The sequence below is a fragment of the Elaeis guineensis genome, chromosome 9, assembly GCF_000442705.2.
Source record: "Elaeis guineensis isolate ETL-2024a chromosome 9, EG11, whole genome shotgun sequence".
NCBI classification, from domain to species: domain Eukaryota; kingdom Viridiplantae; phylum Streptophyta; class Magnoliopsida; order Arecales; family Arecaceae; genus Elaeis; species Elaeis guineensis.
In genome coordinates, this window is record NC_026001.2 from 93535322 (window position 1) to 93679500 (window position 144179).

The 144179-nt window shown below is 38.8% G+C and overlaps 7 protein-coding genes, 1 non-coding gene and 1 pseudogene across 8 annotated transcripts; 5 read left to right on the forward strand and 4 right to left on the reverse strand.

Moving 5' to 3' along the window:
* Positions 1 to 16587: 16587 nt before the first annotated feature.
* On the reverse strand, positions 16588 to 25088 carry LOC105051019 (uncharacterized). The gene is made up of 2 exons (XM_010931279.4): positions 24294 to 25088; positions 16588 to 17488 (listed from the first exon to the last, which is right to left on the reverse strand). Exons 1-2 carry the CDS (start codon positions 24968 to 24970, stop codon positions 16855 to 16857), a joined length of 1311 nt encoding a protein of 436 aa, XP_010929581.2. The 5' UTR covers positions 24971 to 25088; the 3' UTR covers positions 16588 to 16854.
* A 575-nt stretch (positions 25089 to 25663) lies between these two features.
* On the forward strand, positions 25664 to 31510 carry LOC105051020 (uncharacterized). The gene is made up of 10 exons (XM_010931280.4): positions 25664 to 26041; positions 26156 to 26227; positions 28406 to 28485; positions 28707 to 28806; positions 28890 to 28943; positions 29070 to 29147; positions 29622 to 29719; positions 29815 to 29872; positions 30701 to 30822; positions 31256 to 31510. The coding sequence occupies exons 1-10, from the start codon at positions 25679 to 25681 to the stop codon at positions 31398 to 31400; spliced, it is 1170 nt and encodes a 389-aa protein (XP_010929582.1). The 5' UTR covers positions 25664 to 25678; the 3' UTR covers positions 31401 to 31510.
* A 6428-nt stretch (positions 31511 to 37938) lies between these two features.
* LOC105051021 (pentatricopeptide repeat-containing protein At1g74630) lies at positions 37939 to 40668 on the forward strand. The gene has a single exon (XM_010931281.4). The coding sequence runs from the start codon at positions 37990 to 37992 to the stop codon at positions 39988 to 39990; it is 2001 nt and encodes a 666-aa protein (XP_010929583.1). The 5' UTR covers positions 37939 to 37989; the 3' UTR covers positions 39991 to 40668.
* A 998-nt stretch (positions 40669 to 41666) lies between these two features.
* Positions 41667 to 53684, forward strand: LOC105051023 (actin-related protein 2). Its single transcript, XM_010931283.3, has 15 exons — positions 41667 to 41825; positions 42294 to 42404; positions 42603 to 42737; positions 42927 to 42998; positions 43140 to 43218; positions 43472 to 43521; positions 44315 to 44418; positions 44512 to 44580; positions 44669 to 44732; positions 47456 to 47524; positions 48511 to 48594; positions 49432 to 49490; positions 51439 to 51505; positions 52803 to 52886; positions 53183 to 53684. The coding sequence occupies exons 1-15, from the start codon at positions 41784 to 41786 to the stop codon at positions 53261 to 53263; spliced, it is 1170 nt and encodes a 389-aa protein (XP_010929585.1). The 5' UTR covers positions 41667 to 41783; the 3' UTR covers positions 53264 to 53684.
* Positions 53685 to 54410: 726 nt separating this feature from the next.
* Positions 54411 to 56061, reverse strand: LOC105051022 (uncharacterized). The gene has a single exon (XM_010931282.4). It carries the CDS (start codon positions 56044 to 56046, stop codon positions 54550 to 54552), a length of 1497 nt encoding a protein of 498 aa, XP_010929584.2. The 5' UTR covers positions 56047 to 56061; the 3' UTR covers positions 54411 to 54549.
* A 12225-nt stretch (positions 56062 to 68286) lies between these two features.
* On the reverse strand, positions 68287 to 79933 carry LOC105051024 (uncharacterized). The gene is made up of 10 exons (XM_010931285.4): positions 79541 to 79933; positions 79252 to 79424; positions 78944 to 79102; positions 77966 to 78115; positions 76448 to 76591; positions 75316 to 75472; positions 73245 to 73417; positions 72604 to 72659; positions 69500 to 69602; positions 68287 to 68594 (listed from the first exon to the last, which is right to left on the reverse strand). The coding sequence occupies exons 1-10, from the start codon at positions 79761 to 79763 to the stop codon at positions 68505 to 68507; spliced, it is 1428 nt and encodes a 475-aa protein (XP_010929587.1). The 5' UTR covers positions 79764 to 79933; the 3' UTR covers positions 68287 to 68504.
* Positions 79934 to 84575: 4642 nt separating this feature from the next.
* LOC105051025 (omega-hydroxypalmitate O-feruloyl transferase) lies at positions 84576 to 87552 on the forward strand. Its single transcript, XM_010931286.3, has 3 exons — positions 84576 to 84726; positions 85135 to 85572; positions 86541 to 87552. Exons 1-3 carry the CDS (start codon positions 84706 to 84708, stop codon positions 87396 to 87398), a joined length of 1317 nt encoding a protein of 438 aa, XP_010929588.1. The 5' UTR covers positions 84576 to 84705; the 3' UTR covers positions 87399 to 87552.
* A 16369-nt stretch (positions 87553 to 103921) lies between these two features.
* Positions 103922 to 104028, forward strand: LOC140851831 (small nucleolar RNA R71). The gene has a single exon (XR_012134588.1). It is a non-coding gene; the product is annotated as a small nucleolar RNA R71 (small nucleolar RNA).
* Positions 104029 to 115645: 11617 nt separating this feature from the next.
* LOC140851515 (uncharacterized) lies at positions 115646 to 122026 on the reverse strand (annotated as a pseudogene).
* Positions 122027 to 144179: the final 22153 nt, after the last annotated feature.

A 144179-nucleotide genomic window follows, 5' to 3' on the forward strand; every position in this document is an offset into this window, starting at 1 on the left:
CCTAAAAGCTTTAGAAGAAGCTAGCATATATTGATTGAAGAGAGAAAACATACAATCATGGATGCGCATCCTCCCGGTGCAACCATTTCCATTCAACTATTTATAACAATAGTCCACAAACTGAAACTTATATCGATGATCTAAAATGACTATCTTTGGCAAGATTAATCTATGATCTGACTAATATATTTTAAATTTCTCATATATAAAAGTATCTACACTCTGCATCTCTTATCTTAAAATAAGCTCAATTAAGAAAACTTGAAAAAAATATAAGTTTAATATAAGATATTTAACTCTTGAAAATATTAGAGTAACATCATAGAACACACTTAATAACTTGCTAATCTTTTCAACTTTTCTCAATCCTCTTCAGATGGACAGTGCTTGTAATTAGAGTCACTTAATTATAAATAAAGAAATACAGATCGGTAATAATAGCACTCTCTAACATTAAAAAAAAAATAGAATTCCATCTTGTAGAAATATCTTGCCTCAAATCTTTTCTACCTTCCAAAGAAACTTGTCTAATACATTTCAATGGTTTTTATTTTCAAACTTGTGAACCCTCATATATTTAATGCTTTCACAAATTAACCTTGAAGATAGGTTCATCTTTCTCCTTTAATCTCTCTTGCACAATTAAGTTAAGAATATAACTATAACAATAGACATTAAAAAACTCACAATTTGAGTAAAATGCACTTTTCAAATTAAATTGGATCTTTAGCATATTAACAAATACATCATTTATCGATGCATTATTCAAAGTCATACTGTCCAATTTCTTTTCAATCCCTCAACCAATCAATAAATTATAAATTACTTCATACAAAGATATGCCATTATATGGAGAAGGCATGAAATGAAAGTTGAGAATTTTCTTTTGCAATACCCATTCTTCATCAATAAATGGGTGGTTAAACACAAACACCCATCGGTAGTAATAGAAGTCCACAAATTTGAAGTTAAACTTATCCTAATAGGAATTGAATATAGTCGTCATATTATTTTTTTCTTCTCTTTTTCTATACAACTTTAGTAAATCAGCCTTTACAATATTCCTTGATACCAACTTAGCATCCTCACAAATATATGCAAACAATGATCTAATACCTTCATACTCAACAAATTGAAATGGTAGATCATGCTTGATAATTATAAATGTAAGCCATAAACAGAAATCTTCAGAATCAAATTTACTAGAATGCATTAATCTAGACCCTTCAAATTATGGTAAGATCATTTGTCCTACATCACGATTCTTTCTATAGCTCTCTATATGATGTTTTAGATTTTCAATCCCAATTTTATCGCCATATGGATATTCTATACCACACTTCTCATATTTATACTTTTGAGTTGCCTCATTTATATGAAAGAATTGATAAACAAGCGAAGCTAACTTTCTTTTACATTTGCTTTTTGCAGAATCACCTCTATAACTATATTAGAATTTAGAGGCATCGATTTATTTGCCCTATCATCATCACCATTATCAAGCTCTATATTCACAATGATCTCTTTATCTATCTATATCATATAATTTAAAAGAATCAAACTTGAAAGAAACAAACATATATAACCAGCAAATATTTAGAAAAGCAAAGAAAAAATGAAGAGGAAGCTCAGATTTATCATTTCATATGCTAAATCAAAATGGCTACAATCAATTGCCTATAAAAAGAGACCATCTAAAATTGCTTGCCATTAGAATAGCTGACTAATGCCTCATGAATTAGGAAAATCTCATCCTAGAATCATCTTAGCCTCTTCATATAAACAAAAAATTGATAAAAGCAAAGGAAAGAGAAAGAGGAGATTCAAATTCATCATTGCAGCTAAATCAAAATGATTGCAATCGGTTTCCTACAAAGGCAGGCCATCCAAACCTATTCATATAAACAAGTAAGAAACAAATTAAGCATATAAATCATAAATAAAAAATAAACAATCAGAATTTTAGAATAATTTTACAACAATAATGTATACAAATATCAGAATTTTATAAGAACATAACCTAAATATATTAGACGTCATTGAAAACACTTTACATAAACATATCTATTTTTGAATTTGAATAAAGATTAGGCAAGGCTTATCATTTTCATCAAGTAAATGAAAGGAAGAGTACAAAAGATCCAAACTTCACCTTCATGAGTTTATAGGAAATCATGGTACTTGACCTGTTTCACAAAATATGGTCAATGAATCAAAATCATGTGATTTGTTTCTAAATTATGTCATTTTTCTTTGATGTACCATCATTAGTAACCTATCAAACTAATGTTTTATTTACATGTCATGCTTTTTCTTTTTTATTTTTCTTGGAGTACTATAGAAATTTTCAACCTGATGATTTTTTTTTTGGACGATTTCATCCTTACAATGTGAGGATTTTTAAGTTATACCATTTATAGACTTGAATGTGCACTCAAATGTAGGGATTCTGCGGCAACCTATGAGAAGAATGGGAAGCCAGAAATAGTAGCTCTTGTGTACAAATGCTTGGAGTTAATTTGCATACATGAGAATTGTTCATTTATTATCTACCACTCCAACTAAAAGAAGTACTCAATTCACCACTGAACTTCTATCTTGCCCCCCTCTTGTGAACTTGAAACACTGTTAATTTTTGGATACCTACTTTGATCTCTGCATTCATAAAATCAAACAAATGTTCTTCTATTAAACTTAGAACTTTGATATGTTTTCTTCTCAGGTGTCATCTTTGAAAGGAGTTCTGAAAAAATGCTAATCGCAAGCAGTGTTTGCATTGTAACTTATACTCTCTTCTTCCTATTTTTGATATTACTATTAGAAATGGAAATAATATAAGTGTTAGTAGTACTACAAACAAATGTTGTTTTTTAAGGTTTACATTTCATTTTAACAATGAAATGAAATAAAATAAGAGTAGCTAAGAACCCAAAAAATAAATAGGAGAATTCAACAGAAACAAGTAGATCCCAATCTAAACTCAAGAAAAAAAGGTACAAACATGGAAAAACCCAAGAACAATTATAACAGAGGAATTCATGGTTGATTAATAAAATAGTTTATCGATTGTTTCATTTTCTGAACCTCATTTGTCAGTTTGAAGTATATAGAATATTGATTTAATTATATGATGTAGTTGCATACCATAGTTCAATTAAGAAATAATTTGATATCCTCAAATTATTCTTTTTCCTGTTATCTAACTATACTGACTGATATCATAATTCTAAAACTAAAAGATAACAAACCTGGAACTTAGTTTTTCTAAATTCAATTTAAGAGGAATATTTTAGGAACAAAACTAAAACAAAAAAAGAAGGAAAAAAGATCATTGCCTTACTGTCTTATTGTTTTGGATATTTCTTCATGTTGATGACACTACAATAGAATATTAAACCAACCATAAGTCTAATAAGAGAAGAAAATAAGAAGTAAGTTGTAATTTGAGTTAAGGAAGAGGACAGAGATTTTAAGGGAGTTACTGTTTGAGATAGAGGATTAGATCTAGATCTAATCCTCCTCAAGCAAGAACATGGGACACAAAGATCGCTCATTGGCCGAATAGGGGTGAGAAAATATAAACTCTAATACCTAAATAAGATCGCCCCTCGCTGGCTGAATCAGGACACTGCAATAAAACATTAAGTCAATCATAAGTTGAATAAGAAAAGAAAATAAGAAGCAAGTTCATATCACAAAATAGCATGAAATCTTAGCCAACAATCAGAGGACCTTCTCCAAAAAAGTCAGCCTGAAATGGAGTTGCCCATTCCCCCTATAAATAATACAAAATGAAAAGAGGATCCTTATCCCCTCCAACTGCAAGAAAACAATCCCAAACTTTAATGGCGGTTTCTGTGAAGCTTCTCTTTGCTATGCTCTGGCTCTACGTCTTTAACACAGGTACTCTTTTGGTATCCTTCCCATCTCTATCTCTAGTCTCAACAAACTTTAAGTATATTATTAATTCTAGCAACTAAAAATGTATTATTACAAGCAGCTTCATACCATCTAGAAGAAAAGCCGTACAGTACAAGAACGCAAAACAGAGCCCAATTTATTAGCTTATATAAGCACACTACAATCCTAGTTTGGCAATAACTTTTAATACTTACTAGAGATGTTTCAGCTATCCAATATCAATTGGCATGCAAGATGAAGGCCACAAGTCATGTATTGTGGGATTTTATACTTTCTGAAGATGTTTCTGAGATAATTCGCTTTACCATATAACAATCAACAAAACACTCAATGCAATGTGGATTCTATACATATATAAGTTGACATAAAGAAGATATGAAAGAAAATAACATTCGCAAAGAATGCAAATTATGAGCTCTATGTTGACCTCAAACATATGAGATAAAACCAATGGTTGCGGTTATTAATTTAATTATTTAAAAAAGGTCAAGAATGATGAATTTTAAAGTTATAACCACTGATGTCCAAAAGTTTGATGAACTAGAATTCAAAGCATATGTTTCAGTTGAATTAAGACACAACATGGAACAGGGATTTGAGTTTTGCATCAAATACTTTCGGACACTTGAAAAGCTAAATATAGTTCTGTCAACAGACAGAGCGGTTATGATTTATTTAGATGTCAACAGTAAGGACTTTACCCGTAGAAGGAGTAAAGAAAATGCACGTAGTTAGCAGCAAACAACAGGCTGATTGACATTGTGGTGAGCAACTGCATCAACAGTGACATTATCAGGATATATGCTCTAACTCAGTTCAACTCCACCTCCCTAAATTCTCTGCTATCATTTTACCAAAAAAAATTTTTCATCTGTCCAGAGCCGATTCTAACAATGGGCTCGGGAAGGATAGTTTTGTAGTTGGTGCAATACACGGAATTTAATGTGCACTATTGTCAATGCATAGAAGCAGGTATGAGCAATAATATATATAAAATACTCCTCTCTGTCATGCACAAGACGGCTCCTCAGAGTAAATTATACATCGAGTCGGACTACTACATAAGAAAATAAATCGGATGTCTTCTTAAATGACTTGCTAAAACATCCGTACAAGAACTAACCAGCCTAAAACAAGATGATCTGAATTTCTGTGAAGAAAATTCAAGCAAAACCAAAAATGCTGAAACACAGCCCAAGCACAGGTGTCTTGCTGAACCAACTTGAGCTCAAAACCTGACCTATCTAACACAAACCTTTCATGGTGACGTATCATGGTCAGACTTTATATAAGTTGGATCAAACTTGGGCTCCACTCTTTCAAGCAGGAACTCCAAAAGGCAAGCCTTTAAGCCAACAGGCTGATATGGCCTATTTGTGCCCTTCGGAAGCTAAATTCACAAAGCGAAAATAGAAAAATCTCCTGACTTTCTTTTCCCAAGAGAAAGAAATCCTAAACAGCTTCAGTTGCTATGTTACTTGGACTCGGGAATTGCTGTGACCCTTTAATATGGATCTACAAAAGGAAATTATTAATGATTTAAAAAGATCCAACACTACCAACACTTAAAACAAATTTAATATCTCTACCAAAAAAAACAAATTTAATATTCTTTGACTTCCCATTTTTAATTTAAATAAGATTGTGATACATCACATGATTGATAAGTAGTACAATATATTCCTTTGCATTAAGAATGCAAAGTTATGGGCAGATATGAAGGGCTGACTGAACGCATTTTTCCCCACATCAAACATGTACATGCCTACATTAATACAAAGATTCTGCTTAGTTCCACAACTTAGGGAAAAAAGTTAAGTTTTTAAAAATCTTTGAGACATGAGAATTTAATCCTGAAATTTCAGCCATCCGTATGTTATCCCTGGTTACTATATTGTTATTTAAAAAATAGGGGGCAAACTAAGGCAAATTCTTGGATAAGGCACTCAACCTGATGCTAAGTTATTGGGTATAAGGCAAATTAAGGCATCCTAGCAGCAACTTACCAAACAAATCCTCATTGATGGATCCAAGAATAAAATATCAGCAAAATTGAATGATTTTACATAAAATGAAACACAAGAAATACCAAATTATGAAAGGATTGCTTTGGCTTCAACTGTATGTTGGTTATTGTTGGTAGAGAGATGACGGGATTTATCTACACAAAATAAGAACATAGAAAGTACCAAATCTTAGATTAAACAAAATTCTCAATGATCAGAAATCGACAAAGAAGGTACAAATGAAATCAGGCTCTACGTTAGGGCAATGCAGACAGAGGAGGATGAGGGCGATTCTGAGTTTTAGGGCAGTGGGGGTGGAGGAGGATGAGGGCAATTCAAGAAGATTAGGATTTCATCGGGGAGGCGAGAGGTAGTGACAAGTGGCACATGGATAGAGGTGGTGGAGGAGGCATACCTTAGACTGATCGGCAAGGTCGATGATAGTAGCGACAGTGACAGCGATGGAGGAGGAGGAGGCACAGACGACAAAAGATTGGATCAGGGCTTGGTATGGAGGCATGAGAACAGGAGGGGCGGTGGATTGATATCGGCAAGAGATGGGAGGCCATGGAGTCTGCTCAGGATCGATGATGGCGAGACGTAGAGTCAGCTATCAGGAGAGAGGGCTAGGGTTTTTCAGTTGAGGATGGAGGCAGGGATATATCGGGGAGTTGGATTTTTACGACACATAATGACTTTCATCGATGCTTTTATGTACCGAAAATTGCTAATACTTTAAAGCATCGTAAAAAGCTGATGCTTCTAAAAAACATCGGCAGATGCAGGTGCTATTTGAATATTACGAACGTTTCCTCCTAGCATTAGCAATATTAAGTCCGAAAAAGAAAATTTCTATAATGGTACCTATCAACTATAATTCTTCATTTCATAGTCTAACGTATTTTTGATTGCCAACCAATATTAATCCTCCATAATTTCATCCAAATTTGAGGACAGCCACTTACAATGCACCATCAATGTTAAACATCATATAACATGCCTTCATTTAAAATTATAATGACCTTTAATCTTGTTTGCTGAATATAGTAGGAGAAAGTCAACATTGCGATACTTCAAACATTCAGGTTCAAATTATCAACATCGGAGGAAGGTATAAGATCCAATTTTATCTTTGAGGTGCAAGTGAAGAATGTATGCCGCTGCCCAGTGTCAAATATGCACTTGCATGCAGATGGATTTAGCAGCTCCATGCCAGTCGACCCAAAAGTTTTTAGAGAAGACGGCACCTCCTACCTTGTGAATGATGGGCAGGCCATTTCGAACAAGGCCACATTCAAGTTTCAGTATGCCTTTGATAGAGACCATCAAATATTTCCTATGGATAATTTTTTGATTAATTGCTAATGAGGTAGAGTCATCTAATGGCATGCTTATTGTTGAAACAATAAAACAAAGATTGTTGTTTTCCTTTTTAGAACAACCACAAGAAATAAAAATAGTTTTGACCCAAGCAGTTCTAGTGTAATCCTTGACAGCATGTAAGAAAAAGTAATAATATGGATCATCTTGGTGGTGATCCAATTTCTATCATTTATGCATCTTATTTTCCTCCTTTATTTTACAATTTTGTGATCTAATACATGAATGTGGACTAATCAAATTTTCAATATAACTAGCACATGATATATATATATATATATATATATATATGTGTGTGTGTGTGTGTGTGTGTGTGTGTGTGTGTGTGTGTGTGTGTGTCGGCCATCTGCTTTTGCAATATACCAGAGATCAAAGGTAAGGTAGCTTCTGTCATGTCACTTTGGACTTTATGGAGGAGGAGAGAATAAGTTAAGATCAAGAAACCTAGACCTACTTGTACTGGTGATTACATAATTAGCGATATGTACTATTTCCCCCTGCCATCCTTGCATTTGCAAGCAGAAGGGCTCACCAACTCCATGCCATCACTCATAGCAAATGAGGACTCCGTTAGCTTCTCATATTATTGGGTCAGAGCCTTCGCCATGACTCTTAAGATATGAGAAGTAATTGCTGGAAAGCATCACGGCACTCTTGTTGCATAAACAAGAACGATACTTTTGCATTGAAAAATAAAAAGATGTGCTTTTGAAGATGAGTGAAAGAAGAAATTATATCTTATCCTCGGTGCACAAGCTCAAAAGCATAGCGGATCAATAGTGTGCCACTACATGGACTCCCTCGTTCCAAAACCCTGGCCTCTCACCCTATAACCTTAACTCTCTTTTTTCCCTCCCATCCTACCATGGCCTCCATCATAGCTAAACCCTCTCATCATTGTCTTGCCCCTTGAGTGTGACATGGCCACTAATGATCCAAGAACCACCACTGGCCCTACACTATCTCCAAGCATGCTGATCATTAGACATCCATGGTGGTGCTATTGGCTGATGCCCTCATCTCAAACTTCATTGACATTGATGACCGCACCCTTCTATGCTCCTTTGCCTACTCCTTCCAATTGGTAGAGCTTATTGAAGCACTTCTTCATTATGCCATCATTAGCATCATTCTCTAGAAGTCCAATATAGAGATCTACATCTCCTTCAACATCCTCTATGGTCATATCTCTACAACTTTCTTATCTTCAGCATTGGCCATGACTCTCTCATATAATTTGCCTTCAACACCGTTGTCTTCCTTAAAGAAGATCTTGCATGGTTTCAATCCATCAGTAAGGATTCTCCCACCCTCCGTGTTGAACTACTGTATCTCACTAATGGTGGCACCTCTCAAAAATAACCATTGCTGCTCTATTGGAATGTAAATCCAATTCAATCGGTTCTTTCTTATTTATTTTGTTTGATGGTATTTATGAAATTTTTTGATTTTATAGTATTTTTAATGGTCTCTTCCTTGATTCTCACTTTATATAAAAAATGAGAGAGAAAAAAAATCAACCCATAGGTTGTAATGGGAGAGGATATCTTTTCATTTTCTTTCGAAAAGAAGAAGAGTATGGTGGAAACTTGGTAGGAGAAGCTCCAAGTGCAGATTTTTATGAAAAAAAAGGAAGACTACGAGAAGAGAAAATGATTTTTTAGTTGCTAATGTCTCTACACATTAGTAAATTATATTTTCAGATTTCTCATTATTAAAATGAAAGTTTTCTAAAGTTTATCATTGTTTGACTTCATCTTCCATTATTTATGTGATGTTATTTGTATATTATTAGTATCTATTTAGCTCTAACAAACTTAGATCTTGATGTGGTGATTTGGTAGTTGCTCTATATTTTGCTTGCATTCAGGGTTTGAAACGAGGGCTTTTTGAAGAGCATTGAGTTTGAGTTTCAAATTAGTACAATCTTCAATTAAAATGGAGGGTAATATACTTTCCATTCAACTTCGTAAATTAACTAAGAGGAACTATGATCATTGAAGCATTCAAATCAAGGTTTTATTGGAATATCAAGATTTATAGGAGATAGTTGAAAAGAGGTCTAAAGAACCTAGTTCAACACAAGAAGAAGAAAGGCTCACCAAAGATCAAAGAAATATCCTCAAGGAATTAAGGAAGAGAGATAAAAAAAAAATTGTTTTCCCTCTACCAAGTTATTGATTGAGCTAGTTTTGAGAAAATTTTTAATGTCAAAATTCAAAGAAGTTATGAAAAATTCACAACAATGCCCATCGAGGTGTTGATAAAGTGGTGAAAGAAATTTTAAGAAGAGAATTTGAAGAGTTGAGCATGAACAAGTCGGAGTCTGTTTTCGATTATTTTTCAAGAGTGTTGTCAATTATAAATAAAATTAAAAGAAATGATGAGGAGATTGATGATGTTAGGATGATGGAGAAAATTTTATATTCATTGACTTAAAAATTTGAGCATGTGGTGGTAGTCATTAAAGAAACCAAAGACTTGAACACTATGACAATTGATCATTTGATGAAAATGCTATAAGTTCATGAGCATATACTGAGTAAGAAATCTTCTAGTTCTTTGGAACAAGCTCTCCAATCCAAGCTTTCTTTGCAAGATATCAAGAAAGAATGTCATATTACTGACACTCAAAGAGGCCAAGGTAGAAGCTATAAAAACTGAGGAAGAAGTTATAAAGACTGTGGAAGAGGTTATAGCAATCAAGGAAAAGATTTTAATAATCAAGAAAGAGGATCCAGTTATAAAGATAGAGATGGAAGGTATGGTAGAAGAGGCCAATCCTCATTCCCTCCAAAAAGAAGGTCAAAGGGCAATTCAATCATCATTCCAATCGGCAAGACTTCAACAAGAGGAATGTGCAGTGCTTTAATTATCATAAGTATGAGCATTATAGCAATGAATGATAGGTAAAGCAAGGAAATAATGTTTAAGAGAAAGCTCATATCATCGAAAAGGAGAGTAATGATGGGGTGACTTCTTTTTTGTTGTTGGCTCATAATGGGAATGAGGAGAATAAAAATAATGTATCATTTTTTGATACCAGTGCAAGCAACCATATGATGGAAAAGAATGAATAGTTTATTGATTTGGATGAAAGTGTGCAAGGCAATATTATCTTCGGCGATAATTCCAAAATTTTGGTGCAAGACAAACATAATATTCTCATTAAGCTCAAGAATGACAATCATGATTTTATTTCTAATGTCTATTATGTTTCAAATTTGCATAGAAATCTTTTGAGCTCGAGTCAACTTTTGGAGACTCATTATAGTGTTGATGTGAAAAAAACTCTTTTACTTTATGGAATGGTCATCATAATTTGATTACTCATATAAAAATATCACATGATAGAATATTTTCTTTATATATTTAACATGATGTACTCAAATATTCATTATAGATGACAATTCTTGGTTGTGGCATTGAAGATTTGGACATCTTAACTTTAGAAGCTTAAAGCTCTTAGCTACGAATAACATGATGGAGGGGTTGCCAATCATTGATCATCTACATCAAGTGTGTGAAGGATGCATTCTTAGCAAGCATCAAAGATCAAGATTCACTAAATAAATAAGGTGGAGAGCATCCAAAACCATTGCATCTTGTGCACACCATATTTGTGGTCCTTTGAAGCCTATGTCACATGACAAGAATTAATATTTTTCTCAATTTCATTGATGATTTTAGCTAGAAAACTTGAGTTATTTCTTGAAGAGAAAATCTGATGCATTTGATGTTTTCAAGAAATTTAAAAGTTTTATTGAGAAGCAAAGTGGCTACCAATTGAAAGTTGTAAGATCCGTTAGAAGTGGAGAGTATACTTTTGATCCCTTTGAAGATTATTATAAGGAGTATAAAATTATACATCAAGTGACTCCATCTCATGTGCCTCAACTTAATGGTATTGTTGAAAGGAAGGACTAGACAATCTTGGACATAAAAAGGAGTATGTTAAAAGAAAAAAAGATGTCTTGAGAATTTTGGACCAAAGCAGTTGCATGTGCTATCTATTTACTGAATAGATATCCTATAAAAAATGTTCACTTGAAGACACCAAAAGAAACTTGAAGCTCTTACAAGTCAAATATCTCTTGTTTTAGAGTTTTTTGGATGCATTGCTTATACTAAAATTCTAGAGTCAAGAAAAATAAAGCTTGATGATAAGGATGAAAAATATATTTTTCTTGGCTATGGTGGGCAAACAATGGGCTATAAATTATATAATCCAATTATGAAGAATGTGTTCATAAGTAAAGATATTGTATTTGAAGAAGCAGGCATGTAGGATTAAAAAGCAAATTGAGGCTATTCTAGTTGAACTACAACTTGAAGAAGAGGAAGTGCTAAGATAAGTTGAGAATAAGCTACAATCGTCTTTTCAAGGATCTCCTTCCTCATCATCTTCATCCCCATCATTGGAAGAAAGCTTTAGTGAAAGGCCACTTGAAATGATAAGCTTGAGAGAAGCTTATGAAGCTATAAAAAATCAAGATGACAATCTAACTTAGTTTTGTTTCTTCATGGATTGTGATCCGATATACTTTGGAAAGGCTATTCAAGAAATGAGTGGAAGAAAGCAATGAATGAATAGATCAAGACAATATAAAAGAATGACACTGAAACTTGGACATGCTTACCATAAGGCAAAAAGGAAATTGGTGTGAAGTGGATGTGCAAAATAAAAAAATATGCAAAGGAAGAAGTTCAAAAGATTCAAAGCAAAATTAATAGCAAAGGGCTATAAGCAGTAATCTAAAGTTGATTTTGATGATGTATTTACTCCTACTGCTCAATTAGAGACTATTAGATTAGTCCTTTCTTTGGTGGCTCAACATAAGTGGAAGATTATCAACTTGATATGAAATCAACTTTCTTAAAGAAGAGATTTATGTAAAACAATCTTTGCTGTATGCTAAAGTAGATCATAAAGACAAAGTATACAGTTGAAAAAGACATTTTATGGATTGAAGTAAGCACCGAAAGCACAAAATGCAAGAGCTGATAAGTATTTTCATGACAATGGTTTTAAGAAATATCCTTATGAGCATACTTTGTATATGAAGGTAACTACTAGTGGAGATATGTTGATTGTATGTCTTAGTATTGGTGATTTGATCTTCACTAGCAATAATTCAACTATGTTCAATGAATTCAAGAAGAATATGATCTAAGAATTTGAAATGATGGATATTGACTTGATGGCTCATTTCTTGGTACTAAAGTGGTGCAAATAGAAGATGAAATTTTTATTTCTCAAAATAGCTATGCGAAGGAGATTTTCGAGAGATTTGGAATGAAGTTTTGCAATCCCATTAATATCATCCTTAAAAGTGGCTTGGAGTTGATAAAGTATATTGAAAATGATAGTATTGATCCTACATACTTCAAAAGCTTGGTTGGAAGCCTCCAATATCTCATTTACACAAGATTGGATATTCTTTGTAGTATTGGATTAATTAGTAGATATATAAAAGTATGAATTATTTATATCTCAATGCTGCCAAGAGAATCCTATGCCATATCAAAAATATACTCAATGATGGGTTATTCTATTCTTATTCACATGATAATAGACTTATTGGTTATTCTGATAGTAATTGGGATAGAGATTTGGATGAAAGAAAGAGCACTCTAGTTATATTTTCTTTATGAAAAATAGTACATTCACTTGTTCCTCCAAATAGCAACCAATTATGACCTTGTCAATTTATGAGGCGGAGTATGTGGCTGCAAATTTTACTAGTTGTCATACTATTAGGTTAAAAAATTTATTGAAGTATTTGGATTTTTCTCAAAACAATGCCATAGAGATTTTTATTGATATTCATTCAGTAATTGCTTTGGATAAGAATATGATATTTTATGAGAGAAGTAAGCATATAGACACTCATTTTTTTTATTATTTCATCCAGGGGGATGTGAAAGAGAAAAGAGTATAATTAGTTCATTGCAAATCTCTAGATTAAATTACTGATATCTTTACTAAACCATTAGAGCATGATCTACTTAGAAGATTAAAGAGCGTGTTGAATATGAAGACTTTTGGAAATTAGGTTTAGAGGGGATGTTGGAATGTAAATCTAATTTAACGGGTTCTTTTTTATTTATTTTGTTTGATAGCATTTATATAATTTTTTAGTTTTATAGTATACTTAATAATCTTTTACTTGATTCCCACTTTATATAAAGAATGAGAGAAAAAAAAATCAGCCTATGAGTTGTAATGAGAGAGGGTGTCTTTTGGTTTTCTTTTGAAAAGAAGAAAAGCATGGTGGAAGCTTGGTAGGAGAAGCCTCTAGTGCAGATTTTTATGAAAAAAGAAAAAGACTACAAGAAGAGAAAATTATTTTTTAGTTACTGATTTCTCTGCACATTTATAAGTTATGTTTTCATATTTCTTATGGTTGAAATAAAAATTTTTTGAGGTAGATTTGAGTCTATCTTGTTTCCCATTGTTTGATTTCATCTTCCATTGTTTACGTGATGTTATTTATATATTATTAGCATCTATTTAGCTCTAATATGCTCAATGGTGGCATGGAATGCGAGCAACAAAACCAAGAGGGAGGGCTGATAGAGAAGCATCCTATAAAAAATTTAAAAAATTTTATTTTATTTTGAAATTAAATTTTTTTTATGTGGACTCTAGAAATAGAATTTTATGTAGACTTTAGTATTCTACTTCCATGTGGACTTTTATTATGATTTTAAATTTATATAAATATATTTTTTATATTATTGAAAATATAAATTTGCATTATTAAGATCTGAAATATTAAGCTCCCCTTGCCCTCTACCTTCTTCTCCTCTTTTTCTTTTCTTCCATTCTCTTTTTCTTCCTCTTCTCTATTTCTCTTCTTATTTTGTATGCCAGTTTGGTCTCATAGCATTCTATCCTCCCTACCTCTTCAATTTGTTCTGCACCATTTGGTATAAGAGCATCCTATCTTTGACCTTCTGAGCTTATCCTGCATCAAAGGTGGTGCACTCATATCAATGTGGTTGCATACTATTAGCAAGATATAATTTCTCTAGTAAAAGGAGCATAATACAGTAGTATGGTAATCTAGTAGATGCATACATCTCTCCCAACATCAAGTTAGTATATTTTAATTTTTATTTAAAATATAATTGACTATCTTTAGGGGTAAAAATGAATCAGATAATTTCCATTCAAATTTATTTTCGTATTCAAATCCGTCTAGATACAAATCGAAATTTGAGCATTCGACTATTATCTATATCCCCATCAATATCTATCAAAGAAAAATGAATAGAGATGTTGATAGACAACTATACTATCTGTAACCAGATATCCGACTCTATTTAATTCTATATAGCATTCATAAATTTTTAAGAAAAATAAATAATCATATTAATATTCTATTGACTTGATTTATCTTGCACTTAATGATATTTTTGATTTTATGATCATAAAATTTACTTATTTGACTTATATATGTATTTATATTCACGGTTTTACTTTCTGATCCATATTCGTATCTGTATCTATATCCATTTAAAATAAATATAGATATAAATTTTTATATCAGAATAATATTTATATCCATATCTGTATTCATCAAATAAAATAAATATGGATATGAATATAACTATATCAGATATGGTTCTAATCTTAATTATCCTTGTAGTGGTCCACATTATATCATTTAAGGATTTGTATGTGTATGAGAGAGAGAGACAGAGAGAGAGAGAGAGAGAGAGAGAGAGAGAGAGACCTAAGATCACCACCACATTTATGCAGGAAATTCCAGAATGCCGTTATAATATGCCTTTCTGTATCATAAAGGTCCTTGGTCCTTGATCTACTGTGTAGTATACTAGGAGCAAATTATGTCTCATTGAAACTCTTATGCCATATTTTATACTAACAAAAATAGAGATAAGGAAAAAGGACAACCATGAATATAGAAGAACTGCTGAACTGGTAATGTAAGTTGAATATATAGGCTTATCATTCCAACTAGTATCTACCCAAAAAAAAAAAAAAAGGGTGAAGTGGTCTATAAGTTTATGTGCCTGCACAATCAAGAAGGCAGCAAGGAAGGGCCCAAGGGGACAGCATTGACATCCAAAGCGTGGATTACAAGCACAGAATTAAGGATTATGCGGTTTGGAATGTAAGTTGAGTTTTAATTAGCAAGAAAGTTGAGTTGAAGAACCAGCAACGACTTGCCAACTGAATAGCAGGCGATTGGTCACATTAGACCATCTCGAAATGGAGCAGGTCATGGATTTGAGACTTGGAAGCAGATTTCTTAGAAACATTGATATCTCCCCTAGGTGGTTCTTCTCTTGTACCCACAAAATTTAAAAAGTAAAAATAACAAAGATAAGAAGGTGAGAAGTATTTTTTAAAAAAAAATCTCCACTGGAGAGATGAGGTGGGACGTGCCTGCCACAACATAACATTGAGAAGAATGTGGTAGAGGCAGAATGAAGAGTCTCTCTACTTCTAAGAAAACAAATTCCGGAATGAAACAGATCATGGATACAATGACTTGAGGTCTATCAGGTGAGACGTATTCAGAGCATTGACAACTAAAATTTTTCAATGGAAACCAACGCCCAAGTAAAATAGGAAATAAATAGCAAATCAATATTTTATGGTATTAGTCGAAATGAAAACAAAGAGATGACTGATCGATTACACCTTTGTCCTACAAATTGTCCAGGGTAGATCAGACCTCACCGATGACAAGATTCTACCATAATACACAATTTACCAGAATGACACCCAATATCAGCAGTAATTTTGTGATTGTAGGAGAGGAAACACCCCCGTTTCACAATCTCTTTTGCGGTCAGAAATTCCAAAGTCGGGAGGAAAAACATGAGATCATTCAGATGCTTTTGATCTGCTCCCACATCATATACATCACAAGGCAGGGAGTGCACTCTATGGTGCAGCAAACAACATAGTCTAATAAAAGCAACAATGTTGTTCCCAGCTGCCAGAAACAACCTTAAACGGCTGACGTGGGAGGTCCTCAGGAACAAAGATGAAACAAATGCTCAACAGGGCAAGATGTAAGAGAAAAAAAGATGAGGCACTCCTAAAACGATATCACACAACAATACTGTACACCTTTTTTCTGCCAATATTGCCCAAGAAAACATGCAACCTGATTGCATCATAACAGGTAAATTTGATTATGAACAGACGGACAAGGTGCAACCTTGCTCAGTCTTATCAGCCATACTGATCCAAATTCGTATTGTAAGCTCAAAATAGCTGCTAATCAAAGGCAACAAATTAAAGCATTTTTTGAGGCACATTTGCATTCTGATAGTTTGCTACCTTTACAGGCAAAAAAAGCTGTTGGTTTTTCCTTGGCATTGCAACAAATGTTCGCTAGACAAATCCAATGTCATAGACAGCAAATACACGACATCCGAAATTTTGTGCTTATGATAAGCTTGAAGAAAGTGCTGACCACCTTGCACCTCTGTGAACAACAAAAACAGGAAACGCTTTTGGATTTTCTAGGATAGCACAGAAGCCATCTTCAACATAGTGATATCACCTGGTGTTCAGATCCAATTCCCCAACTTCTCGCCATTCATTCTGCATCCCTGTCTCTCCATCCTCAGGCTCATTCTCATCATTCAGAAAATCTTCTGATGGATCTTCATCATCTCTTTGAGCATTTCCCCACCCATGAATCTCTTCCATGTTCCCCCCCGGTTCCTGACCCATGTCATGGCCAGAACCCTCATCACCCTGGGATGCAGCAGCACTTGCCTTCATTGGAGCACGAGCAATCATGTCGGCATGGGCTTGAGCCTCTGCCCGAGCATGCTCAGCTTGAGCCATTGCCATCCGCATCTTAGCCTCTGCTGCTTCCCTGCCAGCCTTCTCTCTGGACTCAATCTCCGCCCTTATCTCCAGCAATGCTTGCTTCTCCTCTTGCAGTAGAGCCTGTTCTATCATGAGTCTCTCCTCTGACCTAAATTCTCCAAGGGCCCTCTTCCTCGACATAATGTTGAAGGCAAGGACTTGTTTCTCGAAGGTACTGGTGAACTCTGCAATCTTGGAAAGGATGTTGTGGTCCCACTGCTGAAGCCGAGAAGGAATCTGACCAGTGGTGTCGCTGTCAAGAATCCTGTCATCTTCTTCAGCCTCGTAATCAGACACCACATGATATGGCAATAGCCTGAAATGGTTGCATGAGATTGAAAAAGAGAAAATAAGATGTAAGAAAGCTATTTTACAGATAGTAGGTGCTACTATCAAGAAGAGCTGCATGCTACCGGTCAAAAATATCAAAATAGAAACGCAAAGCAGTATCAGCATGAAAAACAAACTTAATACAGTACAAGTGCAAGCAATGTAAGTCTCAGGCAATCACAATTATCCTTTATAGACATCTAGAACCAGATAATTCCTTTCCCTCGCAGTTCTTGTCAAACATGGGAATCTTTGAAGAAAGTTACAGAAAAGAAGGATTAACTCATTGATTGGCTGCAAACAATAGATGTACCTTATATGTTATTAGAACAAATTCACTTCGGCAATCCACCACTTTGCTACCACCCTTGGTTTATTCTCTTAATATACTTGTATACATGCTTGGACCCCCTCCAAAATTTTAAATCACCTTAAGCAATCCCCATAACATTGAGTAGAGGTAACACAAATATATTGTTCCTGCTGTCAGCCAAACCTTATGGTTAAAAGGATTAATTGTTAAATGCAAAACAAACTACTTTCTTCCAATGCTTAATCTGCTCCATATGAACATGGAGAGACTCAGATAGCATGTGATGAGCTAGCATGAAGACCGCAAATTTCTGTCAATGTGCATTCCATGCAAATTAGTTTACCATAATCACGATGCAGAAATAAGGTAAGCACTGAATGTTAATATCTTTTGCGGAGCTCACCAAAAACAGGGTTGCTTATCCAATTTCCAATTTATTCGGCAAAGATATTTGCAAGTAAAACAGAAGGGCCAGGGCATTCTAAATTGTAGCAAGGAAAGATGTACCAGATTCCTTGCAGCAGGTAACTGCACATTAGACAGATCTGATAAAACACCACACATGATGAGGACATAGATGATTGCACTACTTGATGTTGATTTTTTGTGTCTGATGTGCCAATGCAGACTGTCATGGGCATGATATTTAAACAATTTATTTTCCATTGATAGGACTGACTTCCTTCTCATTCAGAATCTTTGGCATTTGGTTTTGGAAGTCAAAGGAAAACACGAAATGTTTTATCCAACTCACAACTAATGTACAGTCCAATGAAAGAACTGAAATAAACATCAGCCATGTAAACATGGAAATGGAGTAAAGCAACTAAGGCTAGCAAAGAAAAGAAATCTATAACTATGAGCTTATCAAGATGAGCCGAGCCAAGCCAAGCAAAGCCTTGCAGAGTTTGAGTTAGGCACCTATGGTGTGCCAACATCATCTGCCTGGACCTCCCCAACCAGGAACCTCCATTAATTTTTTAATTTTTATCTTTATACATACATATTGGGCATCCTAACAGTCACCTATAGGTATTTAACATGTTTTTGACTACTGTAGGTCATAGTCATGAGGCTATATTCTAGTGACCATTCATGGTTGCTGCAGGGCTTTTAAAATTTTGTTCCAGTCCTTGGCTATTTTTGGCATTTTTGGACAATGGCTTTATGTAAGCATGTATTCTTAATGCTGACCCTTTATATATATGAGGTAACCTAGAAAAAGAAACTACAGAAGCTCATGTTTTCCTCTTCTTCATTAACTTATTTTTCAGATAACAATCTTTTCAGCCTTTTGGTTGGATAAAAACACAAGAATTATGTAGCATGTTGGAAACGTCTGTGCAACATTATAACCAATGCAAATTAATTTTGAAAGAGCTCCACCTCAATCTTTTGGCATTAAGTTAATACTCTGCACTGGATGCCACATAGACTAGTATCTCTACTAGGAAAATTTTCCCTAAATTTATACCATTATATAGCACAATAAAAAATAGAAAATCAGCCAAAAGAAAGAGTGACGCAAGGCCTGCAAGGGTGGAAGATACTAAATATGCCACAAAAGGAATTAGCAGTTAAGACATCATGGCCTCAGGCATGTAAAGCAGCATCTAATGGAAATATCTTGCTTACCTCATAAAATACAGAATCTAAAAGCTCATTTTTTCTCAAATTATAATTAGCCAATATCCATCAAATTATGCTTGTTGGTGGAACAAGCTCATACAAATAGACAAGCACACGAAATAATGCACACACAAGAACATCCTAGTAAAGTAAATTTTAAAGTGCTTTAAAAGTCATATAACAATTAGAAAAATTCATGATTGTCATAATCTGGTGGTTCTTTAAGAGGTAGACACAAGCTGCCTAAGTGGCTGCTTATGTTTAGGGCTCCTGGCTGCTCACGTAGGTTCAAGTACCTATACGCAAGCTAGCCGCACAGAAGGTGCTTGAACATGAATAATTGCCAATACATGCATGCGCAGGTCCTCAGGTAGAACTGACAAAGAGCAAACCTAAAGAGGGAAATAAAATTTATTAAAAATCTAAAGTTTGAATTCAGAATCATGACTGGAAGTGGGCCCAATCCAGTGGAAAGATGTTCAAATATATTAAAACTTAACTTGTCACTCCCCAAAACTCTGCATAAGAGCTTTAAATCACTCACACACATGAATCTGGACTCAATATTAACACCTTTCCATGTGGCACAAAATATGATTCACAAAACCAAAAGAGCACCTGGGTCCATCTCCAACATTTAAAAAAAAAAAATCAAGCATGTATTGTTAAAATTTCCAAGAGAGAATAGAATTCTTATTGGGGGGAAGGGAAGTATGAGGTGCAGATCTCAGATGTCAGCCTCAAATTCCGTGCAACATATGGAACAAAAGATATTAACAATAAATGCAAATCACACTTCTACTATTGAACAACAATTATCATGCATCTCTGCGGACAAGTATGTTCAGATTTGAAATTTTATCACTGGTTGCTACTGTAAACCGTGGAAAATTGCAACAAGCAGATCAGTTTGAGGAAAGTTTAAAGGAGGAAGAGAGAGATAAATGGAAGAAAAAGAAGTTTAAGATAAAAGTGAAGACAGATATTGGCGGAGATATGTAAAAATCTTTATGAAGGAACTAATTCATCGATTCGTTCATAATAACCCAAACATTATACAAAAAATCATCACTTTTTAGGGGGGAAAAAAAAGGTTTCATGGATCCTTATAAATAGATAAACAAATACAAGATGATGTTTCCAAATTCAAATTAACAATCAACTTACCTATAAGACTCTAAACATATATTACTCCAAATATGGATCCTAAATCAAGGAATTCTAAATCTTCAAGGGCTAAGCAAAATTCACCAAATATAAATCAAATAATAAAAAATTCAAATTTTCAACTTTGCACATCAAATTTCATTCAAAATTATATTAAGGTGCACGAGGGAACTTTAGCAGTTTTAGCAGCTAAAGCTGCTAAAGTGAGAATACCTCATGATGTTGACTTGAGTCAAAATGAAGCAAGCATGCCACTGTTGCATAGATAATTATAGCAAAACCTAGTGACTTGCGTATTGAAAACAAATTGGAGCAATTTAATGTTTTAAAGGTAGTCAAGAAAATGATGAATCGCTTAAGCACTGTTGAAAAACAAATGTTATAGAAGGTTTAAGGAACCATGTCAGGCATAAAAGAAAAGGCTAAGATATGATAAGCCAATGCATCGAGTTATAATTTAAATGAGCAGGAAATATGCTAGCTAATGTAAATGTGGAAATGACAACTGAGGCAGTGGATTATTCTTATTCAAAGAGATCTTGAAAATGACTAAATGTCAAGGCAGTGGAACCACCAAGGTAATAGTAGGGTTTAGGAGAACCCTATGTGGCAAAAACAAGGAATCCACTAGGAGTTGATTTGTCTGTCCATTTATCATCAAATAATGGTGCTTTGAATTTTAGAGAAACTGAGCTGTTTTTTGCTCTTATTTTCTACTCAAAGCTTTGAAAGGACAAAAACAAATAGATTGGTTGGCCTTTCATTGTAAGGAGGGCTAGCTGTTGAAAGGACAGAGAAACTTTGAGAAACAAAATGCAAGACCGAAACAAGTTATTCCTACCTACTTAAAGTATTTCCCCTGTTTTCTTCTGCTTGTATCTTTTCTTCTATTATAAATCATGATCAGATTTTTCCACAGCATATGATAGCAGAAGGACCATCAACTTAACCCGTAGAAAACTACTAGACCTTTCACAGCCCAAAAAATAGAAAACCTAATCGCTGTTTTCCCCTTCCAATTCTGTCTTAGCCCATTTAAGCATCGAATTTGAAAAGATAACTGCTGCCAAGAAACATTTTACCACGGGCACATCCGTTTATAGCTTCTCAAAATCTTAGAGTTACACAATTAAACCTACTAACCACAAGTTCTAGAATCTCTATTATGCATCCCCAAGCCCCACTCGCACACCCTTATGAAGGTCATTGCTCATATAGGTTCTAAAAACAGCTTTTCGAGTGTCAGGACCTTTTAAACAACTTTTTCCTTAATTTATATCGCTCGACATGTAGTGTTACATCGGAAAAGTATGAAAGCAACTTAGGCGTACCAAGGATTTTTTTTTTTATAGGTAGTTTTAGACCAAAAAAAGACCAATAACTACGACTGAAAGACCTAATGAAAACTTCAGAAAAGAAGATACCTAATTGTAACCTAATGAAAACTTCAGAAAAGAAGATACCTAATTGTAACAAAATGAGCATAACCCCATGATTGGATGCCTTAAGAATCAAGGTATGATCCAGTTTTGGAGTATTTTCTTGACTGGCTCTCAACCTGACATCAACCCTCTAAATTGGTGGCAAAATTAAGGTTGTATAGAAAGTGTGTGCCATGAAACCTTGATGTCCAGATGAAGTCCAGATGATACAGAAAGAGATTTCAACAACAACAACAATGCACATGCATTACCATCATGAAAAAAATACACTGGAGCTAAATTAATACAAAATCCTCTTAGTGAACAAGATTGATTATCTCTTCAAATCATTCCGAAGCTGCTTGATGAACATTGAACTGGAAATTCATCATCTAGTGACATGCTTTATTGATGGAGCTCTTTATGGCTCTACTTCTGATCCCATTGAAAAGGTGGAATATATTGAGATTGTTTTTGTTTTGTGGCTGCTGTGGGAAGCTCGTAACAAGATTATCTTCCACAGATCCAGGTCGTCAGTAGACAGATTATTCAGGTCAGTATTATTCAACGCCAAGGAATATTTGCATGTTCACGATTTGGATGTATTGCTGACAGCAACCAAGGGTGAATAACATGGCTCACTTCTCATAATCTTATTCATCCTGTACTAGTTCAATGGTCACTCCCTCCATCAGGCTGTCTGAAAATCAACTTTGATGGAGCTCATAGAGCACCAGATATGGCAGCAGCTGGATTTCTGGTATATGATGGGGAGGTCCCCCTCTTAGCTTCTGCATGTATGCCTCTCTTGAGGTTTATGATCCCTTTTGTTGAATTGTATATAGCAAGGATATGTATCTCATATGTGCTATATGCCAACCAACTAAACTATACATAGAGAGGCATTCTAATACTGTTATCACTTGGCTACAGAGCGGACCCTCATTGACTTATAACTCCTGTCTATTGCCCACAAAAGCTATGCTATATCAGCTACAGGAGGCCTCCATCAACCATGTTTTCTAAGAGCACATCCAGCTGACTGCATTGTGAGATATGGCATTTCTCTTGAGTCCGCCAGGATTCAGACTCCAATTTTCCTGCAGACCTAGTTGCTCTAGTGTTATATGATGTAACAGGTGTTGGTAGTCCTAGAGAATATCATCCCAAGAAAGAGTACTCTATTTATTGTCGCCAGAAAGAAGTTGCATACAAGAAAGAAGCTTCAAGAGTAAACACTCACTTCTTCAGGTGGGCATCTCTATCTTCTCTTTTATTGTCCAAGATTATTAAGAACTGCACCAAGACCAAGAGAGATCCTAAATAGAGAAGATCATAAAGAAGTATTTTTGGCAGAGAAGGACACACCCACCATAAAAAGCCAGATTATGTGTACCTTGTTAGGAATGAGAAAATAATGGAAAGAGTGTCTCTAGGACAATGATTACAGGTAAATTAAAATTTGTAGCCTCATGATCGATGGTGGCAGTATAAAAGAAACTTCATATTAATCAAATTAACTAGAAAGCCAAACATAAGAGTGGAGCAACAAGATCAAGCTCATCAACTAGCACATTCAGATGAGAAAGAAAATATGAAAGTTATACATATACACATGATCAAGATCCACTTGGATTTATGTTGGGAGAGTTAGTAATGTAGAACCTGGAGTAACCATGAACATTGTTTTATGATCAATATAGAGCGAATAACTAATCTTCTCATTTCAAGAACAAAAATACGAATTTCATATTGACGGTACACAAAATGAAATAAAAAGTCTTAGCTGTTTGATAATAAAATTTCTATTTCATATTTTTCGCAAGCAAATGATGCATCACAATCATAACAGGAAAACTAAAAAAGATATCACGGTGAGTTTCAATTGTTCTTCTCATATGATGATTAAAATTTGCCCCTTTTCCCATAAGCTGCCAATATTTGACTTTTTTAATTCTGTATCACATGGAAGAATTAATTCTTCCATCCGTACTCGCAATGACATAAATGTATCCTCCCACCTATCCAAGTGCTCAAGACCACGAACCAACTTGAGACAAAACCAAATAGCAGATTCCACATTTTCTAAAATCCAAGAACAACCAATAGCATAACCCTAAAAACCCTAACCCTAGTCTTTGCATAGTTATCTCAGAGAAGCAAAACAAACCCTAATCCTCGTCCATCAATCAGATCAAGAACAGCATCACGCGATCCTATAAATCCGGTATAAGATTTGAGAAAGAGCGAAAGAAGCGCACCTGAGGACGGCGTCCTCGATGGAAGCGAAGGGGCGCTTGATGTCCGGGTTGCAGACCTTCATGGCGTCCTGCTGCGCCATCTCCACCTCCACCGGACTCGCCGCCGGCGTCCTCCCCGCAATCCCCATCCCCATCCCCATCCCAATCCCCGCCCTCGCTTGCTGAGGCGGTGGCGGCGGCTGCTGCTGCTGCTGCTGCTGTGATTGGGGCTGCTGGGCATGATGGAGATTCGAAATCAAAGACGCCGGCTGCTGATGATGCTGCTGCGCCTGCTGTTGCTGCTGCTGCTGCGGCGGCGGCGGCGGCGGCTGCGGCTGCGGCTGCGGCTGCGGCTGCTGAGGATGCGAAAGGGAATTGATAGTCGGGGGTCGGAATTGGAGGGAGCGGAGGCCGGGGGCCCGGAGATGGGCATCGATGTTGGAGGGGAAGCGAGAGATGGCCTGCTGCTGCTGCTGCAGGAGGCTAAGCGGTGGTTGCTGAGAAGTGCTCGATGGCTGCTGCTGGGCTTGGATGGGATGGGATTGTGGCATCTGCTGCTGCTGCTGCTGCTGCTGTTGTTGGAGCTGGTGTTGGTGGTGTTGTTGGTACTGCTGCATCAAGAAGAGTTGCTGCTGGAGGAGCTGCTGGTGCTGCTGCGCGATCGGATTGTTGTTGCTATTGCTGTTCCCTTCCTCCATTCTTTCGTCTTCCTCTCTCTATTTTTTCTTTCCTCTCTATTTGTAGTCGGCCATTGTTGGTGCTTTTAGAATGGAATCCAGGGATGGGTGGGATTTATGGTGCCATTCCCCTTCTGCGGAAGCACCGCGTGGGTGGAACACTGGCTCGGTCCATCTAGATCTATTGGGAAAACTGGGCTGAGCCCAAGGAGCTACTGCACAAAGCTCCGATCTTTTGGATTTTTTTTTTTTAGTTTATCGGAATCTATATTTTTTAAATAATATTTAAATAAAAAAATATTTATTTATATTCTTTTATATATAAAAGGATGATTTTAAATTCGGTTATCTATATTTTTTTAATATTATTTTTTTGAATATATTATAAAAATTTATTTATAAAAATATTTTTTATATTATTTAGATTTGAAAAAAAAATGAATAACTGAATTATTGGCCATGAGAATATGATATTTTAAAAATAAAATTAAATATTTATTGATGGATAAAAAAATAATTTAATCATTTTAAATATTTTTTTAAATTTAATAAATAAATATTAAATATAAAATTAATTTATTCATCTTAAAAAAATGATAACACCAGTAAGTTAGTCTGCGTCGAAGTTGACCAATTTTTTTTATAATATTTATGCATAAACAAGTAGGTCCTCCACGGGCGGTTCAAATAATGGATGCAGTCCAACTTACAAGCACGTGGGTCCATGAGATGGACGGTCTACAGTGGATCACGGTCCACCAAGTGCAGGTCTCAGCGGGAGGGGAACTAACAGGAATGCCAGGGTTAATGTGGCGTGTTATCCACCATGGGATTTGGGTGGTCTACCTGGGCGTGGTCCAGGCAATAATTTCTCCAGAGAGTACAGGTAACGTCGCATGGAGGACTCCTATGGCCGTTGCTGCCACTTCCTGGTTTATCTCACAGACACTCCTCTTCTCCTCCAAGAAGCTCTCACCCACCATAAGAATGGCTTCCAAAGCCGTACACTCCTCGTCCCAATCTATTACTCCTTCTTCCTCTCCTCTGAAGGTTGTGGACTCCCATCTCCATGTCTGGGCTTCTCCCCAAGAGGTGATGCCGTATAATCTCTCAAATGTCCCAACGTGTAGCGACTAGAGAGTGCTCATTTTCGCTTCTCGTTTCTTTTTTCGGTATGTTTTTCATATGTTTCTTTTTTTTAATTAGGCTGCAGAGAAGTATCCTTATTTTCCGGGCCAGGAGCCTTCGATCCCTGGAGACCTTGATTTCTTGCTCAAGGTAGTTAAAATTTTATTCAGTTTTGTTAAATTTTTGGTTTTGTAATTTTGTGAGGAATAATTGTTACGCAATTGAACAATTTCTAGCCTAAAAAAGCCTCTTTTTTAGCGATACTGTGGAGGTAATTGTTGCATAATTCATGTAAACGCCTTTTGGGTGTTCCTATTTCTCTGTGTTGGTTTTTTCCTTGGTTGTTTTCATTCACTAATTTCTCAAGGCAATCAAAAGTTGTCTATATGTATATTTTTTTAGATGATTACATGAAGATCATCAGATATTAGAGCAAATTCCCACATAAAGATCGCTTTGGTAATTATAGGAGTGTGTTTCGTTTGGAAGTTCATCTAAAGGCACCTTTGACCACATATATTTGGACACATGGACATTTTGTGAGGTTAACCAAACATTTAGTGAAAACCCTTTAAAATTACATGGTTGCCTGAGGATTTCTAGGCATTAATTTAGTCTTTTTCGCCATAGTGGACCTTGCCTGAGTTATCAGGTGAATTCTTTTCTTTGAATCTCTGGGATGTTGTGGGATATAACGCATAATAAACATATCAGATGTTGAAATTTCTATATATGGTGCAGAGCAAGGAGTCTTAAAGTTCTTGATGATGCTCTTTATTCTCTCGTCATCTGAAAGGGTTTATATTTTCTTCAACATGTTTTGTACTATAGCTCCATCAAAGGACAAAAATGTCTCGAAGATCCACACTTTACTGGCAAACCAACACTTGATGCTTAGACGCTTGGTTTAAATAAGATGTAAATTATGCCATTCTCTTCTTTTACCGCAGAGGCCTGAGCATGTTTACGGTCTTCTTAGATAGATATTATATGTATAAAATGCTTGAGATCTAATCACAATTTAGGCTTTACAGGTCACCCTTCTCAAGTTCTCATGCTAATTGATGGAATTTATTCTAAGAAATGGGGAGTTCTTGCAGGAGAGGTTATGTGGGAAGTTGATTTCTAGGAGATGACTAGCACCCTTTACCTTTTGTATATGTCCTTGATTAATGGGGGGAGGGGCCGACTTTCTTTTCTCATTCTTACTAACTGTTCAAAAGTAATTCATTCACTAACGACAACTTGTTCATCAAGACTGAAAGTAAACAGGTCTTCTGGGTAAGATGGTAACCATTAAAGAGATTCACCTATTTTTAGAACCTCAAACTCATGGGTTCTTGCTTACAGACTGCATATAACGAGTAGCAGATCTTTGATCTTTGTCACTTATCCTGTTAAATAATGCATATGTCATATAAAGATTCATTGGTAATGTTTGTAAGAAGTAATCAAAGAAATACCTCTTTTTGGAGCAGAATGATTTCAAAATAGAAGTGGATAAAGCAAGTGGAACTATGGCTATAATTTCCTGCAGTCTCAAAAGGTCTGGTGCCAGGACATCATAGTGAGTTTAGTCATGAAAAAATTCTAATTATAATGAGAGAGAAACTGAAACAAATCTAATCTTCATACTTCCTTTTACATAGGGATCTTCTCAGAAGGTAGACTACTTTTAGATAGGCTGAGAATAATTCATGAAGCCCTTCATGTTATTCATGGCAGAACTATCTTCAGCTTTGTGTGTACAAGGAGGATTTGGAAACTATATGACTACATGAATAGGACTACCACCTTTATTTTAAGAAAAGAAGTTGTTGATACATATGAGTAATAATGAGTGATGGTGTAGGTAGACGTGGTGTCTCATTTTTTTATGAGACCTCAAACATTACCAGCCAAAGTGTTTGCATCCATGCAACATAACATAGATATGGGCAAGAAACAGAAAATGGTAATATTTTAAAATCCCTTAAGGGAATGCAGGTGGGAACACAATCTAGTTTTTTATGGGATTTAGTCTTTTAGTTCTTGGGGGTATTTTTCTCTTTTCAATTTTTGTTTCTTGTGTAGGGGACAATGTGCATACACACTTTATGATTTACACTATCATGTGTTTGTTTTCCCTTGTACCCTGGTATCTGCATAACATTCCCGACAAGATGCCTATCTTATTATATGTTTTTTTGATAACAAATTTTCTGCATCTTGTACTTGCATCTCATTTCTATTCATGCACATGATAATGCATTGATACACACAAATGCAGTATTTGCAGTAATACCAAACAACAGAATCATATTGTTTTTCCTCTCTTTTTTCCTTCAGTGTATGTCAGAAGCAGGAGTGGATTGTGCTCTCATCGTGCAGCCCATAAATCATATGTTCGACCATTCTTTGGTAACTAGGTTAGTACCTCATTCTCAGATGCAGCTAAATTCTATTACTGTTTATTCTATTCATAATCATGTAATCTCGTAAATTGAATAGCTTATTTCATTTGATTTAAAATTCTTTCAGATTTATTGTTCTTTAGCCAATATTCTTTTCCCATCTATTACCTTACTAACAGGAAGGCATTCTCCTCTTGTACTCCATTTGCCTCATCATATATGTTTTGATCTGATAGTGTTTTGAAGAGGCAGCCATCAAAATTCATTGGTTGTTGTCTTGCAAATCCCGCAGAAGATGGAAGTGGGCTTAAGCAGCTAGAAGATTTAGTTTTGAAGGTCATGGAGGAAATTTTACCTTTTCATTATCACAGAATTGAAACCAGAATGTTCATTGACTGTCTGGTTTTTCTCTTCACTAGGATGGATATCGTGCTGTTCGATTCAACCCATATTTGTGGCCTTCTGGTCAAAAGGTATCTGACTTCTTCCTTTAGGTTATTTGGCATGACATTGAGCCCCAGTGCACCTCAATGTCCATTTAATTTGGACCATACCCTCTCTCAATTGTAGCAGCAAACTAATTCTCCTGATCTCGCCAGATGACAAATGATCTTGGTAAAGCAATGTTCTCGAAAGCAGGAGAGCTTGGTATTCCAGTTGGAATTATGTGTATGAAGGTAGTATTACATACTCATTTTTCTTATACCTTCTAGTTTCTAGTTTGTGCATGGGCAATCAAAGGTGACAGTTTTCAATTACATTCTTATAGATCTCAATGTGCAAGCAGAAAATGATAAAAATATGCAGATATCTTTCTTTAAAATGATATATGAAGTCATTATATTGTTAAATAACTTTGAATTATTACTATCTGATTCTAGGATTCCTGCAGCAACCAATACCATCCATCTGTAATCACCAATTTTTTGCATTTGTGTGTGGTTTTATTTTGCAATAACTCTAACTTTACCAAGCAACTATTTGAGGAAGGTTGGTATGTTCGAATTCTGGTGGTGGAACCTGTTGCAGTACCTACTTCACTGATAAAGTCCAATTTTTCAAATGCTTTAATTTAAACTGAATCCATCAGATTAATCCAAAATATAAAGTACCATTATGATGGTTCTTCATGTTATGAAGTTTTTCTGCAGGGTCTTAGTTTACACATTTCAGAAATAGAGGAGCTATGCACAACCTACCCTTCAACCGTTGTGTTACTTGATCACATGGCTTTCTGCAAACCACCAGTGTAAGCTCATGTTTGTAAATTTTCTAGATATAATTGATCTTCAATTATTAATATTTTTATAAGTGCTTTTTTAAATGGCATATGTTATCTAACAGAAACGATGAGGAACAAGAAACCTTCTCTGCACTGCTGAATTTTTCCAGATTCCCACAGGTAATGCTTTGAATCTTTCTGAAAAAACAAAAAGGCCTGCACTCATGTTTGAAGATTAGTAAGTGGTTACCTCTGCTTATTGCTGTAGCATATGCAGTATCTCACTCAGTGATATTAACTTCAAATTCTATGCTTTTTTTTTTATCAAAGATATTGACTAATCTCCTATGCATTCCTTTTCTGAGATAGGATATCGGTATTGGCATAGATGTAGTTGCACTCTGTTAGATTTCAAAGCATAATAAACTACTCAAGATGTGGTAATAGTGCATGTAAATCCTACATGAAGTGAAGATGTGATGCCTCCTTACTTTTAGATAAACAATAATCAAGCGATGAGCGTCATAGGCACAATTTTATCCTCAAAACACAGTTCAGTTTGTTGTGGAGCCATTAGAAGAATAAACTGTCTCATTTTTAGAATACTACTAAATTAGGTCTAAGTCAACTAATGTCATGATTTCTAAAATGTCCCCAGTTAAAGAAGAAAACAAGGAACAGGAAAGAAAGGAAAATGAAATGGAGTAAAGGCCACAGCAATTGCTGAATAGCTTCACAGTAATGACTGACACTTACAATTGTTATCTTGTTCCTCTAAATAACCTTGATCTAAAATTTTCTTCTCTCAAATTCTTTGTTTTTATCATAGTTCTCAAACTATGCTTTTCCAATGAGCCTAGCTTCCTATTCGACATAATTTAGGTACTCCTTGTATTTTTTCACCTCATGCTCTCAAACCACCTGAACTGACCTTCATAAGCTTCTTCCATAAACTTATAATTTTTTTCTTTTTACAAAATTCGTACATATGTTCTTTGTTTTCCACAGGTTTACGTGAAGTTCAGTGCCCTCTTCCGCTTGTCAAGGAAACCATATCCATATGAAGATACTGGAGAACTTCTTTCCCAAGCGATCTCCAGCTATGGGGCCAATCGTGTCATGTGGGGAAGGTACTTCCATTGCTCGTAGGACCTAAGTTTGTAGTTTGTATTGTTGATTAGATCGTGCAGGCGACATTTGAAGCTCTCCTCCGTGTTACTAATTTATTTTTCCTTAATTTAATGTTTCAAAATTTTCAGATACTACATTTCTTAGTTGGAGATATTTAGTTGCAAAACTAAAAAGGGATAATAAAGGGAAATGAGGCGAAAATAATGGATCCAGAAATCCTGCTTAAATTACAAGTTTTCAGTTTCATGTTTTAATTATTTTAGGATTAAACAACATGTTTCCCTATAACATCTAGTCTTGCTTTAGCCTTCACCCATGAACAGAATTCTGTGATGATTAATACATCCAGACAGGCTAAAATCAGAAACTCTATGGTTTAGAACTCTTTTCATTTTCACTAGATCATTCACTTTCATGTATATATTGGTGCAGTGATTTCCCCTACGTGGTTCCGGAGTGCGGCTATAAGGAGGCAAAGGAGGCTGTCTCTCTTATTGCAAGTCAGATGCATGTTTCATCATCTGATTTGGAGTGGATAATGGGCAGAACAGCAATGCAACTCTTCCAACACTCCTAGAAAGATCAGTAGGAAGCTTGCCTGTAATGGACACAGTGTTTTGTTGGTTTAGGCCAATCCTCTGGACCTCAAATTTAATAAGAAGCATGTATTGCAATGGAGTTTGAGAATGGTTCTTTGATGCAAGAATAGCACCTCATTGACACCAGTTATTAGTTCTTACCTTGGCAGCCAGTCATAAGTTGTCTCAGCAACTAATTGGGCTAGCAGAGAATCTGGAATTCATAGGCAAAGTGTAAGATTCACTGGAAGTTGGAACCATTGAAACAAAATTGAAGTAATTATTACCAAAAATTAGGAGGGATATTTGGTATAAGTAGAATTTTAAACATGTGAAAACAACAATATATTGAGAAAAAAAAATGCAAGATAACAAGCTGAAGCAATTGCTATCATGAACTGCAAAAGAACGATTAGTTTGCGAATACCTCCTTTAATCATTCCCTTAATAATCAAAAAATGCTTTGGCCAACGATGAAAATAACCAGAAGGTAATGTGACAAATGCGCAAGCTCACTGGAGGAGGCGAAGTAAAAATAGTTTCACTTGGGAGGTACAGCAGACCATCTTTAACCTAAGATTGCCTTGTGACAAAATCTCTAAAGCTGAATCTTGATAACATTTATTATATTCAATAGTAGTGATACAAAATATGCATGCATCTGAAAGAATTTCAGAAAATCTACACCCAAATCATCAAATTCCTATCTGATGTGACCCACATCTCCCTTGCCAAGCTGATCAAATATCTAGTGAACTTAGTCCACCTGGACTATGCTAGTAAAGTTCTCAAGGAAATACCCAAGCCATCAACATTTGTCTGCAACACCATGGCTAGAGGCTTCAGCCTAAGCAGCCATGGGCAGAAAGGGAACTGCTGTCTCGCACTTCCCTTGCAGGAGGGAAGGGGGTGTGCTCTCATCATCGAAAGCGGAGATTTGGGATCCAATGTGTATGCTTGAACTTGATATGATGATGGATTTGTGAAAATCTTGGAGCTTCCAACAAGGGCTAGGGATATGATGATGGATTCATGCAAATCTTGGAGCTTCCAACATGGGCAAGTGGATACACAACCATATCAAAAAGAATATGACGTATAAATCACTGCTATCTATCTATCTATATATCTATCTATTTATATATATATATTTTTTTTGAATTAAAATATATATATATATATATATTTTTTTTTTTTTTTTTTTTTTTTTTGAATGGGACGATGGGAGTCTCACATCAATGGTCAGAGCCGTTTGATTAATCTACTATCTCTAAACTACTTCACACCAAAAATCAATTAAATTCTTTAATTTTTGCCTCTCGGTTCCTTTTTTTTTTTAAATCTGTTAAAATTATTCTCCTAAATTAGTAGAAAATTATAAGTTAAGCTACCTCATTCTTTTACTACCATACTTTATATTAAATACCACTCAAGCCGATCTTTGAATCCAGCACCTAATTCAAAAATACTTATCACGTTGAACTGAGATAATGATTTGCTTCCTTATTAAGCCCTATCAGGGCTCTAAAACCATTTATTATTTCTTTGTAAAAGATATCTATACATGCATGATGAGAGACCATTGTATATTTGTTTGAGAGCAGCATGGTTGTATCATAATTAAGAACTAAGATAACACCATCCATCCTATCTTCAAATATTAAAAAAATAATTACATTGTATATAAAATATTTATGAAAAAGGGAAATAATGTCATTATTACCTTTAGTCTAATGCTACTAATTTACATTATTAACCATATTAAAGAAGATTGTTATTATTAAACTATCAATTTTTTTATTAAATACTACTAATCATGGTTAGATATAATTCTTTCATTTTTACTTTGATATTTATGATTTTTTAGAATGGTACTTTTTTTTCTTATAGTATGTAGTGAAGGATCAAATCCCACACCGGATGGATCAGAGTTAGAGACATCGGATTTTAAAACTTTTAATCCGATTCAGAATGCAATGCTTAGATCTAAATCAGAACACAAGTAAAAAAGACAGCATGCAAAAAGATTGTTGTGATAAACTATTTATCACCTTGCACAGGTAGATGAACACCGCAATCCAAAAAAAATATGGATTTAAACAAGATTCGCTGTTGAGCCACGTACTTGTCCGACCTCTACAGGTATCCACCAGGATCACTCTTGGATCATCCTTCTTGATAGCCTTTCTTGACCTTAGATCAATACTTGATCTTTTTTTCTCGATCTCAACACTTGAGACTTTCTTAGCATAAGAAAAACTAGCCCAACAATCTTAGGCGTGAGGAGATGTGGACGCTTAACTCTTTAAGCGTTGGATAGAGTGGAGAGGGAGAGGAGGCTTGAACTCAGGGAAAGGTTATGAAAATCTGATTTTCATCTCATTACAAATCCTAAAGGCAGCCCCTTTTATAGAGCTTTGATTTAAATTCGAAATTCAAACCAAATAAGATAAAATATTTAGTTGTTATCTCATAATGATATATTTCCTTTATTTAGATTTTCTTTTCAAGAAAAATTCATCTAAAAGAGAATGTCATCTCTCCCAAATAGGAAGGTGAAGTGAGCACCAATACTTGACAGCCATTTGTCCTCATCCAAGCAAGAGAGAGATGAGGCATGTGCCTTTTCTTCCTCCTTTATAAGCTAAAATTAGAGAGGGGTGTATGCCTCTCTTACTTCTCCACATAATTCCATGTGCCATGCACGTGAGGCGTGTGCTCCTCTTGATCTTATCCAGAGGTGGCATGTACCCTACTTGATCCTTTCCAAAAAATTTATATCAAATTATGGGAGAAAAAGAAAAAAATGAGTGAACTAATTGGCTCGATCTAATCCTATTGAAGCGCCCAATGTGATGCCCCTCTTGACCCAAATAGATTAGGTAAGGATTAAGGCTTCAATTTGATCTAAATCTTATCTAATAAAGAATCAAGTCCAAAAAAAAATTTGGGTTTAATCGTGTGCTAGCATGGTGCACCTAAACCCAATAGGATTTCATCAAATCCTAATCTAATTGTGACTTTACAAGCCCAATTGGATCAATTCAAGATTAAATTCCTTATTATATGATTCCATAGGTTTAATTCTGTCTGATAGTGAGATATATTATAATCTCCATCATAGTATCATTGAAACTCCTTTCAGTAGATTGAAATAATTCTAACTCATATCCATCAAGAATCATTAATCCAAAATGATCTCAACTAGCTCTCACAATCCATCAGTGACATCTAGCAATATGTAGTGGTAAGCCAGCATAACTGAAGAAATGAACCTCTAGGTGCAGTTCTCGTGTGATTCAGTTCTTCTATCATGAGTCCTGATAAAGTAAAGGTCAAGAATAACTCATCAAACCTTATTCTTGTTATATGTTAGAATCAATCGATTCAAGTCTGATGTGAAATCTTATAGAAATATCTTTTCATCATTCATACTGCCATGATCATGGATTTTAGAACTCAAGCTCATGATCTATATAAGACTACTCCTCTTCTACCAAGATTGATAGATCCCATCTTAGTACAATCCAATTTCTACAATAAATATACTACACCCAATATATACCTCAAGACTCCATATGGCTAGGAGACTGAGTTATGATATAGTCAAACTACAGCACCCTTAAGGTAAACTGTCGATGCACATTAAGTCAAAGAACTAAACATACTACTACAGCAATGAGTAAATCACTGATGAGAAGGTAGATATCTTTGTGACTATTCAAAATTAATCACACTCAATATCCTTGTTCCGAACAAGTACTTGCATTTTCACTCTGATGTCTCTACACCGTAAATTCAAGGCTCATCTACCTGAAGAAAGTGATCATGCATCAATTTTTTTTGATCAACTACTGTCCCTGCAATGATCCTACGATAGGAAGTAATGTATAAGTTAACTAATAATAATACATATCTCAAATTCTCAACTCTTGAGAATATGTGTTATCATATTCATTAACTCAATGGACAATTCACAGACATAATAAACCCTGATATGAATAGATAATAACTTAAATTTTATTAATATAAAAATTAATTTTACAAATTATGCTCTAAAAAAATTTTACAAGTATCGGTCAATTTAGCTTCTAGGACATACATCCAACATATAGTATAACCATGCATTGCAAATGCTTTATGTAAATGATCTTATACTTTAGATTTTTTTTAATAACAAAAACATTAGCTTTTGTGTAGCACCATATTACATTAGCGGCATCTCCATATTTCGGCTTTTTATGAGATGTGCATAGAGGTGGAGGAATTTGTATCTCATGTTAATCCACAATGCAAAGTAGTATCTCAAGTATAGAGATATACTTCATTATTGAATACTTTTATGCTTTCATCTTTATCATTGCATGAGTTTCTACAAATTATGGAAGAGAATCTATTCAGAATGACAAAATGGAGGAAGCAACTTTGATTTGTTATATTGCACATAATATTTAGTTAGCAAGAAATGAGCATACTTTCCACAATGTGAAGCAAAGTATGAGAATAATTATTCTGGAAGCTTCTATCCAAGCCCAAGATGGTTGCTATTAATGATTCTTGAAAAATAAAGATAATCTGTGGCTCTCCTTTTGCAGTTGCTACGTCTCCATACATCATATATTTTCTTAAGAGCCATCACCCTTCTATTTTCTCGGGATCAATATTCACGGTAATGTAAGAAATGCGAAGACTTTTATGTGGAGCAAGCTTTGTTGTTAAAACTTCTAATAGTGTTTTCATTGTAGCAGATGAAGTTAGAATCTACAATACGATAATTCCTATAGCATAATTATGTGTGGCCTAAGAAGGGTTGAGCTATGCTATATATATTTGGGGGGGCGTCGTATTTTTATTTAGAGGATGATTTTATGATGATGGTTTACAGGATTATTTGAAGATGTTGCGCTATCTCAAATACTGTTTCATATAATTATAGAGTGGCTAATAATGCTGCTGATTGGATGGCATCTTATATAGTCCACATATGAGATTAACTTTGTAGATTTCATCGGATGATCTTCTAGTTTACTTTTTAAGTATTTTATTTACTGATTCCCATAGATGTATCTATTCACATTTAGTTTAATTTAATGTATCCAATTTACTAAAAAATATTAAGCAAATTATTTATTAAAACATTTGGTTATTTCAAATACAATCTTTTAGATGATATTATCTTTTTATTAAGCAAGTGCCAGTACATTGCATGGCTTTATATACAGGGCAGGCCAAAGTCCTCCTTTTTCTATCTCCATCCTACCTACGCTTTAACTTAGGTTCTTAGATAGGCTGAGCTTTCTGGTGAAACCAAGATTAGCTGAAATTCTAAGCATCTACACCATCCAAAATTGAACTCCTGTCCTCTCATATAAGAGTTGAGAGCTCACACCATCCAAACTAATATTTGGTGGTTGATGTATGGTAATTTAGTCAATCAATTGTTTTGGATTTTTTTGGGATTTCAAATTTTTGTCTTGATTTATCACAAGATAGGTAATAAAACTTTATGGACTGAAGTTGTATTGTATTAGAGATTTTGAATTTTGATTTTCACTACTCAATTTGATTTCTTTTTTGCCTTTGATGTAAAAGTGAATATTTTATGGAGTCATAACAACAATTACAATGTCTTCTAATAATTGATTTAAGACAAAAAGAGAAGTGCCCTTTAAACAATAGATTCACTTGTAACTGACTGAGTATTTTTAGCAAAATGATGTACAATCATATATACACTTCATTTTGATATCTTTTATCATTGCCCCCACTAAAAAGATCAATTTCATTATTAGTGATTACAGCTATGGTAGTATTACTAGGTTCTAAATAATGTGCAAATATAAGGATACAATTGAAAATATATATATATAACCGAGATCATTGGTCTATCTCTTAATTAAGTAATTTTAACAATTTGAGAAATCTAAGACTCCTTTTTTGTTTGTATAGTAACTAAACGAGTTTTTCTCATCTAAAAGCTTTTATCCCGAAATTTTTTCAAGATTAAATTTGATAGCAGCATAACCAGTAGCAGTGATAAAACGAGATTTGTTATTTATTATATGAGATCGGATCCGTTGATAGCCGGCAAAAGTCATCTTTTTGATATCTCGATCTTCGGAGTGTTTATGCAAGCATCACCTAAGTGAGATAGATTTTGGGGGCTGATTATCTGATCATTGAGGACGATTCTGTTATAGTGGTAGGATGGATCCAAAAGTAAGTGGAGACAGTATACTCTCATCTTCTTCTTCGTGATATTTGGAGAATCATGAGGGAGTATGTCTCTTTTGAGATTAGGCATGTTTGTTAGAAGGCAAACAGTGCTGTAAATTGGATTGTCTCTTATGTAGTTTAGTTTTTCGAAAATATGTTAAGGACAGAACAGTGAGGGTTGTAGATACTTTTCATTATATATATATATATATATATATATATATATATATATTATTTTGTTGGATATATCAATCCTAATTTGTTTGGTTGCTCCGTTTCTCGTTACATAAATAAATAAATATTATATTATATTAGAGAGAGAGGGTGGGGGCGGGGGGGCGCGAGCAAAAACTGAACCCAGCCAACGCCGCTATGACCTCCATCTCCCCTCTTCCGTCCCCAACCGTTACCCCCGCCGACCAATGGGCCCAGAAGACCTTCCAAACCCTCAAATTCGGCGGCGTCGCCGGTGGCCGCGACCACCGCCTCCGCCCCTCTTCCCTATCCGGCGCAACCACCGACGAGCTCTGCCGTCTCCTCCGCTCCCTCCCGGACCCCTCTCCTCCCTCCTCCTACAACGCCCTTATCAAGGCCTTCGCCCTCTCCGGCGCCCATCTCGACGCCCTCCGCGCGTACACCCTCATGCGCGCTCGCTCCGTCCCCCCCGACCCCTTCACACTTCCCGCCGTCCTGCGCTCCGCCGCCGCTCTCCCCTCCCTCGCCACCGCCCTTGAAGCCCACGGCCTCGCCGTAAAGTCCGGCCTCGACGCCCACCTTCCCCTCTGCACCGCCCTCGTGGGCGCCTACTGCTCTTGCGGCCACCCCGATTTCGCCCGCCGCGTCTTCGACCGGACTGACGGCCGTGACGCCATTAGCTACAATACCATGATAGCCGGCCACGTGAAGTGCGGCGACTTCGAGCTCGCCCGCGATCTCTTTGATCGAATGCGGGTGAGAAATGTCTCTTCTTGGAATACCATTCTCGATATGTACTGCAAGATAGGTGATCTTCGGGCAGCAAGGAGGCTTTTTGATGAAATGCCTGAGAGAAATATCGTCTCCTGGAATGCCATGATCTCTGGGCACGCTAAAGCTGGCGACTTTGTTTTTGCGAGGGAGTTGTTTGATTTGATGCCGGAGAGAAATGTGGTGTCTTGGAATGCAGTGATTGGTAGCTACTTCCACTGTGGGTTCTTCTCTGAGACTTTGGATTTGTTCAGGATGATGCAAGCTTCAGACATCAAGCCCAATGAGGTTACTGTTGTCGCGGTGTTACCAGCCTGTGCTCATCTGGGGGCATTGGATCTTGGACAATGGGTTCATGCCTACATTCAGAAGCAAAGGATAAAGATGGATCTCTATGTGACTGCTGCACTTGTTGACATGTATGGCAGGTGTGGCAATTTGGAGGATGCTCGAAAAGTTTTTTACCATGCAGTGAAAAGGGATGCATTTTTGTGCAGTACAATGATCGAGGTCTTTGCAATGCATGGGAGATCGCAGGAGGCATTTCAGGTCTTCGATTTTATGAGAAGTAAAGGGATTTGGCCAAATGCTGTTACCTTTAAGGGGCTCTTGAGGGTCTGCGCTCATGGTGGGCTGGTGGAGTTTGGGTTGAAATATTTCAACATGATGAGGGAGCAGTTCAAATTGATGCCAAAGGTGGAACATTTTGGGTGCATGGTGGATTTGCTTGGCCGAGCTGGACATCTGGAAGAGGCTCATGACTTGATTTTGGGCATGCCAATGGAGCCTCCACCCATGGTGTGGGCATCTTTGCTCAGCGCTTGTAAAATCCATGGCAATGTGAAGTTAGCAGAGGAGGTGGCATTCCATCTCATAGAATTGGAACCTCAAAGTTGTGCAAACTATGTTATGCTGGCTAACATATATTCTAAAGCTAATAGGTGGGAAGATGCAGCAAAAATGAGGAGGATGATGAAGGAGAAGGGAGCTGTAAAGAAGCTTGGGTGCAGTTCGATCGAGGTGAGCAATGGAGTTCATGAATTCTTTGCCGGAGACCAACATCATCCTCATTGCAGACAGATATATCAAATGCTGGACCACATGGCTATAAGATTGAAGAGGAAGGGATATGTACCATGCACTTCTTCTGTGTTGCATGATGTGGATAGCAATGGAAGGGAGCAAGTACTCCTCCATCATAGTGAGAAATTGGCTCTTGCTTATGGACTAATAACCACGGAGAAGGGAACTACCATTCGAATATTTAAGAACCTACGTGTTTGCAATGATTGTCATCAGTTCTTGAAGCTGGCTTCGCAGCATTATGATAGGCAAGTGATAGTGAGGGACTGCAACCGTTTTCACCATTTTGTTGGGGGGTCTTGTTCTTGCTCAGATTATTGGTGAATGCTTGTCAGAATGTATCATTTATTGTTTGCTTATGGATAGTGCTATCAAATAAGATATCCATCATTTCAGCGGACTATCTAAGAGAGAGAACCTCAAATACCGTGGAGGTTGTGAGAAGGGATTTGGAAAGATTTGTGGTGACATGGGAGATAGCCTTGATATTTATACAGTGGATATGAATTTATGAAGTTGATGCCAAATAGTTGGGAGAAGACTGGATGGTGATGTTTTTGGACATGATCCTAGAGTATCTAAAAGATTTTTCAAAAAATTTTATTCATAGATATGACAGTGAGTCTTTCGATGACAAGCAAATAATTTGCTACTCAAAAAGTAGATTTATATTAGCATCTATGGATGGGAACAGTACTTACCTCCACTATATGACTAACTGGAGAGAAGCCAAGCTCCAAGTAGATAGTTTGCAAGAGATATTTTTAGTTGAATCTTGGCTGCCACAGATCCGTATCTATTAACAGCTTTCAAAGCAGACATAAAAATATTTGCCACTCACTTGGAAAGACAAATTCTGGGTAGAGGTTCTGTTGACATTATTGTATGAGCCACATGTTTGCTGTCACATACCTTGTGCACATTCAGTTTGTATTCTTCTTTCATGAATTTTGAGTGAGCAATAATGCCTACTTGGTAACGAGTGAAGTTTACTTTGGAGAATTTGAGCATTTGTTTCTTTAAGATTGTTTTGTCTTGTTGAAGTTTAAGTTCTTGTTTTATCCTCTTGTTTCATCTGCTTCTGCTTGACATGTGCGAACCGGTTGCAAAAGATCACAAAGAAACATACATCTAGTGATGGAGGGTCGTCTAATAAGGCATTAAGGCGCATTTTTTTTAAACATAAATATAAAAACTAAAAAAATTTATTTTATTTGATAATTAAAAAATTTTATTTTTTATGTAGATTTTTTATTAAGATTTTGGGTGATCTATTTAAATCTATTATTATATTAATTAAGAATCTAGTTTGCGTAATTAAGATTTGAGAATGCATAATGTTGGGTTGTCTTCTCTTTCTTCTTTTTTCTCTCTCTTCTTATTCTTCTCTCTCCTTTTTCTACTACCTGCATCATCCAAAGCACAAAATCAAGAGCAATACTGTATTCATTCTTTGCCAACAATCAATATGAGAACAAATTCCATCTTTGAAATGGTGGAATTGTTTCAATCTCTTACAATTATCTCGTGACAATAAACCTTTGAGATCAATTTTATAGCAAGGTAATAATCCTTACATCCTCAAATATTTTTCACCACTCCCAATCTTGTGAGGATCTGCACTAATCAGTCCAAATGCAATGCCCAACTCTCTTATCCTCTTTACTGATGTCAAGTGGTCCCTCTACGATTTTTAGGGGGATCCAGAGATGGATGGTTCATTGATATCAAGCGGTTTTTCTATAGCCAATCTGTTCATCCGATGCTATGCAATATCTAGGGTGTCTTAAGAGAGTGTGTATCGCTGGAAGTCAGATATTTATGTCGAGAGCAAATTGGACTGCAGATTGGGGATTAGAATTTTTTTTTGGTAACTAATCATGAACTTGTTTTTTCATCAAAAAAAACAAAAAATCAGGATCTTGTTTGGTGGAACCTAGCCGTTCACCTAAAACAAGTCTCTCATTAAAACTGATCACGTGTTCTTCACGTGCAGAATTCTGTTCATCGCTCCCTCTCAAGACCAGTGCGCGCGCATGCGTGCATCGCACGCGCTCCATCCCCGCTTTGGAGTTCAGAATTAGCGAAGAGAGGGGGAGGGAGAGAGAGCGGCGAGGATGGACAACAGAAATGTTGTCGTCTGCGACAATGGCACCGGGGTAACCACTACGTTCCCTTTTTATTCCCCACGATTACAGTTCTTCCACTATTATAGATTTTTTTTATTCTTTTTGGCGCAATTCATCGAGTAGATCTTCGTCAGATCCGCAGATCCGATCCCTCTAGACCCTTTTTTATTTTTTTTTGGATCTTATTATAGGTTAAATATTTGAATCAAAGAACGAACTGCCGATCGTTTGAAAACCCTTCTGAAAATTTATGAACCGTTGAATTATCAAGTAAAATTCTTGACGAGTAACTTCGATGCAGTAGAACGATAGCCACTGCAAGTTCTCATTCTTTTCACGTTCTTTCTTGAAGAAATTGTGAATTTTTTTTTTTTTTTTTGCTTGCAGCCCGTTTGTTATTTATTTCATGAGCACGAATTTTCAACTTTACTGATCGAGAGAAAAACTATTTTAAGATAATAATTGAGTAATTTGGAGCTGTTCTTGAGTCTGATGCAGTATGTGAAGTGTGGATTTGCTGGAGAGAACTTTCCTACCTCTGTGTTTCCGTGCGTGGTCGGAAGGCCGTTGCTTCGTTACGAAGAATCGCTCATCGAACAGGAACTGACGGTCCGATCTCCACTGCTTTGCCTATTTAATGCTAATAATCTTTGCCGTAAAACTCTAATTGATGCACATAAATTTGTTATATCCTAGGAGTAAAGACTGTTGCTTGACTTCTATCTATATGTTTTGAGTGACTCGGTAAAGATAGCACAAAATGCTTACACTGTAAAAGGTGCCGATCCTTTTCTTTGGTTTGTTCAGGATATTGTCGTGGGAGCAGCTTGTGCAGACCTTCGGCATCAACTAGATATATCTTATCCTGTCAGCAATGGAATTGTGCAGAATTGGGAAGATATGGGCCATGTGTGGGATCATGCCTTTTACAGTGAACTAAAGGTATAGTTTCAGTATATTGAATAATGATTGTAGCATGTAATTATGACATTAGGCATTGGTCAGTCCTCCTGGTAGATCACCTTATAAGCACCCATGCTGTATGATTGTCTTCGATTATGAATCTGGTTCAGCTCATTTAGTTGCTTCATAAAAGTGATTGGTGTTATACTCTGTATTTCCTCTCTCCAGATAGATCCATCTGAATGTAAGATATTACTTACAGATCCGCCTCTCAATCCTTCAAAAAATCGTGAAAAAATGGTCAGTACTGCTTCTCAATTGCTAATCCCTCTGTTATGTATCACCATGTGTTTCAGTAATACATCCCCAGTGGTATTGATCCAATCAATATTTTAGTTATGTCAAAGTCAGTTCTCACAACTTGAGCTTCATGTATAACAGATAGAGACCATGTTTGAGAAGTATAATTTCAGTGCTGTCTTCATTCAAATCCAAGCTGTTCTTACATTATACGCTCAAGGTGCTTATGTAGATTTTATATGCTTGCATTTCAATAAATCTTAGTTTTATGAGTCACTCGTGTAACATGGATATCTTTAAATGATAATTGATAAATCTACTGAAAATCATTGACTTGGATGTCATAATTCACTAATTGAGCTTTCTTGGATCCATCATTTGGCTATTTTCTACATTTTTATTTGTAATATATATTATCTTGTGTTTTCCAGCTAGTATGCGATCAATCTCCTAACATCAACTATGCTTGACAGGCTTGCTGACTGGTCTTGTCATCGATTCTGGTGATGGTGTCACTCATGTGGTATGGTGGATTTCGAGAGTTCCAAAATTCTTTATTGTGCACATGAAAGGAGTTTTTGTGATTTGGAGAAGTTTTATCCTTTTTCTTTATGATGCACCTTAAAGATACTCTAGTTCATCTTGACGTTCCAAAATTCTTTATTGTCCACATGAAAGGAGTTATTTATGATTTGGAGAAGTTTTATTCTTTTACTTTATTATGCACCTTAAAGATACTCTAGTTCATCTATTTGGATCTGGATATGCTTCTATATTCATGATGCCCATCCTGGTTCTTGGTATTATGCATTTTCGGATGCAACTACTCAATGGGTACAGTAATTCTTTTTATACTGAACTATTTTTTAACAATGTATCTGAGAATATACAACTGCCAGAATTTAAATTGTACAAAGGATGTTCACTATCTGATGCCACTTGTTCTAGTCAAATTTGACTTGCACTTCCCATGATGCAATTCCTGTACTTTTACCTTTTTCTATTATTTTGAGTCTATTTGGAAATATGTATGAAGAACACACCCTTTTATTTGCATGTTCTGGAAATTTGCTCCTACGCTGAACATTTCTACCAAAGTTGCCCTTATCTAATTGTTTCTTGGTCGAGTATCATTGATCAAGTGTGAGATTTGAGGTGGAGAAAGTATATCTACTTTATAGTTAACATTTTTGCTGGATGTCAGAGCCAAATACATATTGGTCTAATGTAAATTATGATTGACTGGTGCTGCAGATTTTACACCAGATCTTTACTCCAGTTTTGATATTGTCTCACATTAGTTAAGTGGCTGGCAGGTTCCTGTAGTTGATGGCTACTCATTTCCCCATCTAACAAAGCGAATGAATGTAGCTGGCAGGCATATAACATCTTACCTTGTTGATTTGCTCTCTCGTAGAGGGTGAGAGTTACTTTCTGAACCAATACTGCAAATGATTAGACATGCTAGGGAATGAACTCATTTCAGTAATAATGATTAATTTGGATTTTGCAGGTATGCCATGAATAGGTCCGCAGATTTTGAAACTGTAAGGCAAATAAAAGAAAAGCTATGTTACATTAGGTGAGGTTTTTCTCTCTTCATGAAGCTATTTGGCTAGATTAGTATATCTAGGTACTCCAGGATTTTACCAACATCTGTTCTTATGCAGCTATGATTACAAACGTGAATACCAGTTAGGCCTGGAAACTACTATTCTTGTCAAGAAATATACTGTAAGTAAATTGTCCTGTTATCTTATATATGCCACATATATTAGCTAAAGAGATTCTGTTTTATCTGTTTTATTCTTTTATGGTTGAGGATTTCCAAACAGAAGTGTAGTATGCAGCAGTCAAGTTTTGGAAGAATGACTGTCCACCTGTACATGTAAATGAGAGCTGAATATGAATTCATGTTTTGCCTCATTTTGATATTACATTGCTTCAGCTGGTAGAAATGGGTATTTATCACTGGCCACTTCCATTAAGTTGGCAGTATCTTTTGTTTGTAAACTATTCCTGTTTGTAAACAAATGCACAATCTCCTTTTTGACATAGGTATACCCTAGTAGTGTACATTCAACCAAGATTGTTTAGCATCTTTCCTTTTGTTTTTTTTTGTTTTGTTTTTTGTTTTTGTTTTTTGTTTTTTTTTTTTTTTTGTGTGGAAGTAAACCAAAACTGTTTAGCACAAACAATTTATTTCTCATGTCAGACCACCTTCTTTTGTGTTTCCTTTGAATCATGGAGGTTGTAATGATGCTTAATAGGTTAAGAGATAGGTATGTACATGTTGTAGACTAACAACTGGTTGAAACCTAAAGTGGTTATCTTATGAGACATAAAATGTTGGCTGGGACAGTACTTTAGGCACATAGCAAATGCCCTTTGTCATCTGTACATACAACAATTGTGAGAATGTAACTACATTTATGGTGCACACCACTCAGTTATTTCATGTCTCTGTCATCCAATGGATCATGTGTTGCTGATTGATTACATTGTCAGAGTTACTTTAACCACTTCAGTAGGAACCTTCTTTCTTTTGACCTATGTTGTAGATCCAGTAATGAGATTTCCCTTTAGGCTCCCATCCTTTGAGCCTTGAGGTTGGATTATTCATGTCTTTCTTTTACTAAGATACTTTTCAAGCTTTTCTTTATTCTAAACTCCTATTTCTTCTTGCATGTGTCTGTTCTTTTTATTTTTTTTTTCCATCTAGAAAATGCCTGATATTAAGAAACCATTTTCCTTTTTTTTTCTTACATTAAACCATCATGACACCAGCACAGGAATTCATTTTATTAGTTTCAGTGATCAAACATAGTTGTACTTTATGGCTTGGTAGTTGGTACCAATTAATTTCTGCCTATTCTGAAGACCAATTCATGTGTTCCATCATACTCTTTTTAAAAAAATGCTGAAAAGTAAATGTTGAGAATTTCATATTATGTCAACCGCCACATTCATTTTCCAAGTAGGAATTAGTGGGCAGACTCTTGTACTACTAGAAGGCTCTGCATTAACGGTTACGTTCTGTCAACAACACCACAATGCAAGATAATGTAGAACTTGTGTGTAGGAGAATCACCGGCTTAAAAGCTACTCAGATACATTTAAAGTTATATTTTCTGTTGCATGTTTGATCAAGATATTGAGCATGCATTTGGTGTGTGAAGTAACAATCTATTTATTATGAGTTTACAAAAATTGGAGCTGCTAGTTCCATTAGTCATCATTTAACTGTGTTCCTTTGACTAGTAGGTGGTTAGGAGCTCATTATATAAGCTCCAAGTCTAATAAGAGCCCTTAACATAAAATCGCTGAAAAAAAAATGCGGTTAAAGAAAAAGGGGTCATAGTCCCTCACAAAGGGCAATTCCATCTTGAAAAATCCTGAGGTCTTCAGCAAAGGCTATTGATAAGATCTTTATGGAATTCAGTCCATTAGAAAAAGAAACAGACTGTTATGATGCTATTGTGAGGGTTCTTTCCACTTTTGATGCTCCTAGACGATTCCAGGGAATTGCATGTTGTTCCATATCAAAATTAACTTCTCTGGGGAAAGTATCATCATATTATCGAATTGCCTAGCTTACAAAGGCATGGTCTAAGGGAGCCCAGGAGAGTTCTAATAACCAATCAAAGTCTAAGTTCAATATATAAGAAATAAAAGCCGTGCCTTATCTTGGCTAGAAAATGATGGCTTACAAGAGACAAACTCAGATGGAAAGATTACAAATGAAAGTACACTAAAATACTGACATTTCTAAAGGTATCTGGACCTGTGGTGGATATATGGGTTCCACATCTAGCTTTGTGCCTTTAGCTGTATGTACAGAAATTGTAAAAATGACAGTGCAAGATGATGCCATTGCAACACATGACAAGCGGGACATGAAGTGTATTGCATTAATGCTTCCAATGCTTAACTGAAGGGAGCAGTTAATCAAATATTCAAATTCTTCTCTGGGCATTCAATATTTCAATCTTACCTAGCTTGATTTTTCCTGCAGGAGAGTGGGAAAAAAACAAAAAACTCTTTTCATCTATCCTCATACCTTTTATTTACTTGCTGAAAGAAACATTAATGACAGACCGATAGTCCACCATTGCCTTAGACTGCTTAATGCAGAAAGCAGTCAATTAAATTTGGTTCTCAACTCTTGATGGTATCTCACCTTGTTTGAATTTTTCTTTAGGAGATAAAGGACACAAAACATTGCTTCATGTATTCTCAATTTTTCAATTTCCAGTTAATAAAAATGTCGCATCTTGTAGTGTTTTTGTCTTCTTGAACAGGAGGATGTCATCTTATTAAGTGAAAATTCTATGTACTGATAAACATAAGATGTGGAATCCTTATTTACTTGTGGCTGTGCTTCTTTTGCATATATCAGAACAACTATAGTTTTCCTTCCTTTTTCAAACTATCAGTTCTAACCTTCATTTAATCAGCTGCCAGATGGAAGAGTTATCAAAGTTGGTACTGAACGATTCCAGGCCCCCGAGGCGCTTTTTACTCCGGTATGCGAGTTACTATTAATATGTAATTTCCAGATTGTAACATGCTTTGTCTATTTTATGGAGGAATTTGTATTATTATTATTGTTGTTGTTATTGTTGTTGTTGTTGTTGTTGTTTTTGTTGTAACTGAACACCCTTCACACAAAGTTTTTAAGATACCACAGGTTAGTTTTGATCCTCACCTACCTATATTATTGTTGAGCTCAAATTGTAAGCTGCTGACCAATAAAACAATGGAAAACCTTGAAGTCAACCAATATCCAGTACTTCATAATTCGATACCAATAGGAAAGCAGAAAGGTTAATTGGGCACCTCTACCTTTTTGTGAAATGTGCATTAGAGTTTAGACTGTCACTACGTCTAGTAGTTTGACTTTCAGACAATTAAGGTTAACGTGAGAGTGGGGTTCTCTGTTTTCAGTTGTCCTTTATTTTTTCTGAACATGCCTTTCCTAAATGCAGGTCCTTCTTAAGCTAGAAAGTGATAGCAAAATCATAGAAGTGAACTGATGGATTCTCCTTTCTATAATATAGTTTTTCGCCTTATGTTCTGTCTTTTCAAAATAATGACAAACCGGCCATATTGGTTGCTAAAGGAAAAAGGGCTTATCTTGGTAAATCCATATTTCATTTCATAGTACACATGCATATAGGATGATATATGAATCCTTGCCTGGTAATTTATTAAATGGGTTGCAGAGTTATCATGGTTAAAGCTCATATTAGTAATGTTTGTTACTTTACATATGCACCCCTTTTCTACATATATGATCAGTATTCTTGTTCCTTGTTTCCTATGATTTGTCTAAGATATCGAGCGAAAATGTTTCTAAAGTCAAGTATAGTTTCATCTATATTTTTATTGGCCAATAGTCTCCTTCCACCTAGGTTTTTTGGTCCATTCGATGACCTTAATCCATTTTCTTTAAAACCTATTGAAAACTTAAGCTTGATAGATATTTATTGACATTATTTTCTGGATACAGGAGCTTATAGATGTTGAAGGAGATGGAATGGCGGACATGGCATTCCGTTGCATTCAGGAAATGGATATAGACAACAGGATGATGGTAATTGAATTGCTCTGTAGGCCATTTGTGGGCAACTGTTACTTCAAATGTTTGCATGATTATATTTAATTTTGAATGATGTTTAAAAGATAATGTTGTTTGATGGTTTGGTCAGTTTTTGTTGGCCTTTGACAATATCTGAATTAGGTTGTTTCTGAAGACCTTAGAACATTTGTGATTTAAGTTATATTGGGTTCACACATATCAGTTGTATATGCATCATCGACCTTGTTCCAGGATTAGCTCTTGTTATCTGAGAAGCTTCCATGCAATATCACTATGAGGTAATTAAAATGCCTTATTTGAATTGATTACAAATAAAAAGCATGGGCTGGAGTTCCTAGCTACCCATATAGATGGAATTTAATTAGCAAGCTAGGGTCACATCATCTACACATAAGTTCATGTAACCTTTCTGGAAAGTGAAGATTCGACATAGTGTGAGTCTCTGTGTGTGTGTGTGTGTGTGTGGGTGTGTGGTTATCGCAGCCAATTTTAACTTGGTCTTAAATTTGATATTAGAGCCTCTCATCATTCTTTTGTTCCTCAAAATTTATATGGTTTCCATTTGTCAATCTTTCTTGCAGAATTAGAGGTATTTATGAGCATATCTGCTAATAAATGAATGCACTCTGCTCCTTTTGTACTATGTGTGATATGAGAGTGCAGAATCATTTAGTTGTCCTTGTATGTTGAGCAGTTGTGCATGGTAGACTGTAATTTGGCTCTGTCTGATATCCTGTATCTTTTGATTGATTTTAATATCTAAAACTATATCCTATTCAATTAAGCTCTGTGGTCATGCTTTCTCATAAGTAGTTTGTTTTGTTTTGGCAGCTGTACCAGCATATTGTTCTGAGTGGAGGGAGTACCATGTACCCTGGACTGCCTAGCCGGTATAACCTTAAACATTTGAAAACAATCATGCTTTTATTTTCGAGATGTCCACTTAAAGTTGGCTTTTACATAAAAAACTTCAGTGTTCCTTCTAATTTCCTATTGATAACTGGACTTTTGGAACATAGGTACATATTAGATACTTGGTTTTATATATGATGAATATGTACAGTTTAAGAGAGAATCACATATAGACCAGGAATATCGGTTACTTTAATATCATTTTTCTTCATCTGAAAATGTGTGAACTACACATAACTGCTTAAACATATGCAAATTTTATGCAGTATTTGTCCATATTATCAGTAATTCTAATCACTTTGCTTTGTTGCCTATCACCTCCCTTGTCTTGTGGATTGCTTTTGTGCTCATATACTATGCAATGTTGATTATGTGATTTCCTCTTTCACCTAGCAATGATGACAGAATCAAATCATGCTTCATTTACCTAAAGTTAGAACTTGAAGGAGTGAGACTGGCAACTGTAAGGACAAAATTGCGCATTATGATTGTTTTCTGAGTATGAAGAATTCTGATCATGTTTGGGTTTATAGTTGGGCTTTAGTCACAACTCATGCTAGAAGAGAAGTGCTGTGGCTGAAATTTGGTTGTCTGCTGAGATTATGATTGATTTGGTACAGGAGAAGGAGAATATAAAGGATATCCGGTCCAGGGAAAAGTTTTGTGGAATTCAAAATAAAGATCACTAAATTAAATAATCCATAAAAAAATTATGTTAACTTTTGTATAAAGATATGTGTACTCTGGAGCAGCTCTACAAACTTATAAAACAAGATTGATCGATAATTGATGGTGACATTACCATTCAATGAGCCTTAACCAGAAATAAATCCTTTAGATGATCAACACATAAAAATTCATGTTCTTCAGGTAGAATGCATAGCAGAATTTATCATAGACAGGTTAGGACTCCAAAGATTACAATAATAAGGCTAGGACTACTAGTACACCCTATACTAGTAGACTCCCCATGCATCTCACAAGCTAGGGTTGATTTTTATCTTCCTTAGACATGAGAAATATCTTGCCAACCTTCAAGCACACCAACCCATCTGATGGACATAATATGGCCCATGAACTTTAGCACAACATCCCCCATCCACCAAACCCCCATGCCCCACGCCCCCCCACTGCACACCCCAATGGTTCAATATCTTCTGCTGTTGTTGTATGAGAATAACCAATGAGTAGAATAAAGAGAACGAGAAAGAAGAAATAAGCAGGAGCAAAGTAAAGCAGCTTTGAGCGCCCACCACGAGCAACGAGAGAGGTTCCAAGAAGTCATCTTAAATCTAACTAAAGTTTCATTGAGCCAGAGAAGGTACATGGTTGGTCTATCACTCTTTTCAAACACTTCTAAGATAAACATAGTACTCCAAAACATTATTTTCATGATGCTGGGATATTTTAGAAATATCTCTAATAAATAGATTATTCTTTTTTTAGTTATTACAAATTTCAATCTCTTGACACATCTTAAAGCATCGACCTCCTTCTATTCAGAAACTCGCAAGTCTTCTCCTTGTAGCTGACATGATCCATGGCCAGGGCCATTTCCAGGAGGCCATAACAAATGTGGATTTCATGTTTTCAACTTAAATCCAGAGCATGAGAAACTTGTTATCATGCTTCCTACAAGTCTAAGTTTTATATGTATTAAGATATGCACATGTAAAAATGGAATTTTATATCCCTCTTAGTTCTTGAAATCTTATATTGCAGTTCAAATAGGATATACTATAGCACTAATCATTACTCAAAATTCTAGTAATAGTTCTCTACAAGATGAAACTGCAATTTGTCATGTCTATGGATTATGAACGTCACTTGAGAACAAATGGTGAAATACATTTCGACTGACTTCCAGCTATCTGGGAAACATATTGTGGAGTACAAATCTAATACCTGTCCATGTTATTCGAACAGCTTGGAGAAGGAAATTCTTGATCGCTATCTTGAAGTGGTTTTGAAAGGAAACAAAGATGGGTTAAAGGTAATTTTTTTTATCTCTGTTTTCACGGGATTAATCATTGTGGCTATCACCATAGCCCACCACCCGATAACTTTCTTTCCTAGTTTGATGGGACTGCTAATCTAATTACACTATGATATGATTTCTCAATCTCCCTGCTATAGGGTTTACTGTGTTTTGAGTCCTTAGACTTCTTTCTTGATCATATTATACATGATGAAATAGAATTGAGAAACTCACCTACTTGGACTCTGCTTGGTTATGGTTGCTTCTTGTGTGCCATCAGATATTCCTGAAATGCTAGAAAGCATAGAGCAGTTTAGCTTTCGTCATATGGTAATTCAACAATAAGTGTCTGAGAGGACTCTAATTCTCTTCTTCAAGCTTTTCTGTATTGCCCCCCTGTATATTGAACTACATGGTTGATACTGAGAATAAAATTCCAATAGAAACTACTTGCCACAAGATTGCCAATCTCCTTGATTTGAAATGTCCAAAATAGTGAATTCTTCAATTTAGCACATGCTGTGCTCAATTGCTGGAGCCTGGAGGTATTAAACCCAGAGATTGCATTTAACACAAAATGGAAAAAAGGATAAACAAGAAAAGTGCAAGAGCATGTTGCAGACCCTATTGCATATTAAATGGAAATCCTGCTGCAATATTTTTCTCACATGACAGTGTATCACATAACTGAATGTATCATCTAATACTAATAAAAAGAGTCTGCACAATCACAAAATAAAATACATTGTCATTCTGCAGATATGGGAGATCTTAAAGATATTCTGGCAAATGTGAATGAAGGCACTACCTCATTGTTGCATTGAGTGGGTTACTTGCCAACACCCTTGAATTATCTTTTGGTACATTACAGGTTTTTAATCTGTGTCCAATATGTTATTACACATCAAATGGAAGGATTCTTGACTAGGATTAAGAATAACACAATCAACAATCTCATCTACTCCATACACTTGCACAAGGTAATCATGTATAATGCTTTTGAATCTATATGGTACCACTGAGGCTGATGTTCCTGCTGCTGCTTTCATGTGGGACAAGTGACAAAATATATAACTTCCTCAAATTTTTGTACCTCATCTCCCATATACCCTTCTTAGGATCACTTGCCTGAGGAAACTAACATGGACCTGTGTGCTTTTGACTGCAACATGCCTAACAGCATGTTATGCATTGTGGAACAGATATCTGGTTAGCAAATCAGTTTTATATGATGTCTTTGAAGTTCCAAACTAGCTGCTGTTTATCAGCTGACGAAATGAATGTCTATTTCCCTTTCTCTATGCTTTGACAGAAACTACGGTTGCGAATAGAGGATCCTCCACGGAGAAAGCATATGGTTTACCTAGGAGGTGCTGTCCTTGCTGGAATCATGAAGGTGCTGCTGCTTCCTGTCCTCTCACACACTCTCTCTCTCTCTTTTCTGAAGCCTAGAATTCTCTGAACCACTATGTCATTACATGTATAGACGTGGGACAATTCATATCCCACCATCTTTTGCTTTTGGAGCTTAGAGAGCTCTTTAAGCAACCTGTCATTGTATGTCATCACAATAACATCACTGTCCTAAATGTATTCACTGAAAACTATTTAAGGTTTTATTTTCCTAATGAAATCACATCCAACTTTGTCTGATCTTGAAGCTAGTGCTGATCAGTTGGTTTGTTGGAGCAGGATGCACCGGAGTTCTGGATTACCAGGCAAGAATATCAGGAAGAAGGAACTGCTTGTTTGCGAAAATGTGGCCAAGCATGATTAGTTAGCATAACAAATGCATATACTTACAAAGTCCTTCGAGGAGCGGTGTCAGGAATTATAATCTCTAGATGATACAGACAAATGGGAGGCACCACTGCAACCAGAAATTGATGCTATAATCATTATCCATCCACACATAACAAATCTGCAGGCATTCTGTACTGGAAACTACTAGTTTTGACTTTTTTGTGTGATACTTGTAAGTCGCAATGATGGTCAACCAAACCTCTGCTGTAACCATATTAATATCTGTAAAAAGTTTCATATATATCCAGTTTGTCATCAAACGCTTTACCAGGAAGCCTTACCTGAACAAAAACTTACTTGTAAGATCGTTGCAGATTGTTATCTTCCTGGTGAAGAACATCTCTTCCTGTATTTACAATATGCATACATTTGTTTCCTTTAATGCCTAAAATTGGCTAGGATCAAGACCAAGCATAACATATTACTGCCAAGACATTGAAGTTTAGCTGTAAGAGCACTGCTACGGTCACTAAGAAAAAAATCACTGAAAAGAGTTGCTTGGTACTTTGCACCTGTCACTTTTCTTCATGAGATAGCATTTCAAATGGATTAATGAGAACGCACCAGCTGAGTGAGTTTTTGACTGATATTATTTACTTAAGCAGTTTTTCAGCTCTAAATATAAGTGCCAGCTTATATGTTCTGAAGCATTTACTCAAAACAGGCCCTTTTGGGAGATTGCTACTTTTCCTTTGGGGATCTTTATCTAATCTCCGTTTGCCCAGATTTTTTTGAAGCTGCTTCACTGCTCTTATTTGTCTGTTGTTTCCGCTTTTGTACTTTCGGTTTCCTGTTTTGTATTTTCCTCCTTGGTTCTAGGTTTCCTGTTTTGTATTTTCCTCTTTGGTTTCTGAATGTTTCTGAATCCTTTTCTGTGTCGAAAAGAAACGCCAAAATATAAGTTAATGTACCCCACAACCACCAAATAAATTCTATACACAGTGTTCAGGTCGAAAAGAAATGCCAAAAGATACCCAATCCATACCCACTCAACATTAACCAGTACCTGAGGTTGATATCAACAATGGTGATCCAGCAATCATTGAACACTTCTGGAAAAGTCTCATAACCTCACCAACTTACAAACCAGAAAAGAAAAAGAATATAACGCAAACGATTTCCTTGAAACAATCCATATAATCTCTTTATTCCAGGCTAAGTTGAGAAAGACACAGGTACTATTGATCACGAAAACATATCCACAAAAAATGCAACAGACACCATTTTAGACAACAAAACATATGCTCCTTCGCTTCTCAAGAGCAGAGGATATATTTATTCTCAGCATGCCTTCTCTTCATGTTCTTCCTCCTCCTTTTCTCCATCCTCCTCTCCAAATGCTCCACCCTCTCCACCAGCCCTCCCATCAGACGGCATTGCTGGGCGCTTCTCTCGCAGAGCTCCGCCACCAGTCCCTTCAGCCTCTCGTTCTCTGCCACCACCCTCTCCATCACCTCCTTCACCCCCGGGCTCTCCACCACTCCTTGCATCTGATCCGAGGTTGTGCTCCTTTCTTCTGCCCCGATCTCAGTGGCCCTCTCTTTCTCCATTGGATCGAAGATGGCACCTTCCTCTTTCAACTCGGATTCCTCCACTACTTCCTCTGTTTTACCCCCTGTTCCCAGTGGAGCTGTGTCCGCTGGGTAGTTTCCTAGGGTTTCCTCCATGGGATCTCCGATGTTGCCCACCTCGACGCTCTTCGATTCTATCGTGACCGGACCTTCTGCAAGGTCCTCCTCTCTTTCTGGTGCTTCATCCTTCGCTTCTAGGGTTTCTTCGAGGGACTCATCCTCCTCTGCCTTCGCTTCCTCTTTCTGGGCATCTAGGGTTTCCGAGATCCCGTCTTTGCATTCTTGAGGGACGGCTTCTTCAACGATGCGGTGCTCCTCTGCCACCGCCGGCGACTCTAGGGTTTCGACCGGTGCACCAATATCTGCGCCTAGGGTTTCGCCTCCGACTTCCTTCTCATCCCGAGCGGCGGCGATCGAATCCACGGCGTCCTGCAGCGAGATCACTTTCCGGATCACCTTCTTCCGATAATCCCTCACCCCACGTACCGAATCTAATCGCAACAACAACGCCATCAGCATCTCATTCACCCTCAGCCGCTCCTTCTCGTCCCTCCTTATCACCTCCTCCTCCGCTCTAATCTTCCTCTCGATCTCGTCCACCTCAGCTGCGACCTTGTGGACAAGCCTTACGTTCTTCCGCACCAAGAACCCGCGGAAGACCTTCTGGACCTTGACGGCGGCCCCCGCCCGGTCGACCTCCGCCGGCTGTTGCACGGCGGCTGCGGCGGCAGGCTTCTTCGCCGTCTTCTCTTCCTCCTCTGACCTGACGAATTGGACAGGGATAGATACGACCCGGGACTTCGCCGCCGGCGGGCGAGGCCTCGGCTGGGCAACGTAGCCATAGCGAATTGGATTCCGTCGGCTAGCGAAGAAAGGACTCTCCATCTCTCTCTTTCTCTCTCTCTCAAACGATTGCGAGGTTTTCGAAAGCTGGGATTTTTTCGGATGGTTTGCGTTGGGGTGGGAGGACGGGTATAAATAGGGATTTGGGTTGGGAAATTTTTGGGATCGGGAACGTTCGAGTGGGATCGGGAGAGGTGATGGAAGGCCGGAAGGGGATGTTTCTGGAATGGTGTGGAACGTTCTTCTTTCGCTAGGCGCGCGGGAGCATTTACCATTGGCGCGGTACAATGCAGCTAACAGCAAGTGCCGACAGGAACGAATCAAGAGCAGACACGCCATATCCGTTAACAGGTGCGCTTGGACCACATCAGGGTGACTTAGAGGCATATGTTCGAATACATAATTTTTCAAATCCAAGTCCGAGTGTACTAAAAATTTACACAATTTAAATGCGAAGGTGACTTGACAACGTATGTGGTAAATTATGTGGGTTTTAATTTTTATGGATGGTGTTCAACACTAATCTTGATACAATCCATCTCTAATAGTCTATCTATCTATCAATCAATTGATCCATTAATATTGATCAATCAATAGATAGATCGATGTTGATCATTTGGATCCAAGTATGAGTATATCATAAATTTACACGATTTAAATTCTAAGCTGACTTGATCACATATGCGGCAAAGTATGCGAGTTTTAATTTTTATGGATCCTATTCAGCATTTATCTAGATACGATCCATCCAATGATTTATCTATCTATCAATCTACCTATATTCTAATATAAACATAATATCTAAAAATTAGTAATTATATTTTGAATTTATTTTTTGAGGTTACAAAGAAAACTGTAATTATTTGAATAACAGTGCCTACTCAACTGGTCCAACTTGAACATGGACTATAGCACGGACCATGGTTGGCCCTTGACCAACTTAATAACAAGCTAGAAATGAATAATGCCATAGGGCCTAGAACAACCGTCAATTGAGACCCCAAGCTTGAGTTAGACATTATTCGAGTTTAATTAAAGGAAGCTTAATCCCAGTTGCAAGACATGATATTAACATGAAGATAAATTGGAATTTAACTGATGGCAAATTGGAAACTGTTAGGAGTAATCTGGAATGGGCTGACGATGTATGAAGATTCAAATCCATTATGACCCATCGGATCCATATCAGCGCTTTTCAAGTGGTTTAATTGTTGCGGTTTGTCTATCCTCTGATCGGCAAATTTCTATTCCGATCTCTGGTCGGAGGCTATTTTGTTCGATTTCTCGTCAGAATGTTCTTGATCCGAATCCTTAAACGAAAAAAATTTGATCCGATCTTTGATCGAAAAACTATCAGTCCCAACTCCTAGTTGGCATGCTACACTCTCTGATCTTTCTTCGGAAGCACATTGATCAGGCACAAATCTAAAAGGTAGGTGCCAACTGGCTATAGCTATTAATGCTATCTGGCTATAGCTATCAATGCTATCTGGACGTAACTGTCTGATCCTGAGAATCTTTCAGGTGTAACTATCTGATCCTGAAAATCACAACTAAATAACCGCACCAGATTTGGCCAGTCTGTCTACCAAAAATGGTGACACGACCGTTTCTTCTATAAATACTCAAACTCCGAGGATCCAAGTAAGTAATCCATCTTGGAGAGCTAAAACTCTGCTTTTCTGTTTGTGCATTCTGACTTGAACATCAAGGATCCTCGTCGAAGCACAATCCTCTAATCCGAATTTTTTTGCAGGTTGCTCCAGCGCTGCGCTTCTCAATTTTCTGACGTCAACCAGAAACAAACCGCAATAGATAGAGGAAGGGTCGAATCTCAGGTCCTATAGAAAGAAGCAGACAAGCCAGAAACTTTCAAAGATGGTTCCACGTAAGATTTTCTCCCAGCAAACCAACACCTCCACCGCCCAATAGGTACAGAATGAAATAAATCACTCCGCTCCCATGCCTCAGATAGTGGCGAAAATTTCTGCGCCGGTGCAGCAACCCACGACAGTGACCGTAGAGTAATTCAACTTGCTTTTCCAGCAGATGGAGCAACTAACAGCTGTCGTTCAAGCAGCGATCCAGCCTCTGTCGGCACCACAGCTGGTGAATCAAACCCAACGACTGATGGCAGATCATACTCAAGAGCTGAGGAGACGGCAGTCTCCGAGTCTTTGGTCGGGGCATGATTCAACCCCCAACCGATGGTCTCCTTCACGCTCTGAAGCGCATACCAACCGAGATGTGGAAGTCGAGTGAAGACTTCAAGAAATGGATCGAAAGATCCAGTAGATTTGCAACAATCCGTCAACCCCATTCAATGAGTTCGATTCTGAACTGCCTTTCATGACGAGCATCCTCCAGAAATCTATCCCACCAAACTTCAAAGTTCCTCAGCTGGAGAGCTACAATAGGACCACAGACCTCATCGATCATGTCAACAGCTTTTGAGCAGTCATGCTCCTTCAGAAAACCTCCGATGCTATCCTATGTCAAGCCTTCCCCTCCACTTTGAAGGGGCGGTCTGACATTGGTACTTTATTCTGAAGCTGGCTTCTATTCACTCTTTCCAGCAGCTGTCTTTGTTGCCCACTTCATTACCAGCCGGCGACAACAAAAGCACTCGAACTACCTCTAGACCATCGAATAGAAGAAGAGCGAGTCCATTCGATCTTATGTAGCTCGATTCAACAAAGCTGTGTTGGAAGTTTACGACCTAGATCACTCGATCGCAATATTCATCCTAAAGGGTGGATTATTTATAGATGACTTCAAAAAGTCATTGTTGAAGACTTTCCCTCGAGATTTTTCAGAAATACTGACTCGGACAGAGAAATACGTTCGATTGGAAGACTTTCTGATAGAAAAAACTGTCCGAATAACCCCAACTATGGGGAATCAAAAGTAGAGCAAGGCTCACTTGCCCAAGCGAAATGGTGAAAATCATCGTCGTTCAAGATCCCCACCTAAAAGAAGGCATATTTCACGAAGGAGGAATCATTCACCTCTGAGACGATTGGGCGATCTCACTCCTTTAAATACTTCTAGGAGAGAGATTCTGATGGAGGTGCAAGCCGAGCTGCCTCCACCTCCTAAGATGCGGATAAATCCAGGGTGCTGCAATCCATATAGGTATTGCCTCTATCATCATAACTATGGTCACAATACTGAAGATTGTTACTAGCTCAAGGAGGAAATTGAGCATCTGATCTGAGAGAGAAGACTGGATCGACTCATCCAATGATAAAGTCCTCCACACCGATATCCTTTAAGAGCTGGACGCAGCAACGAAGACCTCCCACGCTTCAGCAGCGATAGTGCCAACCCCCTTAGCCTCAACATCAGCTGACACCAGCACAACTGTGGGAGGAGGGGTAGGTAGTAGTAGAAGATCGATCCCTGCGGGGTGAAATTCATATGATAACTAGAGGGTCGTCTGGATCGATGGAGCCACATGCGGTGAAGAAGCCTCGGCTCAAGGAGCCAATGATCTTCACAGATCAAGATGCTGAAGGTGTATAAATCCCGCACAATGATGCGGTGGTTATTACTACTAATATAGCTGATGATAATGTACATCACATTTTCATTGATAATGAAAGTTTTGTTGACATTTTGTACTTTGCTATTTTTACCGCAATGGAGTTTGTTCCCGAATAGTTGAATAAATTCAGTACTCTGATCCAAGATTTCTCTGGGAGTTCGATAATTTCAGAGGGAACTATCAGACTGCCCCTTACCTTAAGAACCAAACTCAGGGAGGTGACTGTTCATGTTGATTTCTTTGTATTTAACCTACCGTCAGCCTACAATACAATACTTGGCCGATCAAGTTTAGGAGCACTGAAGACAGTGGTGTTGAGCTACCACTTGATAATGAAGTTTTCGATGGATGTTGGAGTGGAACAAGTTTGAGGCAATCAGTCCATGATCCGATAGTATTTTGCTGCTAAGCTGTGGGCGGAGGAACAGCCGGTGACATCCCAATCTAAACCCTTAATAGGTTTGAGCGCTTGAGATGATCTGACCGGGGAGCATGCTCGACCGTCTGAGGATCTAGTGGAGATCCTCCTAAGGAAGAAAAATCTCCATCAAACTGTGAAAATCGGATCATCCATGGATCAAGTAACCAAAGCTCAGCTAGCTGCTCTTTTGTAGAAAAATACAGACCTGTTTGCTTGGACGACAGCGGATATGCTTGGTATAGACCCAGAGGTGATAACTCATCACTTGGGAGTGAATCCGACCTTCCATCCTATAAAGTAGAAGAAGAAAAGCTTTGCTTCAGAATGCTAGAAGGCAATTATTGAGGAGGTGGACAAGCTGGTCAATGCCGGCTTCATCCGAGAAGTAATGTATCCTGATTGACTCGCTAACATGGTGCTAGTTAAGAAGATGAATGAAAAATGGCGTATGTGCATCGACTTCACTGGTCTGAATAAAGCCTGCCCCAAAGACAGCTATCCTCTCCCTCGAATAGTTTAATTGGTAGATGCCATTTCTGAACACGAGCTCCTCACCTTCATGGATGCTTTCTTCGATTATAACCAAATCCAGATGACATCTGAGGATGAAGAAAAAATGGCTTTTATTACTGACTCTGAACTCTATTGTTATAGGGTGATGCCCTTTGAGCTAAAGAATGCCCGGGCAACGTATCAGCGATTGGTGAATAAGATATTCAAAAATCAAATTGATCGCAATATGGAGGTCTACATGGGTGATATGTTGGTAAAAAATCGAACCATCCCAGATCACATAGCCAACCTCCAAGAAACCTTTAACACCCTATGTCGATTCTAGATGCAGTTGAATCTCACAAAATGTGCCTTCGGAGTTGGCTCTAAAAAATTTTTCGAATTTATGATCTCCCGATGAAGAATTGAGATGAATCCAGAAAAGATTAAGATGATTCTGAAGATGTCTCCATCAAGAAATATAAAAGAAAGTTTAGCACCTCACCAGAAGGATCGCCTCACTCAATCATTTCATCTTCAGATCGACTGAGAGACATTTACTTTTTTTCCAAACCCTTAAGCAGCTTTGGGACTTTCAATGGATGATTGGGTGTCAGAAAGCATTTGAAGAGTTGAAGCAATACCTTATCTCGGCACCCTTGCTTACAAAGCTCCAATTTGGAGAAGAATTGTTACTCTATCTTACTGTATCTCCATCAGCAATTAGTTCGATTCTTATCCGGGAAGAAGAATGAATCCAAAAATTAGTATATTACTCAAATAAGATCTTTCAGGATGTTAAGACCAAGTACACAAAGTTGAAAAAATTAATATTTAATCTGATCATCATGACAAAAAAGCTCCGATCCTACTTTCAAGCTCATACAATAGTGCTGTTCACGGATCAGCCGATCAAAGCAGTCATCCACCATCTGGATACGTCGAGATGTATTGCAAAGTAGGCCTTATAACTCTCTGAGTTCAACATCAAGTTCCACCCAAGGCCTTCAATCAAAGCTCAAGTCTTGATGGACTTCATCCTTGAGTGCACCATCCCCAATGAGGAGGGCTTAGAGACTGCGGAGGGTAGTTCAATGACGCTCGAGAAATAAATAAATATGGACCCTGATCCTGAAGATCAATGGATTCTTCATGTGGATAGGTCTTCTAATTTATCAGGATCAGGAGCCGGGGTCATCTTAACCAGGTCGGAAGGTGACATGGTGGAGTATGCTCTGCGGTTTGAATTTTCAGCCACCAACAATGAGGCAAAGTATGAGGCTTTAATTGTCGGGCTTAGACTTACAAAAGATGTAAGAGCCAAACACTTGAAGGTCTTCAGTGACTCTTAACTGGTGATGGGGCAAGTCAAGGGCAAATATGAAGCTTGAGAGGAGAACATGAAGAGGTATCTCGAAAAGATAAAAGAACTAACTATATTTTTTCTGAGCTTTGATATCCAACAGGTACCTCGGACATAAAATATACGGGTGGTTGCACTATCAAAGCTAGTAGCCTCTCTATCATCAGAAGTCCAATAAGAAATTTACATCGAGGCATTGAAAAATTCAAGCCCGGAAGAACCTCTTGCTGTTCAGCAGATTGAAGAAGAATTTTGCTAGATTGACCCCCTGCTGAAGTATCTCAAATCAGACGAACTACCACCTGATAATCGGAAAGCTTGGAAAACCTGCAAGTAGACTACTCGCTATGTGTTTCATGATGATAAGTTGTATAAGTGATCCTTCTCTCTTCCGCTTTTGAGGTGTCTGCGATCGTTCGAAGCAGACTATGCATTAAGAGAGGTCCACGAAAAAATTTATGAAAATCATTTGGGTACAAAGACTCTTTCTTACAAAATCCTCCGACAAGGCTATTATTGGCCTTCGATGCAAAAAGATGCCTCCGATTTTGTCAGAATGTGTGATCGCTGTCAGAGAATTTTCAATGTTCAACATTAACCAGTGGTGCCCCTTACTTCTATCGCAGCTCCATGGCCTTTCACTTAGTGAGGAATGGACATCCTGGATCCCTTTTCTTAAGCCTCAGGTCAGCGCAAATTCTTCCTGGTGGTCATTGATTATTTCACAAAGTGGGTGGAGGCTGAGCTTCTAGCCCGTATAACAGAGGTTAGAGTTAAAGACTTCATCTGAAAATTCATTATTTGTCGTTATAATCTTTTGAGGGTGCTGATAACTGACAATAGCAGACAATTCAGCGACTCCTAGCTTCGAAAATTCTATGAAGACTTTGGAATTGAACAATGCTTCACCTCAGTCAAACACCCACAGACAAATGGGGAGGTAGAAGTGACGAATAGGACTCTCTTGCAAGGCTTGAAGGCTAGACTTAATCAGACTGGGGGGTTCTGGGTGGATGAGCTGTATTATATATTGTGAGCATACCAAACAACTCAAAGAATTCCGACTGGAGAAACTCCATTCAATCTTGCATTCAAAATCGAAGCGGTTATACCGGTTGAGATCAGGCTTCCTTCCTTCAGAGTCGAAGAGTACAACGAAGATACCAACTCTGAATGGTTGCGAACCAACTTTAATCTGATTGAGGAGAGTAGAAAATGAGCTGCTATGCGAATGGTATCCTACAGATAAAGGGTGGCCAAGTATTATAAATTTCGAGTCAAGTCTAAAGAATTTTGAGTTGGTGATCTGATGCTACGACGTACCGAAGTCTCACAGCCTACGGAGTGAGAAAAGCTATCGCTTAATTAGGAAGGCTCTCATCAGGTGGATGAGATAGTACGTCCCAAAATTTATAAATTGAAACAGTTTGATGGAACTCTACTCCAAAGACCATGGAACTCGACTAACATTCGCATGTATTATCAGTGATATTATAATTTTACTGAGGTATATGCATGAATGAACACTCCAAGTTATCAAGTCGGTCCTTCCACATATAAGTGCAAGTTATATTTGAACTCGATCTTTGACTTGCCTCGAGATGTTAAAAGCCTTTGATCCGCTTATATTTGAACTCGATCTTTGATTGGCCTTGAGATGTTAAAAGTCTTTGATCGGCTTATATTTGCACTCGGCCTTTGATCGATCTTGAGATGTTAAAAGTTTTTGATTGGCTTATATTTGAACTCGACCTGTGATCGATCTCGAGATATTAAAAGCTTTTGATTGGTTTATATTTGAACTCGATCTTTGTTGGACCTCGAGATGTTAAAAGTCTTTGATTGGCTTATATTTGAACTTGACCTTTGATCGACCTCGAGATGTTAAAAGTCTTTGATCGGCTTATATTTGAACTCGATCTTTTATCGATCTCGAGATGTTAAAAGTCTTTGATCAGCTTATATTTGATCGATTTATATTTGAATTTGATCTTTGATCGGCCTCGAGATATTAAAAATCTTTGATCGGCTTATATTTGAACTCGATCTTTGATCGATTTCAAGATATTCAAAGTCTTTGATCGGCTTATATTTGAACTCAACCTTTGATCAGCTTCGAGATGTTAAAATTTTTTGATTAGCTTATATTTGAACTCGACCGTTGATCGACCTCGAGATATTAAAAATCTTTGATCGGCTTATATTTGAACTCGACCTTTGATCGGCCTCGAGATGTTAAAATTTTTATATTTTATGGCAACCATGTGGAGTCATATGATTCAAAAAATGATAATATAAAAAAATATAACAAAAAATATATACATGAATGCATGGTTGGAAAAGTTGTATCTTTATTCCAACGAGAAGTGTTTATAAGTCTAGTCAGCTCTGTCTGACATTACAAGATGGAGAAAAGACAGAACGAAGAAAAAAAAAAAATTAGCTATTCGGCTGGTGGGGCATCATCAGGTGGCTGCACCTCTTCGACGCATCGCACTTTGTGGAGAATCATGAATTCATAAAATATGTATGTATTCCCTCACTTTTCGTGTAGCTGCATCAAAACTCTTCCATGTCCATCTCGGGGTTGGACAGCTCGGACAGATCAAGTTGTGGATACAAAATTCAAAGTGTATTCCGATAGAAGCTATAGTCGGAATGATGCTCAACAGCAAATATCGTATGGATCGTTGATTAAGAATTATCCATTAGCTGCTCATGAGATCGAGAAGAAGAAGCTCCTTCTCCTACCAAAAATCAGCCTTCTGGTTCTCGCTCTCCCAACCAAGATCTTTCGTTATGGGAGATCAAAAGAAGCTCTTTCGAGCCAACGTCGGCAATGGGAGCAGTCACTTGGATGCTTCGCTGTGGTACATCCTTGAAATCAGCGAAGGTCTTCTTGCCATTTAACGCCCTTTGCAACATTGAAATTTCCTCTCTAGCATTATAGAGTTTGTCTTGAAGTTGCAATGTCTGCACAGATCTCATCCATTCAAATTTTCTACACTTGATCAGAGACTCCAAGATGCGAATTTTTTCATAGGTAGAGTCATGCTGACGATGATATACTGTCAATTTCACTGCCACGCCTCAGGACTTCTTTCCTACTGTATCGGATACCCTCTGTATCTTTTCTGCCAATTGTGCCTTCTCGATGCTGTGTGCTACAACTCCTCATCGAATTTCTTGTTGAAGTCTATTGACTTCTTTCTAAGTATCTTCAAGTTTCTTTTGAGCCTTTTGAAGTCTCTCTTGCCGATCGGCGGCCTCTCCTTCGAGGGATTTAAGTTTCTCCTCCAAGCTCTTGATATGAGCTTTAATATTAACCGCCGTCACCAGAGAAGAGGAGTGGCTAGTAAAGGAGCAGCAGCTACCGGACTGACGTCACAAGCATCATCTATCGACTATACAAACAAATGAAAGCAAACAATTGAAAGTGGTAAATTCAAAAAGCTTGTAATTTCATTTTATTAAATGCAAGTTTCTTACAGAGATAAAAAAAGAGAAAGGGAGCAAAAAGTATAAGCATTCAATCTCCGACCTTCTCTTAGGGAGTTGTATCCGAAGGAGGCTCGGAGAGACCTGCATTAGCAGTTGAAAAGGAGGGTGGCTTAGCAATATTCTCTTTCTCAGAGACGGAGAGCTTAGAGGCAGTGTGAACTTTTTCGTCATCTTCATTTTCATAGTCTAAGAAGGCGAGATCAAGCTCCGAATGCTCTTCCTTTATTGACTTTCGATAGTCGATCCAACATTTTTTGTAAGCCTGATGAAAAATTTTTTCACTGAAGGCTATATGACTGTTACGATATTCTTCAGATGCCTTAACTGCCTCCACTGCTCGAGCCATCTCCTCAGCGAAGATAGGTGATACCTTGAATTTCTCGACTGAAGAGCACTTGGCATCTTGAATATGCTCCTCAATCCTTCTCTTCGCCTCTTTCTCTCTCTCCGGGGTGAGGGTGAGATCGTCTTCCACCTGGCTGAGGGCTCCCTAGAGATTTTTGATCTCAGCCTCTAGTTTTTTAATTTTTGCTCAGACAATCTGGACATCCATCTCGATTTTTTTCTCAGCCTCTCGCACCAATGCCTCTTTGGCCGAGCGGTCCGATAAATTAACGAGAACATGAAGCAGCTGCATCTCAAATTGACTAAGTTAGAGGAAGCATAATGATTAAAAGGAAGGAGGGGTGACCGGATAAATGCTATACCTGGTGACCCATAGTCAAAGATAGTTTTTTCATACTAGAAACACTCATCCTGTCCATCTGCTCCAACTCTACTGGAATTATGGAGTTTTCAACAGTTTTTCAGACGGCGTTCCAGTCTTGAAAAGATAGACTCTCTGAAATGTCGTCGGAAAGAGACTTATCATCATTGGCCTCCTTAGAAGACTCGACCCGAGCAGAGGTCTTGGAAGGCTGGGGCCGCTCGATGATTTCTTCTCAGAAGTCAGTGGTCAGAGTCGGAGTAAGTGTAGATGTCGCCAAAATTGCTCCGACCTCGAAAGAAACTGCTTGGTTGATAGTGGTAGGCTCTTGACCGAGTCCGATAGATTTTGACTTTTTCTTCCTCTCGATCCCAACGACCTGAGTCTTCCTTTTCTGCAAAAGAGAGGCCTTCAATTTCGTAATATCTTTTACCAAGGGTTCCATTTCTACAATTATTCAACAAATATCAGATTAGAGAGCTATATATATATATATATATATATATATATATGAAAGAAAGCATAAATGACCCCACTCACTTCTGGGGTCGCTAGAGGAGAGCCCTACCGAGAAAAAGGATTCATCGAATAAAAGCTCATCCAGATGAGAGGTATTGCGATCCAAGAGATCCCTAAGCCCTCTCTTTTCCTCGACACTCAACTCTACGGGCTTCAAGGATGAAGCTTCGATCCGACCCTAATCCGAAAGCCCCCAGTCGTGCATCAAAGCACAAGAAACAAAAAAAAATGACTCTTCTATCTATGAATGGACAAAAGAGCATTAGATACCAGAGGAGAGACACCCCTCTGGGAAAAAATATATAGCCAGTCAGCATATGGATATTTTTTTAATGTGAAGAGAGTTCGGAAAAGAGGAATTAATGGTCAGACTCCCATCCGAGAGCAAAGTATAAGAAACCCTATGATGTATTTAAAGGAGTTTAGGGATGCAGCACAGAAAGCAATCCCATAGAACCTAAAAAGCTCAAAGATGAAGAAAAAAATAGAAAATCTAAGATCTGCCTGAAGATTTTTCTCATACACAGCTAATCAACCTAGAGATAGACTGAGGACTCGAGCATTGAAATCAGAAAGTTCAAGACGAAACTCATCCGGAATGTAGTATTGGGTTCGGAGCAACTCCAAGACATCCAAGGTCAGCTCGGTTTGAATCTCTCCAGGTCCGACCGAAGAATTGATTTTGGACCTAGGGTTTTTCAGACCCTTCGCTTTCTTTTGCACGGGGCTCTCGCTCTCAGGATTTTCGAAACCCACCATGAAAACAGAAACCTAAGAGGAAGTGAAAGGAAGAAAAAATCAAGAAGATAAAAGGGACTTACCTTCGAGTAAGAAATCAAAAGAAAGTAACTATTTTTCGAGGGTTCTTCGCACGATGAAGAAAGAAGGAAATCTATCTGTGAAAGCTTTGGAGCAAAAAAAATGACAAAGGAAGAAAAGATTTTACTAAAATCAACAAAAAGAAAAATAAAACAAAGGAAGCCGCTCCTTTACATAGAAGGATGCACGTCTCTTGGAGGACGTCAAGTTGGTACGAATTTCTGAAACGAACCATGCGTCAAGCCTTCATTAGCTCAAGCTGGCCGATGATCTTCACATTTAATGCGTCTATGTAGAGAAGAGTGGCATCTGTGCAGATTTTGAAAATTTCATCATTAATTCGACAACTTTTTCATCTGAAAAACCGCAAGCAGATATTTGGTTTAAAAAGAGCTCTTTACCTCTCCGACCATTTAGAATGCCAAGATAAATACTCTTATAGTCCAACCAGAGCTCGGATTAAGGAGTAGAGGGATATCTGTTAGGAGTAATCTGGAATGGACTGACGATGTATGAAGATTCAAGTTCATTATGACTCATCGGATCCATATCAGTCTTTCAAGCGGCCTAATTATTACGGTTTGCCCAACCCCTGATCGGCAAACTTCTATCCCGACCCCTGATTGGAGGCTATTTTGTCCGATTTCTCGTTAGAATGTTTTGAATCCGAATCCTTGGACAGAAAAGATTTGATCCGACCCTTGATCGAAAAACTATCAGTCCCAACTCCTAATCGGCATGCTACACTCTCTGATCTCTCATTGGAAGCAGATTGATCGAGCACAGATCTAAAAGACAGACGCCAACTGACCATAGCTATCAATGCTATCTGGATATAGCTGTCAATACTATATGGACGTAACCGCCTGATCCCGAAAATCTTCCAGATGTAATTGTCTGATCCTGAGAATTATAATCAAATAACTGCACCAAATTTGACCAGCCTGTCTACCAAAAATAGTTATACAGTCGTTTCCTCTATAAATACTTAAACCCCGAAGATTCAAATAAGTAATCCATCTTGGACAACTAAAACTCTACTTCTCTTTTTATGCATTCTGACTTGAGCGTCGGAGGATCTTTGTCGAAACATAATCCTCCGATCTAAACTTTTTTGCAGGTTGCTCCAATACTGTGCTTCTTAATTTTTCGGTGTCAATCAGAAACAAGCTGCAATAGAAACTAAACGACCATGATCAAGCCCAACTCCATAAAGCTCAAAAGATCATTTAACATAATATTATTTATGTTTTAGCATGACATGTCAATTATTGTATAGTACAATAGGGACATCATTACCAAATCCCTAAGGTTCAAATACTGGAAGAAGCTCTTATTCACCTCGCAATCTCAAATTCCAAAGAGGGTACAGCGAGAGGATACAGGATTGGAACTACCATTAGGTTCTCTGGAGTATGCAGTGAGAATATCACACAAAGTTCATCCTTTTCGGAAGTGTAATGCCTGCTCGGTTCAGAAGGTCGCTGGAAGCTTGCATTGCCATTGAAATAACTTCTTGCTGCATGATGAGGAAAAATAAGAGAGAGGGTGTCACTGTTAAAACCAAATCAGTTAAAGCCAGCAATTTATATAGATTGCTAATAGGCTTGCATAAAATACTTGAGGATTTGAAATGGAATAAGATACAAAGGGAGGGGAAGCCAGGAGCCATTTGGCACTTCATTGGGAGGGGGATTTCAGCCATTGATGCTACATTTCATTGACAACAATCGTTTGAACATCCTCACTAAAATGATCAAAGTCGCTTTACCTAAATTATATTTAAGTAGTGTCACCTACATTCTTGCAGCCTTCCACTGTTTCATGAATCCTTTCCGCTCTCTCTCTCTCTCAAAAAAATAAAAATAAAAATAAATAAAGGAACACATCCTTTCCATATAATCTAAGAATCCAATTCTTTTAGGATCAAAATATTATCAAATATGGTATTGGGTATCATTAGTAATAGAAAGATCGCAAATGCTGAGCCTGTGAAAGGGCTCAAGGTCATGATTACCAAATCAAAATTCAGTAACACAATTCATCATATTTTATATCATGAGATTTCATTATAAACATATTAAACTACTAATAACATATCAGCTTATTGAATAGGTTAACTTTTTTCCCAGACAAAAGTCTGCTCACTAACTCTGAATTTGCAAGCTAAGCCAATAAAATAAACAAACGGATATCAGACTTAACATATAAAGGCATAGGACTGAAGTTGGGTTAATATATAAATTGGTATCACAGGATTCATATATAAGTTGTAATGCAGGACTGGTTTATTAGTGTCATCCATATAGCATCACTTGAAACAAGGGATTCAAAAAACTTGATATGCAACAAGCAACATATCATGAAATGTATTAAATTAACTTTACGTTTGAAATCTCAGAGTAAAATCTAGTGTCAGATTACCTCATTTACATTCAAGATCTTCTGGTCTTTCATAATCCATTGACCATTGCACATGACAGAATCAATATTCTCCGTTCGCATACAGTAAACAAGGCTGGAAATACTGCATATTTCAACCAACAAATATCAATAATTCCTTCCTTATTTCATTGAGTTGATAATTGTATAACTGAATAACAAAAAATAACTACACTGCCGGACTATTCTCTGCAGATCAGAGCTATAGAAAGAGATGAGGTAACAGTTTGAATGTTAAGGTTTCTAGATTGCAATAAAGTATGGATCTGTCTCCTATAGAACACACTTGTTGAAAGCTTAGCCACATTATGCACACATTTGCTAAGAAGCTCTGAAATTTGGTTGTGCAAGTAGTAAGGCAGCCCTTTAAACATTATTTTTATCATCAATATTATGGAACAACATAATCATAAACCCCATCCATATGAAAGAGTTCTATATCTGGCAAAGAAAATTAAGAAAATATTAACTTTGCAAGAATAAAGCTTTCTCATCATTCATCCAATATCAATAATTTTTACATCATACAGTTTTCGTTTCAAGATTTGATGCCTTGGAGCTGTGAAGTCAGGTTCACCTTTAGGTCTTATTCACACTTATCACGAGGGCCATATTTTATCAGATTTGCCTGAGAGTCATAGAAAGAATTCCTTCAACTTCTGCTGCATGTGCAGATTGTGGATTAGAAAGCTATTTTCCTATCCCTGATAAACAACCCATTGTTGAAATGGTTGGTCAGCTGGAAGTTTTGTTGGTAGACAGGCTCAGGACCCAAAAAAGGCAATCCCCACCCACACTGCCACAATGCCACAGGCTACTGGTTAGGTTTCAGCACCTACCTATGCAACTGAGCGATGCATAGGCATGTTACTTTTTACTAAGCAGTTGCTGTTTTTATATTTTTAGTGTGCTTATTTTGAGATAAACACCTAATGCAATTTGGTTTGCCTTTCGAGTACAATATGTTGAATCTTACTTGTATTAGCACTGATGCGTCATTTGTAATAAAAAAAACAAGTTTTTATTTTATGACTTAATCAGATGTCTGCAAAGCAGTTACATGAATTTAAACAGAATAGTTGACCAGCTGGATTTGCTTTCCTACCAATTGACCTTTTGTGGTAACTGACTAATTGATATCCCCTCCTTCAAAAAAGGGCTAATCATACCCTCGGTTCTGCATTGACCAGGAATTTGATGACAATCAGTAGTGGTCAATATTAGGTTGAAAGCCAATCAGTAGAAATTCTCAAACCTTGTTGATTCATGCTTCAATGAGTTTGATCGCACTACATACAGAGGGGATAAGGCTTGCAGATTAAGATAAAGTTGTAGAATGGAAGTTTTGTTATTCTTCATTACTACTCCATTACTCTGCTTGCCATGCAATTCTATTCGATTTCTCTTACGTCTGAGAATGAACATGAAAAGATAGGCCTAGTCTGCATATAGTAAATCAAAATAAGAAAGCATAAAATTTTATGCCATAGGTGATGAAGGAATCACAGGATAACAGCCAAACATTCTCTATTGCCTCTGATACCATGAAACTCATTCAACAGCCAGAGCCTTTAAAGGATCTAAAATATTTACCTACTACTCCAGTAATGCAATTAGACAGTTGCCGATCCTATGACAGTTTGGAAGGCTGTAAATTGGAGCATGGGCCAGTAATCACCAATCATGTTGGCATATGATATACCCCATACAAATTTTTATGGAACAGTGCCAGCAATGAGCTTATGGTGTATCAATCCCTAAATGCATGTCCCATTGAATGGTAATGACATAAGGATTGGTCAGGCCTAAATTCATTTCAGATGCCCAACACCTATAAATAAGTTGCATTGATAATGCAACAACTTTCCCTAGATCAAAATGCGTTAGAACATAGCTTTAAGAATTTCTGATATAATTTAAAAGACTAAACAAAACTTTGTTGTAGAAAATTATAAATGACTTACAGAAGATAGCAAACCAAAATTGAAAAAAATCAGAAGCATATTGGACATTATCCTAAGGCGTATTTTCATTCCTCGTACAGAAAATATCCGAAAATACCATTCTAAGATACGATCGGTATCCACCGCCTGCGAGCACAACCATGGAGGAGGTTGATGAACACTTTTTCAGCACTCAGAAAAAGAAGAAGAAATATTGCAATAGAAAAGAGAAGTATTGGAGAATGCTTAGAAATAAGAAAGGAAGGCTCTTGAATAGCTTGCTTAGATCCAAGGAGGTTTTTTTATAGCCAACTAATATGACCATTTATGACCGTTGGGATTTTTATTGACCCATCAAGGCCTTTAATAAGAAGCCCAACGGTTAGAAAATAAAAACGTGATGAAATGCATAAAACCGTTTGGTAATAAAAACGTGATGAAATGCACAAAACCGTTTGGTAATTGAGAGCCCAACGGTCAAAAATTAAAAGTACGGTAACGAAGAGATTAAAATATTTAAATGATAAAATTTAAAACAAGGTTAAAATACTTGGAGGAAAATTTTAGGAAATTTTTGAGTTTTTTTTTTTTTTGGATTTCCTCCAACAAAATGATCCTAACCAATAGCAGAAAAAAATGACCGGTGCTATACAGCATTGCAGTCAACAAACTGGAGCTGTGCACAGGAACCAGGTTGAATAACACCAAAACTAAACCTAACTTCTTTCAACTTTATAATAAGCACGATCTTTCTAATATAGACAAAATGGTCATTTGCCTGATTTCCACTATCAAAAATATCAAGTCTTGCCTCAACTATTTGGATTTAGCAATACCAACTCCCAATCATCCCTACTAAGGACAAATCTGGCGTTCTATCAGTTTCTCTAAATCTTTAACACAACTTCCATCCAGCTTAGCTTAGGGTATTCTGCTTTTCTAGAGAGACAAAAATGGGGCTCACTTTCTAAATTGCAATATAAACATAAGAAAGATTAAATTTGAAGTTACAAGAAAACTATAAGGATGTTAACTTGCAAACATTTTGTTCCTGGAAGAAATTAACATTAGCAAGTACATCATGATATTGTTGTGAGCATCTATAGGAGGAAAAAAAAAAGGGATTAATGGATGGGTCAATACAGATCATGGAGCGGCACCATGGACCATGAAAAAGGATTCACAATGACCATGTCAGCCTGAAAAAGGTGAAAACAATAGTCATGATTAGCAAGAAGCTGCAATAAAAACAATTCAGAAAAAAAAAAGAAGGAAAAGAAAAAACAGGTGTCATCCAGTGATGTGAAAGTTAAGCAGTCCGTGGTGGGCAGCATCATATAGCAGGTTTGGACAAGCTTATTGTAATAACTAATTTTAATATAATGTAGCGTAAACATTTTTAGGCCGAATTTTGGTGGAGGAAGCTCCTGAGTTCTTGAAGAAGCTCCACTTTGGAAACCATAAACCTTCCAAGTAAACATGGGAATGTTAAAAGCCTGGGGCTCCTCACAGCTATTCACTTGGTAGAACTGACCTATGAAGTGGAGGCATATGTTTCAGTTTGCTAAGGTTTGTGGTCTAACAATTTCTCCTTTTTTTTTTTTTTTTGTGGGGGGGGCGGGGGGGGTGAATTGGCAGATATGGCTTTTGGGGGACAACTGCAAGATAAGTTATACCGCTCCATCCTTTGTTAATAGGGAAAACTTCAGAGTTCTCACAAAGCAAAGAAGAAGACATCAAATAGCAATGGGGAACAGGGGAAAGGAAATAAATAATAATCTAACCTTTTTCCCAACTTCAAGCGAACCTATTTCATTGTCCCATAGCACTGATTTTGCTCCGCTTACAGTCGCCATCTTTAAAACCGTTTCAGCAGGAACAGCAGTTGGGTTGGTTGTTCCTCGAATGTATGCTTCCCGTCCTTTGTTAATAAGGGAAGCTAAATACATCTCATCCACTGTATACAGAATATATGGATAATAAATATACACCAACATATACATAAAGTATTCTCTGTCAAAAATCAAAAATATTATGAAAGACAGATGATACATTCATACTATTCTCATGTGATGACAAAATGATAATACATAAAGGATAACTTGAAGTTTCTATGTTAAAAATCACTAATCATTTATGTGGCACTTGTGAGCCATGTCCTCTATAATTCATTTTCTTGAGATAATGTAAACTTCCATTACTTATCATGGATTTGTATCTACTACATATTAATTGATATTAATTTTATTCTACAGTAATTTGTTTAACAAAGAATTACTTTAAGCAATGGTTTCTCATTGTTTCCCATGGCAAAGTTGGTTTTTTGCTATCAAGCCTTGTGAATTTAATTCTCAGGCATATTTGCATATCAGATATGCTGATGAGGTTTGCTTGGAGAGTGAAAGCAAGAATGCTATAGCAGTGCCTGATAACCATCTTCTCGGTCTCAATGTAGAAGATCTCTTAAGGTCACACAGTAGCATGTTGATTATCACATAAAACATCCCAGTTCTTTTATGTTGTTAGACTCATAAAAATTTTGCTGATGCAAAGCAGAAATTCTTACACGGTTAAATTCTTCTTTGTTAAAAATAGTTGAATTGGCATTACTTAGCGAAGTATAAGCTTCCTCTTAAAATCTTAGTCAGGATCATGTAGCATGAGGCAAATGTTTACGCTTCCCACTAATGGACCCTATAGGTGTTGTGTTCTACAATGTAGAGGCCAACAAAAATACACTAGAAGGGCATTCCTTTTGATACTAGAATTGATTTTTCTAAAATATTCTCCCAGATAATTTACTATCAAGAGCATAAGCTTCGCCAACATGATCTTTCTCAAATCATCACCAACCTAGGTCCAGGTTTTTGAGGCCATCCGACCCTGCTCTGTATATTTTTCAGCACTGAAAAATGTTCAGAAAATAAACATGCAACAAACAGAATAGAACTCTGTATGTGTATGCATATGAGAGAGAGAGAGAGAGAGAGGCTCTAAGGATTGAAAGTAAGCTTGTATGCTGCTGCTACTGCAGGCTTTTTAAGAGCTTTCTGAGTTTCAGACAGAGTTTGACAGTTCTGGCAGATTTAAAAGTAGTTAAATGTTCACTACCAAATGATTGGACAAAGAAGTACCAGTTATAGATCAAGGGTACGGGTAAAAATTAAAATGATTTAAGGATCTAGGTTGCTTTAAGATCAGATAGAAATTAATATGAAAGAGGTTGACCAACAAACAAGGACAGCTAACTGAGGATGCCCCACACTGCCAAAGCCTCAGAACAGTCACCCACGGGCCCTCAAAGTCATCACCAGGGAAAGGAAGCACAAACACTTCCTTGGTGAAAAGTTACTTCCCTAAAGTATCTCATCACAGCTCAATTATGTCGAATAAAGGGTACAAGCAAGGTTTTGAGTATCTCAGCTAGTGAGCGTGGTGACTGTCACCCATATTGTGCCAAAACAGGACAAAAGTAACTGAAAAGCATTTTCTTTTTACTTAAAATATGATTTTTAGATAGTAATTTTACTCAACCTGAAGAATCATACAACTCGCAGAAATTTTGTTTGCAAATTTCTGAAGACAAATAAGTCAAATGACACCTCGATAAGTACCACTTACATAGACATATGAAGATTCCTTCAGATATGTGATGCTGTATAAATCTTAAATTACAAAGAAATCAAATATACCTATTTACTTTTAGATGTTCTACCACTCTTATGTGCCCAAAAGGAAAAAAAAAACTTGCTTATGTAAAAGTAATCTTTATGTCATATCAAGGAATATATGTGCCATGCTCTAACCAAAGATGAAATCTCATCAAAATCAACTGATATGGATCTTGAAACCAACCCATGCTCATCCTATTGTTGGATGGTGCTCCATCTGTACCGATGGAGACACATACACCAGCATCAAGCATTTCCTTTATAGGAGCAAATCCAAGCATGCGCATTGCAGATGCAGGGCAATGAGAAACTTTTACACCAGCGTTTGAGAAGAAGCCAATCTGTGAGCAGTTACAAAACCTTCAGCAATCAATTTGCATCATTTTGAGCAAGTTATAAAAATAGCACATATTTATGAAGGGCATGACAGAAGTTATCATGTTTTCCTTTTTCTGTCAGTTTTATTAAATGAGTTTCCATGATATAATGCCTATGAAGCGATCCAACCCTATCCTTAACACATATTGACATGGATGTCCAAACAGATAGGGATAAGAAATTCTATTTTAAAGTTTTGCGAACAGATTGTTATCTATAGAGTTTTAATTTTAGAAGGAGAAGTGTTTCACAATGAATGATTTTCACTCCGTTAGCTGCTTAAAGTTGAATATATCTGTAGAGGTAGAATACAAGAAAATATGGTAGCCATTAAAGAACTGGCTCATGATGGCAGCTGCTAAAAAATATAAGAATCCTTAACTAAGCACAGTGATTTTTCTCCTGAACGTGCATATTTTCAGAGGAGAAATTCAAAATGGATTTTAGCTATTTTGACACAAAATTCTTGAAGGCATTTCTTGCAGACTCTTGACAGCATATAAATCCTTACAAAGCCATATCAGTGTCAACACATACCATCAAATTGCAAAACAATTAAAAACTATAACATTTTATGGTAGCCCATTATATATGGCTAGTCCAATGAATCCCCCATATTGGTGTTTTTTTCCTTCCATTTTTTTAACAAGCTGCATCAAACTGCCTGCTATAATAATGTTTGTTTCTCATGGTTTGTGCCTGTCCTGCCAGTACTATGTGCACGACCAGCAGTTACAGTGGATTTCATGGGCTTCTTGTCTTCTAATATAATCTATAGCATGAATCGAGAATGAGAAATGGTTCAATTGAATGAAATTAGCCAGAATTCAAATAAGTAGAAGAGGACTAGGAAAGATGAAAAAGTGAATGAAGAAAGACCTGTAAGCTGACTACTTTACATCAGTTAAATTCAATTGAAAAATATTCTTTTTGCTAACCTCAGCATCATTCAACCAAACAGAATGGGCTGCTAACAAATTGCTCCGTAGAAGTCCTATTTTCTCCAAGTATGTTGCTGTACCATGATCAACTCCTCTTGTACTTGTTACCAGCTGATTTTCATAAGGGATTTCTGCGACATGCTATACAAATATGACATAAACGAACAATGGAAAGTACTGAATAATTTTTGTTTTTACCAAAGTAGTCAAACACTGAAGTATGATTCACAAGTCAGATTTCGTGTCATCAATATAAGATGGATATTAGCAAAAATGTCAATATGAGAAGAACATAACATCCAGCCTTTTTCTAAGATTTCTTAAACCCAACCAGAAAAGCTAGAAGTTCTATGATTCTCCTTATAGATCAAGAATTAAATATATAACAAAGTGAATTATTAAACTAATTATATCTGAATATTTTCATAAATAAGGTATTTTTAAATCCTAAAATCCAATTCAATGATAGCTAACTTCATAAGGCTACACTAGTAACATCTACAGATGTCAAAGAAATTAAAACCTTATATAATATCCTTGAAAAGCCTTATTTAATTGCCAAATACAGCCTATTTCGTAGAGGTAGTTATTTTTATGAGTAAACAGTGAACTTAACAAAAAGATAACAAATAGAATTCACAAGACTAAATAAAAGGCAAAAATGTTGAGCAGTCGGGCAACAAGCCACTTCCTTCACCTTCTCTTATGCAGGGGGCCCTGTCTTCCTGTGAGCACTGCAAATTGAAAGTTGAATGTCACAACTCCTTCCTCAGCAGACATGTTTCTGAGCAGCCTATTCGATGATTTATTAGGAATCAAGCTTTCAGATTAAGGGAAACAACATCTCTCGCTTTAATTCAAAAGCCTTTGCCTCAGTGTTCTCCTTTGAGTATTCTAGAATTACATAATTCAGATTTCTATTGGTACCTCAGAAAAAATAATCCAATATAGAGAGGCTGGATTTCAAGCAATCTGCCCTTAAAAGGTATTATTAACCACTTGAGAAGTGATCATGTTGGTTTATGGTAAAGGCTTCGAGCCATACTGGGATATATACTCTCAATCATTACTTCAATTTGAGGTAATGAACTAAATTATTATTTTTCACTATGCCTACCAACATTCATATTATCTTTATTTATAAAAGTTTCAATATGGAGTCCAGTATTCAGTTCAGAAAACCCAGTGTTAATACCAAATATCTTGCATCAACTACCCCAGCATAGCTCCTGATGGAAAACATACCTATTTATGTTACACAGATTGGTTTCTTGTCTTATTTTTCATATTTCTAGGAAAAGGATATGAAGCTTTTTTAGTTATGAAATAAAGATGAGATAACATATGATAAACATTGAAGAACAATACATGCATTCTGGGAGCTTCAAACACTAGATAGAAAAATTTTAAGGACTTTGTCAAACTCAGGCCTTCTTTCCCCATGATATGTAGATGAGAGAAAAGAAAACATGATCATAACAATACAGTCCAGAGTATTTGAAAAGTAACCATTACCATATGGATGCCTGTATTCAGTTCTTGTGCCACATCTCTTGTTTCAAGTAGTAAGCGATCAGTTGCATTCATGATCTGTCTCAAGCCAAACCATATTCTGATTCGACCATCTGCTGTATTATGATGCTTCTTGAAGAGTTCCTTCTGAGACTGTAACCCAGTGAATTCAGTCATGCAATGAGTAATAGTCAATTATTTTAAAGCTGCAAATATGTCAAGTAGCAGAACGGTACGACCCAAAATGTCATACAGTATTATTAGTAGTCCCCACAGCCATAGAGACCAAAATATTTTCCTGCAGAATATCTTTTTCTGACTAATGCATACATAATGAAGAAACATAAAAGATTCTTCATTTGGATTTGTAGAAACTCAATAAAGAACTTACAAGGGAAAAAGATCCATATTTTAAGCTATTTACTAGTGAGGCTCCATTTATGACATGGAGCCCTGTTACTAAATCCCAAGTTCCACAGAATAGGAAATCTGTACAAAGTTACATTTAACTTCAGGATGCTTAGAATTTTTCTCATCTTCTCCATTTTACTCTTTCTCGCAATGTTACCAAATTATTTACACTATTTCCCAAATTCAAATTTATATCAACATTCTCGCTACAAATCCCGATGGACTACAACATTAAGTTATACAAATGAATAACAAATAATTTTCCCATTGGATCAAACTGAATACATTCACAAAGAACAAACTGGCCATCTATCATCTTCATGGAACAATCTTGAAGTCTGCATAAGCTTAGCATAAAAACACATTAATTTAACACATCAAACCTCGAATTATTACACAGACTCGACATAAGTTGTATAATGAATAATCAGATTCAATATATTCAGAAAGCACCACAAACACCAAATTTCAATCATCAGAATGCAATTTTTTGTTCTTTTAAGAGTAGCTGTCAGAAATTTCCGAGCACATAACATCTGAAATCAGTGGACAGGAGTTGCAGCACGCCACCTGAATACAAGAGTCGGTGGAGTGTACACTCCAATTTGCCGGTAAGCCCTCGCCCGAATCCATAATTGATTGCACTAAACATGCACGTAAACCCAGTAATTCCACTGCTCTTGCCATCCCGGCAACATGCTGTCCACCAGCTTCGGCAAAGCACGTCACCTGATTCAAAAAATAAATAAATATATAAATAAATCATATACGTTTATTTACAACATATGTAACAACATTTATTACAATGGCCATTCACACGTTCTTTTAATATTGTAGTGATTAAATCATCACTAATTAAAGCGAAATAACTCACTCACTCCGGAGCGAATTAACTCGATCCCGCAAAGAAGCGTGGATAGATACGAGTCCTCCTCGGTCATATGCGACTCGTACGGCCAGATGCGCTCGTGTAGCCACGTCATCAGATCCACATCGTCGGCGATCCCCCTCCCCAGCTGCTGCGACGTGTGCACGTGTGTATTCACAAACCCTAATCCCACCACCGCACCCAAAAAAAAAAGCAGAAGAACTCAAAAAAAAAAAGAAAAAAAGAAAAAAATGAGCTCTCTGATATTGATCAGAGGAAGGGAATTTGAGGGTTCGGACCGGGAAGGAGGAAGCGGCCGTGGAGGTCGAGGACGTCGTCGGCGAGAGGGGAGAATTCGCGGAGGAGGTCCGGGGAGGGGCCGAGGGCGCGGATGCGATCGCCGTCGACGACGAGGGCGCCGTCACGGAGGACACGGGAGGTGGGGTCCATGGTGACGATCAGGGCGTTGTGGAGGAGAAGGATGCCGGATTTCTGGGTCTTCTCTCCGCCGCCGCCGTCCATTTTCTTAGGGCCTTGCCGCAGAAGCCTGGGATATATCGATTGTAAGAGAAGCTACCGGGCTCGAGTTCGATCGTCACCTAGCTTTTCTAAGTAGCATAGGAGCTGGATTCTTTTAATTTTAGTAGGTTTTTAAAGTAATTATTCTGATTTACTGAATCATTGGGCATAACGACGGTCGGTAGGGGTGAAGGTAGAGTGGATAGACAATTATGGATAGAGACACGTCATATCCCAATCCAAATATTTGATCCTGTTTATCATCCTATTCAATTTTAAATAATATTTATAAATTTTTAAAAATATATAATTATATAATTATATTTATTAATTTATTTTATTATTTATTTAGTAATATTTTGATTCCATATTTGAAATATTTTCTGACGTTGAGGTACCAAAACCCCCTTCCTGTCTTATCCTATTATTTAATATTTAAACTTGAAACATATATGATCCTAATATTTCATAGTTAAAATATAGATTTGGAAAGATAGTTTTGATGACCAGACTGCCACTTATGAAATGGATCTTCTCTTCTATTTAGGAGGTTTGGGGAAAGTCATTCAGTCTGCATGTAACACTCATTCGCGACGATACAATGGATGAGAAATTTTTTTATACGTAAATAATGTAAAAAATTTAATATGAAATATACTATCTCATCTAATTAATCTATATAATTATCATGTTTTAATATATATTTAATATTTATAGATCAATTTATTATTTAAAAATTTTATATAATAAAAATATTTTATTTTTAAAAAAAAATATAACATCCATGGTGTAATATAATTCAAACTAAAATAGATGGAAATATTTTTATCTAATTATTTTTAATATATATTTAATATTTTTAAATCAAATTTTTTATTTAAAAATTTTAAATGATAAAAATATTTTTATTTTTTAAAAAAATTATAATATTCTGTATATATTATGAATATAGAATGTTATAAAATATTATAATTTATTTAAAAATAAAAATATTTTTATTATATAAAATTTTTAAATAAAAAATTAATTTATAAATATTAAATATATATTAAAAAATAATAATTATATGATGTACTGAATTTTCTACGCCGCCCGCGGTGCACAGAGCATTTCATGGATTAGAAGTGGCGGCGCGGATCGGTTGTGAGGAGGAAGGGGATGGGATTAAACTAGTAAAATATTAGAGCGCTCCTGATTAGCTTGTGGGGCGGCCGCCCGGTTGCGCCTCGGGTGTGTCCACCATCCCCGCCCAAGATATTACAAACAATATCAAATGGTTCCTTGCGAAGTGTGATTTTTTTCACGATGGATGAAATGCGACAAGGAATTTAAAGCCACTCCATCTTCCCACCTTGTATAAAGTAATAATAAATAAATAAGAGAATAGATAGAGAATGAAAGCCGAGGAGATAACATCATATTTTGGTCCATATGACAATTGGTTAAATCGGAATAAATTAGTCTAATTTAAAACTACATTATAATTTAATTGGTATCTTTTATAATAATACTTATGAACCAATCTGATTTGGATTTATGCAAACCATAAAGGATTAATCTGTAACAGAATGAAGATGACTGGGATCTGTGTATAATTTTCTAAGTATCTATTTATGAATTTCTACTTATAGTTAAGGACAACAAAGACCTACATGTAACAACATGTTAGATTTGCACATTATGTATATGATTTATTTATTTATTTATTTTATCCATATTTGTATCAATTGATAATTTATTTATAACATAAATTTTGAGACATCATGGACCTAGGAGTAGCAAAAATGTCTTAAGTCATTATGGTGTGCAATGAATTTTAGTAACATATAGATGAGTACTTATTTAATGGCATGGTGATATGGCCCCATAGGGAGATAACCATTTTTGATGCATTAATTGAAATAAAACAGTAAACTAGACATCAAAATAATTTTTTTTTTTAAGCCAATAGGTATGAAATATTTCATTTTGAGGTTAGTGTTTGCTAGTCTTATCAGTAAAAAATCGACTCTATGCATGTTTGTAACCTCTACCCACATGTTGTTTCTTTATAGGTTTTACAGAAAATATTTTTGATCTATTTATATACCTTAAGGTCAGTGGGAGCAAATATATTTTCTTAGTCTTATATACTGATATTTTATTTGGACCCAATGACTTAGACTTGTTGCATGAGACCAATTAATATTTTATTTAGAATTTTGACATGAAGGATATAGGTGAAGCATCTTATGTTATTGGCATAGAGATTTATAAAGATAAAACTAAAAAAAACCTTAAAACTACTCGAAAGGTCTATATTAAAAAGTTTCTGAAAAGATTTAGGATGAATGATTATTCACCTATTATGGCACCTATTATAAAAAAGGATAAATTTAATTTGAATTAATATCCAAAAAATATGCTAGAATAAGAACAGATGAAAAACATCTATTATGCTTCTACGGTAGGGAATCTCATGTATGCATAAGTTTGTACTAAACCTAATATTGGATATACAATAGGATATTAGGTAGATACTAAAGTAACCCAGGCACAAGGTGTTAATTAGAAAGCTACCAAAAAGATTATGAGATACTTATAAGAAATCAAGAACTTCAAGCTTACATATAAGCATTCTGACCATCTAGAAATAGTTGGATATTCGAATTCCGATTTTGTCAGATACACAGATATAAGAAAGTCTACTTCAGGATACATCTTTCTTCTTGCTGAAAGTGTTGTATCTTGGACAAGTATAAAACAAACTATTGTTGCATCATCTACCATGAAAACAAAATTCATCATATGCTATGAAGCTACATCACAAGTATTATAGTTGAAGAATTTATATCTGATCTAAAAATTATCGATTCTATTGCAAGATTATTAAAGATCTTCTGTGATAATTCAGCTGTAGTTTTTTTTCTTTAAAAATAACAAAGTGAAACCAAAAGTAAATATATTAACATAAAATTTTTGGTTGTCCGAGAAAATTTTAAAAAGCAACAAGTGGCTATTCAGCATGTAAGTATTGAGTTAATGGTAGTTAATCTTATGACTAAAAGGTTTGTCAACTAAGTTATTTAGGGATCATATATGCCATATGGGACTTATTGGCTCATTTTGAGTTATTATTTTAATTCTCTGAGTACTTTGTATATTTATAAATATATATAATTATTTAATGATATGATGTCTATTGTGCATATTAAGTAATTTGTCATATACAAGATCATGATTTATTTGAATCAATAAAGTTGGACTCCTGAATGGCTTATAAGAAGACAATTCATAAAGTATCATGAGGTACTCAATTAGAAAGGATCATACATTGCAATACATAAAATGAAGTACTTGCTTAGAGAACATGATTGTAATGATTTGTATATAAAGCATGTCTTTTTTTGGGATTGTATAACTAATTGATTAGTTGAGTTACAATGCAGTGATTATAACCATACTATTATGTTAACTATCATTAATAAGGATTATTTGACTACATCATGTGGGCTACGTCAGAGAATATTAGACACATCTCTATATGTAGCCTATATAGATGGTTTAGTAGTTGGATAACTTTTGGTTATACATAAATACCCACTATCACTAGCTATGCCTACGATAGTTTCTTTGATAAAAGAAAACCGTCAACATTTTGATTATTTGATAATGTACCTAGTCTAGACTATTCAAACCCGTGAGATCCATCAGTAAATGATTTTTATGGAGGTATTGGTTAGAAGACTCTCTTTTAAATTTCTTTGTGGATAAACTCTAGTCAAATGCTTGAACAATTATAGTTGGGCGTATACACCACTAACATATCTATTGCATAAAATTATTTTATTTGAAGTATTTTCTCACATAATAAATAATTTAGTTACCAATCATAGTCCAACTATAATAAATATAATGACAATTCCTAAACAAGAGCCCCTTTCAAAATTATAACCTTTTAATACAACATAAATAGTTGTCATGATCTGCAAAATTTAGCCATAGATTAGATGTTTTGGTGAGAGAAGGATTATTATTATTTTCGAATTTAGTAGACAATAAAATGTAAAATAATAAACAATAAAGATGAAATAATAGTGCTTTTGTCCATGTATACCATTTAAATGAAGATTTAAATTTATGAGAGATTATTTTGACAGACTCCTGTGATGCATGTTCCCCGATCAGATAGACTGACCAATTAAACAGTAAACCAAATATTATTTTTAAGAGTAACGTCACGGGGCCCAACCCTGTCGCTCCCCTTCACCGCAATATTAATCGTTGGATCGTGTTTTCCGTGGTTTTTTTCAAAGAGCCACGAGTTAGTTGCTTCCGCTTACAAAATCCATGTGCTCCGACATTTGCCCTGGTCCATTTGGACCTGTTCCATGCAATAATTTCTCTGTCGGCATGGTCCTTGGGGTGCAGTGTCACTCCTCTGGTGATACGTGGCCTTATAAACTTTTTGGTACCCATACTGGGTCTCCAAGCATTTTCGTTATTTCAGACAATGTTACAGCTCTTTAACAGAGATTTGGAGGCCAAACACACCTACCAAGCCCCACAAAGACCCTGACTAAAAAACCCCAGACCGGTGGTGTTTGGTTTCGCAACAAGTGGCCTACCCCAACTACATGATGCGAGACAGCAACACATATATCCCTAGAGAAATTCCAATAGACTCTTCGCATTGTCCTCTCTCTCTCTCTCTCTCATTCAACTACTTGGTTCAATAGATCCTCCAACCCCAACAGTCACTGATGACTGGACAAGTCCTTTTCACACATTTAGTTAACCAAATTAAGTCAAGCAGTTGCGTGAAGACTGAGTTCTTTGCTTCTATATTTATATATGGCTCCCTTCCATGATTCAGTAGAACAACCATCTCTACCCTTTTTTTCACTGAATTCTTGGCCTGTGTTTATAGGTGCGCTCTTCCATTGAGGTTTTGAGACACCATCATATGCCCCAACTATCAAAGATGGTAACGTATCCTGTTTCTCTAATCACTTTCTGTTTGCAAGTTATAGAGTAGTCGCTCTTAAACTTGATTCTTCTTATGTTAGCTAGTTGGTGTTATATCTGTTTGGTGATAAACCAAATCTCTAAGCAGTTTATTTTAAGTTTTTTTTTTTTTTTCAAAGAGAAAATATTTCATTTTGAGTTGAACAGCATCTTTCTTCATTCGATTCTTCTTATACTCTTCTCATGTTCACTTGTTGTTCGTGATCTTTTTGGTGGTATGCTAGTTCTTCATTTGATTCTTTTTGATATAATTCTCATAATAAATGCTATTATTGTCTTTTTGAGGGATTCTACATTTCTAATCGCTTATTTATCTTCAGCTAACCAACATGATGGCTTGATGCTATTGTATTTCTTTGGTGTTTAGATTGCAGAGCTCAAAGAGAGATTTGAACTTAGCATCAAGCAAGGAGAGCCAAAACTGGTCCCCCCAGCAGAGGAAACAGAGAAGGGCCTCTACTACCTCTCTAACCTGGACCAAAACATTGCTGTCATAGTTCAGACTATCTACTGCTTCAAATCAGAGGACAAAGGAAATGACAGAGCAGCTGAAGTCATCAAGGAGGCATTGGCGAAGGTGCTTGTCCATTACTATCCGCTTGCCGGTCGGCTCACAATTAGCCCCCAAGGGAAGCTTATAGTAAATTGCACAGGAGAAGGTGCAGTCTTTGTCGAGGCTGAAGCAGATTGTGAGATGGAAGACATTGGAGACATCTCCATGGTTGACCCCCTGATACTAGGCAAGCTTGTTTGTAGCATTCCTGGTGCTAAAAACATACTGGAGATACCTCCTGTGGTAGCTCAGGTCAGGATGCTGCTCTTCTCCTCCTCCTCCTTGCTTTGTGCCTTAAAATTCATCATTTGGTAATTAACCTGTGGGCAGTGATAGTTGGCCTAAATGAATGCTAATTAGCACAACAGGGAATTCTTAATCCTTTTTGGTATGTTAATTGTTAGGAATATTATAAAAGATGTCTATGTAACTTGGAAAACCAAATCACTTTTTCTTCTGGTTTTTGAGGAAAATATTTTTCTATGATAAAGGTCTGATGAAGAAATAGAAAACTCTTGCTTTACTACAGAGGCTAAGGGTGAATATATATGGTATTGCTTCGGAAAGTCATTACAAGACCAGATAAGGCAGTAAGATTAGTTTTTATGTGATTTTTGTTCCCTAGCAGCATTGACTTAATCTTCATAACTATTAATTTTCCTGTTTTCTCAAAAAAAAAAAAAAAAAAGGAATACGGCTTTACTGTCCTGAGAAAAATATAACGTATGCTTTTTTTTTTTTCTCGAAAGAAAGATACAAAGTAGGTTTTTTATGGTCACTTGGCCTTCATTTTTTCCAAGCTAACCTCAATTGCCAAAGTTGCCAAGGCCAAGACTTGGTCATATTCAGGTTGTTTGGACCAATTCAAAGTGTTGACATCAGTTTGAGAGCTAGTTATAATTAGCTGATAGTTTATGGAAGCTACCTTGGTTTACAGAGCCAACTCATTTATGGAACCTACAAGCATTCTCTCTTCTTCCATCAACCGGATGGAATTGAACTTTGGATTCATCAATTGCTGAGAAAATCATGGAAACATTCCACTTAACAACATATATCCAATGGATTCCTATTCAACCGTGTTGGAGTCATCTCATGGTAACCACCATGATAGGACATGAAATAAATGAATAGTACTATCCTAATAAGTTGATGAATTTATTTTTAGTTTCATGCATGTGTTAAATTATCCACAATTAGTCCTGTCATAACTCTTTCAGGTTACCAAGTTCAGCTGTGGAGGGTTCATCCTTGGCCTAGCCATGAATCACTGCATGTTTGATGGGCTTGGTGCCATGGAATTTGTGAACTCATGGGCAGAAACAGCACGGGGCCTGCCATTATCCGTGCCACCATTCATAGACCGGAATCTGCTCAAGGCCAGGAATCCTCCTGTCATCAGCTTCCCCCACCATGAATTTGCTGAGATTGAAGATATCTCTGATGCCAGCACTCTATACCAAGAAGAAATGCTTTACAGAAACTTCTGCTTCGATACCGATAAGCTCGAGCACCTCAAGAGGAAGGCCATGGAAGATGGAGCTCTAAGCAAGTGTACTACTTTTGAAGCACTCTCTGGCTATGTATGGAAATCCCGGACTGAGGCATTGAAGCTCCAATCCAATCAGAAGACTAAACTACTGTTTGCAGTGGATGGGAGGTCAAGGTTCAATCCTCCCCTCCCAAAAGGCTACTTTGGCAATGGAATTGTGCTCACCAATGCTCTTTGCAATGCCGGGGAGCTCACCGAGAACCCGCTCTCATTCGCAGTTGGGCTGGTCCAGAAGGCAGTGCACATGGTCACCGATGAGTACATGAGATCGGCCATAGACTACTTTGAAGCGACTAGAGCTAGGCCTTCTCTGAGTTCTACTCTTTTGATAACTACTTGGTCTAGGTTGTCCTTCCATACTACAGATTTTGGGTGGGGGGAGCCAATTGAGACTGGGCCTGTGGCTCTTCCTGAGAAGGAGGTGACCTTGTTCTTGTCTCATGGGAAGGAGAGGAAGAGCATAAATGTGCTTCTGGGGCTGCCAACGTCAGCAATGCTAAAATTCCAAGAGCTGATGGAGATATAGGAATAGAAAGAGAAGTATTTGTTACTATGGTGTCTCTGTTTCTCATTTTATAATATGAATGCCTTATTGTTTCTTGTTGGGTTTGTTTGAAGCAGGATTGTCCGAAAATAATTACTCAAGTACAAGAGTAGCAGTAATGGCTACATTGGAAATTTATTTCTGTAGTTAAATGTATGTGGTCAGCTTATCTTTAGAAAATAATTATTAATTTATTGAGACTAAATTATGCATTGGTATTTCTTTTGCAGTGATGTCTGTCAAATTAGATAGTTTGTTGAATGTACCGCAGATCATCACAATAAAGCTCCTCTAACTGCAAGCATCTGCTAATAATATTTAAAATATTGAGCAATAGTACTGATCAAGATCCCCTGATTCGATAATTTCATGATTTGCTCGTGTATCAATCTCACAACTAACTCAGGAAACACTTATGAATTAAAAATTAAGATGCTTGATGTTGTTAGTGATGGTGTTATTTTTGCTGAAGTCTTTGTTCTTCTCTTCTATGATTGCTTTACGGTGGTAAACATATAAATCTATTAGCTGCCGTAATTTTTTTTAATTATGTTGATGTGATTTTAAATTTTATCAATCATTCTTCTTCAACAAACTTTTTGGTGTTTCCTGAATTTGAGATCTTTAACTCTGGCTGAATTGTTCCCAGGTTCTCTGATTATGGTTGTGCCCAAACAGAACTTTTTTAAATTTTTCTTCACTTTAGTCCCAAGCTTAAAGCAAGTTCTTTTTTTTTTTTTTTTTTTGATACAAGCAAATGTTCACACTATCTTAATATAAGTATAGTCCAAAAAATTAGAATATAAAATATCCCACAAAGCCAGTGGGTGATCATCATCTTGACATTAGGTCCAGTCTCCAATGTGCTCGGCAAAAAAGATACAACCCAATCCGTGGCACTATTTGCCTCCCCAAAAATGTACCAAACAAACATCACAGTGGAATGATGAAAGGACCTCTAGATGTCGTGGATGAACGGATGAACTTGTAGATGCTTCATCTTGTTCCGGATCTAGCTAATGACAATGGCAGAGTCACCTTTAACAAAGATCCTCTCGCCCATAGCTCCTGCCTCATGCAGATGATGCCTACTCAAGTAACATGGAGCTCCACTCTAGGGATGGACGACTCAAAAAGATATTAGCCCCCGCAGCCAACAGTCTAGTATACAGACCGTGATAATGTAGCCCACACCACCCCTGCCATCCCTAATACTGCCATCGAAGTTCATCTTGACACACCTTAAAGGAGGGGCCTTCCAGAAAATCAAAAGAATTTTGCGGATTGCTACAGGCACAGCAAGGGAGTCTCAAGAACTCAGGGTGATAAGGGATGAGCCAGTAGTGTCGAAACGTTTGTACTCCATAGCTAAGTAACAGGCTCTCTCCACCATCCAATGCATAGACACAACCTCGGCTTCGAAGATCAAGCTATTCTTAGATAGCCAAATTTGATAGACGATGTACGCCATCGTACCATCCTAGGGCAAACCCTCAGTCATACTCTAACAGATTACTTCTAGAAAAAAGGAAAGTCAAGGGCTATTGTTCGTCCCCTAAGGCTAACCACCCATCATCTTTCAAATCAAACTTACCCTTAGACAATGAAGGAAGACATGCTCCATCGACTCATCCTCCTGCCTGCAAATCGGACTGGCAGTGGAAAGCTTCATGCTTCTGTCCCTAAGAAGTATCCGTGTCGGTAGTTGATCTTAAGCAACCTTCTAGAGAAAAAATCTGACCTTAGGATGGATAGCCACTCTCTAAATCCAAACATTCTCTATCCTTCTATCTGGCACTGGTCTGCTCATCTCGACAAGATCTCTCGTAGGAATCCTAGGGCAGCAAGAACTGCCCCACACCCTCAAGTCCTGGCTTTCATGGACAGAGTTAGGATAACAAGAATCCTGTCAGCAAGTTGACCATCAAAGAGATGGATTATATCCTGAGCCCTCCAGCTCTTGCCATCGACAGTGATCAAATCACAAACCCACAGATGGTCATCCACCAATATGCTGATGTAGGTCGACCACCGTGAGAGGAGCAAGCTAGAAATCTAAGCGTTCTAGCTCACATCAACCAAAGTTTTATCTCCAATCAGCCATCTGACCTAAGCCATCATTGCTGGGGTATGGATACAAATCTCCCTCCAAATGAAACAATCGCGATAAATTTGGATCTAGGACCCCTGGCTTCATGCCTCATACTAAGCCCTCATCATCCTGCTCCACAAGTAATCAAGTTAGGTGAGGAACCTAGATGCATGCCTGACAATCATCATCTCCCTCCTAACCAGCAAGGACTGGATCTCTAGGCCTCCATCCCGCAAAAGCTAATAGACCACCTCTTAAGAAAGCAAGTGAAGCCCATGACCGTCTTGTCTAGAGCCCCATAGAAAATTTTGAGACTGCTGCTCCAGACCCCTGAGGTAAGAGCATGGTATAATAGTGTTCGCTAAAAGGTAGATTGGAATGGAACCCAGGACCAATCTTACAAGGATAATCCTATCCATTATGGAGAGGACATTGGCTTGCCAGCCCTTGAGGCAATCCCCAATTTACTGCTCCATGGGCCTACAATCAATCCTTCGAAGTCTCTATCCCGTGATAGGAGCCCCTCGATAGATCAGGATCTCAGTCTGCTCAGGGATCTCCTGTCTATCATGAATTTTTTACTTCACCTGGACCTTCATTCTTGGGGCTAAAGGTGACCATAGCTTCTACAAATTCATAAGTTGGCCAAAAGTCTGGGAGTAGGCCTCAACAATAGTCGCAAAGCATCTCATGTTCCAGATCGAAGTCTGGCCAATAAGCAAGCAGTCATCTACAAAAAAAAGATGTGAGAGCGACTAAATCCTAGGGGTAAGCCAGTAAGGCTCTAGCTCTACCTTTTGAACCACCATTTGAAGAACATGAGACAGAGCATTAGCACACAAAATAAATAGACAAAGGGTAGGGGGAGAGAGGGCACCCTTGGCAAAGTCCACCCGCCAAGTGAAAGAAGTCCATCAGGATGTCATTGATCATGATGGCAAGGCTTGGGGTCTCCACATAGTCCATGACTCAATCAATCCATTTGTCCTGAAAGTCAAACTCGTGGAGCATTTGACAAAGGAACCGCTAGCTGATTTGATCATATGCTCGCTTTATGTCTAGTTTGATCGCCATCAGGCTCCAACAAATGAGAGCATGCCAGAGATCATGTATAAACTCCTGAACAAGCAAGAAATTATCGATGATGCAATGGCCACTGATAAAAGTACCCTACTTTGAGCTAATCAGGAAAGGAATAATTGACTTCAGTCACCCAACCAAGACTCTCGCACACATTTTACAGAGAGTGGTACAAAGATTGATCGACCTGAAGTACCTCGGGGCTGATGCATTAGATCTCTTTGGGATGAGGGTGATTAGCATCTTCTTCCACTTCTTTGGAATGCCTTTGGACTCAAAAATCATCTGTACTACCTTAACCACCTCACCATTGATGATAAGCCAGTACCGACAAAAAGAGAGGAAAAAATCCATCAAACCCTAAGGCCTTGTCCTTCTTAAGAGATTAGAAGGGCTTTCATACCTTCTCAACAGATGACATTGGATGAGTCAGGACCTTATTCTCCTCATCGGAGATGTGGCGCATAGGCAGGAACCCTTGGAGGGGTGCATCCCTACCAAAGGGAATGATCTAGTATGATCTAAAGAACTATAGAATCTGACCTTTGATCTCATCACTATCCTCCACCACTCTATCATCTTTCTTCCTTAACTGCCTGATGCAATTGGTAGACCTTTGGATCATCATCAATTGATGAAAGAATTTAGTGTTCTAATCACCCTCACTGATCCACTACACCCCGAACTTTTTCCTCCACAGCATCTCCTGCTGTCTTAACAAAGAGTGGTGCATGAAGAATTTGTGTCGAAGCTCCCTCATATCAGGCTTGTAGAGGTCTCTCTGCTGATCCTCTCTCCTTTAGAGCTCCACAATGTCTATCTTTACCCCTTCGATCTACCTGAAGATATCACCAACCTCAAGACGATTCCACTGAATGAGCCTATGCCTCGCATTACCACAGACCGACATCCTCCGAACCTCTCTAATCAGATCTCATGATCTGAGATAGAAGGTCCAGAACTTCTCAAATCTAAATGGAGCCTTAGACAAGTGTGGACCATCAGTGGTGATGAGAAGGGGGCAGTGGTCCGAAGCGATCCTCAAAAGGTGCCGCACCTAGTGCCCAAAAAAATACTGGAACCAGTCGACAGTGGCAAGCATCCAATCAATCCTCTCCCAAATCCTAGTTGCCCCTTGCCTATTGTTATACTAGGTGAATTTGGGTTCATTGTAGCCAAGGTTAATCGGGCCTAAGTCATCGATGAACTCCCTAAACTCTCTGAAGTTAATACTATAGCACACTGCCTACTACCCCTCTTCTCATGGGATCGCACAATACAATTGAAATCTCCGATGATAAGAGAAGGCAGATCTTGCACCACCATCCTAAAAATCACAGACCAAAATATCCTATGCTCTCTGTACTTGATGCTCACGTGGACTCCTGACAGAAGCCAAGGGCCTCTGATCTACTCTGAGATGACTAATGCCACATGCTGCTTGCACCAGTGGAACCATCCACCCTGAACAAGTTATAGTGCCACAGCACAATGATCCCCCGAGACAAACCCTAGACTCCACCACATAGATGCTTCATGCCGGTGGAATCCATTTTCTAGCTTAGGCAAGGCTCATCCCTAAAAGATAGGTCTCAAGTAGGATATAGATGTCAGGGCAATGCTATTGGATGATTCTGTCAAATGTCATCCAGAATAAAGACTTTTCTACCCTTGGGTGTTCCAAATTAGTGGCCTCACTGGGGCAGCTGGTGAGAAAGGGCATCCGCACTAGTACCCCTCTCAGCTTGAATGTCAACCTCCATCTCTACTACCATCAAGTCCTGACGGACTCCCCTCCTCCCCCTGGATGGCCTGCTTCAGCTGGACCACTACCTCGCCGTGATCCATGACTAGGCCTTTTGTTGAGGGATATATACACGCCAGGTCACCCTCCATCATAGGCACCAGTCCTTGCCCAGAAAGCCCCACCATTGCTGTGGCACCAAGGTTGGCCACCAAGGCATCCATTTGAAGTGTGGTTGTTTTCCCTTCTCTTAGGATCCCGACTATGAAAATGAAGATCTCAAGGCCTCCATAGGTAGCTGTCGAGTCCATCCAGGCCTCCTGGCAAGCTAGGGCCTTGCCCTTGGCCCTTTCCAACTTTGTAGGGTCTTTTTTGGATCCACTGGGCCCTTTTCCCCACCCATTGGGCTTCACAAGTGCCCGACCTGCATCAAATTTGCTCGGTTAGGAGCGCTTGGACTGGCCTGAGCCCACTCTCACCAAGTCCACTGCTCTAATCCACGGCCCAGAGGGCCCAGCTACCGCAACACCTATGAATGGGCTTTCCCTACATCCTGGCCTAGCACCAATAGGTCAAACTTTTTGGCAGGCTAGACCATGCTCTGGCTCATGCTCGCACAAATCTCCATGTTGTCCCCCGTCCGAACCTCCATGCCCCCCACCTCCAATCTGAGCTTGGGTCAGAGGGGCGATCACCACCATGTGATATGGCTAGCTTGATGCATGTTGAGATTTGATACCTCGAGATTCGATCCATATTGAGCCCATAGTGAGGTCCAAGATGACGAACGAAATCTAACGAGCCCAAGAACAATACAAATGGAGTCTAGACGATGAAGATACGTGCGAAAGAAGATCGACGAAGGTGGCACAGTGCACAAGGCTGCGACGGGCTGGCGGCAGCTGGCGGTGAAGCGATCGGGCCCGACGGAGATGCGCGCACACAGGCACGCACGGCCCAGTGCAGGGGCACTCATAGGCCGGCCTAGCATGCACGGGCGTCCAAGCCCAGCACCCATGCACGGTCCACCATGGACCGTGGGGTGCTGGGCAGTCCATGGGGCCACATGGACCGAACACGCGGTTCACGCACAGTCTAGGGGAGTTTTTGCATGATCCAACAGTCTAGATCGCAGCCGGTCACAATTAGATGGTTGAAGATGATTTCGAATTTGATCAGATGATTGATGGCCCTGATGTGTGCGATCGGATGGCTTTGTTGTGAGCCAATCACGATCGAACGGCCATGGATAGTTCTAAGTTTGATTGAGATTGTATTCCTACTGAAACAGTATTTTTGATATTTTGAAGTCTATATAGCTCCGATTGATGAGTCGTTTGTTGCGTTGGAGAGCTGGTGATATCTTGAAGATATAAAAAAGCTTCAAAAGAGATTTTAGAGAGTTTTTGTGATGATTTTGTGATTTTTTAGTGAGAGACACTTGTACAAGGGTTGAGTGGTGAGTTCTTCTTATATTAGTTTTGTTATATTCTCTCATAGTGAAGCTTGCACGCCCCATGGAGGTAGGCTTGAGGCCAATCTACATATTTGTATAGTGTTTCTTATTTTATTTCTTCTTTTTTTTTGCTGCACCATGTGGTACCAAATTCTACACAATAATTGGTATCAGAGCAAGGTGGTGCCAGAGCATAGGTTGCAGCAGTGGTGGTCAAGATAGAAGATCGAGAAGACAAATACAACCAAGATGGAGATCAACAGGTTTGATAAAAAGAGTAATTTTTTCTTGTGATAGGGAGGGTGAAGGACGTGCTCATCCAGCAAGAATTGATAGATACTTTCTTGTACGAGGAAAAGCCACTACCATGGAGGTGCAGAATTGGAGGCGGCTCCAGATGCAGGTGGTGAGTACGATCTGCTTATATCTAACGGATGAGGTGGTGATCTATGTGCTTAGCGAGACTTCTCTGACGATGCTGTGGTCAAAGCTCGAAGACTTGTACATGGCGAAGTCTTTCACCAACATCCTCTTTCTCTAGAGGTAGTTCTACCAGCTATAGATGACTGAGGGACAGAGTGTGCGGAAGCATCTTAGCCACTTCCAGAAGATCCTCATCGATCTCCTCAGTGTTGGTGAGAAAGTTGAGGAGAAGACTAGGGCACTAGTCTTGCTAGCATCGCTTCCCTCTTCGTATGAGTCTTTAGTGACTGTTCTTCTAGTAAGAAAGAGTACCATTAAGATGGATGAAGTCACCTCGATGATTCTTCAGAATGAGATTCTCAGGAGGAAGAATCCAGCTTCGAGCTTAGGTGGCGGCAGCTCAGCTTTGATGATTACTGAAGGAGTAGGAGGCGACAGACGGAGCGATAGGAGATCGCGACGAGGGCGGTCCAAGTCCAGGATGAGAGACTTGAATAAGATCAAATGTTACCAATGTGATGAGTTGGAGTATTTAGTCAGAGATTGTCCTCAACTCAGGGATCGGACGAGGGCTACTGCAATGACGACCAGTAGTAGTCAGAGGATGATGTCCTAGAGATATCTGATAAGGTACCTATTTCTTTCCAACAGTGAATTTTAGATTCTGCATGCATCTATTATGTATGTTGCAGAGATGAGCAGTTTGACTCTCTGAAAAGCAGTAAGGGTACTATTTATCTGTCGGATGGATCGAGCTATGCGATCGGAGGTATCAGGACAGTCAGTTAGAAGACACATGATGGTGCAGTGAGGAGATTGAAGGAGGTCCGATATGTATCTAATTTCAGACGGAATCTTATCTCACTGAGCAGACTGGATTCGAGAAGCTACAGGATGGTAGCTGATGGGAGAATTTTGAAGGTGTTGCACGATGATAGGATTATTTTAGAGAAAAAGAAGAGGATGAGGAGATATTACTACCTGACAGCGAGCCCAGTCGAGGTGGAGCTTCAAGAGCCAGGAAGAGCCCAGAGTGAGGTGGAGCTCTATATAGAGGTAGATCGAGCACTAGATGGGAGACTCGGGAGGACGAGAGGCGATATCGCAGAGTGAAGTTCTATTACTGTAGGAGACTTCCTTGAGTAGATTTTTGATCAAAGTAGACATAGCCATGACGGAGGTAGGATTGAGCAACCTGGCTTGACTCCCATATTTGCCTATCCATGAGACAGCAGGCATGCCCTAGGGTGTGAGGGTGAGATGGATCACAAGCTTTTAGAGATAAATAGAGGTTGAATATCGAGTTGAGGTGAAGATTGTTGAGATTTGATGTCTCGAGATTCGATCCATATTGCATCCACAGCAAGGTCCATGATGATGAACAAAATTCAATGAGCCTAAAAACAGCCCAAATGAAGTCCAGACAGTAAAGATACGTACGAAAGAAGATCGACGAAGGTGGCACAGTGCAGGAGGCAGTGGCACTATCGGGCCCGAAGAAGATGCGCACGTGCGGCCTAGCGCACGGGCGGGCCCAGTGCGGGGGTGCATGCAGGTTGGCACAAAATGTGCGGATGCCTAGGCCCAGCACCCCTGCACGGTCCACCATGGACTACGAGGTGCTGGGCGGTCTATGGGGCGCATGGATCAAACACGCGATCCACGCACGGTCCAGGAGAGTTTTTATGCGATTTGATGGTTCAGATCGCAACCGATCATAATTGGATAGCTGAGGATGATTCCAGATTTGATCAGATGATCGATGGCCTTGATATGCATGATCGGATGGCTCTGGTGCGAGTTGGTTACGATCGGACAGCCACGGATAGTTCTAGATTTGATTGGAACTCTATATTCCTATTGAAATAGTATTTTTGAGATTCTGGAGCCTACATAGCTCCAATTAACAAGCCGTTTATTATGTTAAAGAGCTGGTGATGTTTTGGAGGTGTAGAAAAACTTCAAGAGAGATTTCAGAAAGTTTTTGTGAGAGTTTTAGGATATTTCAATGAGTGACTCTTGTACAAGGGTTGAGTGGTGAGTTTCTCTTATATTGATTTTATTTTATTCTCTCATAGTGAAGCTTGCACGCCCCTTGAAGATAGGTGATGTGCAAATCTTAAAATTTATAAATAAAACCGCAAGCGCACAGTGTGTAGAGTAGCACGACCAGCGAGTACGGATCGATCCTACAGAGACTTGATTTAAAAATGATTTTCAAATCTATGCTCAAGCGAGCTTTAACGAAAATCAAAAATCGAAAGTTGTTTGCTAAAGACAATAAGACTAAGGATCTAGGATTTTTGAATCCACTAGATCTAGATTAGGGAATTCTATCTAAAATTTTTCTTATTGATCCTAATGACTACTCCTCTTGTCTTTCCCAAGCATAGATTATGAAGGGACTAAGGCCCAACGATAACCCATCAAGATTCTTTACAGGGGAGTAGTAACTAGGATCCCTTAGGGTTTTCTCCTCCTATGCACTGAATCAAGCATGAACTATGAAGGGACTCTAACCCAACTGTAGTTCATCAAAAATTTTTGACAAAAGAGGAAGAAAAAAAAACCCTAAAAAAAAGAAAGAACCCTATGTAAAACTCCTACTCATGATCTAGCTTCATCGCAAACCCTAGAAGGGATGCTTAGCTAGACATGATCTAAATCTACTTGCAAAATTTAAATACAAAAAAATAAACTATCCTAATTGCATAAATTTAAACTGCATAATTTAAACTAACCTAATTACATAAAATTAAATTGCATAAATTAAACTATCCTAATTGCATAAATTTAAACTGCATAATTTAAACTAACCTAATTGCATAAAATTAAATTGCATAAATTAAACTATTCTAATTGCAAGAAAAATAAATTGCATCATGTAAAGAGATAAAATTTTATAAAAATAAGATTTTATATAAAAAAAATTTATTACAAAAATTTCAAATCTCGAGGCTTGAGAAGAAAGCTAAAAACCCCACTATCTAGGGTTACAAGCATGATCGGAAGGCCAGAATCCCTCCCAAAAAAATAAGGGCCTTTAGGGGCTTTTTATAGGCATTTGGGGGTTATAAGGTTTTCAAAACTTTAGATGTGGGACTAAGCGATTTTAGAGGGCTGTTAGGAAGGTTTAGGGGCTCAAATCTCGCTCAAAAAGTACTTAAATCCATCAAGAAATCTTAAAAATTGTTTCAGCCATCCGATCTTCATCTAAAGGATCCAATTCATCTAATAAATCAAGCCGGAAGCGATTCTGGGCCGTCGGATCACGATCTGGGTGAAGCACTGCCATTGGATCGCGCTGCAGAGATGAGATCAGGTCGGATGCATCGCGGACCGTCCGATCAAGACGCTGGAAGATTTCGTCCGTTGGATCGCACTGCAGAAGGATCCCGTGTTGTCCTAGTATTTATTGATTCTTGCAATTGCCTTGATTACGGTTGGATCTTGACCGGCTGCGATGGTGGCCGTCCGATGGTGCAAAAATATGGAGCGTTGGATCTTGATCAGAGAAGATCGGACCATCGAGTGATGTGAAGTTACCAGGTTGCCCTTCGGACCTTCTTCTCTCTCCTCATGAGCCTTGGACCGCGCGCATGGATCGGGCTCGTGATGCGTTGCGGTGAGTCGAGACTCGCTGATTGGCTGATTTATGGTGCGCCGATGGGTCCATGGTTCAGGCGCCTGTTGCTGTGGACCAGGCGGCTAACCAGATCACCAAATCAGTTGATTTTTGACCAATTTTGACCTGATTTGACTCGGGTTTGACCCAATTGAGTCTTCTTTCTTCATTCTTCAATTTCTGGGTCAATTTAACTCCATTTTACGAAAAATTTACGCTGTTGGAATCCTCTTTCCTTGTTCTTTCTATTGATGATCTCTTCTTCTGCAAAATATAATAACAAGTATCAATTTTCTAATAAAGTTAGATAATTTAGATATTAATTGATACTTTTTATGTCAATTTGTGACATAAATCACACCCCTCAACTTAATCATTGCTAGTCCCTTAGCAATGTACCAAAATAAGATCATATTCCAAAAAGATCCTTCCTTTGCAAATTAATTTAAGATCGAAATTCAAAAAGTTTTTTAGTATTACTAAATAATGAGCTTCGAATTAGAATCGGTAGTCAGTCTACTTAGGAGCTTTCTTAGAGTACACTTAAAGTTTTATAGCACTTGTGTGAGTGATAACTAACTTAGTATTTCAGTATTAACTTGTACAGGCCAATTGTATCATTTTTCATAACTTAGTTCGATTAATTTTCTATACACCCCAGATTAAACAAAGAACTAAGGTAGCTTTCACACTGTTTTTTTTTTGAGCATCCTGGCCTTCCCACCATCGTTTGACGTGAATCTCAATACTTGACTTAGGTGAAGAGACCCGGTTACTAGGCTTAGGACAATCCATATTTACTCTGTATTTTGTATTTTATTTCAGGCAGGTAGCTCTTTCCTTAAATTTAAATTTCTTCAATTGGGGTGTAGAAAAAATTATCTAATTTAAATAATACTCAAATCCTTAATTGGCCTTACAATTAACACCTACTTTACCTTGTTAGTGTGCATGTGCAATTGGAAGTGCTAATAGTCTTTAAATGACCTAGGCCACCAAGAGTCTAACCAGCTAATCTTCTCCGTGACTCACTACATTTATTAGCAAATACTTTCTAACTTACTCTTATTTCTTTTCTAGATTAATTTATTTCAAATTTTTTTTTAATATATTAAATGCAAGAAATAACTCATAGTGGAAGGAAAAGGAAATGATAACACCTGATTTTGTTCAAGCTCTCCCCCCAACTTGACCGACATTATCCCCAATGGAGTTTATTTGTCCTAAGCAAACTGAAAACAAAGAAAGCATTAGAAATTAAATAAGTTGGGTTGCCTCCCAGAAGCGCTAAGTTTTATGTCTTCAGCCAGACCAAACCTCGAAGTAATTTAATCAGAATAAGTTGGTTCATAAAGAACCATGGCATCTTCAACAGTCTTGACAGGTAATTCCAAGAATGATTTTAATCGTTGATCATTAACTTTAAAGATAACACCATTACTTGGGTTTTCTATCTCAACAGCTCCATGTGAAAAGACTTCCTTTACTAAAAATGGTCCTGTCCATCTAGACCTAAGCTTTCCTGAAAACAGATGTAATCTAGAGTTATATAAGAGCACCTTTTGTCCAATATTGAAAGTTTTTCTCATAATTGATTGATCATGAAATGCTTTGGTTCGTTCCTTGTATATCCTTGCATTTTCATAGGCTTCATTTCTAAGTTCTTCTAATTCATTCAACTGAAGCTTCCTATGGTTTCCAGCGTCGTTCAAATTTGTATTTAGTTATTTGATGGCCCACATGGCTTTGTGTTCTATCTCAATAGGCAAGTGACATGGTTTACCAAATACAATCCTATAAGGAGACATTCCTAGATTGGTCTTGAGAGCGGTTCGGTAAGTCCAAAGTGCACCAATTAATTTCAAAGACCAATCCTTTCTATTGGCACTAACAGTTTTTTCCAGGATCTGTTTGATTTGTCGGTTTGACACTTCAACTTGCCCACTAGTTTGAGGATGATATGGTGTGGCCAATTTGTGGGTAACATTATACTTTTTCATCAATGTTGCAAAAGGTCGGTTACAAAAATGGGTTCCCCGATCACTAATGATTGCCCTAGGAATACCGAAACGGGAGAGAATATTTTTTTTAAGAAACTTAATGACCATTTTGCTATCGGGTGTTCTACATGCAATTGCTTCTACCCATTTTGAAAAATAATCAACTGCTACTAGAATATATTCATTTCCAAAAGAATTTGGAAATGGTCCCATGAAATTGATCCCCCAAACATCAAAAACTTTAACTACCAAGATTGGGTTCAGTGGCATCATGTGTCGCTTGGTGATTCAACCCATTTTCTGATATTGAGCATAATTTTTACAATATTCATGAGCATCTTTAAACAAATTGGGCCAATAAAAACCATATTGGAGAACCTTAGCAGCAGTTTTCTTAGACGCGAAGTGACCCCCACATGCTTGATCATGACAAAAAGATAAAATATTCATGACTTCGTTATCTGGGATACACCTTCTAATAATTTGATCAGGACATTGTTTAAAAAGATAAGGATCATCCCAAATGAAATACTTCACTTGGGCAAAGAATTTATATTTATCCTGCTTAGTCCAATGAGAAGGTATCTTACCTATGGCTAAATAATTTACAATATCAGCAAACCAAGGTTCAGTAGACACAGACATGAGTTGCTCATCTGGAAAAGATTCATTGATGGGTGGTTCACTAGATGGTGCGACTGGAATTCGGGACAAATGATCTGCTACAACGTTCTCAGTGCCTTTCTTGTCCCTAATTTCTAGGTCAAATTCTTGAAGAAGCAAAATCCATTTGATTAAGCGTGCCTTGGCATCCTTCTTTGCTAGGAGATGTCTAATGGCTAAGTGATCGGTGTAAACAATGGTGTGGGTCCCAACCAAATAAGATCTAAATTTCTCTAAAGCAAAGACAACGGCAAGGAACTCCTTCTCAGTTGTGGTGTAGTTAAGCTGCACATCATTTAAGATTTTACTTGCATAATATATCACTCTAGGCAGCTTATTTATCCGTTGACCTAAGATTGCGCCCACAACATGATCGGATGCATCACACATTAATTCAAATGGTTCAGACCAGACAGGAGGATGAATGATTGGAGCTGATACAAGTACTTTTTTTAGAAATTCAAAAGATTCCAAGCACTCATGAGTAAATTTAAATTTGGTATCCTTTGCCAAAAGATTAGTCAGTGGACGTGCTACTTTGCTAAAGTTGACAATAAACCTTCTATAGAATCCAGCATGACCTAAAAATGAACGTATTTCTTTCACAGATTTAGGTGGTGGAAGACTTGTAATTAGATCTATTTTGACCTTGTCTACTTCAATCTCCTTTTTAGAAATGACATGGCCAAGAACTATTCCCTGTTTGACCATAAACTGACATTTTTTTCAGTTGAGAACTAAGTGCTTCTCCTTACATCGTTCTAGAACTAATTGCAAGTGATTCAGACACTCGGAGAAGGTTAGGCCAAAAACAGAAAAGTCATCCATAAAAATTTCTAAAAATTGTTCTATCATATCTGAAAACATGCTGATCATGCATCTCTGGAAGGTTGCCGGTGCATTACATAGTCCAAAGGGCATTCGTCTATAGGCAAAAGTACCAAATGGACAGGTGAATGTAGTCTTTCTTGATCTTCAGCGGCTATGGGGATCTGGTTGTAACCGGAGTATCCATCAAGAAAATAGTAAAACTCTTGTCCGGCTAGTCTTTCCAACATTTGATCAATAAATGGCAAAGGAAAGTGATCTTTCCTTGTCGCAGCATTCAACTTTCTATAGTCTATACAGACCCTCCATCCCGTTTGGGTCCTAGTTGGGATAAGTTCATTTGCATCATTTTGGACCACTATTACCCCAGATTTCTTGGGTACTACTTGAACTGAGCTTACCCAAGAGCTATCAGAAATAGGATAAATTATTCCACTATCTAGGAGTTTCAGAATCTCTTTTTTAACTACATCCTTCATAGCTGGATTAAGCCTTCTTTGGGCTTCTCTTGTTGGTTTAGCCTCTTCCTCTAAGTATATTCTATGTTGAACTATAGAAGGGCTTATTCCTTTGATATCTGCTATGGTCCAACCTATTGCTTCTTGATTTGCTTTTAGAACTGACACTAACTCCTCCTCTTGCTTGGGATCTAGGTCTGATGCAATAATTACAGGCAAAGTTTCTTTGGGTCCTAGATATGCATACTTGAGATGTTCTGGGAGGGGTTTCAGTTCTAAAATGGGTGCTTCCTCTATCGATGGTTTAGGTGATGATTTTCAAATCTCAATGATTGGTTCAGTAGGAAGTGTCGATTCCTGATTAATCTGATTTTCTTTAAGTATTTCATTGACATCCTCAGACTCATGGATTAACCAGGGGTTAGACTCTAGGTCGACTTCATCATCACTAATGTCAATGGATTCATAAATACCATCTTGGACTACATTGACATCAGCATGAGAAGAGGATTCCTGTTCTAAGTTAAAAACATTAAGCTCAATGGTCATATTCCCAAAGGATAACTTCATTAGACCATTTCGACAATTGATTTCAGTATTGGCCGTAGCTAAGAATGGTCTTTCTAAAATGACAGGTATATGTCCTTTAGGATTCGCAACTGGCTCAGTCTCTAAAATAATAAAATCTACAGAAAAAATAAAATTTTCAATCTTTATCAGAACATCCTCGATCATTCCCTTAGGGATCCTGAGAGTCTATCGACTAACTGTAATGTGATCCCAGTAGGTTGAAGTTTTTCTAATCCTGGTTGCTCATACACCGAATATGGAAGGATATTCACACTAGCTCCTAGATCTAGCAAGGTCTTTTTTATATTGGTTTCTCCAATAACACAAGAAATTGTTGGAGCTCCAGGGTCCTTATATTTAATTGGCACATGGCTAGATAGGTATGAACTGACACTTGCAGCCAAAAATACTTTCTTTGGTACATTAGTGGTCCTTTTTCTAGTGCAAAGATCTTTTAAAAATTTGGCATAAATTGAAACCTAATGGATTATATCTAAAAGAGGAATATTAACTTGGACTTGTTTAAATACCTCTAAAATTTTGTCTAAATGTTCAGATTTATTGGATTTCAGTCTGTTTGGAAAAGGAGCTCTAGGACTTTTAAGTACTGGACTAGGTGAATTTTCAGTTTCTGGTGCTTGAGGTTGAAAGGTAGTAGTTTTAGAAGGTGACTCGGCAGATGAGTCCTCTATATCATCAAGTGCAACTACCTTATTGTCTATCTGTTTTTTCGATCTTAAGGTATGAATGACATTTACACCATTAACTTGGTTTCCTTGTTGGGGTCGTGGACCATTTTGGTTCCTAGGATTTGGCTCAGGTTGGCTAGGTAACCTACCATGTTCTCGTTCACTAATGGTCGAAGCCAGCTGACTTACTTGCATTTTCAGACGGGCTATAGCTTGGGTGTTATTATTTATGAGTTGACCCGTGGTTTGCATAAAGCTGGTATGTGTCTTCATCATGGCTTCTAGGCTTTTCTCTAAAGAGATAATTTTATTGTCATTATCATGGAAGCCTGGCGGGTTGTTCATCACTGGGTTGGACCTTAGATTTTGCTGATTGAAATTTGGATTGCCTACATTAGGATTCTGGGACCATGAGAAATTCGGGTGATTTCTCCAACCTGGGTTATATGTGGGTGCATAAGGATTGTTCAATGATCCTTGATAGGTGGCATTCACCTGTGCACACTCATTCGAGTAGGAACATTCTTCTAAGACATGGTCTGGTGCATTGCACCCTTTACACATGGGTGCAGATATTTGATTTACATTGGCTGGTCTCTGTAATTCTAAGGCTTCCAATCTACGTGTTAAGGTTGCAATCTTGGCCTCTGATGCTAGGGTTGGTTGAATTTGATGCATTCCTCCTCTTGAAGGTGTAGCTTTATCAGGTTTCCTAGTTGTTTCTCACTGTAAATTTTTCTCGGCTAGGTCTTCTAAGAATTGTCAAGCTTCAGTAGTTTCTTTGTCCATAAATTGACCTTGGCACATGGACTCTAGCATGGTTCTTGAGTTTGAATCTAACCCCTCATAGATGATCTGGCATAGTCTCCAAGTTTCTATTCCATGGTGTGGGCATTGGGTTAAAAGATTCTTGAAACGATCAAAGTACTTCCAAAATGATTCACCAGCTAGTTGGTAAAATTGATTTATTTCATTCCTAATCCTAGCTGTTTTATGATGGGGAAAATACTTTTTCAAAAATGTTCTCACAAAGCCCTCCCAGGTAGTGACAGAATGGTTTGGCAGACTATAAAGCCACTTCTTAACATTATCCTTAAGGGCAAAGTTGATTAATCTAAGTTTGACCTCATCCTCTGTTAATTGCAGTTTCATGGTTGCACATACCTCCTCAAATTCTCTAATAAATATATAAGCATCCTCTAATCCTGTGAATTTTGGAAGCATATTTATGATTTGAGGTTTGATTTCAAAATTGTTAGCTGTGGGTTGTGGCAACCTGATACAAGATAGTTGGATGGAGCCAACTGGATAACACAAATCCTTAAGGGTCATGGGTTGGATTGGTTCAGCCATTGGAACAACAGGAATTGACTCAATTCTAACTAGACGACCCGACACCCTTCTCCACACACGAGGTGTACGGTTCTCGATGTTTATACAATTTTTTTTATAAAATTTTTATGTATAAGAAAAAGAAAGAAAAGAGAAAAAGTTCGAAAGAAAAGATCTTAAGGAGTCCTAAATCTAAAGAAAAGTAACCAAATTAATTTAAATTTTAATAATTTTTTTTTTATTTTTTAAATAAGTGAAACAATAAATTAAACTCAATCTATCCTAGGGTTAACCTAAATCTAGACAGCTCCTAACTGTTCCAAGATGACCTTTCAAGCCTTCCAAGTAGAGATTGATCAACTAGTTAGCCAGGTAAGTATAAGAGGTGGGAGGTTCACTCATCGTTGCCTTTCTAAACACCAAACAAGTTGGCCAGGCCAGCAACTGAACCAATTTAACAAACCACCCTCAGGGACTTGCCTAGACACCAACTAATCAAACAACTCAAACTTGGTAGAACTCTTAGAGTTCCTTGTCCTATTGAGCTCGAATTCCTTAAGGTTGACGTCTAATTGATTTTAAGATTAAAGGTCTAGGTAATGTAATATGATGGAGATAGTTTTTGGGCTAAGGAAGGGTAATGAAATTCTCATCTTATCTTGTTAATGGGTTGATGCCCTTAGATTAATTATGAAAATATAAATGCAAATAAACAAGATGACCAAGAATGTAAAAGATTTTAATTTAGAATTTTTTTTTTATTTTGATATTTTACTTCACGATTATGAAATGTCTTTTATTTTATTTTATTTATTTATTTATTTATTTATTTTTGTGATTAAGTAAATTCAAATGATTAGGTCTAAAAGGAAAAGTAATTAACTAAAAATAATAAAAGAGAAATTAGAAGCGTACCTGAGTTTTCCAGCAATCACCAACTAAATCTAGAAACCTAAAGGAAAAAGAAAGAGAGTTATAAAGCACGAAGAATAAATATTTGAAAATAATTTAAAACGTCAAATCCCCGACAACGGCGCCAAAAACTTGATGTGCAAATCTTAAAATTTGTAAATAAAACTGCAAGCGCACAGTGTGCAGAGTAGCACGACCAGCGAGTACGGGTCGATCCCACAGAGACTTGGTTTAAAAATAATTTTTAAATCTATGCTCAAGCGAGCTTTAACGAAAATCGAAAATCGAAAGTTGCTTGCTAAAGACAATAAGACTAAGGATCTAGGGTTTTTGAATCCACTAGATCTGGATTAGGGAATTCTACCTAGAATTTTTCTTATTGATCCTAACGACTACTCTTCTTGTCTTTTTCAAGCATAGATTATGAAGAGACTAAGGTCCAACGATAACCCATCAAGATTCTTTACAGGGGAGTAGTAACTAGGATCCCTTAAGGTTTTCTCCTCCTATGCACTGAATCAAGCATGAACTATGAAGGGACTCTAACCCAACTGTAGTTCATCAAAAATTCTTGGCAAAAGAGGAAGAAAAAGAAACCCTAAGAAAAAGAAAGAACCCTATGTAAAACTCTTACTCATGATCTAGCTTCATCGCAAACCCTAGAAGGGATGCTTAGCTAGACATGATCTAAATCTACTTGCAAAATTTAAATGCAGAAAAATAAACTATCCTAATTACATAAATTTAAACTGCATAATTTAAACTAACCTAATTACATAAAATTAAATTGCATAAATTAAACTATCCTAATTGCATAAATTTAAACTGCATAATTTAAACTAACCTAATTGCATAAAATTAAATTGCATAAATTAAACTATCCTACTTGCAAGAAAAATAAATTACATAATGTAAAGAGATAAAATTTTATAAAAATAAGATTTTATATAAAAAAAAATTATTACAAAAACATCAAAGCTCGAGGCTTGAGAAGAAAGCTAAAAACCCCACTATCTAGGGTTACAAGCCTGATCGGAAGGCCAGAATCCCTCCCAAAAAAATAAGGGTCTTTGGGGGCTTTTTATAGGCATTTGGGGGTTATAAGATTTTCAAAACTTTAGATGTGGGACTAAGCGATTTTAGAGGGCTGTTAGGGAGGTTTAGGGGCTCAAATCTCACTCAAAAAGCACTTAAATTCATCAAAAAACCCTAGAAATTGTTTCAGCCATCCGATCTTCATCTAAAGGACCCAATTCATCTAATAAATCAAGCCGGAAGCGATTCTGGGCCATCGGATCATGATCTGGGTGAAGCGCTGCCGTTGGATCGCGCTATAGAGATGGGATCAGGTCAGATGCATCGCGGACCGTCCGATCAAGATGCTGGAAGATTTCGTCCGTTGGATCGTGCTACAGAAGGATCCCGTGTTGTCCTAATGTTTATTGATTCTTGCAATTGCCTTGATTACGATTGGATCTTGACCGGCTGCGATGGTGGTCGTCCGATGGCGCAAAAATGTAGAGCATTGGATCTTGATCAGAGAAGATCGGACCATCGAGTGATGTGAAGTTACCAGGTTGCCCTTCGGACCTTCTTCTCTCTCCTCATGAGCCCTGGACCGCGTGCGTGGATCGAGCTCGCGATGCATTGCGGTGAGCCGAAACTCGTTGATTGGCTGGTTTATGGTGCGTCGATGGGTCCATGGTCCAGGCGCCTGTTGCTGTGGACCAGGTGGCTAACCAGATCATCAAATCAGTTGATTTTTGACCAATTTTGACCCGATTTGACTCGGGTTTGACCCAATTGAGTCTTCTTTCTTCATTCTTCAATTCCTGGGTCAATTTAACTCCGTTTTGCGTAAAATTTACGTCGTTGGAATTCTCTTTCCTTGTTCTTTCTATTGATGACCTCTTCTTCTGCAAAATATAATAACAAGTATCAATTTTTAATAAAATTAGATAATTTAGATATTAATTGATACTTTTTATGTCAATTTGCGACATAAATCAATAGGCTTGAGGCTGATCCACGTATTTATACTGTGTTTCTTATTTTATTTTTTTTTCTTTCTACTACACCATGTAATACCGAATCCTGCACAACAATCCAGCTAGCAAATCAACTCGATCTGAGCCACCCTGAGCTGGCTCCTTCTCGAGTTGGCTCAACCTGTGTACCAATCCAGTAGCTCGAGTTGACTCAATTTCTTTCTTCCTCAAACCGCTCGTCACCTTTGGCTCAGGAAGCCATTTTTGAACGGCCACCAGCCATGGCCCCAAGTGCGGCCCTCTGTCCGTCGCTCCAACCTTCTCTCGTCTAGCTCGGACCACACTCTTCGAGCAAAAGTTGATCGTCAAACTTCCCTTTCCCCTCCCATCAGGCATGCCACCACTAGAGCATGGAAGCGACTGCACTGGAGACAAATACCATCAAAGTTCTCATACATGAACCTCTACTAAAGGGAGCCCTTTGGTCCATTGATCAACACCTCCAGTCTTAATAGCTGAGAGAGATCAATCTTCGCACAGGCTTCAACGAAGCCAAGCTTTCTCCGCTTTACTGTGCACTTGTCCATTGATGCCAATTCATTGGTCAAGTTGAGGATACTCCAGATTGCCACCTCCCCTTAGAGCTACATTGGGAGCTATAACAACCGGACCCAAACTAGGGCTTAGCAAATGGCTCCATCCGAAGGGAAGAACCAGGGCTGCTAAGGCTCCACCGGCAATGCCTGACCAACGACCACCCATGGCTAGCCGAGCATCAAGTCCCTCTCCCCAACCTTCATAAATCAGAATAGGAGGTGGCCCTACTCCAAGCTGTAGCCTACCACCTCCCCTTTCAGGCCCGCATGTTGTCGAAATTTTCTAACCACCACCTTCTGACCACTTCTAGCCACCACCATTGAGGCTATCTACCCCTCTGAATCTACCCTCACTTCCTTCTTTGGGAGCTCAACTATCTCCAAGAACCACCTAACAAGCTTCTCCACCTCCTTCGATGATGGCTCCATCGAAACCCACATGGTGCACCGTTGCACCACCCTCTTCCATCCAAATTCTAGCTGATCCCCCCAACAAGAACCCTAGGTGGTTCCCCGGGTTGCTCACTATTGGCCATATTGAGTCTACCTAATGACATGTCCGATCTTCAAAGACATGCAAACACTTGACTTTATCATGTGGATAACCAAGGACATATATTCCATGCCACATTAACATCATTGGCTGATAGCCGATCATAAGAGGTCAGTAATCGAATGAGGTCAGCATCATTGATTTACTACTGATCTCATCTCATCTGCACCCCAGCTCTCTATAAGCCATCCTATAGTTTGGATGCCATGAGGAGCTTTTGGCGTGCAGATGATGCTGAGTTAGTATTTGGCTATAACGGTGCCTACCTCCTACATATGGATAGTTGGCCCCGTAATCAATTGCTAACAACCTGCCAACAACCCACTACTCCAGTTACAGTGGTTGCTAACCGCCTAACAAATCTTTTCCTATAAAAAGGAGAAAGAGAAAAAAGAAGGGAGCTCTCTAAAAAATACTATCTTATTCCACTATTCTCATTATCTTTCTTTACTATTCTCCCTCTCTAACACTCTCTGACTTAAGTATCAGAGGGTCCTCCATCGAAAAATCTCCATCCCTTTCTCCAACATGTGTGGACTTACTTTGCAAGTGATAAGAATCTGAGCTGTTGCCGACCTACTCCAGCTAGACCAGCGATTCGAGCTGTCCTACCTTGTCACACCTCATCAAAGATGTGCAACAACATATTGGTGCTAGAGTAAGGGTTTTGTCCCATTTTTTGAAGGAAGATGATGAGAACTAAAGATCCTACTGGCAATTATCTCTGCATAGCACACCTAATGCATGAACTATCGGAGAGAAACCTCTCTGATTGGATCCAATTAATGTGCTGACGGAGCAAGTCCAAGCACTCACAATTACCGTGCAGCAACTACAGTAGAGCGCAGTGAGGATGCAAGTTTCTCCAACAACTCCATCTTAGCATAGTCACTGAATCTACATAGATGGGTCAAAATGAGGGCATCGGCACTAAAACATAGCTCAAGCCTCCCGTCAATGATCATGATCGATCGAACCAGCTCTACATCGCTTGCCTCAACACCCTCAAAGTTCAAGAAGAGATGATTGAAGACATCGATCATTGGAGCCCTCCAAAGAGGACTCCACTTCAAGCCTCTTCCTATGTTGGCATTATTCTTAGCATGAAAATGAGCTCGAGAGAAAGGTTCGGGAGCTGGAACACCGAATTAATGAATTTTAGGTGGCAAGTCATCAGTAGAATGATGGCTTCAGCTTCAACACCCAACCACCATTCTTTTGAAAGATTTTAAGTGAACCAATCCCTCATCGGTTCAAGATGCTGCAGGTTGGGCTTTACGATGGCTCAACCGACCCGTTCGACCACCTAGAGGGTTACAAAGCTCTCATGATGCTATAGGAGGCATCCAATGCCTTCCTCTGCCTTCCCTTCCCAGCAACTCTCAAAAAGACTGTGAGAGTTTAGTTTTTTAGCCTCCCACGAGGATCAATTTACTTCTTTAAGCAACTAGGAATGTAGTTTGTCATGCACTTCGACAGCCAGAGGTTGTAGCCGAAGAACAATGATAGCCTTTTCTCTATTAAAGAAAGAGAAGGAGAATTACTAAGAGACTATGTGGCATATTTTAATACTGTCCTGTTTGAAATTCGAGACATTAATAAGTCTGTCACCATGTGGGCGATGAAACAAGGACTCAAAGATGAATAGCTGATCTTCTCCCTCAACAAAAATTTTTCGAAGGATTATACTGATCTTCTTGCCTGAGCACGAAAGGAGAGTGAAGTCCACCAATAGGAAGGAGAGAAGAAGAATGGCAGGAAGAAAAGAGTCCATGAAGAAGATCATGGCGCTCAAAAAAAGGAGGAGAAATCTACACCCAAAAGCAGAAGAGGACAAAGAGTCTCCAGTGGTGTTTCCACAACTACACTCTTCTCTCTGCCCTATGCACTCAGATCTTGATGGAGATCGAAAGCCAAGACTATATATGTTGGCTAGAAAAAATGAGAGCACCATCGAGCCAAAGAGATCAAAAAATGTGCTGCCACTTCCTTTGAGATTACACCATGACATCAAAGAATGTCGGCTGCTGGAGGATGACATTGAAGACCTGATTTGCTGGAGATACCTTGGAAAGTATGTTTGGAATAGGGGAAAAGATCCAATGGAGGGATCACATCGGGTAAATGCCGATGTGAATGATAATCTTAACAATAACTCAATGGTTAGCGTCATCAATATGATCTCGAGAATCACTAACGACAGGGGCCAGGAGAAGAAGAAGCTGAAGGATCCGTCCAGAAGAGGTGGTAAATCAGAGAAGCAAGCCTCTCCTCCAATGATGTTATTTTTTTTCAAATGATAATGTAGATGGAGTTCAAACTTCTCATAATGATATTGTTGTCGTTTCAATGGTAATAGCAAATTATAATATAAAATAAATTTTAGTTGATAATGGAAGCTCTATCGATATTTTATTTTATGATGCATTCCAAAGAATGAAATTACTCAAAGAATGACTTAAACGGATCAATACATCGCTGGTTGGATTCTCTGATGACTTAGTAATGATAGAAGATGAAGTGAAACTATCGATAACCATAGAAAAATTATCTTGAAAGTGACCATACTGCTCAACTTTCTTATGGTCCGAATATCCTCAGCATACAATACAATTCTTGAGCGATCTAAATTGAATGCTCTGAGAGCTGTTATGTTAACTTACCACGTTCTTGTCCATTTTCTAATAAAGAATGGAACGGGAGAAATGAGAGGTGATCAAGTATTTGCTAGGCAATACTTCATGGCGACATTCTAAGAAAATAAACCCAAGGAAATCCTACCAATTGAAGGATTGGACTTGAGAAAGGATGAAGATGAAAGCTGAGGTGAACCAGCAGAGCAGCTTATTAATATTCAACTTAAAAATGATCTTGATCGAATTGTTAAGATTGGAAGACTTCTACCATAATTTTTTAAGGAGCTGCTGATTGACTTTTTGTGGAAACATATCGATGTGTTCGCTTGGTTAGCATCCAACATGTCAAATATTTTCTCCAATGTCATTTCACATAAGTTGAATGTTGACTCTCATCATCGTCCTGTTTAGCTAAAAAGAAGAAGTTTTGTCCCAAAAAGACAAAAGGTGATTGACAAGGAAGTTGATAAACTCCTCAAGATGGGATTCATCCTGAAAACACATTATCTAGATTGGATTGTCAATGTGGTCATGATGAAAAAAATCAATGACAAATAGAGGATCTGTATCGACTACATCAATCTTAATAATACTTACCCCAAAAATAGCTTTCCTCTGTCAAGAATTGATTAGTTGGTTGATGCCACCTCGGACCACAAACTCTTGAGCTTTATGGATGCATTCTTGGGTTACAACTAAATTTGGATGGCGCTAGAAGATGAAGAGAAAACATCATTGTAATTGAAAAAGGGTTATATTGCTACAAGATGATGCCATTCGGATTAAAGAATATGGGTGCAATCTACCAGCATTTTGTTAATAAAATCTTCAAGGAACAGATCGGCTGAAATATAAAGGTCTATGTAGATGATGTACTAATCAAAAGTATTGAAGTTGATTAGCACATCGCCAATCTGAATGAAGCATTCAACGAACTCAGGTGCTACCAAATGAAGCTAAACCCATGTAAGTGTGAATTCGAAGTGAACTCTGAGAAATTTTTGGGCTTCATAGTGACCCAAAGAGGAATTGAAGCAAACTTGGAGAAGATTCGAGCACTTATGGAGATGAAATATTCAGCCAACAAGAGAGAAGTTCAATGCTTGATCGGAAGGGTGGCAGTGTTGAGTCAATTTATATCTAGATCGATTGAAAAGTATCTCCCATTTATCAAAGTAATAAGGCAAGCAAAGAACTTTGAATGGTCAGATGAATGCCGATCTTCCTTTGAAGACCTCAATAGATACTTAGGATCGACACCACTTCTATCAAAGCCTGTTGAAGTTAAGAAATTGTATATGTATTCATCAGTCACCTCATAGCCGATAAATTTGATTCTTGTTTGAGAGGAGGCTAGTGTACAAAAGCCGATCTACTATATATATACCTGTAAAATCCTAAGAGATGTAGAAACCAGATAAACGAGGATCGAAAAAATAATTTATGTAATTATCATCGCCAGCAAGCATTTTCGACCATACTTTCAAGCCCTCACAATTGTTGTACTAACTGATCAGCCCTTAAAAGCAATACTTCAAAGATCGAATACATCTGATCATCTGGCAAAGTAGACAATCAAGCTTGAAGAGTTCGACATTAAGTATTGATCTTATACAATAATAAAGGTATAAATACTGGTGGACTTCATCATTGAATGCATGATCTTTGAAGAAAAACCAAGTATCAGTGCTTCTGAATTAGAGATCGGTGTAGGCGACAACCGGTGGATCTGCATATGGATGGAGCTTTAAATTTTTAAGAAAGCGATGTAGGTCTGATCATGGCCAACCCCAATAGAGTTATTGCCAAGTATGCATTGAGCTTTAACTTCAATACAACAAATAATGTAGCTGAGTATGAAGCCCTCATCGCTGGATTGAAGATCATAAAGGACCTCGATGCAAATGAAGTTAAGATGTTCTCTGACTCTCAACTCATCGTGAGCCAAGTGCAAGGCGAGTATAAGGCCAAAGATCCTATGATATCCAAATATCTTCAAAAGATAAAGGATCTCTCCACAAGCTTTACAAAGCTAGACATTCAAAGGATATCGAGATCGAAGAATACCTGAGCTATGTACTTTCCCATTTAGCCACTTCTAATTCTACCGATTTAGGATGGAAGATCTACATTGAGCATCTAGATATCCCAAGCATCGAAAAAGCATCAAGCATCAATCAAATCGATAATGAGCTGAGCTGGATGGATCTATTGATTGAATATTTGAGCAGTGGTATCATTCTAACCGATAAGGAGGCCAGAAGAATCAAGCGGCAAGCCTTGTGGTATGTCCTCCTCAATGGCCAACTATATAGAAAGTTATTTTCAATGCCATTGTTTAAATGTCTGTTGCCCAGCTATACAACCCAAGAGGGGGGGGGGGTGAATTGGATTTTTAAAATTTTAAAGTTAATTTAGAACCACAAGGATTAAGTAATAATAGACAAGTTTTATGTAATAAGTGATTTAAGCAAAGTATAGAAATGAGATGCAAGAATGCAAGAAAATAAAGAAATTTAGATAGAGAGAAAGTAAGCACACCACAAACAATCAAGGTTTATAGTAGTTCGGTGCCAACCTTTCACTTACATCCACTCTCCAAGCTCCTACTTGAGAATTTAAATCCACTAAAATGTATTCAACAAGAATACAACATCGGTACCTCTGACTTTAGCTATTCCAAACTAGAATACTTATTTTTTGGGTACAAACTAATCCAATACAATTCGATTCAAGGTTCGGATCAATCTATCCAAGTTTTGGAACCCTTTCAAAACTAAAGATCAAGACAAAAATAGAGTATAAGAGTTAATGATAAAGAAATACAAGTTTAGCTCCTTTAATGAGCAAATAAAATTTTAAATATACTTTATACAGCAAGGAAGAAGTTTTTCTAATTTTTTTCAAGATTGTTGAAGACTTGAATGAGCTCTTGAGGGGTTGGTGAACTTGAAATGAAAGTTTTTTTTGCTTGAAGAGGGCTTTTTGCTTAGGACTGAAATGAATACTTGAATCTCTTCTCTTTTTTCCTCTTTTAAGTACCTTTATAGCTTCAATAGATGGCAGAGAGAAATCTGGGCAGGATTAGAGCCATTGGAGTGTATTAAATGAGCATTAAATACTACCAAAATGAGCTAAAAAATTAGTCGTTATGAAAATTTTCCGTCACAGAGGTCGACTCATAGGATCGTCCCCTGCACAAGGGTCGACTCTTGGGGTCGACCTTTGTGGCACAGAATAGAAACTGACTGTTTTGTTTCTTTGACTTGTACAGACAGCAGAGGTCGACCCCTAGGATCGTCCCTTTTGGGTGTGCTAGCCAAAAATAGCATGCCGTTCAGTCCTTTTTGACAAGGGTCGACTCTATGAGTCGATCTTTTTCTTTAAACTTGATTTTCTCTCAAAATATTTATCCAAAAAATATGAAATTACCTCTAATAGATCATAAATCTTCTGTTCTTACTCTTGAGACTTTCGAATCAGAACTTGATAAAATTATAATTTTGCCTCTAAAATACAATAAATCATTTTTCAAGTTAAAATCATTAGTAACCCCCTCAAATATATTGTAATCATCAAAATCAATTTATAGAGCAACAATCTCCTCCTTTTTGATGATGATAAAATACTTGAACAAAAGTAAAATATAACATATATAAAGCATTGATTAAAAATTTCAAAATTTATGAAGATACATCACTTAAACATTATAGCCAATTATTTGAATAAAATACATCATGAGTAGTTTGAAGATTAGTTTGAAAATTACTTACTACCAGAAATCAACCTTTTAGTGAGGGACAAAATCCCTTGGTGGAAGTCAAAAATTCCTTGGTGAAGAGATTTATCAAGGCTTTCTAAGAAAAATCCGTTCCTTGGAATATATGATGTTGGTGAAAGTCTCCCTCAGAAATCCCTTAGTAATTACCAAGGGATCGAAAAATTTCAGTGAGGGAATTTTTCTTGGTGAAACTGAAAGCCATTTGCCAAAAACTGACTATTTTTTCAAGGGATTCACTAGCCAAAATGTGCTCAGAAATCCCTCAGTAATTAACAAGGGATTCACCAAGGGAATATCCCTTGCTAAAAATTGACCAACTGGATGATTTGTAAAAAAGCTTATCCCTTGCAGATCCCTTAGTGATAGCCCTGACAATCCCTTGGTGATAGTTTAAGGTTTGTTAAAAAGTCTCTTAGTAATCTTTTGGTAAAGTTTTTATTTAGCATTCTATTTTTCTTATAAATTCCTTAGTGAAGCTTCCTCTTGGAAGACTATTTTACAAATATATTATCAGACTTGTATATATCCTAATTCTTAATATATCAATGATACCTCAATATTTTATAATACAAAATAACACATCAACACATTTGAACAAACATATTTTTATAAAACTTTCACAAAATATAAATTTAATATCCATCAAGGTTTCAATTCATAAACAAACACAATATATCAAAATATTAAATAATTCAACTCCAATTAGTTTCCAGCATTAAATATAAGACTACATCTAATAAGTTCATATCCAAGAATCAATCACATGGAGGATCAGCTAGAGGGACAGCTGACTGGGTTTCTTCTTATGGAGGAGATGATAACTGCTCAGATGATGTAAAACCAAGACTCGAAATAAGAGATCGTAGCATCTCTTTATATTGAGGGTTCATCAAAGCCATCATAATATGCTCTTGTGTCATCTCCATAGCTCCTGGAGCAACAGAATAAGTAGTAGATGCACTCCCTGAAAGATCATCTGGTTGAGAAGCAGAGCATGATATAGCAGTCCTCATGAGTATGCTGGATGAATGTGCATTCGGCCCAAATCCATACACTTTATTCTTAGAAACACCTTCTGTAGCTTCTACCCACATAGTAGCATCAAATGAAGACTGTGTATCAATCTCTGAGCCATACTTTTCTGTAAGAGCAGCCTTATATGTCTTCTACAGTGACATATGAAAAATATTCAGGCTTTTAAAAAAATTAAATAAGCAAGTATCTCTATTTTATGGATGATATATATACAAACAAGACAAACAGAATAATAGTAATTTATCTCTTAATGTAACATGAGAACTCTACAAATTTAAATATCTAAAATCTATTAGATATTTCTTAAAAATTTTAGCAGAGTTTATTTTAAAACTATAATTTTTAAAAATAATAAACATATAACCTATTAATAATGCAAACCAATCGTTCAATTTAACATCCAACCATTCGATACTTATAGATATATTTATAAATATACATATATTAATATATATTAACATATAGATATGCTTGGATAGAAAATTGAGAACCTACACTAACTTTCTTAGATTTTGCATCCACGAATTCCCCCATTCCTTTCCTTTTGTGGGTGCGATCAAACAGCATTGCAACAGTAGGTTCTGCACCATTCTCTTGCATCTGCAATAAATTATTATATCATAAATATATGATTGAATGTAAATATCAATAATAATAGAGAAATACTTAATAAAAATACCATCCTCCTCTTGTGTGTCACAAAAGGAATGGAACCCCCTGAATGCTTGGAGATGGATCCCTCCTTTTGCTTCATTCGATTTTCTCTACCAGCTTTAGATTTTTGCTGCTACTTATCCTTAAGCCAATGTCTCTGATACAACTCATCCCATATCTCTTGCTTCATCCAACTAGGATGAACTTTGCCAATCGTGTCTACAAGTGTGGCTTGTGAATTTATCTCTTTTAACTCATCAACACATTTCTTTCGTGCCTCACTCATCATGCCAGTAAGTAGACATCTATTAGTACTCACCTAATTTTTTTTAATATTATAATCTTCTGCTGGAGACCATCTGTATCTTGTCTACAAAATAAATCAAAAATTTATATAGTGTTTTTATAATAACTTATATTATGAACTAAGTAAAAATCTAATGCAATACCTCAACTCTGCGCAATAACTCATCCTTGGTTGTTTGCTCAATCATTTCCCATAAAGGCCAAGCTTCTTTAAAACACTGCTTTAGCCAAACACTCATCTGACGTGACACCTCAGGCTCGATGAATCTATGCATAAGCCATCAACTAAATTAATTATACAAAATAACAATAAAAATAAATATCAAATAAAAATATGTAATTACAAAACTTACTTATTCATTTTCACTGTAATGAAAACTTTATCTGCTTCGATGGTTAGCTCAGGGGCCGGCTGGTTTGGACCTCTTGTATGCATAGAATCAACCGAACCCACACTATCAGGCACATGAGGTGAAGGATTGATAGAAGGCTCCTCCACGGGCAATGAGCCATGTTTCTCAGTAGGCAGAGGTGTGTCAAATAGCCTATGAGTAGATCATCGTAGGTGTCTTCCACTATCTCCATTATGTTCATCTTGAAGCTGTTGTTGGGAGATATTTCTTTCTCTACCCCCCTTCGACCAAGTCTAGATGCTCCACCATGTGTCATTATCTCTATTCATACATAAAGGTTAGATGCATATATTACATATCATATATCTAACTTAAGATCAAATATATTATTTACAATAATATAATACAAATCCACAATGTAGGCACATATCAAACTTCACCATGTATTATTATCCCTGTTCATATATAAAGGTTAGATGCGTATATTACATATCATGTATCTAACTTAAGATCAAATATATTATTTGCAATAATATAATACAAATCCACAATGTAGGCACATATCAAACTCCACCATGTATCATTATCCCTGTTCATACATAAAGGTTAGATATCCCTATTCATACATAAAGATTAGATGCATATATTACATATCATGTATCTAACTTAAGATCAAATATATTATTTACAATAATATAATACAAATCCACAATGTAGGCATATATCAAACTCCACCATGTATCATTATCCCTGTTCATACATAAAGATTAGATGCATATATTACATATCATGTATCTAACTTAAGATCAAATATATTATTTGCAATAACATAATACAAATCCACAATATAGGCACATATCAAACTCCGCCATGTATCATTATCCCTGTTCATACATAAAGGTTAGATGCATATATTACATATCATGAATCTAACTTAAGATCAAATATATTATTTACAATAATATAATACAAATCCACAATATAGGCATAGATCAAATAGTCAAAATAAATATTTGATAAATGATAATCAAAATTATCCAAAACATATGTAATTATAAACAATCCAATATGATAATACATTATATAGCAACTAAATTTAAATGTAAATAGCAACATTATACAAATCAATCATTATCACTATCAGACAACTCAAACTCATTTTTTTTCTCATCAGAGTCATCATCGTCTTCAAATTCTTCTTCGTTATCCTCTGCATCCTCTTCATCCTTCTCTTCTTCTTCCTCTTTCTATTTAACGATCACTTCTTCTAGTCTTTGTTGCAACCTACATATCTCATCATCATCAAGCATTTCATATTGAGAGAAGTCAACTAGTAAATTGGGTACATCAAGTTCTTCATTAGCCTGAACTATAGATGGATTTGTGATATCATCCTCTTGATACACATCAATATCTGAAGATACATTATCATCAGCTGTATCCGCTGAAGGGATATTAAAAGAATTTTTAGCTTTAATTTTACATACAGCCCACCAATCACGTGTCTCTCTACTATTGCATGGATAAGTAGTGTAATATACTTGTTGTGCTAATATAAAAGGCTCATTGATATTCAATCATGATTTATGGCACACATCCACGAGACCATGATCACGATGTACTCTTGTGCCTCTCTCAGTATCATACCAATCACATCTAAATAATACAACCTTATTTCTAGCACCATAATAAGTTAACTCCAAAATCTCAGTTAACATGCCATAATAATCACGTTCAAAGTCATTATAGCAGCTTCCTTTTATACACACGCCACTGTTCATTGTTTGTTTATTGATACCGTATTCAAGTGTGTGGAATTTAAAATCATTGACAAAACATCCTTTGAATGTTGTAACTCCTAGATTTGGGCCTTGTGCTATGTCCACGATACGCCGATCAATCATATGCCTCTCACTTTTCATCTATTTTCAAGAAACAAATATCACAATCATCTAAATTAATGATCAATAATAAAAAAAAATATTAAATAGAGTATATTATTGACTAACCAAAATTTTCAACTATCTTGCAAACTCTCGCTCACGCAATCTCTCAACTTCTGCATCGGTAATATGAGGTAAACATGCTCTGACATACGACTCATATCGACTGTACTTGTGTTAGTCACACATAATTAATCTAAATAATTTAATATCTGATATATATTATAAATAAGAAAAATAAAATACTTACTCTATAAATGATCCACGCTCTTCACAGTTAAGCAACATATAAATGTGTGCAGTATCATACTCCTCATCAGTTATTAACCTATAGGATGCAGTTGCTTTCATCGATCGTCCGGGATGCGAAAAGATAGAAAGACGTCCTGAAGGCCCCACATCTTCCTCATCATCATTTCATGAGACTCGGGTCAATCTTGTTTGTACCTCAGGCTCAAAATAATATGAGCAAAAAGAGCTGATTTCCTCGATGACATAAGCCTCACATATTGAACCCTCGACAGAAGACTTATTTTGCACCATACGCTTCAAGGATAACATATACCTAAACAACATCAATTTCACTTATATAAGATATGAATTTAACAAACTATATACTAAGAATAAAGAATAGTACCTCTCAAATAAATACATCCATCTAAATTGATTTGGTCCTTCAACCTTTGCTTCATAAGCTAAGTGAATCGGTAAATGTTTCATAGAATCGAAGAAAGTAGGAGGAAAGATTTTTTCCAACTTATATAAAGTTTCAACAATATTTTTTTTCTAAAATCTTCATATGCTTAACCTGAATGACACAGGAGCATATATCCTGAAAGAAATGACATAGCTCGACTATCGCATCCCACACTGGAGGTGGCACCATACCTCAAAAAAGCAATAGGGAGCAATCTCTCCATAAGTATGTAACAATCATGACTCTTCAACCCATAGAATTTACAATCTTCAATATTCACACATCGAGATATGTTTGAGACATAGCCATCGGAGAGCTTTAATTCCTTCAACCAGTTACAAATATGCCTTTTCTGTTCAATGGTCAATGCATAAGAGGCTTTAGGTTTGCAAAGCCTATCATTATATAACTTCAAGTGCAAATGAGATCTATTGCAATATCTTTCCAAATCTTTTCTCGCTTTTGCGTTATCCTTGGTTTTGCTCTTAATATCTATTACTGTGTTAAAGACATTCTCAAATACATGTTTCTCTATGTGCATGACATCAAGATTATGTCTAATTAAATTTGTGTGCCAATAAGGCAACTCCCAAAATATACTTCTTTTCACCTAATTATGTTCAACACCAAATCTAGGTAGCTTTTCTTTAGCATGCTGCATGCCAAATGTCATATCTGGAAGCATGCATACTCTGTTCAATATTTTTTCACCAGATAATCGAGGAGGGGGCATATCTCTCTCAACTTGACCACGAGAAAAAGTATTTTATTGTCTCCTGTATTGATGATCAAGAGATAAAAATTGACGGTGGCAGTCAAAAAATGATGCCTTGCCATCATTTTTTAGAGTGAATGCCTTAGTACACTCCATACAATAAGGACATGATAGTCTCTCATGTGTGCTCCATCCAGACAACATGCCATATGCAGAGAAGTCACTAATTGTCCATAGAAGTGCTGCTTTCATTTAAAAATTCTGTCTTCTACTTATATTGTAAGTATTCACCCCCACTCTTCATAACTCCTTCAACTCCTCAATTAAAGGCCTCAGAAATACATAATATTCTTGCCTAGACTCTTCGGGCCCGGTATCACCATGTTTAAAAAAATATACTACCGCTTAAGGCACATCCATGAAGATAAATTATATACCGTAATTAGAACAGGCCAACATGAATAAGGTGTTGATAGATGTCCAAAAGGATTGAACCCATCAGTACATAATTTCAAATGCACATTCCTCGGATCGGATGCAAAGTCAGGATGAATTCTATCAAAATGCTTCCATGCCTCACTATCACATGGGTGTGCCACAAAACTATCTATACATCTATTTGAGGCATGCCAAGTTATATATTGTGCAGTTTTTGATGACATTAATAGCCTTTGAAGTCTATCAATTAGTGAGAGATATCGTAGTACTTTAAAAGGGATATTTTTTACCCTTCCACCATAATCATTTCTCCTAGGTTTCCATCGAGCATGACCACAAACACTACATTCTGTCTTTACCTCATCTTCTAAATAATACAACATATACATATTAGGACACACATCAATTTTTTTATAGCCAAGGCCAAGCTTTCCCATCATTTTTTTTGTTTCATAGAAATTATCTACTAGCTTTTCATCTTCTGGTAATAAACCTTTAACAATCGATAAGAGACAATCATAATAATTTTCACTCATATTAAATTCAGACTTACAATTTAAGAGTTATGACAGTGCAGATAGTTTAGTGTGCTTCCGACAATCCTCCCATAATGGCTCATCTGCTGCTTTCAGTAAAGAATAAAATTTCTCAGCATATGTATTCGGAGATTCATATACATTGATAATCTCTATATTTGATTGTAATTCTTGAAATTCTGGACCAAATCTTTCTACTACCAACCTTCTGTATGGATTAATATCACCTTCTGAACATTCTCTAAGTTGACTATAAGTCTCACAATGTGAAATCCATACAGTGTAGTGCTCATCAAAACCTTTATAGTAAAGATGCAAAACCACTTCATCTCTAATGCAAAATTTTAAGTTATGACACTTTGAACATGGACACCTAATTTTATTTTCATCCACATTATTAGGTTGCAAAAATGCAAACTAAAGGAATCTTTCAACCCCTTCCTTAAATTCATCGGTAACATATCCATTTCTCAAGCGATTATACATCCAACTACGATCTTCTGACATATTGTATCTTTTTTACCTATATAAAATCAATAAATAGTCAGTATTTTTATAAAATTATAAAATTTATTTATCAAATAATTATTAATATAGCTATTTTGAAATAATGATGCAAATGATAACTATGAGAGGTAATCATGTCAAATCGGATCATAAATAATATAAGTATCGCTCGAATATAGTTTTGAAGCAAAAAAAAAAAAAATCAAACTCAATATGATAGACAAGATTTTAATAGTAAATAGTACAAGTATCACTCAATAAACACAGTGGATGTTCTCTTTCTTCTTTAGCCCAAGTGTTGGATATATTATAGGAATACAAAAAGTTTTATGCTCAGTCCTAGATTTTGTCATATTTTTGGATTTAAACCTAGCCTATAACCTAAAAAATTTCAAATTGGATGCAGATAGGGGACATGCATATTTTAGTTTGGCCCAAATTCTAGCTCTAATTGATAATAACCTGCATGTAAGTGCCATAGGGAGTTAAGGTAGGTTGAGAGATGATACCCTCTCTTTGTAATTTGTGGATGATACCATTTTATTTTGTGAGCTGGTGGTATGACAATTGCATGCCTCATATTCATTACTTTATGTTATGAATGCCCTTCAGGCTTGAAGGTTAATTTGGCTATAAGTGCTTGATTTTTCAGCTCTAGTTCCACTTCGAGAAGATGAATAAAGTCCAGTATATGTGATAGTTCTATTTAATTGCAATGTGTTGAATGTTATGCATATGAAACTATCTCTTTGACTTGTTAGTTTTGTGATTGGCTGCTAGTGGTAAACAAGGAATCTAGATTGCAGGTTTGGAAGTATACAATTTTATAACATGGTGGAAGGCTAGTTTTAGTATTATCCTATCTCTCATTTTGTTATATGTTTGCTTTCTTAAACATCTTGTGGACCTGCTAGATAGATAAGATGAAGATGAGCTTTCATCGGGAAGAGGAGCAAAAATGTGGTGGCTGGTAATTTTTGTTTATAAAATAGGGAATGATTTGTAAATCAATAGGTTAAGATGGCTGTGTGAGTGTTGATCTAGGAGATTTTAGTTTTGGTTTTATTAATCTACAAACTATATACATATTCAAACAATAAAAAAACCTATTGTTGGATATGTGTAAAGAAACAAAAATATTCAGTTTTGGTTTTAGGTACTCAGAGCTACTGCAATAAGTATAAAGAAACAGAAATATGAGATGTGCCAGCTGATGCTATTTCTAGGAGCATGGCACTTCATCCTAACCTCAAGAAATAGTTTTAAAAATTGAAAAAAGATTCTTTTCAAGTCTCTACCACTATGCCAAACAAAGAAAAAATCCAAACAAGAATACCCACTGTTCTGTTTGGGAGTTAGAACATAACGTTAAATAAAATCAAAACTCAAGCAATGTATATGGTGGCTGTAATTTAAGATCATTTTTTGAAATCATGACCATGCGCTACATGATGTGCTAGTTATGAATTATGCAAATCTGATATGTTCTTTTAGAATATATATATATATATATATATATATATATATATATATATATATATATATATATATATATATATATATATATATATATATAAGCAGTGCTTTGGTCTGATGAAAAATGGCCCGACTATCTGACTAAAATAGTATTATATAATTATGATTTTCTTATTTCTTGCTCATAAGGATATGCTACTGGAGTGTCTTGGAATTTTGCGAGAGGAAACTGCATGGACTAGCAATTGGATGGGTGGTAGTTCATATATTATTGCATCTAATGTCTCTTTCTATCAATAATGAAACATAGAGTCCCTTGATGAATCCATCAATCTTGTTTTGATCCCCAAAATGATCCTAATGAATGGATAGATCTAGATGTGGTAATTTTTCCCCTTTTGCAATTTGTTTTGTTTGTAGGCACTTAGATTGAGAAGATTTGCTACAAAGGCAATTAAGGACAAGGAGGAAGCAAAGAAGAAGGGAACTTGGGTGGGCATTTCACATGGTTTTCACATAGTTGAAAGAGATGGGAACCCTAAAGGTTCTGTGCTTGCGCAAAGAGAGCAAATAGAAGGTTCAGAGATGTTGTTATTTAGAGTCTTGGATCAGCAAATGGGATGTGGAACCACAAAGTATTTGCTGTCACATCTCTTTGATAAGAAGCTTAATGAGGTAGAAGAATATCGCTGATTTGTGATTCATATCTTCTCTTTCTTTACCCAAAAAATTTGATAAGAATGAAAAATTATAGCTCATAGCCCATTAAAACTCCATAAGAGCAACTGAAGAAGAAGAATGAAAAAAAAAAGGATGGGAATGGGAATGGGAATGAGAAAAGCTCTTACCTTTTGATTTTTTTCGTTTGTCCTCTATTCTTCGATGGTTTTTTCCCTCCATTTTTCATAGATTTTCTCTCTATTTACGGTGTCTCAAGAGCCTCTATTAGTTGGGAAGCTTGCAGCAGCAGGATAGGGAAGCTTCACTTAAGAGGAAGGGGAAAAGGCTCCATCGGGTGAGAGGTTTTGAATGGCTGAATAGGGAAGCTAAAAAGTTGCCAAGAGAATTTATGCACCTGGTCCAAGTGAACCAGGCCAAATCTCAAGGACATGGATGCTGGACAGTGTGCAACTGAGAATTGGTGAAATACAATAGGTAACATGGCCTATTGTCCATCGTGGGATTTGGTGCAGTCCAATTACACCCGGTGCATCCAATATTAGACCATTTTTGTTTGAAAGAGATGGAAAAAGGCACGATATTTTTTTTAAAAAAAATAGATAGTGGGCATAATTTTATTTTCTTTAATACATAATTTCGAATAAAAATCATAATATGGTATCAATGAGATGGATCAGAAAAAACATAATCAATTTTCATATTGGAAATGGACTTAAGCCGCAGCCTGATTTCTGAAACCTCTCATGAAACCTGTCGATATCGATAAAAATACAATATTTATATTGATCTAGATTCGAGTACAGACCTATCGGCCCGTGCCCTCCACTACCACCACAGACCTCCAAAAAAGTTCCATTCAAATCGCAACACGGGCTTTTCGAGTTGGGTCATAATTCGAGCCCATAAAAAATTTCTAAAATTTAAGCCACATTAACATTTATGTAGAAGTTAAAATCTATTATCTGTATAATTTTAGTTTTTACAAGTTTATTTCTACTAATCATGTATATTTTAAGAAAGTGAGCTATATTAAAATTTGGTATATGAATTCGATCGAGCTTGAGTAATATCTTAATAAATATAATTGTATAACTCAATTTAAATGAAGAATGACATTAATGAGGATGTAAAAATTTTACTTTTGCTAATTCGTATATCTTTTTCTCTTTTCCTAATCGGATGGTAGGACTTCTTTAGCAAAAAGTTAAATGCTCTTCATTTACTTTATATCTTATATGAATCTATGTTATAATAGTGAATTAAATGCCTCATTTTTTCATAGTGTTACTAATACTTTCAATTCTTATAGTGATTGGTGTTGGATTTTAATATCACTAAGGGACTTCTAAGAAAAAATCCCTTTCTAATATAATTTTTTTATTTTTAAAAAATATCTTATTAGCACCAAGAGATTTATCCCTTGGTAAATCTCCAAGAAACAAAATTTTTCTTACAAATCCCTCGATGAAAATTAATGAAGTAATTACTCACTGATCCCTTGCAGATTACCAAGAGATTTCCAAGGGATTTACTGAGAGCAGTAAATCCCTCGTAAATCGCTTAAAGATTCCTTAGTAAAACTGAGTTTTGAATACAACTTAACATCTCTCGAAAATTTCTTCCTAATCCCTCAGTGATTTTCTGAGGGATAGATCCCTTAGTGATATCCCTTAGTGAAAGGCTGATTTCTGGTAGTGAAAGGCTAATCTCTCGAAAAATAATTATAAGATTATTTTCTTTGATAATTTTATTTATTGTCCGATTTTATTTCTGTATTCCTCCTTTTTGACAACATCAATTAAGATCTTAAAAGATTTTTAAAGAAAAATAAAAAAGACTCCCCCTCACTATAGCAATCATAAAGGATATTTCAATTTGCTCATATAGAAGATATTGCCATTCATAATATTTCATAGCACATATATGGGATATTTTTCATATCATATAATTAAGACATTTCAATTGATGCCATTCATAAAAATCAATCTAAATGATATTCATAAAAGTTAAAAGCATATATATATATATATATATATATATATATATATATATATATATATATATATATATATATATATATATCCAAAATATGACTGAAGAGTTATCAGATATATAAATGTCACAATACATAAGAGTCAAGTCAAAATACATAGGCCATACAAAAGCCATGGGTAACAAAAAATACAAATATCCATGAGTCAATCAGCCAACAGATACAAAGGCCATAAGTTAGATCCTAGACATAAAAGACTAACTATGCTAGATCTAATAAATATCATGGTTAGAGGTGTCAGAATCAGAAGAGTCAGAGATATGATGAAGAGACTCAGGATCAAAGCCACGGGCACATCCTCGACCATGTTTGCCTCGGCCACGGGTAGAAGTACCGACACGAGCAAAAGGGCGAGAACGTCCTGGAGCCTAGGAAGATATGGACTCTACTAGGAGAACAAATCTGATGGTGTCCAATTGTTCCAAAGCTCTCGACATGGACTGCATCAGGATACCAATCTGAGTAGAGAGCCTCACTGGAGCCTCTGATTTCTCTCCTCAAAAAATCAAAGCCACTCTCTAAAACACCTCGAAGCCTAACCGCCTCTACAGACAGATTGGAGACCTCTGTGATGTTCTCTCACGGCTGGAGATGGGCTAAGACTAATACCTGCCTCTGCAAATCAAAAACTCTACCTGTCAGTCTCAGAACACATCCCTTAAGCTCCTCAAGTCGTGCGGACTGAGCTATAAGCATCTGAAAGATAGTAGAGATATGAGAGATTATAGTCTGATCTGAAACAGCCTGAGATATCATTCTCTGAGTAAAACCTGAGGTGGCAAACCGCTGGGATAAGATAGAGGCAATCTACTGGAAAAAGATAGAGGCAACCTGCTGAAAAATCAACTAAATCTAATCATCTGCAAGTCTGAACACTGAAGGATCTACTCTGCTTCGTGATTGTGGTACAAAAACATCCCTCCTCATTAACTCTGAGAGACCAGCCTTGTGATTAGACACGAACTGAATATCAAAAGATACTCTATGATCACATGGAGGTGAAGACGATCCCTCCTCTTTTGCTCTCTCCTCTGCTCTCTCTTCAACACCCTTCGACCAACCGCCATCAGTCTTTGAAAAACCCATACGGTGTACTGTGTGACGGTTGATGGTGTCAGAATGTGATAATCTAGTGACTGTCTTCCTCTCAAAACAGACTCTGAATCTCCTAAAGATAGGGTCAGTGCCATACCATAAGGCAGGTGAGCCTTTGACCTATTTAGGATCTCTCTTATGGCCTCAATCATCAGAGTAGGAAGGTTCAAGGGGGTCTCGATAATCACATGGTACATGATGCATATATCCCTACCAGATAAGAGGTCATGCCTGCCACTCCTAGGGATAAAAAGTTTGGTCACCATGTGATGCAAAAGTCTCATCTCTACTGAAAGTATCTTTGCTTCTAATTTAAATTCAGTAAATGCTCTCCCTAAAATAACACTTAGTCCCTCTTCTTTGATTGGGAGCACCAAATGAGTATAACCTTCACAAGGCAAGTGCAGGATTTGTCCCAAATGCAATGGATCAAGAACAATGTTAATACCTTTCATTGAAAACTTTACTGTTCCATTGTAGTAACTTAAATTTAAATAGAATTCTCTGAACAAATCAACATAAGTATTTTTCTTTAATAGACAGTAAAATTTTTATCCTTGATTTTTAATTTTTGATCCAATTGAGAACCTTTCTTTTTTTAAAAAACTCAAAATCTATGTTCTTTCCGGGTTCTACTTTTCGATTGAAGAGTGGTACCTTGCTTGGACTAAGTGGAGACTGTGAAGATGCTGGAGTAGGACCTGAAACTAGGGTTGGAGTAGGAGAGAGCTCGGCTGTCATTCTTTTTCTGTGCACTTCCTCCTCTAACCCACGAACAGACTTTCTTCTCTGCGGTAGCTTCAATTTGAGAGCCATTTCGGATAAGACATACTTGCAAACAGCTTAGGAGACCTAATGAGAGGTAGAGTAGAAAGAAATTTTAGAGAAAAAAAATAAAAATTTTGAGAAGATAGACCGTCGATTTGGAGAAGAGGGTTTGAAGCTAGGATAAACTTGATCTGCCCAAACGAAGAAGAAAAAGAAAGGAGATTTAGTTCCTAAAAGGGCGATTTGAATGGGGAAACACGGTGAGAAAAGGGATTTTAAGAGAATTTTTACGATTGAGAGAGTGGAGAGGGAGGAGATTTTTTTTTGATGGGATGAGAAAGACGAAAGGCAAAGGGCGGCTCCTTTACAAATAGAGATTTTCCAATAAAACAGAGTGTCCGATGAATTTTAATAAAAATTACAAGTTTATCCTAGGGTTGACCCTTGGGGTCGACTCATGGCTAAAAAAATTCAAAAAAATGATGAAAAAATTTCAAAAAAAATTGAAACTTGAGGAAAGAGTGTCCATTTAAGAGATTGATCATATGAAGGATAGTTTTGAGTTTTTAAGAAGGGAGAGATGAGCATTGAGCTCAAAAATTGGTTCAATAAATTTTTGACAAAAAGAACTTAGAATCAGAAAGATACTTAAGCTGATGGATCAAGGATTCCTAGTTCTCTCCTAATTTCATAAAATCTATCTTCACTTAAGGTCTTGGTAAAGATGTTAGCCAATTATTTTTCAGTACAAACATAATCAAGAATTATATTATTATTTTGGACATGTTCTCTTATGAAATGATATCTAATTTCAATATATTTTGATCTAGAATGCTGAATTAAATTTTTAGTTAGATTAATAGCACTAGTGTTATCACATCTTATGGGAGTTTTATTGAGTTTGATGCCAAAGTCCTCAAGTTGTTGCTTAATCCACAAGATTTGAGCACAGTAATTTTCGGCTGTAATGTATTCGGCCTCGACCGTAGACAGTGCCATCGAATTTTGCTTTTTGCTAAACCAAGAGATTAAGTTAACTCCTAAAAATTGGCAAGTTTCACTAGTACTTTTTCTATCTAATCTACATCCAGTAAAATCGGCATCTGAATATCCTATTAAGTCAATTGATGAGTCCTTAGAATACCATAATCTTAGAGTTTGTGTACTTTTTAAATATTTAAAAAAATTTTAACTATATTTAAATGTGATTCTTTTGAATTTGATTGAAAGCGAGCACATAGACAAATATTAAACATAATATCTGGTCTACTAGCAGTTAAATACAATAAAGAACCAATCATGCCTCTATGAAGTTTTGAGTCTACATTTTTACCTTCTTCATCCTTGTCAAGCTTACATGATGGGCTCATGGGGGTACCAATTACTTTGGAGCCCTCCATTCCAAATTTTTTGAGTAGTTCTCTTGTGTACTTGCTTTGGGTGATGGAGATCCCTTCCTTTGTTTGTTTGAATTGGAGTCCAAGAAAGAATGTAAGTTCTCCCATCATGCTCATCTCGAACTCCTCCTGCATGAGCTTAGCAAAATCTTAACAAAGAATTTTATTAGTAGACCCAAATATAATATCATCAACGTATATTTGTATAACTAAGATGTCATCATGATTTTTTTTAATGAAAAGGGTTGTATCTACATTTTCTCTTGAAAAATTATTATTAAGCAAGAATTTACTTAACCTTTCATACCAAGCCCTAGATGCTTGTTTTAAATCATATAATGCTTTGTTTAATTTGAAAACATGATTTTCAAAATCGAGAGTGTTGGTGCAAAAATCTGCTTGCGCCGGAGAAGCTGGAGTCGAGGGAGTCGCGATCGCCGTCGGGACCTGCAAAGGAAGTCTAAACCGGAGGTGGGGTTGCTCCGGCAAGACCCTCCGATGCTCAAGTCAGTTCTCTGCCTCAACAAGAATGGAGTTCTCGAACGGAGAATTTAGCAGAGTTTTTAGGTAAAAACGAGAGCTTATAGAATAACGTATCTGGGGTTTCCCTTTTATAGACGGAGGGGGCAACAGATTGATAGCAACGTTCATAACCGTCTGGTAGTGGGCGGCCCACGGTCAGGAAGAATTTATTGCGAGGAGTAGTGGAGTGGACCCGTGGCCCTCACTGTAGCGCGCCACGTGGAGTCTGCCGCAGGGAGTGGAGCGGCGTCCGTTGTCGCGACTCATCGGAGGATGGGAGAATCGCGCAGTTTCCGTTACAGAAGGTGGAGCAGGATCGTGGGCATCATAGCGGTCTGTCAGGGAATAGTGGAGCTGCACGGGATCCATCGCAGAAGGTGGAGCAGAGTCATGGCTGTTATAGCGGTCTGTCAGGGAATGATGGAGCTGCACGAAATTCATCGTAGGAAGTGGAGCAGGATCGCGGTGGTTGCTGTGTCATGCCTGGGAGTGCAGATCCGTCGGCTGAAGTTCGGCGGCGGTCGGAGCTGGCGATGGAGCCGGGCTCCCATAGGAGTCCGGGCGGAGTCCCCCTTGCGGTTGAAGTCGTGGGCGGAGCCCGGCTCCCATAGGAGTCCGGGCGGAGTCTCCTACAATTAAAGTCAGGTGCAAAGTCCGGCTCCCGTAGGAGTCCGGACGGAGCTTACCGGCAGTTGAAGTTGGCGACGGAGCCCGGCTCCCGTAGGAGTCCGGGCGGAGTCCTCCTGGCGGTTGAAGCCGTGGGCGGAGCCTGGCTCCCGTAGGAGTCCGGGCGGAGTCCCCCTTGCGGTTGAAGTCGGGTATGAAGTCCGGCTCCCGTAGGAGTCCGGACGGAGCTTGCCGGCAGTTGAAGTTGGTGACGGAGCTCGGCTCCCGTAGGAGTCCGGACGGAGTCCTCCTTGCGGTTGAAGTCGTGGGCGAAGCCCGGCTCCCATAGGAGTCCGGGCGGAGTCCCCTACAATTAAAGTCAGGTGCAAAGTCCGGCTACCGTAGGAGTCCGGACGGAGTCTTACCGGCAGTTGATGTAGGCGACGGAGCCCGGCTCCCGTAGGAGTCCGGGCGGAGTCCTCCTTGAGGTTGGAGTTGTGGGCGAAGCCCGGCTCCCGTAGGAGTCCGGGCAGAGTCCTCTCGGAGTTGAAGTTGTGGGCGGAGCCCAGCTCCCGTAGGAGTCCGGGCGGAGTCCTCTCGGAGTTGAAGTTGTGGGCGGAGCCCGGCTCCCGTAGGTGTCCGGGCGGAGTCCTCCTGCAACTAAAGTCAGGTGCGAAGTCCGGCTCCCGTAGGAGTCCGGACGGAGCTTACTGGTAGTTGAAGTTGGCGACGGAGCCCGGCTCCCGTCGGAGTCCGGGCGGAGTCCTCCTTGGGGTTGAAGTCGTGGGCGGAGCCCGGCTCCCGTAGGAGTCCGGGCGGAGTCCCCCTTGCGGTTGAAGTCGGGTGCGAAGTCCAGCTCCCGTAGAAGTCCGAACGGAGCTTGCCGGCAGTTGAAGTTGGTGACGGAGCCCGGCTCCCGTAGGAGTCCGGGCGGAGTCCTCCTTGCGGTTGAAGCCGTGGGCGGAGCTCGGCTCCCGTAGGAGTCCGGGTGAAGTCCTCTCGGAGTTGAAGTTGTGGGCGGAGCCCGGCTCCCGTAGGAGTCCGGGCGGAGTTCTCCTGCAATTAAAGTCAGGTGCAAAGTCCAGCTCCCGTAGGAGTTCGGACGGAGCTTACCGGTAGTTGAAGTTGGCGACGGAGCCCGACTCTCGTAGGAGTCTGGGCGGAGTCCTCCTTGCGGTTGAAGCCGTGGGCGGAGCCCGGCTCCCGTAGGAGTCCGGGCGGAGTCCCCCTTGCGGTTGAAGTCGGGTGCGAAGTCCGGCTCCCGTAGGAGTCCGGACGGAGCTTGCCGGCAGTTGAAGTTGGTGACGGAGCCCAGCTCTCGTAGGAGTCCGGGTGGAGTCCTCCTTGCGGTTGAAGCCGTGGGCAGAGCCCGACTCCCGTAGGAGTCCGGACGGAGTCCTCTCGAAGTTGAAGTTGTGGGCGGAGCCCCCGTAGGAGTCCGGGCGGAGTCCCCCTGCAATTAAAGTCAGGTGCAAAGTCCGGCTCCCGTAGGAGTCCGGACGGAGTCTTACCGGCAGTTGAAGTTGGCGACGGAGCCCAGCTCCCGTAGGAGTCCGGGCGGAGTCCTCCTTGAGGTTGGAGTTGTGGGTGGAGCCCGGCTCCCGTAGGAGTCCGGGCGGAGTCCTCTCGGAGTTGAAGTTGTGGGCGGAGTCCGGCTCCCGTAGGAGTCCGGGCGGAGTCCTCTCGGAGTTGAAATTGTGGGCGGAGCCCGCAAGGGTTAATCCCGTCGAGAACTTCGACCGTGGGTATTTTATACCCAACACCAGTCCCCCTACTTTCAAGTTCGAATTTCGAGCGAAGGAAGTACAGAGAGATTGGCGCAGCCGAAGTCGTCCCCTCGAATCCTGCGCACGACCGCTATCAGATATTTTGGCATTAAATGTGCGCGTGCTGGAGTCTTTTCGAATCGGGGCGATACGAAGGGACCCTTCGAAATTCCCGCCGGTACACTGGCCCAGGCACGGCGCCATAATGACTCTGCCAATCCATCAGTCGCTTTTAGCCGCCTGCCGGGGGAGTGGGACACGTGTCGGGCGTGGGCTGGCCTGGGGGGATTCGCGATCATTATGGCGCCGGATCCCAGGGTCTATTTAAACCCATCCTTCCACCTTTAGGGGTCCTATTCCATTCCAGAGTTTTATCAGTGTCTGCCCTCCCTTCGAGAGCTCTGTTTCAGTTGGTGTCTTCTCGGGCCATAGGCGCCCTTCAAGTCGTCCCTGTCTTCGTCCCTCTGCATCCCTCAGAGCGATCTAGGTTAGTTCCAGCACCTTCATCTCTCTTTCCGCCGCTTAGGGACCTCTTCTTTGTCATTATTTTTTATATTCCTCCGAGTTAGTTTCTTGTGACCTCTCGCCCCTCATCCTGTCCGTCTTCTTTGGGATCTTTAGAGCCCTCATTCGAAGCTATTCGAAATGTCGTCCGGCTCTTCTGCTCCCTGCAGTTCCGGAAGTTCTTCCGCCTCAAACCCCCAGGTCCCTTGCTCTGTAGACGAACCTGCGTCTGGGGCTGGGCTCCGCCCGGTTTTTGCGCCGGACACTATTCCATGTTCCTGACTCCGGAGGAACTCCTTCTGATAAGGGTTCAGTATGGAGTTCCTCTGGAGTACGACCTGGAGCTGTCTGGCCCTTCTGACCGGGCTAGCACTCCCCCACCCGGTCGTTTTTGCCTGTATCAAGAGGCGTTCCGTGCCGGACTCCGGCTTCCGCTTCCATCCTTTGTTGTCGCCCTCTTTCGCTTCTTAGACATCTCCTTGGCTTCTGTGGCCCCGAATTCTTTTAGGTTTTTGATAGGATTTCTCTCCCTTTGCCACGTAGTCGAGGTCCAACCGTCCCTTTCCCTGTTTAGGCACTTCTATACTTTCAAGCGCCATCCTTCGGCGAAGGACTGGTGGTACTTCTCTCCCCAGTTCGGCAAGGAGTTGCTGAAAGGTGTCCCTTCTTCAATCCACAATTGGAAGGGGAAATACCTCTTCGTCCACTGCCCGACCCTAAGGCTGGGCCTGCCCCTTGGGGCTCTCTGAGGGATTCTATCCGCCGGGCCCCCAGCCTGGGGGAGGATGACCTCCAGGCTGCCCGGAAGCTTCTTGCCTATTCTGCTCCTTCCCTTCCCAATCTTCTGAGGGAGCAATTTCTGTTCAACATTGGCCTGAGCCCCCAGGATCCTGCAAGTACTTCATCTTTTCCCTTATCTTCTTTTCTTCTGCCCTTCTTCTTTTTCTTTCTCTTTTTTCACTCTTCTTCCTTCTCTCTCTTTTTCTCTCTCTTTCTTCTTTTCTTCTCTTTCTCTCTTCTTTTTTTTTTTTTTTGACTCTTGATTGATTGGTCTGCTTCTTTTTCTTTCTCTCTCTCTATTTTTTTTTTTTAAGGAATGGACGCCGAAGCAGCGCGGATGCTTGCCAGGGGCCTCAGGGCCCACAAAAGGAAGGGCGTCGCGACCTCCGGATCGGCGAAGAGGGCCAGGGCAGAGGAGTCGAGCTTGGCCGCACCCACCCAGGTGGCTCCAGCGATTGACATTCCCTCGGATGCCGAGGCAACGGCTCCCCGGACCTCCTCGAGGAGTCCATCGACTGGGGCTCCTGTTTCGGGGGTCCGCTCCACGGAGGCGCCCGTAGCCGAGAGGGGGAAGAGAAGGAAGTCGGTGGCCCACAGGGTGAGTAGCCATCGAACTGCTGCTGACGAGTCCCTCTGCTCCAAAGAGGGGTCGGAGAATCCCTTCAATGACAGGGACTTGATCAGGCAGTTGATCGACGGTTGCATTCTGCCCGACGTCGTCGAGAGGATCGACCGCACCGATCCTGAGCAGCGGGCCTGGGACTCTTTGGGGACCTTCCTTGAGGTAAGCAAATCTTCATTTACCTGGCTATTCGGCCCTTGTTTTGATCCTGTAGCTGCCCTTGCAGATTGGGCATCAGCTCCTCGCCAATATCGAGGCGACGAACCGTGCGAGGAGGGACATCGTCCAGGTGGAGGAGCGCTGCCGGGCCGAGGTCGCTCGCCTCCAAGAAAAGACGGCTGAAGTAGTCACCCTCCAAGAGGCCCTAGAAAGAGAGAAACAAGCCCGGGAGGAGGAGAGGCAGACCTTGGAGGAGTCGGTGAGAAAGGCGGAGGTCGAGGTCGCCAACTTGGCTGAGCAGATTTCGGTCCTGGTCTCAGAGGCCAGAGTCCTTGCGGTAGAGGAATTCAAGACCTCCACGGAGATGAGGGACCTGAATGTCCAATTCGGCCAGGAGGCGTTCATCAAGGGGTTCGAGCTCTGCCAAGAGAAGGTGGCCAGAAAATTTTTGAAGCTCGACCTCAGCTTTCTAGGCGAGGAGTCCGAAGATGAGGTCGGTCCCTCGCCAGCCACCACTGCTATCGCTGCCCCCTTGCCAGGGACGTCAAGTTCTCCAACCCCCGCCCCTGAGGTCTGAGACCTCCGACCTTGTATTTTTATTTCATCGCAATTTTTCTTTTCCTTTTTTTTTATCTTCAAGAATCATCCAATCAATAAAGTTGAATTTCTTATCGTGGATGGCTTCTCCTCCCTCCCCTTCTTCTCTCTGCTTTTCTTCCTGCGATGAGTCGTGTTTTGACGCTTTTGCCTTCCGATGGCAGTGTCCTGCAGAAGCACTTCCCCTGCCCCTGGGGATCCCGCTGAAGTCGACGATCCAGTGGCTGAAGAAAGAAGTCCTTCACTTGACAAAAAAATCAAAGAAGATGGAAGGCGAGCTTCGCAGATTGAAAGAAGGTCATTCTGAAGCCATCGCGGAGGCCACCCACTTTCGGAATCTCCACGTGAAGGGGATCATGGAGTATAGCTGGAGGAAGGCGGATTTCGCGAAGGAGCTCGCGGAATGCAAGAAGAGCGCCAGCGACTGAATTTGGGCTCAGGCCGCCAAGATTAGCGCCCTCAAGGTGGAACTGTCGGCTGCGATGGGGAAGATCGGCCAACTGGGAGGAAGTTTGTCCCGACTCTTGGCTCGAGCCGACGGCGACCAGGAGTGGTCGAAGAAGGTCTTTGACCTTCAGCGACAGCTTCAGGACGTCGAGGTGAGCCACGACGTGCATCGGGCCAGCTGGTGCAGGCAGGTAGAGGAATATAAAGGGAGACTCAGGGCAGCGACCGACGAAGTCGTCCATCTCCAGAGGCAGCTGGCTAACAGGGCTCAGCTTACTTCCGCCCGAGATTCTGATGAGCTCCAGTCCTTAAGAGGAACCGTTGAAGGGATTTCTGTCGCCCTCGGGGAAAAGACAGCCGAGCTGCAACAACTGAAGATCCAACTGGCATACAAGCAGCGGGCCGTTGCGGACGCGGAGGCAGAATTCGAGGTCTTGAGGAAGAGGCATCGAGAGGTGGAGGCCGAGAGCCAGCGACTTCATCGGGCACTCCAGGATGCGCTGCAGAGAAGGGGGGAGCTAGAAGAAGAGATTGAGAATCTAAGGCAGTCCTGGATGAGGGGTGGAGCAGATAACTCTAGGTCGGAGGGACCAGAGCCTCCTTAGAGCTCTTTTCGTCCTTCTGTCTTTTTATGTATATACTTCCCTTTTTGTTGTTTCGTCCCGCTTTTGTCGTTTTGCTTTTCTTTTCTTGGCCTTCCTGGCTTTGTAGTGTGCATTTCGAAAATGGAATGAAAAGGGTATTTTGTGTTACCTCGTCCGTGCGTTGTATTAAATTATCGTCCGTCGAACTTTTCTTGTCGTTCGACTTGTCTGATGTTGACATCGTTGGGAGGCATCCAGTCGTCGATGCGTTAGCTTGCCTTCCTTGTCGTACATGGCCACAAGCCCGAGCTTGGCGGTCCGGACTCCGTATTACTTCGGGGATGTCGCTGCCTTCTTGATCTATGTCGGGAGTCTTCTTAGAGGCCGGGGGTGTTTGGTAGGGACTCCCCATCTTTGTTGGGACGAGATTCTTTAGGTCTTTGATGCGGTTCGTCCTTCATCTGTTTCCGTCGTAGCTCGTCATCCTTCCTTTTTAATTTTCCTCCTCTTCTCAGAGTGAGGGCCCTCCCCTCGCTTTTTGCGGGGTTGCATAGGAGCGTGGAGGTGTCGCTGAGGGGCTTTTTTCCTTCATCCGATCTTGTTGGGCGGTTGGGTTTCATCATCGTCAGGACGAGGTTCTCCTCCCGTTCCCGTGGGGGCACGTAAGGGCCATCGCCAGGGCGGGCGGAGTCTTCCTTACTGCAGAAGTCATGGGTGGAGCCCGGCTCCCGTAGGAGTCCGGGCGAAGTCTTCCTTGTTGCAGAAGTCGTGGGTGGAGCCCGGCTCCCGTAGGAGTCCGGGCGTAGTCTTCCTTGCTGCAGAAGTCGCGGACGGAGCCCGACTCCCATAGGAGTCCGGGCGTAGTCTTCCTTGCTGCAGAAGTCGCGGACGGAGCCCGGCTCCCATAGGAGTCCAGGCGTAGTCTTCCTTGCTGCAGAAGTCGCGGACGGAGCCCGGCTCCCATAGGAGTCCAGGCCTTCGACTTTGCTCAAGTCGGGGTGAGGTTCTCCTCCTGTTCCCGACATGGCCGTGGGGGCGCGTTAGGGTGCTGTAAGGCCTCTCCCTCCATCCGGTCTAAAAGAATCGGACCTTTGACTTTGCTCATGTCAGGATGAGATCCTCCTCCTGTTTCGGACATGGCTGTGGGGGCACATTAGGGCGCCGTAAGGCCTCTCCCCCCATCCGGTCTAAAAGAATCGGGCCTTTGACTTTGCTCATGTCAGGATGAGGTCCTCCTCCTGTTCCTGACATGGCTGTGGGGGCACATTAGGACGCTGTAAGGCCTCTCCCCCCATCCGATCTAAAAGAACCGGACCTTTGACTTTGCTCATGTCAGGATGAGGTCCTCCTCCTGTTCCTGACATGGCTGTGGGGGCACATTAGGGCGCTGTAAGGCCTCTCCCCCCATCCGATCTAAAAGAACCGGGCCTTTGACTTTGCTCATGTCAGGACGAGGTCCTCCTCCTATTCCTGACATGGCTGTGGGGGCACATTAGGGCGCTGTAAGGCCTCTCCCCCCATCCGATCTAAAAGAACCGGGCCTTTGACTTTGCTCATGTCAGGACGAGGTCCTCCTCCTGTTCCTGACATGGCTGTGGGGGCACATTAGGGCGCTGTAAGGCCTCACCCCCAATCCGATCTCGAGATAATCGGACTTTCATTTTAGGTATGTTAGGATGAAGTTCTCCCCCCGTTCCTAACATAACTTTATTTTAGGCGTTTGAAGGGGTTATACCCAGTTGTGACAAATCCATGCCAAATGGGAAGAGCACATCAAGTAGAAAGGAATTTAGATTCAAGGTGAAATCGTAAGTGATACATTTACAGATTTCCCGAGTTCCACAGTTGCGGGAGGTCTGCTCCTCCTTGAGGCCCTCCGGTGATGGAGTCGATGGTCCCGATGGGAGGTCGATCCCCGGGTTGCTCCTCTCTTCTTGGCAGTTCAGGTTGGGGAAGGACCCTTGGCCGATCTCCTCTACCCTCAGGCCTGCGTCGGATGAACCTGTCGAGTCGACCTCGTCGGATGAGCTCCTCGATCTCGTCTCGGAGCTGGATGCATTCCTCCGTGTCGTGGCCGTGGTCGCGGTGGTAGAGACAGAACTTGTTGGGGTTGCACTTCCCGGGGTGTGTGCGCATCCTCTCCGGCCTAGAGAGCTACTCCCTGACCTCCATCAGTACCTGGGCCTTCGAGGTGTTGAGGGGGGCGTAGTTGCGAAATCTCTCCGGTGGAGAACCCCACCGAACCCCGCGATCTAGACTTCTCTGCCTGCACACCCGGGGTAGAGTATGGGCACGCTTGTGCCCAGGAGGGGATTGAGAATGCGGCCAGGCTTCTCTTGACCTTTTTTCGATTGCGGGCTTACTCGAGTCTCCCGCCTACCACTCCCTCGCTGTCTCTTCATCCTTCATTTTGAAGGCTTCTTCCGCTCGGGCGTATCCTTCAGCCCGAGCCAACAAATTAGCAAAATTCCTGGGGTACTTCTTCTCCAGGGAGAACAAAAGGTCATTCTTCTGAAGGCCGCCCTTCAGAGCGGCCATTGCGACTGATTGGTCCAAGTTTTGGACCTCCAGCGCCGCGACATTGAAACGGTTGATGTAGGCCCGAATGGACTCCCCTTCCCTCTGTTTGATGTTGATGAGGGACTCCGAACCCTTCCGGGGGCGCCGGCTGCTGACAAAATGGGCCACAAATTGGTGGCTCATTTGATCGAAGGAAAAGATGGTACCCGGTTTCAAAGCCGAGTACCAATTTCTCGCCGCTCCCTTCAAGGTGGATGGGAAGGCCTGGCATAGAATGGCGTCGGGAGCACCTTGAAGCAGCATCATCGTCCGGAAGGCTTCCAGATGATCAACCGGGTCCGAAGTCCCGTCGTAGCTTTCGAACTGGGGGAGCTTGAAGTTTGGAGGGATCGGTTCCTGCATGATCATTTGAGAGAAGGGAGGGTCAGTACAAATATCCTCACCATAAGCGGGGGGAGCATGGCGGAGTTCTTCGATCCATCGGTTCATCTCCTGGAGTCTCTGGTCCAGGAAGTCCTCCCGACTTCGAGTCTCGAGGGTCCTCTGGCAGAATGGGGGCAGGGATCTTCCAGGGGTGGAATCGTGGTCCGATTGAGGGCTCTCCACCCTCGGGTTCGTTTTTCCAAGAAGGATGGAGTGGCTGGCCCAGGTGGCCCGCCCTGCCGTCGGATTCTGATGTTCCGGGGACACCCTTTCCAGGCGTACTGATGCCTGCGGCTGCTGCTACTGCATAGCTTGCACAGCTTCTGTGAGGCCTCTGACCTGCTGCGCCAGCAGGTCAAACTACTCCACGCCGACCGTCGCCGCTGGAGGAGGAGGAGGGGGTTGAGTAACAGGAGGAGAGGCCGGAGCCTGAGATCTGGCTGCGGAGGCCGTGGACCGTCGCGTGGATGCCTTGCGGGGAGGCATCAAGCAAGGACCAAGTGGAGAAAGGAGGGGGGAGGGGACACCGGAAGAGATGCCCAGGGGCGGTCCCGTTGAGCGCTCCTTTAAGGACAAGGGTACTGCGAAGGTTCAAACCCTTCCTCTAGCGCCAATCCTGTTGGTGCAAAAATCTGCTTGCGCCGGAGAAGCTGGAGTCGAGGGAGTCGCGGTCGCCGTCGGGACCTGCAAAGGAAGTCTAAACCGGAGGTGGGGTTGCTCCGGCAAGACCCTCCGATGCTCAAGTCAGTTCTCTTCCTCAACAAGAATGGAGTGCTCGAACGGAGAATTTAGCAAAGTTTTTAGGTAAAAATGAGAGCTTATAGAATAACGTATATGGGGTTTCCCTTTTATAGACGGAGGATTGATAGCGATGTTCATAACCGTCTGGTAGTGGGCGGCCCACGATCAGGAGGAATTTGTTGCGAGGAGTAGTGGAGTGGACCTGTGGCCCTCACTGTAGCGCGTCACGTGGAGTCTGCCGCAGGGAGTGGAGCGACGTCCGTTGTCGCGACTCGTCGGAGGATGGGAGAATCGCGCAGTATCCGTTACAGAAGGTGGAGCAGGATCGTGGGCATCATAGCGGTCTGTCAGGGAATAGTGGAGCCGCGCGGGATCCGTCGCAGAAGGTGGAGCAGAGTCGTGGCTGTTATAGTGGTCTGTCAGGGAATGATGGAGCTGCACGGAATCCGCCGCAGGAAGTGGAGCAGGATCGCGGTGGTTGCTGTGTCGCGCCTGGGAGTGCAGATCCGTCGGCTGAAGTTCGATGGCGGTCGGAGCTGGCGATGGAGTCCGGCTCCCGTAGGAGTCCGGGCGGAGTCCCCCTTGCGGTTGAAGTCGTGAGCGGAGCCCGGCTCCCATAGGAGTCCGGGCGGAGTCCCCTGCAATTAAAGTCAGGTGCAAAGTCTGGCTCCCATAGGAGTCCGGATGGAGCTTACCAGCAGTTGAAATTGGCGACGGAGCCCGGCTCCCATAGGAGTCCGGGCGGAGTCCTCCTTGCGGTTGAAGCCGTGGGCGGAGCCCGGCTCCCGTAGGAGTCCGGGCGGAGTCCCCCTTGCGGTTGAAGTCGGATGCAAAGTCCGGCTCCCGTAGGAGTCCGGACGGAGCTTGCCGGCAGTTGAAGTTTGTGACAGAGCCCGGCTCCCGTAGGAGTCCGGGCGGAGTCCTCCTTGCGGTTGAAGTCATGGGCAGAGCCCAGCTCCCGTAGGAGTCCGGGCTGAGTCCCCTGCAATTAAAGTCAAGTGCAAAGTCCGGCTACCGTAGGAGTCCGGACGGAGTCTTACCGGCAGTTGATGTTGGCGACGGAGGCCGGCTCCCGTAGGAGTTCGGGCGGAGTCCTCCTTGAGGTTGGAGTTATGGGCGGAGCCCGACTCCCGTAGGAGTCCGGGTGGAGTCCTCTCGGAGTTGAAGTTGTGGGCGGAGCCCGGCTCCCGTAGGAGTCCGGGCAGAGTCCTCTCGGAGTTGAAGTTGTGGGCAGAGCCCGGCTCCCGTAGGAGTCCGGGCGGAGTCCTCCTGCAACTAAAGTCAGGTGCGAAGTCCGGCTCCCGTAGGAGTCCGGACGGAGCTTACCGGTAGTTGAAGTTGGCGACGGAGCCCGGCTCCCGTCGGAGTCCGGGCGGAGTCCTCCTTGCGGTTGAAGTCGTGGGCGGAGCCCGGCTCCCGTAGGAGTCCGGGCGGAGTCCCCCTTGCGGTTTAAGTCGGGTGCGAAGTCCGGCTCCCAGAGAAGTCCGGACGGAGCTTGCCGGCAGTTGAAGTTGGTGACGGAGCCCGGCTCCCGTAGGAGTCCGGGCGGAGTCCTCCTTGCGGTTGAAGCCGTGGGCGGAGCTCGGCTCCCGTAGGAGTCCGGGCGGAGTCCTCTCGGAGTTAAAGTTGTGGGCGGAGCCAGGCTCCCGTAGGAGTTCGGGCGGAGTCCTCCTGCAATTAAAGTCAGGTGCAAAGTCCGGCTCCCATAGGAGTCCGGACGGAGCTTACCGGCAGTTGAAGTTGGCGACGGAGCCCAGCTCCCGTAGGAGTCCGGGCGGAGTCCTCCTTGCGGTTGAAGCCATGGGCGGAGCTCGACTCCCGTAGGAGTCCGGGCGGAGTCCCCCTTGCGGTTGAAGTCGGGTGCGAAGTCCAGCTCCCGTAGGAGTCCGGACAGAGCTTGCCGGCAGTTGAAGTTGGTGACGGAGTCCGGCTCCCGTAGGAGTCCGGGCGGAGTCCTCCTTGCGGTTGAAGCCGTGGGCGGAGTCCGACTCCCGTAGGAGTCCGGGCGGAGTCCTCTCGGAGTTGAAGTTGTGGGCAGAGCCCGGCTCCCGTAGGAGTCCGGGCAGAGTCCCCCTGCAATTAAAGTCAGGTGCAAAGTCCGGCTCCCGTAGGAGTCCGGACGGAGTCTTACCGGCAGTTGAAGTTGGCGACGGAGCCCGGCTCCCGTAGGAGTCCGGGCGGAGTCCTCTCAGAGTTGAAGTTATGGGCGGAGCCCGGCTCCCGTAGGAGTCCGGGCGGAGTCCTCTCGGAGTTGAAGTTGTGGGCGGAGCCCGCAAGGGTTAATCCCACCGAGAACTTCGGTCGTGGGTATTTTATACCCAACAGGGAGATTATTCTATATGTACTTTTTCAGCAATATAACCATTTAAAAAAGTACTTTTGACATCCATTTGGAATAACTTAAAATTCATAAAGCATGCATATGCAAGTAAAAGCCTAATTGTTTCTAATCTAGCAACAGGTACAAAGGTCTCAGTAAAATCAATTCTCTCTTCTTAATTATAATTCTTTACAACCAATCTTAATTTATTCCTAATTATATTTTCATGTTCATCTAATTTATTCCTATATACCCATTTTGTGCCAATTACTGGATAATTTTTAGGTCTTGATACTAAAGACCATACATTATTTCTTTTGAATTGATTAAGTTCCTCTTGCATTGCATTTATCCAATTATAATCTTTTTCAGCTTCATCTATGGTTTAAGGTTCAAAATAAGAAACAAATACAAAATGATTGTATGCATCTCTAAGTGAAGAATGAGTTTTTACTCCATATGTAGGATCATCAATGATTAATTTTTTAGGATGATTGTGATCATACTTCTATTCTTTGGATAGATCATTCGTACCTTGAGGTTGTTCTTGTTGTTCTTCACCTTCATCCTCTTGTTTGTTTTTATATTCTTCTTCATTTTGAATTGTTGAGTCTTTTAGGGTGAGCTCCCTCATCCCTTCTATAAGAGGATCTGCATCATCAATACTTTCACTCTTTCTTGAAGGAAGATCATTAGTCTCATCAAAAATAATACGTATTGACTCCTCTACTATTAAAGTTCTTTTGTCGAAAACTCTAAAAGCTTTGCTAGAAGAGGAGTAACCAAAAAAAATAGCTTCATCGGATTTTGCATCAAATTTTTTTAATCTCTCTTTACCATTGTTCAAAATAAAACATCGACAACTAAAAACATGAAAAAAATATAATATTTGATTTTCTTCCTTTTCAAAGTTCATAGGGTATTTTTTTTAGAATTGGTCTAATTAAAGCATGGTTTAAGATGTAACATGCCATGTTAATTGCTTCCGCCCAAAAGTATCTTGGGAGGTTACTTTCACATAGCATGGTACGGGCCATTTGTACAAGGGTTCTATTTTTTTTTCTACTATCCCATTTTGTTGGGATGTCCTAGGTGCTGAAAAGTTATGGTCAATACTTTTTTCATCATAAAATTTTTTAAAATCTTAATTTTTAAATTTGGTTCCATGATCACTTCGAATATTTTAAATTAAAATTTTTTTTTCATTAGTAACTTTTCAATAAAATTTAGAGAACACATGAAAAATTTCATCCTTATGTGCCAAAAAGTAAACCCATGTAAAACGAGAGAAATCATCAATAATTACAAAGCCATATCATTTTCCACCTAAACTAGTAGTTCTAGTGGGTCCAAATGAATCCATGTGCAATAATTCTAATGGTCTAGAAGTTGAAATAATATTTTTAGATTTGAATGAGACTTTTATTTGTTTACCTAGTTGGCATGCATCATAAATTCTATCTTTTTCAAAATTTAATTTAGGTAAACCGGTAACCAATTCTTTTTTAATAAATTTTGAAAGTAAATGCATGCTAATATGTGCAAGCCTACGATGCCAAAGCCAACAAGTCTCATTAATTTTGGCATTTAAGGCTACTAGGCATGACATATTTATTTTGGAAAGATCATTCAAATCTATCATATAAATATTACCATGTCTATGCCCAATAAATTTAATGCCTTCATCATTGAGACTAGTTACTATGCATAATGAAGATTCAAAAATAATTTTGTACTCTTTGTCACAAATTTGACTAATGCTTAATAGATTATGTTTCAAACCATCTACTAATAAAATATTTTTAATATATTTGGAGAGAGTGATACCAATGTTATCTGCACCGATGATATTTTCTTTGCTATTGTCTCCAAAGGTAACCATTCCTCCATCTTTTGCATCAAGTGTGATGAATTGGGATTCATCACCGGTCATATGTTTTGAACATCTGCTATCAAGATACCATTTTTGATTTATTCTTTGGGATGCAAGACACACCTACATACAAAAATCAAGTTTTGACTTTAAGTACCCAAGTTTTCTTGGGTCCTTTTTGGTTAGTCATAATGGTTCCTTTTGGAATCCATATTTTTT

Bases quoted from the DNA above. Each gene is read 5' to 3' on its own strand.
- LOC105051020 (XM_010931280.4), top strand. From the start codon at position 25,679: ATGGACGGTCTACAGTGGATCACGGTCCACCAAGTGCAGGTCTCAGCG. The intron at 28,944-29,069 runs GTATCTGACTTC...TGATCTCGCCAG, and splicing joins TGTGGCCTTCTGGTCAAAAG to ATGACAAATGATCTTGGTAA. The intron at 30,823-31,255 runs GTACTTCCATTG...ATATTGGTGCAG, and splicing joins AATCGTGTCATGTGGGGAAG to TGATTTCCCCTACGTGGTTC.
- LOC105051024 (XM_010931285.4), bottom strand. From the start codon at position 79,763: ATGGACGGCGGCGGCGGAGAGAAGACCCAGAAATCCGGCATCCTTCTC. The intron at 79,103-79,251 runs GTGAGTGAGTTA...TTTTTGAATCAG, and splicing joins TCGAGTTAATTCGCTCCGGA to GTGACGTGCTTTGCCGAAGC. The intron at 76,592-77,965 runs GTAATGGTTACT...ATATTTGTATAG, and splicing joins TGAATACAGGCATCCATATG to CATGTCGCAGAAATCCCTTA.
- LOC105051021 (XM_010931281.4), top strand. From the start codon at position 37,990: ATGACCTCCATCTCCCCTCTTCCGTCCCCAACCGTTACCCCCGCCGAC.
- LOC105051025 (XM_010931286.3), top strand. From the start codon at position 84,706: ATGCCCCAACTATCAAAGATG. The intron at 84,727-85,134 runs GTAACGTATCCT...TTTGGTGTTTAG, and splicing joins TGCCCCAACTATCAAAGATG to ATTGCAGAGCTCAAAGAGAG. The intron at 85,573-86,540 runs GTCAGGATGCTG...TAACTCTTTCAG, and splicing joins TACCTCCTGTGGTAGCTCAG to GTTACCAAGTTCAGCTGTGG.
- LOC105051022 (XM_010931282.4), bottom strand. From the start codon at position 56,046: ATGGCGTGTCTGCTCTTGATTCGTTCCTGTCGGCACTTGCTGTTAGCT.
- LOC105051019 (XM_010931279.4), bottom strand. From the start codon at position 24,970: ATGGAGGAAGGGAACAGCAATAGCAACAACAATCCGATCGCGCAGCAG. The intron at 17,489-24,293 runs GTGCGCTTCTTT...CAACCATTTCAG, and splicing joins ATCGAGGACGCCGTCCTCAG to GCTATTGCCATATCATGTGG.
- LOC105051023 (XM_010931283.3), top strand. From the start codon at position 41,784: ATGGACAACAGAAATGTTGTCGTCTGCGACAATGGCACCGGG. The intron at 51,506-52,802 runs GTAATTTTTTTT...ATGCTTTGACAG, and splicing joins GAAACAAAGATGGGTTAAAG to AAACTACGGTTGCGAATAGA. The intron at 52,887-53,182 runs GTGCTGCTGCTT...TTGTTGGAGCAG, and splicing joins TCCTTGCTGGAATCATGAAG to GATGCACCGGAGTTCTGGAT.